The 144,179-nt window shown below is 40.5% G+C and overlaps 3 protein-coding genes across 6 annotated transcripts; 2 read left to right on the forward strand and 1 right to left on the reverse strand.

Moving 5' to 3' along the window:
- The first annotated feature begins 27,018 nt into the window (after nucleotides 1–27,018).
- On the forward strand, nucleotides 27,019–97,663 carry TPP2 (tripeptidyl peptidase 2). 4 transcript variants are annotated; one of them, XM_038569996.1, is made up of 30 exons: nucleotides 27,019–27,268; nucleotides 34,340–34,468; nucleotides 43,195–43,290; nucleotides 44,997–45,101; nucleotides 47,503–47,627; nucleotides 52,068–52,231; nucleotides 55,140–55,294; nucleotides 55,936–56,012; nucleotides 59,230–59,357; nucleotides 61,345–61,444; nucleotides 64,442–64,590; nucleotides 66,438–66,553; nucleotides 67,100–67,268; nucleotides 67,977–68,134; nucleotides 68,434–68,510; nucleotides 70,258–70,364; nucleotides 72,275–72,429; nucleotides 73,612–73,728; nucleotides 73,970–74,070; nucleotides 74,666–74,762; nucleotides 75,590–75,727; nucleotides 77,043–77,287; nucleotides 77,548–77,626; nucleotides 79,755–79,793; nucleotides 85,095–85,246; nucleotides 87,356–87,452; nucleotides 88,157–88,287; nucleotides 92,818–93,025; nucleotides 94,893–95,012; nucleotides 96,682–97,663. In XM_038569996.1, the coding sequence occupies exons 1-30, from the start codon at nucleotides 27,104–27,106 to the stop codon at nucleotides 96,769–96,771; spliced, it is 3,789 nt and encodes a 1,262-aa protein (XP_038425924.1). In that variant the 5' UTR covers nucleotides 27,019–27,103; the 3' UTR covers nucleotides 96,772–97,663. The 4 variants fall into 4 exon arrangements, 3 of the variants coding, with proteins under 3 accessions (XP_038425924.1, XP_038425925.1, XP_038425926.1); XM_038569997.1 differs by lacking the exon at nucleotides 79,755–79,793; XM_038569998.1 differs by lacking the exons at nucleotides 94,893–95,012; nucleotides 96,682–97,663 and having other exon boundaries at nucleotides 88,157–88,298; nucleotides 92,818–93,019.
- Nucleotides 97,664–97,809: 146 nt separating this feature from the next.
- LOC100855875 (short transmembrane mitochondrial protein 1-like) lies at nucleotides 97,810–101,900 on the forward strand. Its single transcript, XM_038569999.1, has 2 exons — nucleotides 97,810–101,097; nucleotides 101,540–101,900. The coding sequence occupies exon 1, from the start codon at nucleotides 98,951–98,953 to the stop codon at nucleotides 99,092–99,094; it is 144 nt and encodes a 47-aa protein (XP_038425927.1). The 5' UTR covers nucleotides 97,810–98,950; the 3' UTR covers nucleotides 99,095–101,097; nucleotides 101,540–101,900.
- Nucleotides 101,901–102,729: 829 nt separating this feature from the next.
- On the reverse strand, nucleotides 102,730–113,788 carry METTL21C (methyltransferase like 21C). The gene is made up of 5 exons (XM_038569389.1): nucleotides 113,759–113,788; nucleotides 111,472–111,612; nucleotides 107,777–107,928; nucleotides 104,982–105,099; nucleotides 102,730–103,952 (listed from the first exon to the last, which is right to left on the reverse strand). The coding sequence occupies exons 2-5, from the start codon at nucleotides 111,599–111,601 to the stop codon at nucleotides 103,558–103,560; spliced, it is 795 nt and encodes a 264-aa protein (XP_038425317.1). The 5' UTR covers nucleotides 111,602–111,612; nucleotides 113,759–113,788; the 3' UTR covers nucleotides 102,730–103,557.
- Nucleotides 113,789–144,179: the final 30,391 nt, after the last annotated feature.

The following is a 144,179-nucleotide window of genomic DNA, read 5'->3' on the forward strand; positions in this document are numbered from 1 at the left end:
TGCAGCACTCCCACCTCTGATGCTATGGTCACATCATCTTCTCTCCAACTCTGGCTCTTCCTTCATCCAACTCGTAAAGACCCTGGGATTACACTGGGGCCATGGAAATAATCCAGGACAATCCCCATCTCAGCATCCTTAGTTTAATGACATCTGCAAAGTCCCTTTTGTCAGGTAGAGTAACATTCACAGGTTCCAAGCATTAGATGGACATCTTTGGTAGCCATTACTCAGCCTACCACAAAAGGACAATAAAGATTAAAGAGATCACAAACCATGAGAATGAAAGAAGCTAAACATTAAAGGAACCTGGATAAGAAGCTTGCTACAAATAAACCTATGTATATTGGTGACTTAGAAGCAATCAAGGGCTGAAGAAAATATATTATGTTAGCTGCCATAACACACCAAGAAACTCAACAATTACAGAGGCAGAATTAATTTGCTTACTTCTAGTCACTACATTTATCAATGCTACTTACATTAAAGGCTAGGGTAGGAACTATAGATTCCCATACACCAAATTCCCATACACCATCCTTTCTGAGAAGTGGCCTCTTCCCTGACTAGCCCAGAAACTAGCCACCCCTGGTGCTTGCCAGTCCTGAAAAATAAAGGATAGAAGGGAAGAGAAGCCAAGGGAGGAAGAGAAGTTGAGCCTGTGTGCATCCCCAGTTCATGAAAAGCCTGAGTTTCCCCGAGGGTCACAGCCTAACAGATCACATAGGGCCTTGTGCGCCATTCTAAGAAATAGTGTTTGTTCAGAATGTGCTGGGGGCCACCAGAGGGTGTAAGCAGAGAAGAGAGGTGACCTCAGATGAAGGGAGAGCCAGTGAAGGGTGTGGATAGCTAGGGGAGCCTCCTTCATGTGGTCTCTGCCCCTAAGCCACCCCATCCCCCACCATCTCTCTGGATGACTGCAACAGTGGATTTTGAGATCCAGGCACAAATCCTTACCAGCTCCAGTGAGTTTCTCATGTGCTCCAAGCTTTGTCTTAATACAGACCAAACTCTGTCCCATCCCCACTCTTCTGCTAACCAGCTGCGGTGTGCTCCATGTTCTAGCTCATAAAATCCTACCTTCCTCTTTCTCATAGGAGACCATTCCCAGTCTATACTCTCTCTATGAGAGAGAATCTCTCACTGAATCTCTGAGTCTACCAGGCCTGTCATGATTTTTCATGTTTCTTCATGTTGTAGTTTGTTACACAGAAAGACAGTCACCATCTCATACACTGCTGTTGGGTCTCCAAAAATGGCATGGCCCCAGAGGGAGAAATTATGCAATATTTCCAAATATACAAAGTTGCTTTCACTTTAACCAGAAATCGCATGGCTAGTAATTTATGTCCTGCACAAATGCAAAATAACATATGTATAAGATTACTCATTCCTGCATGATTTGTGAAATAAAAGATTGGAAGCAACCTAAATATTCCTCATTAGAAGATTGTTTAAACTAGTGATTCTCAACTAGAATGATTTATTTTTGGCCATCACATCGGGGGAAGCATGGTCCTGGCACCTAGTGGGCAAAGAATGTTGCCGAGGATCTAGTGGGCAGGAATGCCATGGTCCTGGCATCTAGTGGGCAGGAATGTTGCCGAGGATTCTACATTACAAGGGACAACCTCCATAACAAAAAATTATCCTGCCCCAAATTTCAGTAGTGTCAAGGGTGAAAATCCTGGGTTGAACAATCATACACATAATGAATATTATGCAGCCATTTTTAAAAAAATTTAATTCCAGTATAGTTTTTTTTTTAATTTATTTATTCATGAGAGACACAGAGAGAGAGAGAGAGGCAGAGACACAGGCAGAGGGAGAAGCAGGCTCCCCACAGGGAGCCCGACATGGGACTCGATCCCAGGTCTCCAGGATCAGGCCCTTAGCAGAAGGTGGTGCTAAACCGCTGAGCCACCCAGGCTGCCCATAATTCCAGTACAGTTAACATACAGTGTAATATTAGTTTTTAGGTGCACAGTATAGTGCTTCAGGTCTCCCATATATCACCCAGTCCTCATCACAATAAGTGTACTCAATCCCCTCCACCTATTTCACCCATTTCCCACCCTTCCCCCCATTTCCCCTCTGATCAATTCATTCTCTAGAGTTAGGGCTGAGTCTTTGTCTCTTTTTTTTCATTCATTTGCTTTATTTCTGAAATCCACATGTGAGTGAGATTGTATGGTATTTATCTTTCTCTGAGTGACTTTTTCACTTAGGATTGTACTCTCTAGCTTCATCTATGTTGTTACAAATGGCAAGATTTCATTCTTTTTTATGGCTAACTAATATTTCATTACATATATAATGAATTATATTATATATATATCATCTTCTTTATCAATAGACACTTGAGTTGCTTCCATATATTGGCTATTATAAAAAATGCTTCAATAAACATAAGAGTGCATACATTTTGAGTAAATACTTATCAGTGGAATTACTGGATCATATGGTAATTCTATTTTTAATTTTTTGGAGAACCTCCATACTGTTTTCCAGAATGGTTCCCCCATATGCATTTCCACCAACAGTGCACGAGGGTTCCTTTTTCTCCACATTCGTACCAACACCTGTTTCTTGTGTTTTTATTTTAGCCATTCTGATAGGTGTGAGGTGATGTCTCATTGTGGTTTTGATTTACATTTCCTTGATGATGAGTGATGTTGAGCATCTTTTCGTGTGTCTGTTGGCCACTTGTATGTCTTCTTTGGAGAAACGACTATTCATGTCTTCTGCCCATTTTTAATTGGATTATTTGTTTTTTGGGTGTTGAGCTATATAAGTTCTTTATATACTTTGGATACTAACAATCAGCTAGAAGCAGTAATTTTTTTAATAGGGTAAGAACACTATGTACAAAAGTAAAAAGATCTTTGGAAGACATTAAGCGGGAAAAGCAAGGTAAGAGTGGCTATGGGCTAACTTTCTTTAAGAAAGAAAATATATGTAAGTGTGTATTTGCTTGTATCTACATAAAGAAACATTAAAAGGACCCATGGGATTAGTGAAAATTATTACCAATGGGGGATTGATTGGACTTGGAGCGGGGAAGGGCAGAGACATAAATAGGAACTACACTTCTCAATGTCAGTCTCAACACATTGCTTTAACTTGGAACCACGAGTCTCTACTACCTCTTCAATACACAAAAACTTAGACATAAAGATTTTTTAAAAGATATGTGAGGTCCTTGAAAATAAAAGGATTATATCTTATTTGTCTTTGTGTCCTAATTATCTAGAATTATGCCTTCTCTAAAACAGACACTTAGATATTTACCAAAATAATTTCATTCAAGCCACTAGCTTTCATACTATTAAGTACTTACAAAAATACATTCACAAGCACTGAACTAATTAAAAAATAAATGAAGTATAATTTGTAGACTTTGACCTACAAATGGAAGTTACAGTCAAGTATGGAAACAAATACATAAAACAGTTAAAGAACAATCTGACTGGGCAGCCTGGGTGGCTCAGCGGTTTAGCGCTGCCTTCAGCCCAGGGTGTGATCCTGGAGACCCAGGATCAAGTCCCACGTCAGGCTCCCTGCATGGAGCCTGCTTCTCCCTCTGTCTGTGTCTCTGCCTCTCTCTCTCTCATAAATAAATTAAAAATCTTTAAAAAAAGAACAATCCAACTTTTATTTACCCAAAGAACGCAAAAATATGAATTCAGAGAGATACATGCGCTCCAATGTTTATAGCAGCATTACCTACAATAGCCAAATTATGGAAATTATGGAAGTGTCCATTGGTTGATGAATGGATAGAGAAGATGTGGTATATATATATATATATATATATATATATATATATATATGCAATAGAATATTATTCAGCCATAAGAAAGAATGAAATCTTGCCATTTGCAATGATGTAGATGGAGCGAGAGTGTATCATGCTAAGTGTAATCAATCAGAGAAAGACAAATACCATATGATTTCACTCAGATGTGGCATTTAAGAAACAAAACAAATGAACAAAGTGGGGAGAAAAGAGAGAGGCAAACCAAGAAACAGACTCTTAACTCGAGAGAAAAAACTGGTGGTTCCCAGAGGGGAAGTGGCGGGGGGATGGGTGAAGTAGGTGATGGGGGATTCAGGAGTGCACTTGTTGTGATGAGCACTGGGTAATATATGGAAGGGTTGAATCACTGTATTCTACTCTTGAAATTAGTATTACACTGTATGTTAACTAACTAGAATTTAAATTAAAAGTTTAAAAAAAGAACAATTTTGGGGAGTGATTTAGTAGGAAAAAATGAATTTTTCATCATGATTTTCAGAAAAATGAAAGTGAGCTAAATTAAGCTGTGAGCCAATTTATCAACTGCTTCTTTCATTGAACATGCAAATTTGTCCTCTTTTAATTTACAAAGACATATGACTTTGATTCATATGTTTACTATTTTAGTTAATGGAAGGAAGCATAGAATTAAGAGAGTGACATCATAACACACTTCAGTAGAGAAGACAGAATAAATAAGTCAACATGGATTCACTGGAAATTTACATCATCCTAGCTGGGAAAATACTAAGTACTAAGGAGTTGCTGCCCCCAAGAGGTTAATCAAAAAACTCCAAAATTAAAAAAAGGATGACCTTTCAAGAGCCAAGCAAGTGAAAAGGAAAGACATAAGATGGAACATTGTTTTATTAAGGAGACCTAAGCCCACTAATTCTGGAAGAAAAAAAAAAAAAAGGAAGAGAAGGTTGTCCGGTGTTCTTAAGAATGGAGAAGTGTGGGCAGCCCGGGTGACCCAGCGGTTTAGCGCCACCTTCAGCCTGGGGACTGATCCTAGAGACTCGGGATCAAGTCCCATGTCAGGCTCCCCACATGGAGCCTGCTTCTGTCTCTGCCTCTCTGTGTGTCTCTCATGAATAAATAAATAAAATCTTAAAAATAATGAAAAAGCGTTTATAGCAAATGAAAAATAAGAGAAAGTTTTTGCTCATTGTATCCAATGAACAGGGGCAACTTTTAGGGGGGAGATTTGTTAGCTTGAAAATTTTTACTTTCTTACTGCTTCATATTTCTCCACAGATGCTAGTGGTTAGCAACCATTAGGCATACCTAAAGGGCTCTGTGCTTATTTCAATTATTTAAGAAAAGCTGCGAGCTTTTGTTCTACTCAGCAGTAGGCTCAATGAGAGAAACCCCCAACAAAATCAACTGTTGCGTGCAGTGGAAATGAAAGCCTGCAGACAAAACCTCTGCACCATGAGAAACTCTTAAAGTGAGAGGCAGAAGGGAAAAAGTCTGGGCCCCTAGGTGTCCAATCTAGCAAAAGAACTTGGAGTGCCCCACCAAAGCATTTTGCTCCCCAAATCCTTGGAACTCTTTCATCTCATTTTTAAGCCCCTACCTCATCAGAAATCCTACTAAACCAATCCTACCAAGCTCTCAGATGGCTTCCAGTAATCCAGGGTTCAAGTTGCCAAATTCTGTTGTTCCAACTGGAAAGGATATATTCAAACTATCTCCGATTGGAATTCATCTGTGAGCATTCACTTACAGCTGGATAGATTGTTGAACAGATACAATGTAGGTTAAATAAATATATGGGACATATTGTTTCTCTGGGAAGAAATTTAATTTCAACTTGTTGACTTATAGGAATTTCTGAAAAAAGAGAATAACCCAGTAGAAAGGCTTTAGGCTTTGGAGTCAAAAAGACAACAAATTCCAACTGCAACTCTGCCCTGTATTAACTGTCATGTACATTCTCTGAACTTCAGCTTTCTCCTTTATAAAATATAGTTGATACTTACCTTAAGCATTGCTGAAGGATTTACAAGCAATATGTACACAAAAACTATGTGCTCAAAAATGCTATCCATTGTTATACAATCAGGATTAACCTGTACCAGGTTATATAACGTAGAATCAAATTTAACTGATACGCCAAAATATTTCGTAGAGACGCTGCAAGGCTACTGGCCACTAGGAAGGGGAGATCAATGTTGGCTGGAAATTTGAGTAGACTTTATGAAGACCTGAGATGAAACCTGATCAAAACTGTATAGTTCATTTGAAAAAAATGTCACTGCCACCTTGAAATCTTTGCAGAGATCAAAGACATAAAATGTCTAATATGCATCCAAACTTAGCTAAAGATTAGACCATTACAAAAGTCTTGTTGACCATATCAAGAAAATGACTTTAATCATGAGATTATACTTTCTAAATATGGTCATGGTGATGACAAGTCCATATATTCTGAAAACAGTACTCTATTTTAGAGAGACATATGATTATGGATAAGACTCTATCCCTATTCAATTAGCAGCTATATACATTACTTTCCTGGAGCTGCTGTAACAAATCACTACAAACTTGGTGGCTGAAAATAACAGAAATGTATTCTCTCCTAGGTCTGAAGAAATCTGAAGTCTAAAATCAAAGTGTCCATAGGCCACATTCTCTTTGAAGACTGGAGGAAAGTCACTCCTTGCACCTTCCAATTTCTAGTGGTCCCCAGCATTCCTTGATTTTCATTGGCTTGTAGCTATGTAACTTCAGTCTCTTTCGTCATACCCATGGTGTTCCTCCATGTCAGAGCTCCTTCTCCATTCACTCAAAAAGACATCTGCCATTGGAATTATGCCCTCCCCCCTCCCCGCAAACCTAGGATGACCTCATTCCCGGATCCTTAACTAAGTTACACCTGCAAAGACTCTTTTCTAAATATGGTTAAATTCACAGGTCCTAGGGGTTACTACTACTTGGGCATATCTTTTAGGAGGACATCATTCAACCCACTACAAGTCATTTCTAGTGAACCTTGGCATATTGCTTTTATTTACATAGCCTTCTCAAAACCTTGAATGTTTATTTTGCTGAAGCCTAAAAAAATAGCAAACTGTTATCTGTGTAGGAATCAGAAACTCCTCCTATTAACTAGGACTTCTAATATTTGATTAGAAAAGCATGCGTAAACACAAGTGGGTGGAAGGGGCTAGAACACAAGCAATAACCTTCATCAACTTAATCAAATGTATTTGGGATTTATGCTTAATGATCCATATCCCTGCCAACTTAAGCACTTTATTACAAATGATTTTACCTTAATCATGGTTTACCTATGGTTCTTTCTGCCTGCCCTGATGCCCCATCCCCACAATCCCACATTGTAGACTCTAGTCACATTAAATTATTTGCCTTTCCACAAAGATACCAATGTTTCTCTCATGCTTCTCCAGTCAATCTATGTGCCATCCAAGCTCAAGACTGTATCTTATTTGCACAAAGGCAACATCCACTAGCCAAGCCCAGTGCCAAGGGCCTGCATCTACCCCAGTGAGGTGTCTTCTTTCCCTCCAAAGCTTGAAGAAGGGCCAAACTAGCTATGATGTGAGACCTGAAAATCCAAGACTGCAAAAACAGAGCAAGACTCCACCAAAAAACTGCTAGAACTGATACAGGAATTCAGCAGGCACAGGATATAAAATCAATATACAGAAGTCAGTTGCATTTCTATACACTAACAATAAAGCTGAATGAAGAGTAATCAAGGAGTCAATCCCATTTACAATTGTACCCAAAACCAGAAGATACCTAAGAGTAAACCTAGCCAAAGACGTAAGGGATGTACTCTGAAAGTTATAGAACACTCATGAAAGAAATTGAGGAAGGTAAAAAGAAATGGAAAAACATTTCATGCTCATGGATTGGAGGAACCAATATTGTTAAAATGTCTATGCTACCCAAAGCAATCCACACATTCAATGCAATTTCTATCAAAATACTACCCACATTTTTCACATAACTGGAACAAACAATCCTAAAATTTGTATGGAACCAGAAAAGACCCCTAAAAGCCAAAGTCATGCTGAAAAAGAAAACCAAAGCTGGAGGCATCACAATTCCAGACTTCAAGCTCTATTACAAAGCTGTAATCATCAAGACAGTGTGGTACTGGCACAAAAACAGACACATAGATCAATGGAACAGAATAGAGAACCCAGAAATGGACCCTCAACTCTATGATCAACTAATCTTTGACAAAGCAGGAAAGAATATCCAATGGAAAAAAGACAGTCTCTTCAATAAACGGTGTTAGGAAAGTTGAACAGCCATGTGCAGAAGAATGAAACTGGAGCACTTTCTTACACCATACACAAAAATAAATTCAAAATGGATGAAAGCCCTAAATGTGAGACAGGAATCCATCAAAATCCTAGAGAAGAACATAGGCAGCAATTTCTTTGACCTCAGCTGCAGAAACTTCTTATTAGACACCTCTCCAAAGACAAGGGAAACAAAAGCAAAAATGACTATTGGGACTTCAACAGGATAAAAAGCTTTTGCACAGCAAAGGAAACAGTCAGTAAAACTAAAAGGCAACCTACAGAATGGGAAAAGATATTTGCAAATGACTTATCAGATAAAGGGCTACTGTCCAAAACCTATAAAGAACTTATCAAATTCAACACCCAAAAAACAAAAAATCCAGTCAAGAAATGGGTAAAAGACACAAACAGACATTTCTCCAAAGAAGACATAAAAATGGCTAACAGATATGTGGACAACTGTTCAGTCACTCGGCATCAGGGAAATACAAATCAAAACCACAATGAGATACCACCTCATACCTGTCAGAATGGCTAAAATTAACAACTCAAGAAATAATAGATATTGATGAGGAGGCAGAGAAAAGGAACCCCTCTTACACTGTTGGTGGGAATACAAACTGGTGCAGCCACTTTGGAAAACAGTATGGAGGTTCCTCAAAAAGTTAAAAATAGAACTACCCTATGACCCAACAATTGCACTACTAGGTATTTATCCAAAGGATACAAACTTAGTGATTCAAAGAGGCATGTGCACCTGCCTCTTGTTTGTAGCAGCAATATCCACAACAGCCAAAATATGGAAAGATACCAGATACCCATCAACAGATGAATAAAGAAGATGTGGTGTACACACACACACACACACACACACACACACACACTGGGATATCACTCAGCCACCAAAAAGGATGAAATCTTGCCATTTGCAAAGATGTGGATGGAACTAGAGGGTATTATGTTAAGTGAAATAAGTCAGAGAAAGACAAATACCACATGATTTCACTCACATGTGGAATTCAAGAAACAAAAAAGATGAACATAGGTGAAGGGAAGGAAAAATAAAATAAGACAAAAACAAGCAAATCATAAGAGACTTGTAACTCTAGGAAACAAACTGAAAGTTTCTGGAGAGAGGGGATGGGGTAACTGGGGAATGGGTAATTAAGGAGGGCACATGATGTAATGAGCACTGGGTGTTATATGCAACTGATGAATCACTAAATTCTACCTGTGAAACTAATACTACATTAACTAAATTGAATTTAAATTAAATTTTAAAAAGCAGAGAGGAGCCAAGGGAGAGGGGTTGTAATTAACAGCAAACAGATGGAGGCTTATGATGAAAAAAGAAGATCCAAGAAGTCCAGAAGCCATGGTGAACTGATTTTAAGACATATAAGTAGACGGTCAGGATGGAGCAAAGATAGGCAGAAGCAAAAGCTGAAGACTCTCTAGGAAAAAACTCAAAATGAATTTAAGAAAAAATTAGCATTTTTAAAGTGGTAGCTTACAACTGACTGATTCTAACATGGTTGTTTGGTCCTAACTTCATCTTATGGACAGAACTGACAAAGAATAGAATGGGGTATGTTCTTGCTTCTACTTGAATTAGTCAACTATTTCTGCCTTGTTACATGAAGGATATAGGAAGTGTGGTGTAGTGGTTATGATGTAGACATCCACACCAAACACACATGATGTCTTAAGCTTAACCTTTCTGAGGCTCAAAATGAGATGCATAATATATCTTCCATAGTTATTGTGGGGAAAAAAAAAGACAATTCATGAAAATGTCTAATATAGTATTAGATTCATAGATGGCCTTCGTAAGTGTTAAATTTGTTTAGGTAGAAGTTCAGATTATTAAATATGAATAAAAAGTTAAAATCAGAACCAATAAAATTCTAATTTGGAAAAGACTTGGAAGACCAGGGGCAGGGGATACGGGGAGTTGAATATAGATGTAGAAGCCATAAGGGTTGTGGTGAACACAGTAATGTACTGCCAAAGTCCCATTTCAGTGAAGAGACTGTAGCCCTGGCAATGGCAAGGCTGTTACATTTTAGGAGTGGTTATCACCGTAGTCAAAGGCGCAAGGTCAGGGAGTGTGTACTGGAACCAGGGAGAGTAGCTTACAATAGAAGAGTGACAACAAGCAGGGGCTATAGCCTTCTGTTGAGGGACAAGGCCAACTCAAAGAAAGGCTAAAGCTGTGGAAGTAGACACCCTGGCCTTTCTCCCCTCTCCCCAATCCATCCTGCCGAGGTCTCCCACTGGCCAAAAGAAAGAGGTAAGGGCACGCGGATGATAAATTCTGTCTCCTGGAGCACAGAGAAGGATGAAGATGGAAAGTAGACTTGTAGGAGTAAATGAAAAATATCCAGTGCATATTGATCCCTCAGTTTAAAAGCAATCTTTCTTCTATGTACCCCTATATTCCCTACCCCCCAAAATGACTCCAAGTGTAATAAGCCAGCTTCAACCAGCAGCAAGAAGGCCCCCTTCTTCCAACAGGAAGAGCTGTTTCTAAGTACATTTTCCCAGAGTTCTGGTGGCTCCATTCCTCCATTCCTCCAAAGTTATCAGATTCTGAGCAACTTGAATCTCAGAAAACTCTTCTAATCAGTTGGCACCCGATTCCAGCCTGCTTGGCTTCCAAACATATGTGGTGTTCCTCATTAACATGGTTACTTTTACTCTGGCTTCATGAAATCCCTAGTAAGGTGGTCTCTCCACTGAACTTCAGACCCACAGTATGTACCCAATGGACTCCTGAGATAATTGGAAAAAATAAGAATGAGAGACTAATGCTTTGTCTTCATGATGATTCTGCTTTATTTTCTTTAATAAATCCTATTCCATTTGAAGTGGTAACACGTAATTCATTATGATCCCTGTTGTATGACAGTGACACCCAATATGGGACATGACCTTAGCTACTTTGCACTTTGTACAACCACTTTACTGTGGATTTCAGGGGGGAAAAAAAAGTAGGTAGATACTCTCCTTAATCTCTGAACTTCACTGGGTACATAAAGGAAGAGCCAAGGGTAGTGACTATGGCTCCTTACAAATGAAATATTTGTGATAGATGTGGAAAGGAAATTTGGAATACTAATTTCTGGAATTCCCAACTATGTATTTGAAGATTGTAAAATGTATTTGCTATGCCATAATTCACATGAAAAAAAAAAACCTCATTCAACTGAGCAAAAATCTTTGCAAGCATCTTTTTTTAAAGATTTTATTTATTTATTTGAGAGAGAGAGCACAAACAGAAGGAGGGGCAGAGGGAGAGAGAGAAGCAGCCTCCCCGCTGAGCAGGGAGCCCAATGTGGGGCTCAATCCCAGGACCCCAGGATCATGACCTGAGCTGAATACAGATGCCTAACAGATTGAGCCACCCAGCACCCCTTTTCAAGCATCTATTATGCACTATGACTTTTGGTAAGAACAAGAGAAACAAAAAACAAAACTTGGAATTCAGTGAAATAAAATTGGGGACATTCAGACAGCATAATGAAAGGAATTGACTTCCTGACTCACAACTAGATGGAACAATCCTACTCCTGTGCTCAAAATCCACACTGTGTCCTCTGAGCATGTGTCCCTCTTCCTGTGAGCTGGCCTGCTCCATCCACTCAGCTGGACTGGCAGTTCCATGTTCTCAGCGGCCCCACCATCTGACCCCAACTGATGCCTGCAAGGATGGGTCTGCAAACTAAGCTGTTTCAGTGGCATTTCCTTGGGATTTTTTTTAAAGATTTATTTATTTATTTATTCATGAGAGAGAGAGAGAGAGGCAGAGGAAGAAGCAGGATCCATGCAGGGAGCCTGATGTGGGACTCGATCCCAGGACTCCGGGATCGCGCCCTGGGCCAAAGGCAGGCCCTAAACCACTGAGCCACCCAGGAATCCCTTCCTTGGGATTTTTGACCGTCTAACTCAGAAATACGAAATAAGTGCCACCTTCCCATTCTGTCAGCCATATTATCCAAAGACATTGAACTCAATACTGAAGAAAGATTAAGGGTAACCTTTCCTTAGTGGAAATATGGGGCATTAAACTCAGTGGCCATGTGTCCATCAAATGCAAGAAGTGTATGAAGTAAAAGAATGAAGCCAACACACTGAATAAAACAGAGTCAAGAGCTGGAAGAAAGGGGTTTGGTGGCATTTGTGTTCCTGGTTCCAGTTAGGCCTCAGGTTCCACCACATCTCTTCCTTTTCAGAGTTTTGTATGGTTGACACTTCTTTAGACTCCTCTGGGACCTGCAGCCCTCAACTGCCCATCGCAAACCATTGCATCTTTAATCTGAAGAGGCCTTAAGTGACTCAGAGTCCTCTTGTGCACCCCTCAGTAAAGGGAGGCATGTCTGGGGTGTCTCACCATCGTTGTGACACCCACAGTGGCTGGGGAAATCAAGTATGGCTGGAGGCACCACAAATCATAAGGTTATTTGTACCCTACTGCAATGATACTACACAAGTTGGCCTCCCTCTGCAGGTTCCTTCCCATAAACTCCAGCCCCTGCTTCCCCTCATCTTAACATGCTCCCCTACCCCCACCATCATATTCTGCTTCTAGCCCTGGACCTGCCCACTTGCTGCAAATGGTCTCTCCATCTCAACCCTAGTAAACAGAACACACTTCCTGTTATTGAAGGAATATAGCTGCCCAATGGCAGGAATCAAAGCTGCCCCAAACTGGTAGAAACACCAGAAAGGTGTGAGATTACCTGCTCAGTTATGAAATGTAAGTCACCGTTCTATGTCAGTGAGTATTTTCTCATGATAGCAAACTAAAGTATACTACCAGGACTATCTTGGAGAGAGACCTTCCACTATGAAGATTTCTATTACTCCAACACTATTATTTTAGCCACTATTTATACCTATGATGTCCCCAGTGACTAGCTCATTTTCCTTGCTACAGAATAACTCTCATCTGGCACTAAGTTCCAGCGTTATTATTGCAGATACTAGTTTGGAGTGAGTTCTCACGTGTCACTAAAGCATTGAAAAGTGACCTGTTAATGCTCCCTTATCAAGGAGTGTTACAAACTCTAAGTAAGTGAACTTGTTACCTTTTGAAGACATGAAGAGCTTGAATCATTCTCTATTGTTTAAACGTATAATTTTAGTTTATTACCAAACCAACTATGAAAATCCTCCTTTTGGAGTAAACTTTGTTAGATGGCATATTTTTGGCTTAGGGTGGGAGTTGATTTTTCTGTTCAACTAATAAATCCATGTGTCTTCATGATCTCAGGAATAGGTACACTTTTTAAAATATTTAGTTACATTCTCATCTCTGATAACTAACACAATTTACTATTTTTAGTGACCGAAAATATGTCCTCACCTTCATATTAAAAAATGCAATGTGTAAAGCCCCTGAATCCTCCAGAGATAGATCATAAATGTGAAATACCTTACTAAAAAAGAAAAGTAAGAAACATTTACTTTGGAGTATACCCTGTTCCAATAAGCTGATTTAATGCCAAAGTGAAGACATTTTTAGCATGCTTTCCCAACTGAGACCAAACAGATGCCTTCCCATTTGAGGGGGTGTCATGGGGAATCGTCTGAGCAGTCGTCACATATGTATGCTCAACAGAATTCAGCATAAACAATTGGGAAATTGCAGTCTGGTAGGAAATGTATGATATTAGATTGTTTCCTTAGGTTTTTTCATGCTTAGAAATACTAAGTTGGCTTGTTTCCTTAGAATGTCCATTACCCCAGACAGAATAGTGAGCTTGTATTGATAATGTAAGTCCTAGAAGCAATGAATCATAAATATTTATGAGGTACCTATTGTGCTCAAGTCACTTTGCTCAGAAAATCTAAGTGTCTATTATATAAGAGACATCTTATGACACATAGACACTCTTACTAGAGTGTGCGGTTTTGCTTAACAGTAAAGGCAACTCTTTCCTGTGCATGTCACCTCCATGGAAGACATGTCCCCCTGTATGGGCATATTCCTCAGTCCTCAACTAAGGAGCCTCTACATCCCTGGAAATTCAATGAAATGATAAAATTTGGGAGAAGGAGGGAAATCCCCCAACAGTGCAGGGCTGTAAGTGACAGAAAAGACATTGGAACTCTGGATGACAATCTACAAAGTAGCATGTGCAGAAGCTACACGTGCAAGTCTCACACACAAGTCGTCCCTCTCTGGTTCAAGGACTGTTGATTCCAGCTGTTCCTGACACTGAGCACCTCCCTCTGATGCTGGCCTCACCCAGTGCAGTCATGCTGGGGCACCCATACTTGTTAAATACTAAAATGAAAATAGAGTGGCTCTACCTGCTGCTTTCATTATTCCTCCCCAACTCTCAGCCCTTAACTCACACCTACATCTGTACCTGCTTTACAAGCATCTGAGTGCCTTATTTTTAAAAGGAAAGAAAAGTCCCAACAGATAACACTTTTCCAGTCTACTTACTGTTTTGGAAGAAAGTATCTCCTCCAATTTTCACACTTATTGAGAGTTGGAGCTAGTTTCTCCAGAAATATCAGCCATTCCTTTGTCCTTGACAGTCATGCAAAGGAATCATTCTACACATACAGTATTTTTTTTTTTCAATCTAATGATGTTGGATAGTCTTCATAGTAGGGAGATGTTACCTATGGACTGCATGGATGTCTGTTCTACTAGAGTTGACCACTGGTCTCTGGAGATGGTGTGTTGATTTTTCTAAATCAAACTCTTTGAGTTGCATTTGCAGGAGGTTTTAAAGTGCCAAATTTGTGGGGTATTTGTTGATTGGCAGAATGATGTAAATGCAAGTAGTAACTTTTGGAAAAACTTTAAGCAGGTTAATATAGAGATTATATTAAGCCGAACACCACGAACGGCTGCAAACTGGAATTAGGGTGCAGGCATAGATATAAAAATTGATATTCCTCTGCTGCTGTCTGGCTGATAACAAAGAAAGGGTCCTGAGAGGGACCCGCTGGAAACAAGATTGGGGACAGGAAGGGGAAGAGGAGAAGACAAGATAGTATTGCTACTGGCAGAGCCAGAGACCAGAACCCAACAGCCAGAGATGGAGAAGGAAACCAACCAACAGAAGCCACGATGCCCTAGGAGTTGCTGGAGGACCAGGCAAAGAACCACAGATAGAATGGTTCCCTGCTGGAGAAATCATGGATCATATACATTTGCAACATTTATGGGTGGAAAATGTTGGCAGAGGCAGTACTTGAGGGTAACAATGCAAGGTAGGGAAAACAGATTTGCAGTTACAGAAAAGCAATCCAATTTGGTGGTATGGAGCATTTGGGGAACAACAAGCCAGAGTCACACTGAAGCCCAGGGACATATTTAATAATTCATTTTTAGGATAACATTTATAGAGAGATTTTATTATAAGAAGAAACACAATTATATTAAATCTAGCTCTTTGTTTTATGGTCAATTAAGGTCTTAAGCACCAAATCTCTCCTCCTGTATAAATGATTTATTTAGCTGAACAAATTAAATTGTAGTTAAGCTCTATTTAAACATACAGAGTTTATGGGTTTTCAAAAGGTTCAGGGCATAGGGCACCTGGGTAGCTCAATTGGATTAAGTGTCTGCCTTTGGTTCACTCAGGTCAGGTCAGGTCATGATCCCATGGTCCTGGAGTTGAACCCCACGTCAGAGTTCCTGCTTGGTGGGGTGTCTGCTTCTCCCTCCGCCCCTCCCCTGCTTGTATTCAATCTCTCTCTCAAATAAATAAATAGAATCTTTTTAAAAAATGTCCTGGGCAGCCATCTTGAGCTCAAAAGCCTACACCTGTTAACACTGGATCCTCATTCTTTTTTTCCATTTTTTATTGAAGTAGCATTAACACACAATGGTACATTAGTTTTAGGTGTACAACATACTGATTCAATAAGTCTATACATTATGCTCAACCCAGGGATGCTACCATCCCTCACCACACAATCCTATTGCAGGACCATTGATTATATTCCCCGTGCTGTAGGTTTTACCCTTGTGACATATTCCTTCCATAACTGGAAGTCTGTACCTCCCCATCCCCTTCACATCTTGCCCATCCCCTCTGCCCCCTCTCCTCTGCCTTCTCTTATTTTACCATGCTATACTGTAGATGTTCTCCAAGACTCTCAAAGAAAATCTTTTTAAGTCTCTCTGTTATTAATTGTAATAGCCACATGAATTGAGGTCACTGAAAATGGTTAAAGGGGGGCAGATAAGGAACTTACTTGTCCTTTCTTTGTTCTAATTGGCTTATAACATTGTGTAACTTAAAGGTGTTGATGTGATACACTTATATATTGCAAAATGATTACCACCCTAGGATGAGCTAACACTTGCATCATATCACATAATTACCATTTCTTTTTTTGTGGTGAGAACATTGAAGATCTACTCTCTCAGCAACTTTCAAGTATAAAATACAGTACTATTAACTACAGTCAAGGAACTTGCTTTTCTAAAATTAAAAAAAAAATGTCTTTGCCAACTTGAGCATCTGGGAAGCTATAAATTGAAAGTAATAAAGATTGATCAACCTTGACTGGGGAACACTCCTACAGACCCTGAAATACTTTTGTGTAGGAGATAAGTAAGCCTCTGACTAATGATCTCACAAATCCAAATATAGCAGGTGAACCGGAGATGTCTATAGGTTCTTCCTTGTTTGGAATACCACTCAAGTCCTAGTTCTTTGTGGGAAACCAATATTCACAAACCACCAGATCTAGTCTGTCAAATCTACTTTTAGTTGGGGTGACTGAGATTCAGATAACATGAACAGTTTTCACAAGAGATTGTGTGTGTGTAAGAGAGAGAGAGAGAGAGGGTGGGGGGAGAGGGAGTGAGAGAGAGATGGAGAGATTTAAGAGATTCAGAGAAGGAATAAAGGGAAGTAATCGTTATCAATTTCTTAATTTTCATGTTTCAAATGAGGACTAAATTTTGGTTTGTGTGCCTCGAATGAAATCAATAGACCCTTTAAGTCAGCTTTAGTTCCTGTTGAGAAGTTTAACAAGTTTAGAAACAAAAACAAACAAACAAAAAAGCCAGTTAGCTCTTTTAGTTGTCATTTTTATCTCAGAAAAGGCCTCTGAATTATTTTTTTTAAGATTTTGTTTATTCACTTGAGACAGAGAGATACCAAGAGAGAACACCAACAGGGGGAGCTGCAGAGGGAGAGGCCGACTCCTCACTGAGCAGGGAACCAGATGCACTGTAGGGCTCAATTCCAGGACCCGGGATCATGACCTGAGCAGAAGGCAGATGCTCAACCATCCAAGCCACCCAGGAACCCTGAATTATTTTCTATAATTGAGAATTAATACATGTCTTTTGCTTAAAAGTATCACAATATGACAAAGGATTTCACATACCCAGAGATGAGTTCAGTAAGCTGTTTGCAGACTTACTATACGTTGTGAAAGGTTGAATAAACAGGAATATATAGTGTACGTACATGTAGTCTTTGAATTTGGGACGTGGAGATAGGAGATTCTTAGTCTGAGAGGCTCAGCCTAAGTTGTCTTGATCATGTGTGAAGTTTGTCTCAAGTAAATTATTGCTGCTAACAAATTGTCAATTTTGTGTTAACCAGGAACTGCTTGATAGCTGGGGATTTTTTTTTTTTTTTATCCTTACGCTGAGACTGGATCCAAGAACAAATGTAGTGGTTGAAAGTGTCCTAGAGTTTTACACCTTGGAGGGAATTCAAGGGTTTTCCTATAACAAAGAGACTCTCATTCATTCTACAAGCTTCTATGAATGAGAAAGTGAACAAGAGTGAGAAAGGTGGGGAACTATATATATCTTGTACCTGAATTTAGCAGTAAGTGATCTTTACTATTCAATCTGAATAGTTGTGTTGAATACAAATTGCTGTGATGCATTATTTTTACCAACATAAAACTGGGAGGAGCTTTTGTGAAACTCTAGATGTGCTTATTGGCAGTTGTCTCAGATTTTAACTTCATACTTTAAAAGGGGAAAGGGTGGGACCCCTGAGTGGCTCAGCAGTTTAGCGCCTTCAGCCCTGGGGCGTGATCCTGGAGTCCTGGGATCGAGTCCCAGGTCGGGCTCCCTGCACGGAGCCCGCTTCTCCGTGTCTCTGCCTCTGTGTGTGTGTGTGTGTGTGTGTCATGAATAAATAAATAAAGTATTTTTAAAAATAAAAGGGGAAAGGGTGAGGCATTAGGTTTAAGAACCATCGCTGTAGATGGACTCACATGGCCACATTCAAATGCTTATATGAAAGCCAAGTAGGTACCCCAGTAACCCAAAGACCCATCTCGGGTCCTGACCTATGTACACACCAAGTTTTGAGACAGAGAGAGAGATAGTTTTGGATACAATCACTTCATCCGGCCTTTTCTGCAACTTAATCACTTCCATTGTATCTTTTGAAAGGAGAATCATTCCATCAGAAGCAAAGAAGCATTCCAAGTTTAGACACTGTAGTGGTCTATTTATATGCTTAACATAACTTCTTAGTTTCCTGTATTCCGAATGCTTTTTCATCCTATAGCACCCATCAGGCCAGCATCTTTAGCGAGCAGTCTGCTGGGATTGATTTACCCTTGCTCACTCAAGTGATCCCCTGGAACAAAATCACAATGTAACAGGCAACAACCCAGCGAGTCTGGACAAGATGCCTTCTTGCAAAAGCAAACTCTGACCAGGAGGTGGCGCTATTGCAAAACCGATGCAAAGTAGCAAAAGCATGAAAGAATTGTTTGATACACAGTATTTTTCTAGAAGCTACTCAAATGGTCACACAAATAGATACTGAATCAAAGTTTATATGGATAAGAAAACAAAATTTCACTCTGGTTAAGGATAATTATGATGGAATTATAATCGTAAAACTCAACACATAGTTTATGACCCTAACGGCATGTTTTCCTACAATATATAGATTTGCGGTTTACTTTCCACTGTAGCCAATTTTCAGTTGTAAATATGACAGTCATTTAAGCAAAGCAGCAAATACTTTTCTATCTTTCACTATGACCCAGGAATAGTTCTAAGCATCTCATACAATGTTAATTAATCTTTAGGATGGACCTAAAGATTAGGTCCTGCTAAGGACACTTTTTCAGAGGCCTTGAGTGAGGATATTCTCTGGGTGTTTTCTACCAAGTGCTCCGCTGTACCTGCTCAGCCATATTCTAGCATCTAAAAATCACCTTGGTCCATTTGGCTTGAAATTCTTTCAAAAAAGCTGGCTGCTCAGGTTATTCGAATAGAGTCACCTAACTAGAATCTGCTTGCTTGCGTATTCATTTCTTGTTGATTCACACACATTTTTCCCCCACAAGTTCAGGTTTTCAGAATTCAAGTCTGAAAATCTTTGTATCCATTTTGACTAAGAAACTTGCAAATGTTTATGCACTTGGATAAATTCCAAATTCTGGGACTTTTTCCAAGAAAATCATCAGAGATGCAATCAAGATTCTGGTTTTGTAAGGATGTTTGTTATAGCATTACTTACAAAAGCAAAATCTTAGAAACAATTTGAGTATTCAAATTTTGGGAAATGGTTAAATTTTTTTTTTTTTTTGGTATATTCATTGAGCTATGTACAAATCTCATTTATAAATAAGTATTTAAACACTGAAAATGTGAATAATATGTTAAATGAAAGCTTTGTATATGAAATTCTGAAAACAGAAGTCTAATTTTGGTCATTGGGTTCTATTTCAGATAAATAGAATTAGGATTCTTTCATTATAATAAAAAATGAAGTATCACCATGCACCTGTTGGGATATTTTTTAAAAAGATAAGTGTTGGCAAGGATGTTGAGAAGTTGAAACCAGAGTATACTCTTTTATTTCTCAGATTTTTTTGTTCTTCTAAATTTAGCATAATTAATGTACAGTGTTATATTAGTTTCAAGTGTACAATATAATGATTCAACAATTCTGTTATTCAGTGCTCATCAGGACAAGTACACTCTTAGTCCCCTGCACCTGTTTTATTCATCCCCCCCGCCTCACGGCCCTCTCCCTGGGAGCCATCAGTTTGTTCTTCTGTAGTTTGTTTTGTTTTTTTGTCTCTTTTTTCTTTGTTTCTTAAATTCCATATATGAGTGAAATCAGATGGTGTTTGTCTTTTTCTGACTTATTTCACTTAGCACTATACCCTCTAGATCTATCCATGTTGTTGCAAATGGCAAGATTATTTCACTCTTTTATGGCCGAGTAATAGTCCATTCTTATATGCATACCACTTTATCCAATCATCTATCAATGGGCACTTGAATTGCTTCCATATTTTGGCTATAATAAACAATGCTGCAATAAATATAGGAATGCACATCTCTTTTCAAATTAGTGTTTTTGTGTTCTTTGGTAAGCACCCAGTAGTGGAATTACTGGAGGATATGGAAGTTCTATTTTTAATTTTTTGAGGGACCTCCACACCGTCTTCCAAAGGGCCTGCATCAGTTTGCATTCCTACCAACAGTGCATGAGGGTGCAACCCGTGTACACTCTTGATGGGGATGTTAAATGGTGCAGCCACAGTGGAAAACAGTACACAGGTTCTTCAAAAAAAATTAAAAATAGAATTACCATATGCCAGCAATCCCAATTCTGGATATATATCCAAAAGAACTAAGATCAGGTTCTTCAAGAGATATCCACACTCCCATGTTCATGGTGGTATTATTTTCCACAGCTGAGATATGGAAATAACCGAAATGTCCCTTGACAGGTGAGTGGGTAAAGAAAATGTGTTATATACATACGATGCAGCATCGTTCAGCCAAAAAGAAGGAAATTCTGCCACTTGCCTGGTTGGACCTGGAAGATCCCATATATGCCAAGGGAAAGAAGTCAACCACAGAAAGACAAATATTGCACAAGTGGGCACAGGAGTTCTTTTACGTGAGGCACCTAAAATAGTCAAAGGTAGAGAAGTAAGCAGTAGAATGGTGGTGGGAGGATGTGAGAAGCTATTGTTCCATAGATACAAAGTTACAGCTATCCAAGAGGAATGCTTCCAGGGAGGCGCTGTGCAACATCACTCTTAGGGTTAACCATACGGCACTGTGCACTCATAAATTTGTTAAGACAGTTCAGCCAGGCTCTGGAGCTTGTCTAGAGCAGCTTCCTAGAGCTATTTCACCAAGAACCTTCTAATGGCTGAGACAAAAGAAAAGAAAAGTCCTCTGCCTTGCTGAACAGTGTATTTGGTTCACAGCCCGGGATTCCTCACATTGCAAAGCAATAAACATGAAACTGAAATTTCTTGAGGACAGGGACTGTTGTATTCCTTGCTGTGGCTAATGGAACGTTTGCGTAGGGTAGGATGCTCTGTATTTGTTGAAAGGTCTGGCTCTCTTAACAGCTCTAAATGAGATGTTTAGGATGCCCCATGTGGAGTGATAACAGGGAGCAGGGTCTAGGTTTCAGTTCTAACTTCGTCGTTAGCAATAACCACCGTATGCAGAGCACCTCCTACGTACCGGGGACTGTTGTCTTGCTTTACAAGCAGCATCTTACTTGGGGTAAAGCATTTACTGTGGACGGCTAGGTTGCCAGGTTAGAGGAGAGTCACACTGGTAATAGTGGCACATTCTCCTCTGTGCTCTAAGGACACAATAAGCGTGATGCCACTGCCCCAGCATTGCAACCACTGCCAGTACAAAAGCCATTCCTTTGCCACCAAGTCTATGGTATTCTGTTATTTTGTCATAGCATCCTAAGCAGACTAAGACAGAATGACAATAGCATAACCTAGCTTATCATGATAAAGAAGACTATTGTATAACCTGGGCTTGGATGAAGGAGTCAGCTGTGGAAGTGATGAGAGGGATCAAATTCTGGATACATTTGGAAGATAAAGCCAATAGAGTTTGCTGTTGAACTGGATGTGAGATGAAGAGTGAGGAGACGAGGAAGATTCCAAGACTTTTGACCTAAACAGCTAGAAGCATGACGCTTCCCATAATGAGAAGAGGATCACTGGGAGAAGAACAAATCTGGGAAGACCAGCAATTAGGTTTTGAGACAGGTAAAGTTTTGATGTTTCTACTCCATAACCAAGTAGGTATTAGATGTTAGATATCAAACAGGCAGATGGAATCCAGGAGAAAGAGCCAGGCTGGCAACTCAAATTTTGGAATCTTCAGTGAATAGATAATATTGAAACCGACGCCCCAAGATTTTATCATCAAGGGAGTACAGGGTAGATAGAAAAAGAGAAGTCCATGGACTGAGTTGTCGGGTGTCTTTAAACCAGAGGTCAGGAGAAAAAGAGGAACCAACAAAGGAGACACACAGAGAAACCAGAAAACAAGGGGGATAAAACCAAAGTTTTGTTTTGAAAACCAGTCTGTCAAGGAGGAAGCAGCATTCAGCTGTGTTGAATACTGCTGATAATTGTCAAGTAAAAAGATAGGTTAGCAGTGTGGAGGTCCTTGAATGTACCTTTTGAAAGGTGGGGGGAAAAATCCTAATCCTAATGGGTTAAGAAGATGGGAGGACTTAGCACGGAGACCAGAAACACAGAAATCTGGCCAAGCTCAAAACTATGGCAATCAGTATGCGATACTTACTTCTGGGGCCCAGCTACTGTATCACAAAGCAAAGCAGAGCAGGGTGGGTTTGAACCTGAGAAGCAATACATTGATGATTAGCACTCTACCTAGTCGAATAAAACATCTTAAAGAAACTTTTCTGTTTTAATTCTCTGTACTACAGAGCTATCTTAGAGCAGTGTAGGCAAGTCCGTACAGAAGAGTAGTTTCCCAAACATCCCTGATAAAAAAGAATTACCTGGATCTTTGTTAAAAACACAAATTCTCATGGGTATCCCCTGCTAAACATTCTGACTCAATGAGTTGGAGGTAGATGCCAGGTAATTGTCATTTTTAACAAGAGCACTGAAAAAATAAAAATTAAAAAAAAAATTAAAAAAAAAAAAAAAACAAGAGCACTGGATGATTCAGATCAGTTTGGAGACACCTGTTGAGGAAACTTTTCTTTCAACTTCCTGTGGTAACTGCTTCCTGACTTTGAGTATGTAAGTATTATCCATATGATGTACTTCTGTTCAACTCTTTGTCTTAACCTAACAAATATGTGTTCAAAAGCTTTAGGGACTCAGTTAATTAACAAAGACTTTAATTTTTTTAAAGTCTCTTCCTTCTTACTTTCTTCTTGATGCCTTTTATATTCCCCAAAGCTAGCCCAGAAGAGCTAAACACGCTTTATGATTCATTGAAAATCTTTTTTTTTCCCAGAATATTTTAGTCAGTTTCAGAAGACTGTTCAGAGAATTATCAGTTTGGCCCTCAAAATGCTACCACCCCGGTATATGTGGGTGCACAGGCATACACACATACACACAGATTATTATAAGCTGTTCTCCATTTTTATTCTCTTATTAAAGAAAAAGGAATAGTTCAATAAGATTAGAGATATATTTTCTTTTTAAAGATTTTTTATTTACTTATTCATGAGAGACACACAGAGAGAGAGGCAGAGATATAGGCAGAGGGAGAAGCAGGCTCCATGTGGGGAGCCCGATGCAGAACTCGATCCGAGGACCCCGGGATCATGACCTGAGGCCGAAGGCAGATGCTCAACCACCGAGCCACCCAGGCATCCCTGGAGATATGTTTTCTTAAAAAAAAAAAATTAAGTCCTAGAAATAGTAAAAACCTATCTGTCCATATTATGTTTCACAATTTCACAAACCGATCTCTTTATCTCAAGGAAACAGGCTTTAAGGTTTTACTATATGCTAAATTGATTTTTAAAAACAAGTTCTTGAAAGCTAATCCTTTGGGGGAAAAAATCACTTTGTCTACCTTATCTAAGTCCGAATCTATCAAGTAGGATGTCAAATGAGATGATCAGGCCTAGTACACTGAATCTTTACTGCATACCAGCAACACTGTACTAACAGCATTTATTTATTGCCACTGTGGGAGATACTTTTTCACATTTCGTTCTGATAAAACCCTCAGATTGATAGTTGAGGACCTTGAGGTCTTGGTAGTCATGAAGCTGATTAGTAGCAGAACTAGTCCTAGAGTCCCTTAACTTCTAAGTGCTTTTACTAGAATATTATCTGCCTCTCTTGCTCAAGTCAGGATATTCAGGATCATCATTAGGATCAGCCTTTAATTGGAATCCTAAGTCAAACATGTTTTTCTGGCACCCCAAGTTTGGGGCCCTGGGAGGAGCAGCCTCATGGCAAATGTTGCACAGGATTTCAAAACCCAGCAGCCAGGACAAGGTGGATGCTTCCAAAATCTCTACACGGCTTTGGAAACTTGACTAACAAATATTGTCTAAATGAGGTGGCACCACAATCGCTGCAAAAAGGTGACTCGTGGGAAGCTTATTGCCTCTCGCGGCCCCTTTGCACTGACTTGCAGGCTCAAATGGGCAGGGGATGCGGAAGGGAGGTGCGTCAAGAGCACCTGGCTCTGCACATCCTGCTACGAACAATGCTATGTGGGAGGGTTTCATGGGTCCAGCCTATTAATCTGCCCCAGATAGGGTAAGTGACACCTTTGTCTGACTCTATTGTGTCCCCTCCTCCCCTGCCTCTTCCTCCTCCTCTCATTCCTCAGTCCTTGTTTTATTTATCTGTACCTTCATTGTTCCCTCTAGTATCCTCTACTTATTTCCTTCCCATATCCAAAGAACTGTCAAGCTGTTTGTCAAGTTTTGCAGACTGACTCAGCATTGAAAGATTCTTCTTAGCTGAGAAGGTCCTTAGAGCAAAGGAGGAAAGAATGTAAACACAGAGCGTGGATACTATGGTTTGAAAACAAAGAATAAAGGACTCCATTTTGAGTTAAAGTGATTTTAGGGGTTATATGAAATAGTGATTATTACTGTGGTACAAATGTCATAATTTCAACACGATCAATATCTAGACATTTAATGTCATATCTACTCTTTAAATTTTTTTAAAAATTCATTCATGAGAGACACACCGAGAGAGACAGAGACGTAGGCAGAGGGAGAGGTAGGCTCCCTACAAGGAGTCCGATGTTGGACGCGATCAAGGACCCTGGGATCACCCACTGAGCCATAGGCAGCCGCTCAACCGCTGAGTCACCCAGGCATCCCATATCTACTCTTTTCTAAGTGTATCTGCTTGAAGATGTGCATATGGTGCAAGGATATACTTACTCTCCTTTGCAACCTGTCACATCTGGGTCTACCACTTTTTGGTGCAAAAATCATCTTACTATTGTGCAGTGTCTCCAGGCGAAGTAGCCTTTGGGGCATCAAACAAAGGGACGATTTGGAACATTGGCAGCAAAACCATCTTTATAATCACACAGCCCAGTAACATGCATCTCACGCGTCTTTTTGAAAGGTACATTTTAAATGACTTTTGTTCAGCAATTTGTCATCAAAGTTTAAGATTTATCCACAGTGATTTGATCAACTTTCTAGTTATTAAAAGATAACTTAATCCAAAAGAAAAAGATTCATACTTTCATTCCAGGAAAACGTTTAAAATTAAATTTTAACACACACCTTTTAGATCATAAGTGGTCACTGACTTTCCATTATAAACGTGGATTTCATTAGGAGAAAACACCATAGAATGAAAAAAAATTATAGAGAAATAGTGATGTAAAATGACTGGTTTTAGATGTATTTTGGGGGTACCTGGCTGGCTCAGCCCGTAGACCCTGCCACTGACTTTTGCTGTTGGGGTGGTGCATTCAAGCCCCATGTTGGGTGTACAACTTAGGTAAATACGTGTTTTGAATATGACTTTGAATATGTTCAGATATTTTATAAACAGACACTACTAGGTATCAAAGAGTAACATTCAACTGGACATGCTGCTGATGATGATGATCACGGTGATGCAGGGGCGCCTGCCTTCGGCTCAGGGGTGATGCCAGGGTCCTGGGGCCGAGTCCCACGCCTGGCTCCCTGCAGGGAGCCTGCTTCTCCCTCTGCCTGTGTCTCTGCCTCTCTCTCTGTGTGTCTCTCACGCATAAAGAAAATCTTTTAAAAACATTTTAAAAATAAAAGCATTGCCGAGAAGGGGCCTCTAAGCCTCGCCAGGTTGCCAAAGTAACCTCTGGCACAAATAGGCTCCGATTACCCAGCTGTGCATATAGACACACAGATCACTAAAGAGCCACGAGCGCGGCGTGCAGCCGCCGCTAGTTACCGTGAATCTGCAAAACCGCCAGTTGTGGCTCGATAATGGAGTGAACCTTAAGGAACAACGAGGGAACCTGGATTTAAAGGGCCAAACGGTGGTTTGCAGAGATCTGGGAAGCTAAAGGTAAGTTCGCGATGCGGACGGGAGGGGCGGGCCTCGGAGTCCGTTCCTGCCCCCGAGGCCCGCGGAGGGCCGCGACCCGCTTCCTGCGGCCCGAGGCTCCGGCCTGTGCCCACCCTCTGCCCCCCAGGCCTGGCCGCGCCTAAGGGGTGCCCAGGGAGACACCAACCCCACGGCACTGACTCAAAAAACCGTCTTTCAAAACTCTGCGTCCGGGCCCATCGCCGACAGGCCACGACTCCAGGGGCTTGGGGCTCGAGGCTCGGCCCCCTTCCCCGGGACCCCGAAAACTTTGGTCCAAGGCTCCAAGCGCGGAAACCATCACTCGCCCCGCGCGGGCTCCAGCTACGCCGGGCTGGCGGCACATTTCCTTCCCCGCCCGTCGGGGAGCGCTTCGCCCGGGACACGCCCGGAGCCCGGTGCTCTACCTGAAAGCAACGCCCAGCGCCGGCCTCCCGAAGACCCGAAGACCCCAGGCTGGAGCACCGAAAGCCGGCCCCGCGCACTCAGGCTCCGCCCCCTTCCTTGCGGCCCGGGCAACACTGCGGGCCGGCCCCGGAGAGCGGCGCCTTTGGCTGACGTCGCGGCACGTGATTGGCCGCCGCCCCCTGGCGGGCCGCGATTGGCCGGCGGCCGGCCCCGCCCCCCGCCCCCGCCCAGGCCCGCGGCCGCCGGGGTGTCCTCGCGCCGCCCGTCCGCGCGCAGCCTGGCAGTTTGCCTCTTCCTCGTCCTCCAGCCTGCGCCCATGGCCACCGCCGCGGCCGAGGAGCCCTTCCCCTTCCACGGCCTTCTGCCCAAGAAAGAGACCGGGGCTGCCTCCTTCCTCTGTCGCTACCCGGAGTATGACGGGCGGGGGGTGCTCGTCGCAGTCCTGGACACGGGGGTCGACCCCGGGGCTCCGGGCATGCAGGTGCGGCGGCCGCCGAGGGCCCGGGCGCCGGGCGCGGGGCGCGGGGCGCGGGGCGCGGGCTGGGCCGGCCGGGGGCGCGGAGGGGACGCGGCCGCCGAGCCCCGCAGGCCGAAGCCCGCGGTGCGGCCGAGCGGGGGCCGGCTCCGGCTGGAGGGCAGCCCTCCCGGCCCAGACAAAAGCGGGTGGCCTGGCGCGGCCTGGCCGGGCCGCCTGGGTCCGCCTCTGGCCCCGAATCCCCTTCCTGCCCCGCTGCGGCCGGGCCCGGGCCCTCGGGCCCCTTCCCCCCGCAGCTCCCTCGTGGCCCGGGCACCGGCCCCTGCCTGCGATTTTCAAGCGCGGATTCTTACATTTTTGATTGCGGGTGGGGGTGGGGGTGGGGGTGGGGGTGGGGAGGAGGCAGGGAAGGGGCAAATGACCTCTCGGAACTTCGTTTCGGTCGCTGTCGCCCGGGAGGCTTGGTTTTGGGGGAGAATCCGTCCTTAACATGAAAGCCGGGTTTCAAGAAGATAACTCGGTCAACTTCCGGAATTGTTTCCTCTGCTAGTTTTTACGTGTTCTATTTTTAGACCATCTTCTGCAGTGTGACTTGTTTAGGGTCATTGAAACGCTTGGTTTCGTCTTTGATTTACACAAGAACCCAATTTAGTTTGTTTTCGGCGAACTCTTCAGGCTTTATGACCTGAAGGCTTCTGTGGTTTTGTTGTTGTTCGTTTTTTTTTTTTTTTTTTTTTTTTTTAGCCTCAAGGTGTAAGGCGACGTATTTTAATTACGAGTTTAAAAAAAAAAATGCATTGATTTTGCCATAGGCACCTTCGAAATCTTTAAAGTACTGTACCCAAAGGTGACTTTAGAAGGTGTGTGTCTCTCGCTTAAAAGTATTCCAAGTCTTCAGAGTTTGACTTTTGTAAATTCCGCCTTAGCCTGTTACCGAAATACAGTCCTAAAATGTCACCATTTGTTGAGGATGCGTCCCTTAAAAAACCTAATCTGGCTAATCCTGTCGTCCGCCGCTGTCTTCCTTTTGTGAGCCCCTCCGCTGTGTGTCTTACCCTCCTTTCTACACCAGATGCTGGAGTTGAATGATTCTCTTCCTCCCCCAAGCACCCTCTGGCCTTTGGATCTTTTATTGTCCGCTTGCTCTCTTAATTGAGGTGGCGCTCTCCGGGGTTAGGATGTCTTGGGGGCCAAAAAGGGACCCGGTCTGTCTCACTGTGCTGCATCCCTCCGGGAGGCTCGCTTCCCCCTGTGAATTCTTCAGCAGCACTTTGGAGTACAACACACCTCAGGCTGGCAGAGCCAGACAGCCTTGGTGAATCAGAATAGCAAGTGATGTGTCCCTTCCTGGTACCTCTAGTGGTAACTGGCTGTTGTATTAATAACTCTGAAGACTTACAACAGTGACAGCTATCACCTCATTGAGGCTTTATTACACAGTAGTAATCGTTTCCATGCTGTTGTAGTGTATGTTTACTTTTTATAGGGATAAGTGGGAGGAGAACAGCTGGGGTAAGTGTTTACTGGCTCCTTTTTTGTCAGGATAATAAAAGGATCAGGAGGGTTTGGAGGAGTACCGTCTCAGTAAAAATGCTTTTGTAGAACTTCCCAGTCCGCTTCACTTATTGTTCCATTTCTCTCTGCAAAGTAACAGCAGTTATGCCACAGTGTTGCTAGGAAAATTGAGAAAATTATTTACATGTGACTTTTTAAAGGGCTCAAGAAAAGTGGTAAGTAAACACTAATTTTTTTTTTTTTTTTTTGAGCAGGTTTATTTAGAAGTTTATGCTGGGATTTAAATCAAATGAAGGATAAATACGTGTTAGATATTTGGGGTTTTTTGTTTAAGATTTTATGTATTTATTCACAAGAGACGCAGAGAGGGAAGCAGGCTTTGTGTGGGGAGCCCGATGTGGGACTCGATCCCAGGACTCCAGGATCACACCCTGGGCATAAGGCTCAACCGCTGAGCCACCCAGGCTTCCCACATTAGACATTTCCTGCTTTAGCAAATAACTTTGTAGATCTGTGTATACATCATTAAGATAAGAAGGTAGATAGAAATAAAAGGGAAGGAAAGAATGAAAAAAGGAGGCCAAAGTGGACATTTGGAAAGCCAGTGGGGGTCTGCAAAGGCACAAATGAACACTTGGGAGAAGGCAGTAGAGTGTCATTCTGTGATTGCTTTGGGCCCAGTGCTCTTTGGTGACAGCTGCCTGGGATTATTATAAGTAGAGGGTGGGCAGATGAGAGGAGTAATAAGTACATAATGATTGTGTCTTTCCTCAGCAAATATCCAGGCACCTACCAGATGCCTAAGGTTGAGTAAAAGATGTCCATCTGCAAATGTCAACACCGTTTGGGGGGGGGGGGGTAGTATGGGGGGAGCAGTCAGTGAGACCTGGCCTCAGGGCCTAGATGGAACTTTTGCACTGGACCTGGAAAGAATATGCAGTAGCCAGTTGGTTCCCTGCCACCAATCTTCCTTTTGCTCCATCCTGCACATTGTCCAGTTATTTTCCTTAAAGCAAGAAAGAAAGCAAACACCTGGGATCCCTGGGTGGCGCAGCAGTTTGGCGCCTGCCTTTGGCCCAGGGCGCGATCCTGGAGACCCGGGATCGAATCCCACATCGGGCTCCAGGTGCATGGAGCCTGCTTCTCCCTCTGCCTATGTCTCTGCCTCTCTCTCTTTCTCTCTCTGTGACTATCATAAATAAATAAAAATTAAAAAAAAAAAAAGAAGAAAGCAAACACCTATAACACCCTTGTTTAATACAAAACAAAACTTTTAAAATGTTGATGTCCTAGTTGCCTTTGCATAAAAATTCTGAAATTTGAATTTTGTGTGGCCCTGCACATCCAGCTTGACCTCTACGTGGTGCCTTGGTTCTCACTGTCCCCTCATCACTTCTGTCCACCCCACTGTTAACCCTTTGCTTCCTCCTTGAACATTCCGCCCTTTCCACTCATCTACATTTGAGGCCTTTCCTCAACACATAAGTTAATCTGCCTGCAAGCCTTCCACCATCACCTGTAAACTCCTGGTTAATTCCTTAAGACCCACCTGGGTCTTGACCCTGTTAGCTTTTGGGATATCTGCTGATTTAATTGAGACCCCCAGCATATATTTACATGTGGGTGCCTGCCATTGTATTAGGATCTGAGGGTTCAAGATGAATAAGGCCCAATTCTTACCAACAATTATTGGGTGCTTTTTTTTCCTTTTTGCTCTCATAGCAATGTGTTCAGATCCCCCGTCGCACCTAAAATGTTTCATTTCAATATTTCTGTTACATAACCTTTTTTTTCTGTCAAAGTTGAAATTCTTTGACAGCATGTATCCAGATTGATTTTGTACGAGATATGCTCATAACATTAAATATTTTTGCAGAGTGGAAAAAAGTGTATATGTGTGTACAATGTATGTAATTTCCTCGTGGAGAAAAAATGGTTTTGGGAAGGTTACAAGCGGTTCTATAAAAATTTTTCTATTTTTACATTTACTAAAATAATAAGTACAATAAGTAAATTATCATATATATATGTAATTGGTTGGTAATATTAGGTGCTGTGGAGTTGATTGTGACTTTTATTACCTTCCTCTTGGCTAGTCTTCCTGGATTCCCCCAAGCTGGGTTTTATGTTCTATATGATTTCATAGATAACTGTCCTGACCTTTTTTATTTATCGTCCTATGTTGCAGTTACCGCTTTACTAACTTGTTTTCCAGTTAGATTGTAAGCTTCCTGAAAGCACAGCCTGATTTGTTCGTCAGGTTCTGATGGCAGACTATTCTGAGGGTAATAGTCACTTAATAGTATTTGCTTATGAAATATCTTCCCTTGCTTAAAAGAATACTTTCAAGCAAATACTTATACTATTCACTTTGTTTTGTTTAGGATAATTTAAAATTCCCCTCCCCACTTTCTTCTGATCCTCTAATGTTTAATGACTAGCTCACTGCCCTCACCAGCTCCCCAACCATAATCAATTCAGTGGAAACACAAAGTAACTCAGATTCTTGCATTTGGAGAAAACTTTTGGGAAATTTCTGTTTTGTCCAGCCAGCCTGGCCCTGTAAGCACTTCTCCGTGCCCCACCGCGATACACAGGGTTCATTACCTTAGCTGTACTAACTCTGGCAGTGGCTCAGTCCCTCTTTGCCATGTAATATACTCGCCCTCTCATCCCCCGCAAAGGTGAGGGATTTCATTCTGATGGTAGCAGTTCAGTTTCCTTCTCCCAAAGCTCCACTGCAAAATCCTCAGCTGGTTTGCCTTCTTTAAACCTCTTTTTCCTAATCCCAAACTCCCTCTTCTGTCTTACTGTCTCCTGTGGAGTGGTTGCCTTTACCTAATGGTGAAGAAAGAGGTACAGAGATAGAAAACTGCATATATATGAATTTTTAATGTAGGAGAGATACTAATAAGTAAAGCTTGTGGCAATAGTAGATGTAAATAAGTCACTAAATCCCGTTAGGCTTTCTTCCTTTGCTCACACACTGTTAATGAGGTTTTTAATGAGGGATCTATGTCTGGCTTGTTAGTGATCTCTCGTGATTCTTGATCTCAAGTCACTGAAGTTGTTTGCTTATTGAATAAGAAGGTAAAGATACATGATTGTGCTCTTAGTGCTGTGGCCTAGCTTTTCAAATTACATGCTTATTTGGGTTGATTTTTTTAAATGTTATTTTCTTAAATTCTTAGAACATGGTTTAGCTAGTTTTAATTTTATAGGGGAGTATTAGCTTCCTCTTATTTCCATTTTTTATTTTGGATTTTCTTACATTTTCCTTCATGATTTTATTTCTAAAAATAAAAGACATATGTACTGAATTAGCCAATCCCTTCAAAATCAGTAACTGATTTAAGTTTTATCATAGTCTTATCAGAGTTTGGTACGACTTCTACCGTAATTTTTTTTTGACCTTGATTTTGAGTCTCCTGAATATATTACTTAATTACTAGTGTAGGCATCTAGCTTAAAAATTACTGTACATTAAAGAAAAACCAAACAGCTGTGCCTGGAAGACCTTTCTGGCCCCTGGTGCTCCTATGGCAACGTTAAACTGGAGGAAGATTTTGGGTCCATCAAGAACCCTCTTGCTTCTGCCTCGTAAAGAAGAACATGCGCACCTTTGTTTCCTCCACATGGTGACTTTCCCTCTCCCCCACTTTGGTAACTTAACTGTGGAGCTTTGAGGACACTACATGCAGTTGGGGATGGGTAGGGGAAGCTATGCCTGAGAAGACACAGAAAGGGACACTAAGCTTGATCTTAGAGTGTGAGTTCTCCAGATGGAACAGGAGTTGGAAGACCTTGTGCTTTTGTGACACTGTTGGTATTTCTTATATTACATTTTTTTTCCCTTGATGGGAGGGGTCTTCTTTTTTTCAGTCGTCTTTGTGTCTCTGTGCCTGATTTCTTGCTAATAATTCAGTACATATATCTTGAATGCTAGAGATTCCCTTTGCAAAGCTAGCCTAGAAAGATCCTATAAATGGTTTTTCCAACAAAAGCAGTGTGAAAATACAATACTGCTGTTACCTGTAGCTATCAGCATGGCCCAAATGAAAATGTGTGGTCTGGCCCAAAAACCATGCCTTAGGAAAAATCATTCTTAATGCTAAGTAACTTAGTCTCAGGTTATTCAGTCGTTAAATATGTGTTGAGTACCACCCAGACACTGCTAGGTTTGGGGGAATTTGGTGAGTTAAATAGACATAGCCCTTCCCTTTAATAATGGTGCTTATCTTCTAATAATGGAAATAGATCAAGAATCAGCTAACTGTGTAATTACAAATTCTGTGAAGGAAAGAAACAAGGTACAGTGAGGAAGAATAAGGTTCAGGTTTAGGACCATAGAAGAGGTCATTAGGGAGACCTTTCTGAAGAGGTGACATTTTAGTAGAAAACTGAAAGATGAGATTGGGATGTCGATGAAACAGCTGAAAGATGATTCCAAGCGGGAGGACTGTATACAATGTTGTGAGGCAGGGAAAAGTTTGACACATGGCAGAAATTGAAAGGAGGCCAGTGTGGTACAGAACCGTATGTGGCAGTGCCGGGTCACGCAAAGGCATTTGTAGCAAGTGCGTTGGGATCCGTTGCACGGTGCCACATGGAAAACTGGCGCATACTACAGCTTGTTTTATTCTTTTGGTGGGGGCCAAGAATGGGCCCTGGGAGACCTGATAGGAGCATCAGCATTAGGAAGGCAAGGGATGCTGGTGGGAGGAGAATCAGCATAGTGGTGGTGAAAATCAAGGGGAGAAGATGGACTTGAACTGCATTTTAGAGGTAGAATGAAGACAACTTCCTGACAGATTTGATGCAAGGAATCGATGCAAGGAGTAAACTAGAATTAAAGAATCAGAGAAGGACTTTTAACCTGGTTTGAGCAACTGGGTATGTATCAGTTCCTGAGATGGCAAAGCCTAGAGAGAACTAAGTTTGAATGTTAAGTTTGAACTTTGGACTCACTGAATGTGAGTGCTAGTGTGGCATCCTATAATTACATGGTACTGCATGCTTCCTCCCTCAGGTTTTGTGCTTGTCCAGCCCAAAGTTCACCTTCTTCAGATCTTTTCTCAGATGTTACCCTCAGTGAAATCTTTCTTGACCAACCTAGTTAAAGTTGAAACCCCCACACTACCTCTTTCTTCTGCTTAATTTTTCTCCATGGTAATTATCACCATCTGGCATGTTATAGTTTATTCACTGAGTAGAACAGAAGATCTATGAGATCAGGGACTTCTGTGTCTTGATCATCATTATGTGTGTTCCCAGTACCTAAAACAGAGTGGCCTATAGTAAATGCTTAGTAAATATTTATTAACTGAATATATAAGATCACTTGAAGGACTTTGTAGTGTTTTCCATGACTAAATTTTTCGTATGTATCTGTCTCTCTTTTTGGCTTAAAACAATTCAATTTTCTTTTTAAAATGAATGCATATTTTATAGGATATTTTAGGTAGGTATATGTGTGTACACATAGATGGAGGTTGGCATTGCTTTTCTAAGGACTAAAAAATTAAATCTGTGATTTATATTTTAATTATCTCTTACTTTTAGGTTACAACTGATGGAAAACCAAAAATCATTGATATCATTGATACAACAGGAAGTGGTGATGTGAATACTGCTACAGTAGTTGAGCCCAAAGATGGTGAGATCGTCGGTCTTTCAGGAAGAGTGCTCAAGGTTAGAACTTTTATCTTTTTATCAAATTTTTTTTTTCCTTTTTTTATACTGGTTGCCTCAAAGCACCTAATGTTTGTTACATTTGATGGTAGGTTATTCATTACCTGTTGCTCTTTAACAGATTACCCTCGAAACTTCATGTTTTAAAATAACAAACATTTAATATCTCACAGTTTTGGTGAGTCTGTAATCTGGGTGTGACTTAGCTGGGTGCCTCTGTTTAAGAGCTCTCCTGATCTTGCTGTTGGCCAGGGCTGTGGTTTCATCCAAAGGCTCAGTCTGAGTGAGGAAGGGGAGTCTGTTCTCAGCTAACTTGCTCAATTGGTTATTGATAGGCTTCAGTGCTTCTCCATGGGACTGTGTCCCACTGTATTCCTGTGTTCCCTCCAGGTGACTAATCCAAGAGAGAGTACCCAAGGTGGAGACCATGGTCTTTGTACAAATTAATCTTGGAATTGACATCCCATCACTTCTGCCATTTTGTTTTCAGTTGAAATGAACCATGAAATCCAGCACATGCTTAAGAGAAACGGGATTTTACTAATATCAGGAATACCAGGAGGGTGGAGGTCATTAGGGGCCGTCTTAGAAAAATTCAGCGGTGGTGTTTGTTTGTTTGATAGTGAGCTTAAAATTGGGATGTATTTTTCAATGTGGTTTCAAATTCTAAAAATTTCAAGTTTTGGATAGAAAGGCAGGGAAAGTGACCAGACTGTAGTTTTGTCTTCATCTTTCCCTGTCCCTTTGGGAACTTGTAACATGAAACATTTAGGCTTTAATAATTTGGACTTAAGTGACTGGCTTTGTGTTACTCTGTGTTGGTAGAAAGACCTTGGTAGAAAGTTAAACTAAGGTGAAAAATGATAAGAATACTAAAAGCAGTTGGTGAGGTGTTAGCTAATTAGCTTCTTACAATGGCAAGAACTTGATTGTGATTTAGTACTCTTTATCTTTTAAACTAATAAGCAGAATTAGTTTGGAAGATGAATTTATGTTTATGTCTAAAAAGCTGTATTGAACTCTACCCATCTTCTGTCTGAATCATGTTTAGGTATTGTCTTCTGGCTAAGATTGTTGTGGCATTGTATTAGTTTTCTCTGCTACGTAATGAGTTAAACAAAATTAGCAGCTTAAAGCCACATAGATTCCTGTGTTTTTTATCTTACTGTTTCCATAGGTCAGGAATCTGACATGGCTTTTGGTGGCTCTCTGTTCAGTATCTCATGAGACTGTAATCAGGCGTTGGTTGGAGCTGTGGTCTCATCTGAGGCTTGGTATCCTCTTCCAAGTTCACATGGTTGTTGGAAGGACTCATTTTTCTTGCAACTGTAGAGCTCACAGCAGCTTGCTTCTAGGCCAGCAGGAGAATCTCTTTGACCTTTGGGATGGCCCCAGTCTCTCTTTTAAGGAGCTCACTTGATTATGTCACAAGGGTAATGTCCTTTTTTATTAAAAACATAGATTAGAGACCTTAATTGTACCTGTAAAATCCCTTCACCTTTCTTATATTACTCACCGTATCACGATCACAGGGGCAATAGTCAGAGGCCCTGCCTTCAATAAGGGGAGAAGAATATACAATGGCCTGGGTCATCCTTAGAATCTGCCTACATACAGGCAGACAGGAGGCATTATCATCCAGGTTTTGCTTCCTTTTCCATGTGTTAGGGACTGAATTGTTTGACCCAAAAATCACATGTTTTGACCCTCATGATGGGATTAGTCTATGCTTTCTTTCTGCCTTGGGAGGATGCAGTGAGAAAGCTGTACCTACAAGTTAGGAAGAGTCTCCCTGGAACCTGACCATGCTGGTACCCTAGTCTCATGCCCAGCCTTCAAAACTTTGTGAGAAAATAAATTTCTGATGTTTGTGGTATTTTCCACCCAGTTTATTTTATTTTCTTACGGGGCCTAAGCTAAGACACTCTATGTCTTTAAAAAAAAAAAAAAAGGTTGTAAACTGGCTGGAGGGAAATGAGTTTTCTGTACATTTGAATTACTCTAAGGTTTTGCCTATCTTCCCCAAGTTGACACCTTGTTATTTAGAGTATATTTCAGAGAGACACATGGGGTTCCTATGAGTTACATTGTTCTGGGAAACTAGGGAACACTCCTACTAAGTCCTGCAGATTTAGAATCCTGTAAAGTATTGTCCTCAATTGTTTATGTTAAGCAGCTATAGTAGCCCCCGCTAGATAAACCACATGGACTGATAATATCACTGGTGCTCAAAGGTAGAATTACATATACCATATATATGCTGTGAAATGAGATCAGAAAATTAATAGTTTGATATTTAAATCTTTTCTCAATTTGGTAACATACTTCTTTAGCTCTAAAATATTCTCTACCCATCAATATAGTGGGGGGTTTTAATTTTATTTTTAATTGTATACAATATGTCTTCATAGTTTAAAAAGACAAATACTTCTTCAAGGCTTCTAACAGGAAAAACTAAGTCGCTTGTCCTACCTCTCCCTTTTGCCACCAATTCCCACTCACCAAAAGATTAGTCTTTGATATTACAGTATCTTCGAAGTTTTAAGTAACATCCTATTATTTTTTTTCTTGAACTTTTATGTGATTTGAGAGTTTATCTGTAGAATTAGCACTGTGGAAGAAGAGGGTTTACCTTTCATGTCCTTCATCTGAGTTGTCTGGTATTGTTTCAGGTTACTTCCTCCCACTGTTTTTGCTGTTCTTTTATCTGGAACTCCTGTTCATTGGACAGTGGACCTCTTGAGTTGATCTTCAATCTTTCTTTCTTTCTTTCTTTCTTTCTTTCTTTCTTTCTTTCTTTCTTTCTTTCTTTTCTTTTCTTTCTTTTCTTTTCTTTTCTTTTCTTTCTTTCTTTTCTTTCTTTCTTTTCTTTCTTTCTTCTTTCTTTCTTTCTTTCTTTCTTTCTTTCTTTCTTTCTTTCTTTCTTATTTATTTATTTGAGATAGAGAGCGTGAGTGGAGGAGAAGAGTGGGGGGAAGAAGCAGACTTCTCGCTGAGCAGGGAGCCTGATGCTGGGCTCGATCCCAGGACCCTTTGATCATGACCTGGGCCGAAGGCAGAGGCTTAACCGCCTGAGCTACCCATGTGCCCCAATCTTCCAATTTTCTTTTGTTTTTCCACCTTTTCTTCGTTGCTTTTGTTTTTTTCCTTTCTGAAAGATTTGTAAGATTTCTCAATATTCTTTTCTAGCCCTTGTCTTGAATGTTACATTTTGCCTATTATTTTTTAAATGCAGTTCTGTTCGTGTTGACTCAGCATATTTTTGTGTCATGTGTACAACATTTTATCTGTGAGGATATTGTCTAAAATTTTTCTAGTTTCTTCTTTTTACTCACCTTCTTCTTCCTCCCATTCTCCCTTCCCCTTTCCCTTCTCTTCCTTTTTTCTTTACCTCCTCCCTCTTCCCTTTCTCTTCCTCTTTTCTCCCTTCCTTCTGCTCTGCTTTCTACTTGAGAGTTTTCCGCAAGGTATCTAGCTGTCTTGGCTGTCCTTTGTTTAGGAAGGCACATAAAGGTGATGGAAGTGTTCTCTGCTTGGGCAGGGTCTTGGAGTGAGGGCAATGATGCTGTCATGGCAGACTCAAAGGTGTCAGTGTATGGCATACCTTTTCCCATAGGGATGCTCAGTTACCTCCAAGAGGATCTTAGCGTATTTGACCTGGGCTTTGAGGCGAGAGAAAGAGAAACCTGTCCATGTTCAGGGGCTTACACCTAGTGCCTGGGGGGATCTTTTGCAGACTCTTCTCTATGTCTCACCCCTCCCCTCTACTATGTGAACCTCTCTAGAAAGCTAACATTTCAACATCCCTCTGTTTCAACGTCTAGTTGCCTGGCTGGTCAGGTTTGGGCAGAATGTGGGATGGGGGTCAGGATTTTACAGATTTTCCACCAGTCTTTGATGTTAGCTTCCTTCTCCATCTGTACATGGGACATAACCGCATACATGTTCAGCTGATTTTTTTTCAAGGATGTACCAATGTTCAGAAATTTTACAGCGCTCATTAAAAAGAAAGATGTTATTAGTTGCTGGAATTTGGCTAGCTGGATCTCTCAGAACTGTTGAGCACACAGTTTTTGGACAGCAACATACTGAGGTGTTCAGATTTCTTTGACTTAACCATGCTTTACGGTGAATTAAACATCTGTATTTCAGCTTCTTCAAAATAGCCTATAAACTGTTAATGGTTAATGTCTTACTCTTCTCCCAGTTTAAGATGAACTGCTAATTAAGTGCTTTGAACATTCCAGTAATCTCCTTCTCTAAGGAGTCTATTCCTAGGCTGTTCAGTTACTTTGCCCGGTGACACTCCCATGAACAGATAGAAGCAAAAAAGTGAACAGAAGTTCAAAATCTTTTATGGTGAAACGTATAGACATAAAGGAAAGAGCATAAAACATATGTACAGCTTGATGAATAAAGTGAATGCCATTTTACCCACTGCCCAGATGAGACCAAGAATATTGTCGTACCTCCGAAGTTTCCTGTTCTCCCAGATCACAACCTACTTTGACGTTTGTGATAGTCACTTCTGTGCTTTGCTTTATAGGTTTTACCACCTCTGTGTGGATACATGAAAAATATTGTGCAGTTTTGCCTATTTGAGAACTTTATTTGATCTCATTTATGTATCATTTTACATGAGGTGCTTGCAAGATTCCTACCATTCAGCCATGATGTTGCATGTAGTAATGACTTGTTTAATTTCATTGCTATGCAAGATGCCATGGTTCGTATGTACCACATTCTGTCCGTTCTGCTGATGAACAGTTGTTTCCAGTTTGGGAGTCACTAACAGCTCTTTAGAGAACATCCTTTTGTCCATATCTTGTGCACATATGTATAGATAATTCCAGGATGTGTACCTGGGAGTGGAATTGCTGAGTCATAGAGATACAGCGTGATCAGGTGATACCAAACAGTATTTACAGTAAATATTTGCCAACTATTTGCACTAAAATGCATTTCCACTAGCAGTGTGTAAGAATCGTAATAGTCGCATGGGTAACACTTGATATTTTTAGGCTTTTTAATCTTTGCAAGTATGGTGGGAATCTAGATATATCACGTTGTGGTTTTATTTTTTTTTTTTTTTTTTTTTTTTTTTTTTTTTTTTTTTTTTAAATTTTTATTTATTTATGATAGTCACACACAGAGAGAGAGAGAGGCAGAGACACAGGCAGAGGGAGAAGCAGGCTCCATGCACCGGGAGCCCGATGTGGGATTCGATCCCGGGTCTCCAGGATCGCGCCCTGGGCCAAAGGCAGGTGCCAAACCGCTGCGCCACCCAGGGATCCCACGTTGTGGTTTTAATTTGCGTTTTTTAAATTATTAATGCCATTGAGCAGCTTTTTCTATATTGTTAGACATTTGGATTTCCTCTTTTGTGAAGTGCCTGTTCAAGTCTGCCCTCTTCGTCCCACTACTGAGTTGTCTTGTGTCTCACTAATTTGTAGGTATCCGTTACACATTCTAAGTACCTGTCCTCTGATGAGATGTGTCAGGTGTCTTTTCCCATTCTGTACATCTATCTTCACTTGTGGTGTCTTGATAAGTAGAAGTCCTTAAATTTAATGTGTTTGGGTATTAGACTTTGCCTTTTTGATTAGGGCTTTTCATGTCTTAAGACTTCCTTTCTGACCCCAAGACCATGAAGATACTCTCCTCTCTCATTTTCTTTTGTTTTGTTTTGTTTTTTGTATATTTTTTTGTTGTTCCTCTATCATTTTCTAAGAACTTTTACCATATTTCTTTTCATGTTTTAGAATTCACCAGAATTGATTAGGCTTGGTTTGAAACCTAAGAGGATCCTGGATTCTCCTTTCCATCCGAAAACCAGTTGCCCCAACACCATGTATTAAAATTCTCTAATCTCCCTACAAATTTTCAGTGCTTCCTTTTACTTTGCAACCTTTAAAATAGGGGTGATACAACTTTAGAGTATCATTTCCAGTTCTCTGTGTCCTTTGGGTATTTTTTTCTCCTTTATTCTAATTTTAGTAGCCATTTGGAAGGGAGCTTGGTGCTTTTTAAAATTCTACCACATTCAACTTGACTTTGGTTTTAACATCATCAGTATTCTTACATATAAAAAAAAAAAAAAGTCCAGGCATAGTGAATGACTTGGCCAAATTTGGCCCTATATTTAGGTGCAGTGGTAGCTAAAGGAGTGTACTGGCAGTACCACGAGGCTGACAAGGCTGAAACATAGAGGAAAAAAAAATTTACTGCAATGGAACATTAATACTCATGATGACATTTGGCTTAAGAAAATGTTCAATTCGTTAGGCATCCCCTTTTTAAAAGAGTTAGGGAAAAGAGATGTAATTAGTAATGAAAGAGATTCTCTTTCTCCAAAAAAATCAGCCTTATTCCATTGTAGTATTAATCTTAAAAATAAAACTGCCAGTTATTTTACCAGCAAAAGTGGATTTATTCAGGAATAGCAGAGAATTGCAGTCTGATACAAGCAGCCTGTGGCAAAATTATAGGCAAGTCCCCACCCAGAACAAAGGAGAGGACCACTGTTTTCTATAGAGGAAAGGGTGGAAGATGGGGGGCTGTTACAAACAAGAAAGTCCCTTGGAGTAAACTGCCTGCTGCTCAGGTGGTAAATTAGTATCCATCAGTGAGATCCCTCTCTTCCTGGGTCTGCAACTGATGAGCGCTAGGGTGTGAGAGCACCCCCTGCTGGCCTCCAGACTCCATTCAAACCAAGATTCCTTTTTTATTAATTTTCACAGTAGTTCCCATGTAATAAAGCAGTTTTAAAGGTAACCACTTAAAATGGTCAAAATATAAAGCTTTGATTCATAAAAGAGACTACAAATAAGTTCATGTGTATGAAATACTCAAATAGGCAAAATGACATATCCCACAGCTGCCTCATAAAGTTACCTTTACTCAAATTTGGTTAACGCTACATAAGAGATTAAAACATGATTAAAACAGTTATTTTATGATTTTTTTTTTTTTAGTTTAATTTTTTGTAACCAGTCTGCCTTTACTGTGAGGAAAATAAGTAGTGATGATATGAGAAGTATCTGGTTGTGGGGACCCTGCAGATTTTGATCTCATGTATAATTAAATGTAAATTATGTCTCGTGGATTATTTTCATTGTGTTATATATACTGTAAGGAATTGTGGTTAAATATATGTTAGCACCTGTTTAGCTTGCAGTTAATCAGTTATTCCATTTAATCCTTTGGCATTTCACAGCCTTGTATAATCTCCTTGTACAAAGAAGTTGCCACTAGCCTAGGGTTACAAAACCTATGTAGTAGGATGTCTGTGATGAAATAGTCTTTGAATTTGCCAGCTAGTGACTGCTTACTTTTTTGTTGTTGCAGTGCCATATTGTTGTTATGTCACAGGCTATAGCAGGGACATTAGAGTTAAGAATTTCTGTTCTCAAAAAAAAAAAAAAAGAATTTCTGTTCTCTAAAAGAGGTTGGTAAGTTTTGAATGAAAAGTACTAGTTTATATGCCAACATATTTGAAATTTTGCATACTCCAGACATCCATTTGATTCAGAAATGATTACTGACATATGCAGGCTTTTGATAGTTCAACCTTATGCTTTGTACACATTTGAAAGATGTTTTTAATGATTATGGGCCCTGGGATTACAAAGAGTGTGAATATTCCACATTTTCTTGATAGACATTTGTGAAGTTGATTGATATTCAGGGCATTTGTGCAAAGCATAATGTAGGGAAGGATTGTTTTCTTCCTTTTACACACGAGGAAATACGAATCTGTGGGTGTCCCCTCTGGTTAGTGGCAGAGTTTGAATTCACAGCCAGGCTTACCTAAGTCACACTTCCTTTATGCTGAATTTTTTGGTCTCCATGATAGAGTTAGATTCTACCTTTCTTTTCACCCTTCCTGTGATTTGGGCAAGCAATTTGATTTCTTTTTATTGCTTTGTTTTTTCCATTTGTACACTGGGCATGCTCTTTACATCATTCTGTTAATTAGAAACTTTTGAATGCTTTTGAGATATTGAGAAAGACTATTATAAGATGTTATATATAATTAACATGATTTTATAGAACCTTTTTCTTAAAAGCTATTTTAAGTATCTAGGCATTATCCATGTTGATTATAGAGAATGCATTTCTTAACAGGAAATCTGAGTCTTGGGATCCCTGGGTGGCTCAGTGGTTTAGTGCCTGCCTTTGGCCCAGGGTGCGATCCCGGAGTCCCGGGATCGAGTCCCACGTCGGGCTCCTGGCATGGAGCCTGCTTCTCCCTCCTCCTGTGTCTCTGCCTCTCTATCTCTCTATGTCTATCATAAATAATAAATAAATAAATATTTTTAAAAAAAGGAAATCTGAGTCTTGTTGAGAGGGTCTAAAAACTGCTTCTCCTCCCAACTAGTTTGGCAAGTAGCTCTGAGAAGGGAGAGGTGATATGTCCTTGATCCTTGAGAACTAAAGATTATAGCAGTTTAATGAAGTAGCCTATGTTGAAAGCAATTCATAAACTATGAAGCATTGTATAAATGAAACATATCTTAGGTGAACCATCTTATGTATGGATGTGAAGAAAAGCCAGATAGATACTAAGTGGCACCTTAGAATATTAGAAATACTGCTGTAATATGCAACCTTGCCCATCCAAGTTGAGCCATCAGAAGAGAAATGAAATAACCTTTTTCTTTAGTAGTAAATCATTGGAATTGGGAAGCATTTAGTGAGTAAACAATTTACTTTTTTTTCTACAGATTCCTGTGAGCTGGACAAATCCCTCAGGCAAATATCATATTGGCATTAAAAATGGCTATGACTTCTATCCAAAGGCGCTCAAGGAAAGGATACAGGTAATGTACAATCTAGGATCGATGACTTCTTCCTCAAAATTTTTTTTCTGCTGAAGAAAAGCATTGTTCGTAGGTTCCCCACTAACTCTTAATTATTTTGGAGGCTGGGAGGCTTTCAGACAATGACTGCTTCAAGCTTCTGTTCAGTAGAATGTTACCCATTGCAAGTCATGGTACTTAATTTTGGATACTTGGATACGTTTAGAGAATTGTGAATACATTGAAATTATATTCAAGTTTTTGTATGTTTGTGTTTTTCTGGGAGTTGGGATATAGCTTTCATTGGATTTTTGAAGGCCCGCCCCCCCCCCCCTTTTTTTTAAACCTGTAAAAGGCTAAAGACTATTTAAAGTCCTGGCTAACTTACTTATTCCTGGTCCTGTAGCTTCTATGACATTTTGTCCCATTTTTCTTACTGTTTAACCAGGCTTTTGACTCTGGCTAGTCATCATTCTGTACTAAGGAAAGAGTTACTCAGACCTAAAGCAGCTAAAGTATAGGAAACACAGATCTATCATTAGAGAAATAAGAGTTGCAAATTGAGGAAGAAGGAGCTTCCTTTAAAACAGTGCTGCTGAATCGACCTTTCAGTGATGGTGCAACTGTTCATTGTCCATTATGGTAGCCACCGGCCAGAAGTAGCTGTTGAGAACTTGAAATGTGACTAGTGTGAAATTTTAATTTTATGTAATATTTTAAAATTTAAATCTAAATTGCAACCCATGGCTCCCATATTTGCCACTACCACTTTAGAGGATTGCTGTAACATCAGTAGCGGGTAGAGGTTCAGAGTTTCAACTATAAAAGATAATGTGATCCTTGAAAATGAGCCTGATGGGTAAGGTCTGTGGGTGCTTTCGTCTCATTATAATACTACTATTTACTTCTCCAGGGGCCTGAACCATAAGAGCTACTCAGCATATTGCATGTTATAACCTTTATTAGTCAGATTCTAATCATTCTGCAAAAAATAAAATTATAAAAAAAAATGTATATAACTTGTTGGATACTGTTTTATTTTAAAATGTCAGGCTGGAATACACATAACAGTATTTTTTATGCAATATGTAAAATTTCATCAACTGTATGATAAAGTGCAAATTAACATGCAAACATAGAGAAAGTAAGCTAATGTCAGCCTCTTTAGCTCAATGGAGTTGATTATTTTACTGGAAAGGATTTTTTTAGACTAGCCGACTCCCACTGGGTGGCGCTGTGGGCTAAAGACAGCAGCGATGAAGGGGGAAGACCAATTTCAGTAACAATAGAACCCTGTCAAATCAGAGAGGATAGGGTAAAAATAAAATAAAATCCTTGCCCTCTCCTTACTTGTGGCTTAGGGCAGTTTTCAGTTCCGGAAGGCCCAGAACACAGTCGTGGCTTTTATTGTAAATGACTGGGAGTTGAGTCTGTAACGTGACATGCTATTATTTATTCTCAGATGGATTAAAATTGGATCAAAATACTTTTGGATATTCCTGGTAAATGTGTTCCCTTAAAACCCAGGTGCAGTGAGTTAACTAGTTGTTAATAATTGATCCATTGCTTTACCAACTTGATTATAAATGGTGTTTTAGTCCCTGTGTGAAAATTGTGTGGCCTCACAACTGATAACTAGGTCTGTATATAAATGACTCTCTGGGTTTACCTGAATATTTGTTGACCTCACCATAAGGTAATTTTCCTTTTTTTTTTTTTTTTTGCAGAAAGAACGGAAGGAAAAAATCTGGGATCCTGTTCATAGGGTGGCCCTTGCAGAAGCCTGTAGAAAACAAGAAGAATTTGATGTTGCCAGCAATTGCCCTTCTCAAGTTGGTGCTAGTCGCTTTTATTTAAACATTACCATAAGATCATATTCTCACAGAGTTCTTAGAGATTTAATAGACTATTTTTTTTACAAGTTTTAAGTTATTTAATTTTACTAATTTTACTTTTATTCTGAAATCAATTTACATATTTATTTTTCAAAACTTCTTAATGAACATGCATATAATACACATTAAAAGTGCATAAATCCTGAGTATATAGTCATGAATTACTACAAAATGAATACTTTTTCTGGTACCTCTTCCTTATCATTGCTTTCTGCCTCCTCCAAAAGTAACCACCATCCTTTTAACATTGTTGATAGATTTTTGCCTACTTGGAATTTGTAAAATGGAATCATACAGTGTGTTCTTTTAGGAGTAGCTGTTTTCACTCAGTATTATGTTTGCAAGAGTCATTCATGTGTGGGTGTCATAGTAGTTCACTTTTGTTGCTGTATGATGGATGCACCACAATTCACATGTCCGTCCATTCTGCAGATCAATATTTGCTTTGTTTTCAGTTCTTGGCTCTTACAGAAGATATTTTGATGGTGTCATGCATGTCTTGGGTGGGTTACAGAGTGGTAGTAAAACTTCATATTCCCACAAGAAGAACTCCATTGTTCCATATCCTTAAATAGCTGTTATATATATATATTTTTTTAAATATTTATTTATTTATTTGAGAGTGAAAGTGTGAGGGAGTAGGAGCAGGGGCAGAGGGAGAGGGAGAGACTCTCAAGCAGACTCCTTGCTGAATGCAGAGCCCTACATAGGGCTCGATCTCAAGACCCTGACATCATGACCTGAGCCGAAATCAGGAGTCAGGTGCTTAACCAAATGAGCCACCCAGGTAGCATGGCCATTATGGGTTTTTTTTTAATTAGTTAATAAAATGAAGATAATGTCTTGGTTTATTATGAAAATAGTACATGCTTGTTGTAGAAACTTTGGATCACATGGGTGTGTACAAAGTAACAAGTGAGAGCCTCCAAAATGCCAGTGCCCCCAGGGATGGTATCAACAGCTTGCTGTTTATCCTTCTGAATCTTTCTTTTTTTTTTTTTTTTTTTAATTTTATTTATTTATTCATGAGAGACAGAGAGAGGCAGAGACACAGGGAGAGGGAGAAGCAGGCTCCCTGTGTGGAGCCTGATGTGGGACTCGATCCCAGGACCCTGGGATGACACCCTGAGCCAAAGGCAGGCGCTCAACCACTGAGCCACTCAGGCATCCCTGAATCTTTCTTTTAATGCATACATGTACTTTGTTTTAATCAAAAGTAGAATAGTATTGGTGATTCTCAACCCTGGCTGCATATTATAATCCCATGAAGAGCTTTAAACTGCCAATGCTTGTGCCCTGGAGAGGAATTAAATCAAGGCCTTGCAGGAAGGCTGGCATTTTTAAGTGCTCCCAGGAGCTTTAATTAATGCACAGTTAGGATTGAGGACTCCTGGCCTGAATAAGTCTATATACACATTTAACTTGCACTTACTCTGGGTAGAGCTTCCTCTTTAGCTGTGGTATTTTCTGTTAAATCACTGTCCTTCATTCTCGTACTAGACACATTAAGTGTAGTATTTTATGTACTACATATATATAGCCAATTTTATAAAAAGAGATCTGGATTTTATTAGCCATTTTATTTTGTTTACCAAAAACGTCTATATAATTGTTATTTCCTTTAAGGAAGAGTAAATATTGAACAGTTAAATAACTAAAAATGAAGTGTAACAAGATTTTTGGAACATGTGGAGATTAAATTGTATTTCAGTAGGACTCTTCAGGTGACTGTAGAGCAGCCTAATTTATGTTATTTTTAAAAAATCAGGTTGGAGTGTATACAGTTCTCATTTTTATGGACCAAAGTGGTTAAATAGCAGCTTATCTATGCAGGTCACAAATATACTGTGTATTTAACTTACCACATTCTAAAGGACAGAAGATAATTCATTATTTCTCTTATTAATTTAGATTGTTAAACAGATTTAAATGGAAACAGTCCTTATAAAAAAAATCTACAAGTCAGTAGATAACCTACTTTGTAGTAACTTTAGAGTTATTTTTGAAGATTAGTTACAGATTATAGATGTGTGACTAACATGTCTTGCCTAAATGATATCATCAAACATGTAGCACAATGTCTTTCCCAAAGTGGGTAGAATAAATAGGTGAATGAGAGACTGAGTAAACGTAGTAGTATTTTTTAAATGTTTACTGTATTAATATCTGCATCGTTAAATTGAACTACAAGTTGCATAGGTATAAAAAGAAAATTTCCTTACATTTTTCTAGTGTAAAATGGCTTTACCATTGGTCACATTGTGTCTTTGGTTGTATGTTAATGAACTTTTCAAGAGCGCAAAATGTACTAATATTAATATATGTTCTAATTGATTAGGCAAATAAACTAATCAAGGAGGAACTTCAAAGTCAAGTGGAATTGCTCAATTCTTTTGAGAAAAAATACAGTGATCCTGGCCCTGTATATGACTGTTTGGTGTGGCATGATGGTGAAGCCTGGAGGTAAACTTCATGTATTCTTCACTTAAAAAATTATTTTTATCTACTGAAGAGCACTGAACTCCCAGAACTGTCTAGAGATTTTTTTAAGTGACATTAATAACGCTAAGCAGAACTATTTGAGAGCCATATTGGCTTTGAGTAGTTCTGGATAAGCCCTGTGAACTTCTTAGTATCTTCGATATTAAACCTGACCATTGCATGTTTTAAAGAAGCTTGTTTCATTAATCAGAAAGTAACTGTTAACCAGATATTAGGAGGTTAATCATCGGTAGACATAGAAATGTTCTGATTGGGGCTGGGCAGTTTGGAAAGTAACTGCAAGAGAATGCTGCAGAGCATTTGCTATTAATGTTTTAAGGACAAATGAGTACAGTTGAGTGAAGATTTCTCATATTGAGATGATGTAGGTAAATTGAAGTGAGGCAATATAATAGAGTTGGGCAGAACTCTGTCTCTGAGATGGAATCCTAGCTATGTGACCTTGAACATCATCTACACCTCTAAGCCTGTTTCCTTGTCCATTATTTGGGATAATAATAGCACCTTCCTAGAGGGTTTTGGGAAAATTAAATTTGATGTTTCTAGACATGGTATGCACTTGATAAATGTAAGCTCTTCCTGCTGCTGCTGCTACTGTTACTAATAATAATGATAGTTTATACCAGGTCACCTGTCACATAAGTTTGTCAGTTTCTTTCTCAGTGAATTTTACACTGCAGGTGTGTTTCTTGGGAGTTGGCTAGTGTTTTCTTGCATTACCATCTGCCTGGAAACAAGAATATGTCCTTAATGCAGATCTTTCAGCATACACATGTTTAAAAAGGGTATCTGCTATAAGTCAGAGACTCCTCCCTGAAAATTGAAATCAACAAGCAGTTTGTTTGTAGCTTGAGTCCCTGCTCATATGTAGAGGATTATTTCCCAGGATGTGGCAAATAGAGAGCAAGATGCAGTGACTTGGTTATTTTTCTCAGGTTGTGTACATTGCAGTGCACCATTCTTAAGGAGAGCTTTCTTCCCATGGATGTAGGTACTAACTCATCTCTGATGATGAGCATATAACATTTTCAACTGAATGAGAAATTCTTGCCCTATTTGGAACTGAAAATGTTAATAAGATATTTGCATATAGCAACATTCCAATCCATATGATACCAAATACTAATGCAGTTTGTTGCACGTATTCAGGTATGTTGTTTGCGTGTGTAGATGCAGGTTTGCACACATTTGTGAACAGTTTTTTTCTTTGAAAACTTTGCAGAATGTTTGGATCATATATTTTTATAATATTAAAAAGCGTTCAGATGTATGATGTAACAAATTTGATATATCTACCACATGATATAGTCATTCCCAGTAATAAGCCTTAGACGAGTTTTAGTGTGAGAGAGGAGGCAAAGTTAGGGCTAAATACTAGATACAAAAGTGAGTGTAAGTAGGAGAATGTACCACAAGGACTTAAGGAGATAAGATAATCTAATATTAGCAGGAATTGAGGCACTGGGGCAATAGATGGTTGCATTTAAAATGTTTCCTACATGTGTTGAAAACATTACTAACTTTGTCCTAAGGAAAAGAAATTTGGGTCAGGATGTCCAGGGTGCCAGTATATGTTTCCAAGATCTTTAAGGCAGTTGACAAAGCAAGGGATATACTGCAACAGTTTGTCAATAGGATTCTAAGATAGCTTTTGGAATTTTTGTACTGGAAATGAAACTTAAACAATAAAGGAAATAAAAGCTGAAGTCACTGGAGTAACGTTTTAGAAAATGTTATTAATCCATGAACCATGCAGCAGAATTATGCTTTCAGGTGCTACTGGAAATAACTTTTGTTTGCATGATACTGTATACCATATGGGGCTTTGATTCTCCTACCCCATCTCAGAGTTAGATCCAGAATCTTTTGAGGAGAATCTTAGAGATCCCAAATTACCTAAGACGAAGGTAGGCACTATCATTTCAGAAATCCCAGCCATTTCTGAGAGGAGGTAAAGTGACCTCAGGTGCCTTGACTTTTGTTTTTGCAAAGACTGTTGATTTTGCCCTCCGGCTACACTTCCACCATTAAACCCATATCTTTGTACATAGCCTGTTAACCTAATATAAGCGTACTCTTAAGTGTCAAGATGTATAGGGTCAGACTCCATAGGGAGTAAAATACTGGTTGAGAAAACTCTTTATAAAGGATTACATGAAGGAAAGACCATTAATTGGTTTCTTTTCAGCAGTTTCTGACCTTGTTATCTCAGATTTCCTTTGAGTTTGATGAAAGCTGTGGATTTTTTTCATAGAAAATTAGACATAGAAATGTATTACAAATGTTCGGGAATTTATAACCCCTCTGTCCGGCCCCCCGCACACATATACTCTCATCCTACCCATGAACCTCATTTCCATGTTCTCTTTCTGGTATTCTGACAGCTGTTCCTGAACTAAGCCAGCCACCTTCAGAAAGTTGTACCCTTGCACCATATGCATACGTGCTCTCTGTGGAATTATTTGAGTGAAGTCACTCAATTTTATATTGACATTTTGATATAGTGCTTGAGTGTTGAGTCACTTCATACTCATGATGGTTACAGGAAACTGATTTGTGGAATATGTCACTGTGTTTGCTGTGAGAATGTTGTTAAAGGTGTTGATTCCTTTGTTCTTTCATCATTTGGCAAATATTTGAGTACCAACTTTGTACCAGGTAGACTTTAGAGAAGCTATTCCACGGACTCTAGATTCTGTGGAAGCCAGTGTGAGAATATCTGAGCCCATCTCAGAAGCATCAAGAAAGATTTCATTGAGAGATCAGCTCAAGTTAGCAGAGAGGGTAGGGACAGGGATTGAAGGTAAAGGGGAAAGTCAAAAGGATGATGGAGGAACTGCTAGGAATTTAGAGTGTCTAATGGGCAGGATAAAGAGGAGGATGTCACAGATGGTTGCCAGGATGGATACTGGCCAGTTACATGCTCTTAGGAACCAAAAGTGTTACTCTGTTCTGCAAATGGGGAGGATTTGGTGAAGTACACTTTACCTGTTAACCTCACTCCTTATTCCATTTGATAAGCTCCTTGTTTTCTGTTTGACTCACTTTCCCCATGAGTGTTCAATCTCCTATATTGTATGTCTTTTTTTGGAATGCCCTAAATCATTTTGGCCACACTCTTGATTGGTGTACACATAAAAACAGACGGTTTTGGAGATCCTTCTGTCTAAACTATCACAGTTTGTTAATGAAATGCATGCTTTAGTCTTTATAATAAATGCCCTCTCTATACTAGTGGGCTTCTTCCCTTAATTCACTGTAGCAATTGTGATTGACTTTAGCTTATTAAAACACAGTTCTTCTTATCTAGCAAATCTGCACAAAGACCTAAAAGCTAAAAACATAATATTGATCTTGAAATGATGTGCATTCCATTTATGACTTTTATTTTAGATTAATTTAGCTTTAATGAGACTCTTCTAGTATTGGGAATATATATTTTAAAAATTACAGCAGTAATAAAATGAATAAAGAGCAAATAGGAGGACAACATAAAACTAGGGATCCCTGGGTGGCGCAGCGGTTTGGCGCCTGCCTTTGGCCCAGGGCGCGATCCTGGAGACCTGGGATCGAATCCCACGTCGGGCTCCCGGTGCATGGAGCCTGCTTCTCCCTCTGCCTGTGTCTCTGCCTCTCTCTCTCTCTGTGTGTGTGACTATCATAAATAAATAAAAATTTATTAAAAAAAAATAATAAAAAAAAATAAAACTATGCATAAAGAGCTTTTTGTAAAGATAAATGTTTGCCGGGATCCCTGGGTGGCGCAGCAGTTTAGCGCCTGCCTTTGGCCCAGGGCGCGATCCTGGAGACCCGGGATCGAATCCCACGTCGGGCTCCCGGTGCATGGAGCCTGTTTCTCCCTCTGCCTATGTCTCTGCCTCTCTCTCTCTCTCTCTCTCTCTCTCTCTCTCTGACTATCATAAATAAATAAATTAATTTAAAAAAAATAAATAAATGTTTGCCTCATCCCCATAGCTATAATGGGGATGAGGCACATTATATAGTTCATCTAATTTCAAGGAGCCTGCACACACTGTTAGATTTATAAAACCAATTATAAAAGAAGCAGAAGGGAGCATAAGGCCTAGGCTATGTGTCATAATCATCCTGAACTAGTCTAAAGCTCTAGACTAAGCTTTGGTCTAATTTCTTAAGTGGCTGGAATTTTGTAATGGACAGTGTTCCTAAAGTCCTTTATACATGCCTTCATATAAAGGCTGGTTCCTTTAAGCTTCTTACCTAATCTTTACTGGTGACTCTCTAAAACAGAGGACTATAGACCTGACAGTTACTGTGTGTGTTGTGATAAAATAGGACAGTAAGAAGGTACCTAATAAAGCATACTGCATTATTTTTAGAAAGCCAAGAAAATAAATTTCACTATCTATTCTCAATTTCCAGAGCCTGCATTGATTCAAATGAAGATGGGGATTTGAGTACATCTACCGTATTGAGAAACTACAAAGAGGCCCAAGAATATGGTTCTTTTGGCACAGCTGAGATGCTGAATTACTCTGTTAATATATATGATGATGGAAACCTGCTCTCCATTGTGACCAGTGGAGGTATTCTGTTTCAGATCTGCTAATTATAGAGAAACTTGGTGCGGTAGGGTGATAAATTACTATAGCCATAAGGCAATCTTCTAGAGCATTTAACTTAGCAATTCCACCTAAAGAACTAGGTATGGGATAATAAATGGGATTTGGCCCCCTTGGCAAGGTATTGTATTCTTTAAAGTCATAACCACATAGGATCCATTGCAAGAGTACAAGCATGGTCCAGCCACAAAAAAACCATCAACATAATTCATCTTATGAAAATTCCTCTGGGAGGAATTTTACTTCCACATACTGCCTCTTAAGCAGTTCACCTACAAGTACAAAGTCAGGTAAGAAGATCCTCATATGGCATTCTCTGTAATTTCAAAAAAGTTGGGAACTATTCACATACCCATTAGCAAAAGAACAGGTTAATTTAAAACTGTGTTATTCATTGTGGGATATTATATAGAAAACAAAACGAATAAATCTACATACATATACCTGTATTCATAAGTCTCAGATACATGAATTTTAATGAAAAATATGTCGATAAAACATGTAATATTGTAAAACATGCCAAATAATACTACACAATATTCATGGATATATGTGTATGATAAAAATATAGATGGGAAGGATCAGCTTCTGGATAGTGATTATCTAGGGAGGAAGCAAGGACAGCTTTAATTCTTATCACCCCCTCCGCAATATTACTGAGTCATAATTGAAGTACAGTAAACTGAAGGTATATATACATAATTTATCATAATTAAGTTATGATAGATGTGTACACCCAAGAAACCATCATTACAGTCAAGATATGAGCATATCCATCACCCCTACAAGTCTTCTTGTCGTCTTTGTAATCCAGCTGTGTGCCTTCAGCCACAGCCCCAGGTAGCCCCTGAACTGCTCTCTGTCAGTCTAGACCCTGCATTTTCTAGAATTTTGTATTAAGTAGAATAGTTATGGTATAGAATTCGCCTATATTATGTTTATAAATTGTTCCTTACTGCTAAGTAGTATTTCATAGTGTGGATACACTGTGGTTTATTTATACATTCACCTACTGGTGGACATTTGGATTGTTTTAACATTTATGTATAAGTCTCTGTGTGCAAATATGTTTTTGTTAATTTGGACTGATATCTGTCCAGTCCAAATTATATCTGGTCCAGTCCAAATCATAATCTGGTTGGATTTGATAGGTACGTATTTAACCTTTTAAGAAACAGTGGCTGCATCCTTTTACACATGACCAGCAGACTGCAAGCACTTCAGAACTCCATGTTCTTGTCCACATGTGGTGTGGTCAGCCTGCTGACATATAGCCACTCTGACTGGTAGTTTCCCTATTTTTAATTGGAAAGAAACAGGAAAGGAAGAATTGGTGACATTAGTTCCATATTCTTGTGTGACAGGAGTTGTCTAGAGCACAGGACTCTAAGCACTGCAGCAGACAGAAGGGTCATGGACTCCCATTTCTTCTGGAGCTATGACGACTCTGTCGTCACCCAAACATTAGGCCCAGTACCAGTAGGCATTTATCATTGTGTTTGTATTATTTTTTATCTGACATTGGTGGGATATTTCTCTCTACCCATGTCTTTTAAGAAACTTTTTCACAAAAATAAATAAATAAATAATAAATTTAAAAAAAAAAAAACAAAAACTTTTTCACTTAAAAAAAAAAAAAAGAAGAAGCCCTAGCTGCTTTGTATTGTTTTGCTTGGCTTTATTGATATATAACATACTATAGAAAAGTATGCAAATCACAAATTATATACACGTTGCATTCTCACAAAGTAGACACTTCTGTTTAAACAAGTCAAGAAATAAAACATTGTCAAAGCCCCATCATGTCTCTTCCTAAACACTAACCTACCTTCCATCTTCCCAGAGCTAATTATGGTCGTGATTTCAATCACTGCATTAGTTTGAACCATCCAATAATATTGCTATTTTTATAGGTCAGAGATGATTAAATAGTGGCACTTTCACATAATTCAACCCAAGGTGATATGTTTCCATTTATAAATGGAATATATAAATATATATATAATATTATATATAAATATATATAAATGGATTGTTCAGTATATATCCTTTTGTGTGTGAATTCTAAGATCAACCTTATTTTTGTGTGCTTCATCTCATAATGTTTAGAAGTAGTTCATATTTTTTGCTGTATAATATTCAGTCCATGAATGCACCGTGTATCCATTTACTATTGATGGATCATAGGGTTGTTTCAAGTTTTTGAAATTTGCAAGCAATGCTGCCACAAATGTTTTTGCATGCATCTGTGTATATGTGCACACATTTCTGTTGGGTGCATTTCTGGAAGTGGAATTGCTGGATCATAGGGTATACCTGTGTGCAGCGTTCCAAAATGCTGGTCTGCCCTCCCACCAGTAGCATAGGAGTGAGTGCAGATCTTCCTCCACAGTTGCTCTTGTCAGCTGAGTGGCATACTGAGCTGTCTCATTGTGATTGATTTGTGTTCCCTGGGTGAGTCACAAAGTTGAACATCTTTTCATATGTTTAACCATTTGGTTATCCCCTTCTGTGAAATGCTTTTGAAGTTTTGCCCATTTTTCTTCTGGGTTCTCTCTTTAGGATTGGAAAGCTTATTCTGGAAATAAGCTCTTTGTCAGTTGTGTATGTTGCTGATACTTTCTCTCCTTTGTGACTTGCCTTTTGCTTTCAGTGAACAGGATAGAATCCAAGGTAGCAGAGTAGTGTATGTAGTTCAGAAAGTTTCATTTTTTATAAATTATTGATGAGGTTTAAGATAATAATACATAGTTAGATGTTAAAGCAAGAGTATGTTTTTAATAGATTATTTTTATCACGCTTAATAATACGTTGAACGGTTAAAACTTGGAATCTGAAAATATTTTATCATTTTCCTCTCTTTTTGCTCAAGGAGCTCATGGGACACACGTAGCAAGTATAGCTGCTGGGCATTTTCCAGAAGAACCGGAGCGGAATGGTGTAGCGCCCGGGGCTCAGATTCTTTCCATCAAGATCGGTGATACACGACTAAGCACAATGGAAACTGGCACAGGCCTGATACGAGCTGTGAGTATTTGTGAGGTATTGATCTAGAAGATCAGTGATGGATAATCGGATATTTTTAGGTTTATAAAGTGTTCTTGAGTTTACTAAGAAAATGTTGAACTGTATTTGGTATTCAGGACTTTGTCCTAAGAAGCAAAAATGCTTAATTCAGTTTTAAATTATTTTTATTAAAAATTATTAGGATAAAGTTTTTTGGAAAATATGAAAATATATTATACTTCTCATTTCTGCTAAGTCCCCTAGCACACTATTTTGAGGTACTTTAAAAACCCCAAACCAATCTTTTAGCCAGCTTGCTCCATCATTCTAGGAGGAATTTTTTTTTTTTTTTTGAGGAATTTAACTTAAGTCTGAATTTCATTTTTATGTATGAATTAGATTTTACCTTAACTTCAGTGATTTTAGAATTTAGTAAGAACCATTCCATTCTGTACATGCTAGTTATATTTTTTATTGACTACTTACTGTACTCTGTCTCTGCCTTTTTTTGTTTGTTTTTCAACCTAAAAGTTGGAAGTAAGTATATATTTGGATTTGAAATAGAATATGATTGGTAAGAAACTGGGATTCCATGCCTTTATTTTACTGGCTAATCTTTTTATAAATTGCTGCCTAAACTAGATGCTTCATCTTTTTAATAGATGATAGAAGTCATAAATCATAAGTGTGATCTTGTCAACTACAGCTATGGAGAAGCAACTCACTGGCCAAATTCTGGGTGAGTGTACTCAGATATTTGTGAGCCACAGACTTTAGCTGATGGAGAGTATTAAATGTTTTTATAACTGGATTATACACTATGAAAACAAGCAGTCCCATGTAAAATGATAAGTGTGTATTTCGTGGGCCCCTAGCCTCCGTCCCCACAATCCTGATCCTGTCTGTGATGTTGTGATTCCCTCCTAGCCAGATAGACTCGCCGGCCCATCCATCATTACAGTTCCTCATTTACAAGCAGCCTGAACTCTTCCAGGGGCACTGACCTGATAGAATGCTAGACTTGCTGAAACCTGCTGATCTCTTCAGTGAGCCCACCCGACCTGCTGAACTTGGTGGACACGAACACTGATACTGACTTTAAGTTCGTGACCAAGAATCTCAGATGGTCACTCAGCATTGCCTTCAATTACCTGCATTTACTCTTTCACTCCTCTATGATCATTTATATCTTCTTTTCTCCTGAAAGACCTTCAGTGATGTTCCTTTCTTCCCTCAGCTGATGTTCTTAACTCTTCCTTTCCCAGAGGAGATACAAGCCTTCAGAGGGGACTTTTGCCCTTCCTATACCTGACCCCACCTTCTCTGCCTCACCTTCTTGTGTAATGAATGAAGTGCTGGGCTCAGAGTTGCCTGAGTGGCTCAGTTGGTTAAGCATCATACTTGGTTTTAGCTCAGGTCATGAGATTGAGCTCTCTCAATTGGGCTCTGCACTCAGCACAGAGTCTGCTTGAAATTCTTCCCCTCTTCTTCTCCCTCTGCCTAACTCCCACTCCTACCCTCCACCCCCTGCTCATACATACACATGCTCTCTTACTCTCTTTTTCAAATAAGTAAATAGATATCTTTAAAAATTCATTTAAAATTTACTTTTTAAGATTTTATTTATTCATGAGAGACATAGAGAGGCAGAGACATAGGCAGAGGGAGAAGCAGGCTCCCTGAGACTCCCTCCCAGGACTCTGGGATCATGCCCTGAGTTGAAGGCAGATGCTCAACCATTGAGCCACCCAGGTACTCCACACCCCCCCCCCCAAAATGTTAAATAAGTGAAGTGCTCAGGGTTAAAAGTTACTCAAGCATTTGCTATCTGGTTCCCATTTCCTTTACTTAAAAACTGCTCTCATGTTCCCTCTCTCATTTCCTGAATTAATATTACTCCACAGGCATGCTTTAGAATCCGCTGGCTTTGAAACAAACAGATCTCTTCATTTCATACTGCTTTCCCTCACTTTTCCAGCAAAGCTCAGTTGGTTGGTATATTCATAATTTCCGAGGCTCCTCAGTGCATTTTGATGTGTTACACGACTCCCTACCTTTCTGTGTCATGGTGTCCTCCTGCCCCTAAATTCAGTAGCTCAGCCTTGAACTCCTGTCACCTCACCTTTTCTTCTTTCATGGTAATAACTTGAAATCACTTCGTTTATAGTGTTTACCTACTTAGTGATCACCTGTCCCCCATTCCCACCAGGCCATCCATCTCTACCTATCACCCGGTCTCTGAAGTTCTTTGATAAAGGCCGGCCAAAATGAAAATTTTACCAAGCCAGACCCTATAGTTTGCTGTTAACAAATAACTAAGTTTTCTCAGCTAACCAATACTAGGTTTCCTGTGACACATCACTTTACTGCCCTTATGACAATCACTCTCTCATCCTCACTCATTTCTTTCGTGACCATAATGTTGCCCTCTTCTCTTGCTTCGGTGCCTGCTTTACCTAAGTGCCTTTCTTTCTCTCTTCCTTTGACAATCATCCTTTAGGGTTACCTTTCCCTAGTATTCTTCCCTTTGCTCTCAGGACTGTGGTGTTCGTGGCCTTAGACCTTTTTTTCTATTGACTGCATTTCCTCAGTGGCCTAACGTCATCTCTTTTATTTAATACCAGTACATTTCTTCTTTGCTATCAGGTTCTAGCCAGACTCTGTATTTTAGATCTAACTCTGAAGTCCTTCCTGTCTGTCGCCTTTGTTCCCCTTCACCTTTGGTACTGATCATAAATATCTATAGGAATCCCCTGAGGACTCATTTCAGAAGACAGTATTGCAGGGGAGGGTGGAAATCAAGCTACTTGTTGCCCCACCGTCTAATCCGATCCCTGCTAATATTTCAGTATTTGTTTTTGATCCTTTTGTAGTTTATTTTGCCTACATATGTTCAGCATTGAATCTAGCATTCTTCCCACATTTACCTTGGTCTCATGACTCCTTCCTTACACTAAAATGCAATGAAACCCAGGAACACCTGCACCCCGATGTTTATAGCAGCAATGGCCACAATAGCCAAGCTGTGGAAGGAGCCTCGGTGTCCATCGAAAGATGAATGGATAAAGAAGATGTGGTTTATGTATACAATGGAATATTACTCAGCTATTAGAAATGACAAATAGCCACCATTTGCTTCAACGTGGATGGAACTGGAGGGTATTATGCTGAGTGAAGAAAGTCAATCGGAGGAGGACAAACATTATATGTTCTCATTCATTTGGGGAATATAAATAATAGTGAAAGGGAATATAAGGGAAGGGAGAAGAAATGTGTGGGAAATATCAGAAAGGGAGACAGAACGTAAAGACTGCTAACTCTGGGAAACGAACTAGGGGTGGTGGAAGGGGAGAAGGGCGGGGGGTGGGAGTGAATGGGTGACGGGCACTGGGGGTTATTCTGTATGTTGGTAAATTGAACACCAATAAAAAATAAATTAAAAAATAAAAAAAAATTAGGAAATTACCACTTAAGATATTTAGGAGCAAAATTGTGCATAATTAATTGCTCCCTTGAAAATAACAGTATAACTTTTTGTTGAAAAATAATTTTTAAGTTTTAATTAAAAATTTTAAACTTAATATTTATACTGTTAACATTTATAATAAAAATAAATAAAAATAAATAAAAATAAAATCCAGCTGAGGTGTATCACTTGGACTGGCTGTATCCTGTTCCACCCATGGTGGAGGTGCCAGAATTTACTTAGCCAGGCATTTGAATGTCATCTTGGTATTGTAAATGCTGGGAATAAGGTTAAGCGTGTAGTTTGAAAATGTTACCTGATTCAAATGCATACCTTCCTACTTGTAGCCACTGTTTTAGTGCTACTACTTAGAATCCTTATTTTCATTTGGTTTTGTGAAAACCGTATTTGAAAATCTCTTCGCAGTATAATAATACATTTTTTGAAAAATGGGACAGTTTTCTATGTTCAAAGGAATACTCTCTTTCAGGAGAATTTGTGAAGTAATCAGTGAAGCAGTTTGGAAGCATAATATAATTTATGTTTCAAGTGCTGGAAATAACGGTCCATGCCTTTCTACGGTCGGTTGTCCAGGTGGAACTACGTCAAGTGTAATAGGTTAGTTTCCTGTTTTAGAAAGAGACTTATTTAAAAACAAGCAAGCAAAAAACTCAGTGAATCTGATGTTAATTGTATCTCTACTGTATGCAAGTCCCCATGAAGTTGAGTGTACACCCTCAGGACCTGAAAGCTAGTAGAGAACTGCTGATCTGAAGTAGACTGCAGTAAGTGATTTGAGGGAAGGACAGGTACAATCTGGGTTTGCAAAAGTGCAGTTACTTCTGATTCAAGAATTCAGGTGAGGCTCTCGGAAAGAAGTGTGACTGTGAGGATTTCGATAGGTAGAAATGAGCAAGGAAAGGGTTTTCCAGACCAAGTGAATGACATAAACACAGATACTTGCTTCACTTTTTATTTATAGTATATGACTGCTTATTTACAGTATAGTTTCCTCTAATTTCTCTTGGGACATGCAGAAAGAATCAGATGCCGAGAAGGAGAAGTTTTATTCATGAGAACGTGGCTTCTCTTCCACTGTTTGGTCTACAGGATGCGATGCTGTGTTGCCGTTTCCACTGTACTCAATGAGGAAAATGCCTGTCAGCAGGAGTTTGGGGGAATCAAAATGAGTTGCATTCATAATAGGAAAATGATAAGATTAGCTGTAGCTGCCAACTTGTGTGAAAACGCCCACAAAACGTAACACCCACCTTCTGTTTTTCTTAACATGAGGCAAGAATGAGGAGGAGGATGAACTGAGAGAACAAATAGATAGTAATTGATGTCTAGAATTTTTTACTTTATTTTTAAATTCGAGAGCAATATAAGTCTAAAATATTTTAACATTTATAATTGGATGCATGACAATGAAAGCTCTTTGGTCCCAAATAATTTTTCTAGTGTATACATAAATAACTGCTTGAATGTATACATATTATAGTTATTATTAAAGGCATTCAGTTACTGTAGATGATATAGATACATAATAGCATTTAAGTATCCAATTTTAGAAACTGGTCCTTTAATTTTTTTTTTTTAATAACAGTGATCTTAGCTTATTAGGACATGCTTTTATTTATAGATTCTGTTAAATCCTGTATTGAGACAATAGTGCCTACCTGTGATCTGTCCTTTGTATTTCAGTTCTCTAGATATTTTAGATACATAAATTAAAATGAAACAAAATAGAACTGAAAGGTACCTAAAGATCAAAATATACCACTCTGCCACAGTACCCAGTATTTTGTCATTTTCTTATCCCCAGACTCATTGATAATTTTAAACTAAATTTCATAAAGTGATTACCGTTTTATGTGGCAGCACTGTTAACGTAAATCCTCTTAACTCACATATTTTATTCGTCTTCTACTCTGCATGTGTATATGTTGCAAAGAAGAATTAGGCGCTGGTAGACCTGGATTCTAAACCTTTTCTCCAACTATCATTATACACTTAGTATTTTCAGCCTTCTCTAGACCCTCTCTAGACTGTTTCTAGATTTCTAGAATGAAGAAACTTGAGTTTGATCCCTGAGAGTCTGTGAATGAGCCTTTCTGACTATTCTGCCTTTACATATTTATCTGGAAGACTGCAGCATGTTAAGTATCTGTGCTGCTTGCTTGTTTTTTACAGCCATTTTGGGGAAGAGGGATACTGCTAACCTTATGGGTAGAATTGTGGATACCGTGGTTGCTTGAAAATGAAGGCAAACTAATTCCCTTATTTTCCTAAAGTTAATATTTTATAGTTTAAGACACATTTCTCATTTTCTTTTACACAGACAGTTTTAGGTATATTTTAATATTTAATCCACATGATAATCCTGGGGGATATTTTTATATTCAAAACCAAAGCACCTAGTATAACATCTGGTACATGGTTAACTTTCCTTGCTCATTAAATTTTCTTTCTTTTCTATTTATGAGCAAGGACTGTGATATAGGGTGATTAAGTATTTACCCAAGGTCACAGCTGATTGAATAGTGGGTTTAGAATTCGGATCAAACTTTATGTCCTTTCATTAATGATGATATTCACCCGACAGGCGTTGGTGCTTATGTTTCTCCCGATATGATGGTTGCTGAGTATTCTCTGAGAGAGAAGTTACCGGCAAATCAATACACGTGGTCTTCTAGAGGCCCCAGGTAGGACATGGGTCTATTACAAATACTTTGTTAAACTACATGGTGGGGAGAGACAAGTGGTAATTTTACCAGGTACATTTTAGTTTTTACTTTTTCAGCATTCATATTTTGAGGAACAGTCTCAAGGAAACATAATTAAAGGAATAAATTTTAGATATTTTATTGTTAGAGTGTGACATAACTGTTCTGAGTATAAGATTAGAAAAACTGGGGGACACCTGGGTGTCTTGGTTGAACATCTGCCTTCAGCCCAAGTCATGATCCCAGGGTCCTGGGTTCAAACCCCACATTGCCCTCCCTGCTCAGCGGGGAGTCTGCTTCTCCCTCTCCCTCTGCCTGCTACTTCCCCTGCTTGTGCTTGCTCTGTCAAATAAATAAAATAAAAATAAAATGATGAGAAGAACTGGTTGGAATCATGATGGTAATGCCAAATTTAAATCTCTCAGTTACAGGTATCTTCCTACTATTTTCTAAATAATTTCTTCTTAAAAAATAAACTGATTTCAGTAGTTTACTATCATTGTTACTGAAAGCAATCAGGCTATAGATCTCTGTGTGGACAGCAAGCCTTGCCTGTATCATCACCACATATTGCCCACATCAGCCCAACTAATTGGCCTAAAACACCACATCACTGAGTAAGAGGGGCCAGGGTTAAGAATCAAAGATTAAGTTGGCAAAGGTTTACATGTTTTATGGTCATTTAATAAAAGTGCTAATTATTAAACTTGTTGATTCTCTTCTAAAATTGATTTTGAAATGTTTTATCTTACAGTCAGTATAAACACAAAGTATCAGAGAACGTGTAAACCAGCCTCTGTTAGTTTTATTTGCCTGTAGGACATTTAAAGATTTATTTCAAGAAAAACAAGTTCACGAATTGTGAGGGAAGCCTGGATTAAGGAGATACTGGCTCACAAACCAGTTATTTTAGGAATGAGAGAATTTGTTCATGTTCACTGTGCTATGAAAATGGAATATTACTACAAATATATGGTTTGATTATTATGGTTAATAAGGTATGAAACATTGTCTAGTGATCACAGAATGGAGCATATTCTATATACTATTTGAAAAATCCTCTTTGTCAAGAAAGACACAGAATTTACTTGATTTCCTGGTATTTGCAAGTATTGCATATTTCTTAAAGACTGATTACCCAATAATGTCCACATAAGCACATTTTGAATTTCATTACATACTGCATTTTAGAAGAAAAACATCACTAGTTTTTTTTAAAGAAACTTCTACAATTATGTAAAGTTTTAAAATAAGGAATATGTAAGAATTCTATAAAGAAAACTTTACTTCATATATATGTATATATATGCCCAACATAGGACATGAGCTAACAGCCCCAAGGTTGAGTCACAGCTCTACCGACTGAGCCAACCAGGCAGCCCAAAATTTTATTTTAATAATATTATATTTCCATAACCCTTTTTAGAGCACTTATTAAGTGTTTTATGATTAATCACTTTAACAGTGTAGTGTAAAATGAATAGAGAGCAATAGGAGGTAGTTAGAATTTATGACTCTTCTAGTTACTTTTTCCAGTTATAAGACACTGCATGCTCATTGTGAACATTGATAGACGATACAGATGGTGCAAAGAAGAAAGTAAAAATCACCCTAAATCACACTGTGATGTGTTTGGGTGACATTGTGGTGTACATCCTTTTAGTAATTCTCCTGTAAATAACTGAGAGATCACACTGTTTCTGGTGCCTGTGCAACCATTTGTCAATCAATAATACCATATGAAAATCTGTACAGGTCAACCGATCTTTACTTAACAATGTTCTCTTTAAGATCACTAAACAAGGTGCCACCAACCCACTTTAGGAGGAGGATCTTATTTGTATTGCTTTCAGCTCTCTGTGAAAATTTGAAACCAAATTGCACTATTATCCTTAGCCAGTAATAAAAATAGTCCTACCAGTTGGAGGAAGAGTAGTAAAAGGGAGAGGCCAACAGCTTTTATGGGGAACTTACCAACCACTCCTCCAGGGAGGAAGAAGTGTGTCGTCATGTTATTCCTTTACTTGAGGCAGAGGGCCAGAGCTTGTTTTTAGTGACGACACAGTGATGAGCTCCATGGGCTTTATCTCGTTAGCCCTGTGTAGTCAGAGCCCTCAACTAGAGGCCTTGCAGCCTTGAGCCATCCAGTATGACAGCCATGAGTCATGTGAGGCTAGTCTGCATTGAGGTGTGCTAAAGTGTGAAATGTACATTAGATATTTATTTAAGACTAGTATAAAAAACATAAATTAACTCATTTTTTACACTAATTATATATTGAAATTACATTTTGGATATGTTGAGTTAAGTAAAATACATTATTAAAAGAAATTTCACCAGTTTCTCACGAGTTCTTTTTAAATACATCTTTTGGAAAGTTTTAAATGCCTTCTGGGGGCACCTGGGTGGCATCTGCCTTTGGCTCAGGTCATGATCTCAGGGTTCCCAGGATCAAGAAGGGATTGAGTCCCATGTTGGGCTCTGCATTCAGTGGGTAGTCGGCTTGTCCCTCTGCCCCTCCCCCCACCTCCACTGAGCACGCACATGCACAAGTGCTCTCAAATAAATAAATCTTTTAAAAATAAATAAATGTCCTCTGTGTCCTACATGTCTGTTGGACAGTGGCTGTATTAAACTTTAAAAAAGGAAAGGCTTCTACTTACTAAAGACAGGAAAAAAATGCATTCATTAAGGAATCTGAGCAGTGACATTTATTTTCTCTCCATAAATATACCTGACACCCTTTGCACATAATCCCAGATACATACAGACACACTTAATAAGATTTTGCCCACTTTTAAGGAAGATACATAATGGGAAAATAGCTGTGCTGGGTATTTTTTTCCAACTGATTCCAGTACTGCAAATTATGCATGGTATTGTACTCTGATCTATTTGACCAGTGGCCTTGTTATGAATGCCCATGTTGATCCAATTCTCACCATTGTAAGCAAACTTTAATGGCTTTTCCTTCAGTGCTGATGGAGCCCTTGGAGTAAGTATCAGTGCACCAGGAGGAGCCATTGCTTCTGTTCCCAACTGGACATTGAGAGGAACTCAGCTAATGAATGGGACGTCTATGTCTTCTCCCAATGCGTGTGGAGGCATCGCCCTGATACTTTCAGGTAGGGACACTGCTTAGTGCTCTACTTGGTCTAACTCAGTACTGTTTCTAAATTCCAGGGAATAGGTGGTGAATTACCAGTTGATAGCATAATTTAAAGTCAGGCAGTAGTCATAAAGAATAATTGTATAAATTTCTCTCACCTTATTGCAGACAGATACTTGTTTTCTGAAGTTCTCATGGTGAGAAAATGCCCTGGCTCAAAGTAAAGTTTAAGATAGAAAATAACTATATGATAATAAGGATTTGAATTGTATTCATTCATCCAACAAATAAATTTATTTGCTACTAATGGCTATCAAGCATTACTTTGGATCAAAATTACCTGCCCATGTGGAATTTATATCATAGCTGTGGGAGAGAGACTGTAAGCAGAATTTAACGTTAGTTTATATTACATGTTAAAAGATCATGAATATTGCTGTGGGGATAACTAAAATGGAAAAGGAGATAAGAGTTTCTGGGGTGATGTGTCAGAGGCTCACGGTATTAATTGGATGGCATTGGCATTGACTGGGATCCAGTTATGGTCACCAGGTCGTCGCAAAGATTCCACCTCAGGAGTGTTCCTCTATGAGATCCCAAGACTCTGCCCTCATTTCTAGCCCTTTTCCATCTCATCAGATTTCAGGATTGCTCCACGTCTCTGGTCTTTGCACATCTTACTCTCTCTGCCTAGAATCCTTTTGTGCCATTTTTTGGTCTTGCAAACTCTTGTACATCCTGGCAAGAAGATTCTCATATTCTTTCCTCTGATAGAGCATAACCTTCTTTTGGATTCTTACTGACAAAATAGGCTACTTTCTTGATTCACTCTTAAAGCAGCATATTTCTGTTTTGTTCATTTCTTTCAACATCGTAAGTGCACACATGTTTGATGAACTCTGGAATGGACAGGAATGCGGTATTTCTCATCTTTTATCTTTCACAACAGTGTTCAACACAAAGTTAACAAATTGGTGGCTTACATATCTTCCAACAGAACAGTCATTCCCAGCCTGGCTGCTTCTGCCATCACCCAGGAAGCTTTTAATCGGTATCAGTATCTAGGATCCAGTCTCAAAAATACTGAATTAATTGAGCTGTGGTCAAGCTTCAGCATCTTTTCTGCTGGTTTGTTTTAAGTTTTCTTGGTGTCTGTAACACAGCCAAGTTGATTAATATCTCCAGCAACCATATCATTTGACCAGCAGTGTTTTAAGATTTTATTTTTAAGTGATCTCCACAGCCAACGTGGGGCTTAACCTTACAACCTCAAGACCGAGGGTCCCATGTTCTACCAGCCCATGTTCTAGCAGCTGAGCCAGCCAGGTACCCCTATGACCAGCAGTATTTTAAAGAAAATGTCATTCGAATGCCTCTACCTGCTTTAAATGTTTGCATCACCTTTGCAGAGTGCACACTAATGCCATTGTGTAATGGACACACAGTGATTTTTTGTTGAATGAAGTGTTTACACAATGCCAGCAGTTTTGAGTCAGACTGTTGTAGTTCAGCTTTCTAGAAAAGATTAAGAAATTGAGTGTTGACACTGAGGTGGCTCAGTGGTTGAGCATCTGCCTGTGGCTCAGGTCGTAATCCTGGGGTCCTAGAATTGGGTCCTGCATCAGGCTCCCCAGAGAGAGCCTGCTTCTCCGTCTGCCTATGTCTCTGCCTCTGTCTCTATCTCTCATGAATAAATAAACAAATCTTCCAAAAAAAAAAAAGAAAAAGAAAAGAAATTGAGTGTTGAAACACCAGACATTAAAGCCAGAAAATGTACACATTATCTCTACTGGTGAGGGGAAGAGAAGTTTCAAGTAGTACACTCTGTAATACTTCATTCTTGCTTTTGCTTTTTAATTTCAGGTCTGAAAGCAAATAACGTTAACTACACGGTTCATTCAGTCAGAAGAGCTCTAGAAAACACTGCAGTGAAGGCTGACAATATAGAAGTATTTGCCCAAGGACATGGTATTATTCAGGTAGTGTTTGTATGAAAAATGGCTTAATAGTCATCAAGATACTGTTTTAGTTGTTACTGGATGGTATTTCCTGTTGTAACAGTGATTGAGTTTATCTGATTCTACATTATATGTTCATAATAGGTTCTGAACTAATAAGCAAAGAGGATATGAAAACAGATTTTGTAGTTAAGACGAATTTGTTGCAGTAAGAGAGAAATACAGTAGACATAAGACACATGGAGGGTAGAAATTCAAAGCGAAGATGTCGAGGGCAAAACTTGTGAATTTAGTGGTGTATGGAGGAGTTCTGACTTTAGTCACTTGGGACTAGTGGTGTGAATCTAGAGACTGGAGCTGGAGGTGAGTGGTCAGACTGATGTCTTGTCTGAAAAGTAGGTAGACTTACCCTCTTTATTTGGGGTCACTATGTAGTTGAGAGAGGTGAACATAGAAACTAGCTTTTCACCTGTACCTTTTTATGACTGAAATCAAATTGGTAATTTACAGCAAAATATTTTCTTGACCCAACCATTGATATTTTACCTTTTGTGTTCTTTTAATTAGGTTGATAAAGCCTATGACTACCTCGTTCAGAATACATCGTTTGCTAATAAATTAGGTTTCACTGTTACTGTTGGAAATAACCGTGGCATCTACCTCCGAGACCCTGTTCAGGTGGCTGCACCTTCAGATCATGGCGTTGGCATTGAACCTGTGTTTCCAGAAAATACCGGTAAGAAATAAAAGGACAGTAAGCCAAAGTGCTCACATTTATAGCTTGAATGAATAGTATCATATGAGAGCAATGCCATTTGGGTTAATGTCCTAAAGAAAAAAGATCAGTTGACAATATTATTTTAAATGTTACATGGTTTAAGGCAGGATTGGGGGGGTAATGGCAAGCAGAAATCCCAGCATTGTGGCAATTCAGTCAGCCTGGTAACCACTGAGGAAAACAGTAGCCTGTAGCCTGGGTCTTCAGTGTCCCAGAGTATTATTGAATTGTGGATAATGAAGCATCCAGTTTCTTTTGTTTAGCACTCTTACTACTTGGGTGTAAACAGAGTTTTAGTTGGAGGGTGGGAAGCAGAAGCAGCCAGGGAGAACTGTCGCTCCAAGGACGGGTCACCACCGTGTACTTGGCATCTTCCTTTCAGGCAGGTGCTGCTCTCTGCATGCAGTAATGACAGATGCTCAGGGAAACCCCTTATTTTAAGATTACAGCCATGTTGGATAAAATGTGACTGGATCACAAGTGCACTAAAATGTAGGGAAGATTCTGTGACTGCTTTATTTGAACTGTGTTTTGGAAGCACATGCCCTAGTACATTTTATAACTGATTAAGTTCATCTGCTAGATTTTATGAGAAGATAAAACTTTTTAAAATGGAAGAAAAGGAAAAAAGTACTAATCTTTCATTTTTGGTCTTTTTAATGCTAGAAAACGCTGAAAAAATATCCCTTCAGCTTCATTTAGCTTTAACTTCAAATTCGTCTTGGGTTCAGTGTCCCAGCCATTTGGAACTCATGAATCAATGTAGACACATAAACATACGTGTGGATCCGAGGGGCTTAAGGGAAGGATTGCATTATACAGAGGTATTGGTTCATCTTCATTGTAACTTTCTAAGTACTCTTTAAGACATGTAAAAATACCTTGTGTGGCAGTCTGTCTGCCCTTTGGTCTGAATTGGTCAAGGGTGGTTATACATGCATTTATTTAGGCTGTTTGCCATTATTTATGCGACCCAACATCAGAAAATTGGTGTCAACTTGTGCTTAAGACCTTTAAATTTTAATGTTAAATTAACTTACTCTATGAATAGATTTCACCTTTTTTTCTTTTTTTCTCATCTTTTAAAAGTTTGTGGATACTGAAACTTACTCTTTTTTTCAAGGTATGTGGCTATGATATAGCATCCCCCAATGCAGGGCCTCTGTTCAGAGTTCCAATCACTGCAGTTATAGCAGCCAAGTAAGTAACAAGTTGCCAACAGCTTACTGTTACATGGGATTTTTTAATGGCTATTTATGGAAATAGTATGAACTTTTAAAAGATGGTAGACCAGAATCAGGTAACTGGCTTTTAGTTCTGCCTCTTGCTCAGAGTCGAAAGTGGCACGTGGTTTTTCTATTGCCTTTTGACTGTGAGAATACCCAGTGGCATCTCCTGTGCCCTGCCCTCTGTGCCAAAACTCCACCCTCCTAACTCCCTGATCCATCTGGAGCATTTCACAGTATTACTTCATCCCTCCTCCACTCCCACCCCCTCTCCCCACCATTATACCTCTACTCTGTGGGATTGCTGTTTTCTCTGGCTCTCCCACTTCTCCTGTTTCCAGACTCTTCTTTCCCATCATATCTTTTACCCCAAAACCGAGAAGCTCCAATCTGTCATACTGCTTTCTGTTTAAGGTAGATCAGTGGTGCTCCCCAGGATCATGCTCTTTAAAATAGCAAACAGTGGTCCTTTAAAACTAGCGTTTCCTGTCACCCCATCCACCCGACATTCGTACTCCTCACTGGTGTCGGCATTCAGGCTTCCTCAGACTGGCTCATTCCTAGTCATCCCCAGGGTGAAGGAAGTTCCTTCTTGCTCCTTCGTGGTGCTTTGTACATGCTGTGGTACACGTGTCAGTCAAGACGTCATCTCTTTTAGCTCACCACATTTGATTGAAGACACAGGGACTATATCCTACGAGTTACTCTGTGGAGCCCCGTTACACAGTATCTTCAGAACATTCGGTTAACAGTTTCTACTGAGTTAGTTAACTGGTAAATATTAAATGTGCAGTAGTTCTCAGCCTGTAAGAAACATAGGATGAAAATCAGGAGATAAAAAGTGACACACACACACACACAAAAAAAAAAAAGTGACACACACATGGAGAAATTGCAGAGCACTTAAATCCTCAGGCAGATTTTCCCTCAAAGTCCAGTATAGAAAATTAGACAAGATAATTTATAAGATTCAGGAATCAGCCGAGACATTATCTCCTTCAGGAATCTTTTCCATTAACACTTCCTATCTACCCAGAGCATATTCTGTTAAATGTTTCTGGTAGTTCTGTCTTCATGAGATTGGCCAGGGCAAAGGAAAATATATTCAGTGTTGTATTTGTAGCTCTTAACAGCAGTGCCTCATATATATAGTAGGCGCTCATTAAATGTTTGTCACACTGACTAAAATTTGTCCTTTGCATATTCTTTAGGTTTCCATAGTAGAAAATTATACATTTGACCTTTACGTATCATTGGTTTCTTACCAAAATGCTATAAAAGTACTTTTCTTCTTTACTGTGTCATTATGGTGTGGGGTATTTTGGAGCTATATAAGGGGTTTAATACCATTCTCAGAGCTGTAAGGTAGTATCAGTCACACAAAACATTACCTGTGGTTTTATTATTTAGGATTCATCATAGTTCAGATTCTAGTAGTTGGGAAAGCCTATGAATGAGGGAGCTGTGTATGTATGTCTTATAGACAAATTGTAGCATAGGCCAGTAAAAAGGAGAAAAATCATCTATACTGGGCTATCCAGAATTTATCACTGCTAACATGTTGCAAAAATGAGATAGTGTTGTGCACACTGTTCTATAACCAACCTTTAAATCCCCATGCTCGTTTCTAATGAACTCTTAAAATCTAGAGTACCAGTGGGCTTATAGTATAAAAGCCTTTTTTGTGACAGCATCATTTAGCCATTTATTTTTATTTTTAGAGTAAATGAATCATCACATTATGATCTAGCCTTGACAGATGTACATTTTAAGCCTGGTCAAATTCGAAGGCATTTTATTGAGGTTCCTGAGGGTGCAACATGGGCTGGTAAGTAACATTTGAGTCTGTCCTGACCACTTATCTTTATGTACTTCTATCTCTGCTAGGATTGTGACCATAGAAAGTAGTTCATATATCTCTAACATGTGCTTTTGTCATAACAATACTACATCTGACACCCTACATTGGCTGTTAGGTTTAAAATATTATGAAGATCTCATACTATTTTACACTGGCTCATACATCAAATCATCTAGGCTATTTAAGATGTTTTAACATTCAGGATTTTAACTTAGTTTAGAATACCTTATCTGTTAGTGATTAGAGTCAGAGTTGTATTGTTGAACAGCTCTAGGCTACCATTCATATAGGTCCCCATGGACTTATCTAACAGTGAGCCCTGATAAAATATACACTAATTATAATAAAGGAAAATCTATGATTAATTAATGCTGAATCTGATATTTTTTCAATGGTAAATGCCAGTAATTATAATGTTCAAATTATGATTTGTCTTGGTTGGTATTGAATATAATTAGTTTTTTTAATAAGAATTTATTGAATGATCCAGAATAGAAGTAGCTCAGACCATTTAGCAGTCTTAGATTAGAAATGTGCTTTGAGTGGGGAAGGAAATGGGAAGATGGTGGTCAGAGGGTACAGAATTTCACTTATTCGGTGAATAGGTGCAAGCACTCTAATGTCCAGCATGGTGACTATATTGTCTATTCTGTGTTATGTACTTGAAATTTGCTAAAAGTCAGATTTGAAATAGTCTCACCACCAAAAAAATTGGTGTATGTATGTAAAGTGATGGATGTGTTAATAACCTCCCTGTAATAATCATTTTAAGGGATCCCTGGGTGGCGCAGTGGTTTGGCGCCTGCCTTTGGCCCAGGGCGTGATCCTGGAGACCCGGGATCGAATCCCACATCAGGCTCCCAGTGCATGGAGCCTGCTTCTCCCTCTGCCTGTGTCTCTGCCTCTCTCTCTGTCTCTCTCTCTCTCTGTGACTATCATAAATAAATAAAAAAATAATAATAATAATCATTTTAAAACATATACATGTATATCATATCCTCACAGTGTATACCGTAAACACCTATGCAATGTTGTCAATTGTATCTCAGTAAAATGGGAAAGAAAGAAAGAAAGAAAGAAAGAAAGAAAGAAAGAAAGAAAGAAAGAAAGAAAGAAAGAAAGAGAAAGAAAAGAAATAAATATACTACAGATGGGTCCTGTTTCAGATAACTAGAAATACTGTCCTAACACTGGATTTTTTATCCTTAGCAATTGATGAGGTTCACAGAGTTCTCTAACCACTTGACCTTGTGAACCAGAAACATAAGCCTTGCTTTAAGCTTCCTGTATTAGAGTGAGTGTGCATTAGACAGGATGCTGATTCTGCTTCACAGTGATTTTGGTTTTGCCTCTAGCTCAGCCTCAGAATAAAACCTAGGATGTGTAGGTCTGATAATCATACTTTTCTAGAAGCTGACAGGAGGGAGAGACTAGGAAAAGTTATCAATGAATTTGAATAAATAGACACTAATGGAATTTAGCTGTGATAACAAATAGAGCATTCTAAAATTAAAATTCTCTTTATCAGGAATTGGTTGGTTTTTAGCTAGAGCAGGTTTCCTCACAGGAGCAGAGGGAGAAAGGGTTTTGAAAATAACTTGATTAGGACAACTGTGTCCATCCGTGGGCAGCTCGCTGTTCATGGTGTTTGCAGCATAGTGGTTGTTAATTGTGTTACTGATTTGTTTATTTTCCTACCCTTTCATCTTTATTAATATTCTGTCGATTCTTTGTTAAGGAAATATGTAGTTTTCCTTTGAATGTATCATTTTATTCTTGATACATTATTTTCTAAAAAGTTGATATTATTAAAACAATCCTACCTCTGTTTTAAATCCCATCAGTTTAAAACTTTGCTGCTTCTCTTCTCATTTTAGAAGTTACCGTGTGCTCCTGTTCTTCTGAGGTGTCAGCCAAGTTTGTTCTTCATGCAGTACAGCTTGTGAAGCAAAGAGCGTATCGAAGTCATGAATTCTATAAGTTTTGTTCGCTTCCAGAAAAAGGAACACTAACTGAAGCTTTTCCTGTCTTAGTAAGTTTTCATTACCAGTTTGAAATCCTATGAAATAATTTCTTTTTTATTTTTGGTATGGGGCTAAGACTGTGTATTTGAATTTGATTTTATAGTTTGTATTCAGACTGGGGGCTGCATATTTTATTGATGCCAAATAAAGTGGGAAGGTAGGTAGTCTCAGTGGGATACTTGAGACTAAGTTGGAGATAAATATTAATCATCTGAAATCTTTAAGAAATGTAATGAGAGGAAAATGCTGGTCTGCTGGATTCTGACGGCTTGCACCATAGAGCCCAGTTGGGAATGTTGCCTCATCACACAGGAGATTATTTCCTTATTTAAGATTTTTCTACATGTTTTCTACTTGTTATTTTATTAATACCCAGTTGTTAAGACTCCAGGAGGCTGTTTTGCTCTATATGTGAAGCCACTACTGCTTCCCACCTGAATGACCTCAAGTGTGCCAGGTCCCCATCCTTCTGGGCTGCTGTTCTTCCTCTGTAGAAGCGGAGCAAAACTGTGTTCTTTCTTGAACCTGCTGCCTAGTGTTTTCACAGAGTTCTATCATCTTTCCTTAGTTCTATCATCTTTCCTTAGGTTTCTCATTACAGCTTCTTGTGTTCTTGTAAATGTTAGTATCACATGACCCATCTTCAAACTTGCTAATGTATACTGATTACTAGAAAAACTAATTTAAAACTCAGTGCTAAAAATAGTTTTTGTTTTTAATTTTTTTTAATAGGGAGAAAGATGTAAGGGACCATGATATCATTTTGCTTTGATTACCAGGCAGCTCTGAGCCTGAAATTCAGCTGTGGGTATTGACTATGCCTTACAGAGCTGTAATACTTACCTTTTCTTATCATGGTTTTTATAAGTTTTCCTTTGGTCTGAAGTTTTTATTCCAGTTTGTTTTCACCATTATTTTGTTGTATATGTTCTCAAAAGCTGCCTCCAATCTTCTATGACAAGGGCCGTAGGAGTCTGAGTAGATGACTGTATCTTTACCCTCTATACTCAGAGTAGATAACTGTGTATCTTTACTCTCTATACTCTATCTTTGCAACTAATTCCACCCACAGGTGTACAGATAGGAAAGGTTTGAAAGCTAGAATTGCTGTAAAACACCTATTTATATTCTGTAATTTGAAGGAAAATGAGAAAAGAGATTTACAAGTTTGTAATTTTTATTCTTTACAGGGTGGGAAAGCAATTGAGTTTTGCATTGCTCGTTGGTGGGCAAGTCTTAGTGATGTCAATATCGATTATACCATTTCTTTCCATGGAATAGTGTGTACTGCTCCTCAGTTAAACATTGTAAGTTCCACATTTCCATCATTTTTAATGTCAGTTATTTGTGTTATTGAAAAATAACCTCACTGGTTGGACTTAAACATTAACGGGCAGATTACCTGTAGTTCTGAAAATAACAGTAGTATTTGTTCATGGGTGCTTATAAACTTTGCATTATGCATGTTTATTTTAGGTTCAAATGTTTAAGAATACAATTTATTATCAATAAAGTTTGAGAACCTAATTTGATAAATATCCTTTGTAGCATGCATCGGAAGGAATCAATCGTTTTGATGTTCAGTCCTCTCTGAAGTATGAAGATCTGGCTCCCTGCATAACTTTGAAGAGCTGGGTCCAGACACTACGGTATCATTAAGTGTTTTAAGACTACAGATGTTGAGCATTGGTGTGATAGGAGTGGGGATATCTCTTCTACTCTTTGAAAAGAGTCATCTTTTTAAATCATCTGAGTGCTAAAGATGAAAATGTAGTTTCTGACTTTGCAGCCTAGGAGTCCCAGCAGCTTTCTAAGAAGCAGCCTCAGCAGTAGCTTCTAGCCTTAATAACGTGTATAAAGCTCTCAGTGTGGCACCTACAGGACCCATCCTTTGATGGGGGTATATTGCTATCTGCAGTTTGGACAGAAGGATGCGAGTCAAAACCTGTCTGTCCTTAACACTCTTAGCAGTTGTCCTACTATTGGGATCTGGTTAAGAACTATTTGTTGACATTTGAAAATGTTTCTGTAATGTTGCAAAATTTAAACTGTATATGTTGCTATGGTTCAGCCAATAAAGAATTCTGTAAGCTGATGATTAAAATATTATATACTGAAAAGGACAGAGTTTAGGAATGCTCATTGTCACTTACTGTGCTGTGTTATAGATTTTGTTGGTTAGTTTCATTTCTCTCAGTAAATGAATTCTTGCATCAAATTACTTACATGTTTTTCTAATTACAGCCCATTGAGTGCAAAAACAAAACCTTTAGGATCAAGAGATGTTTTGCCAAATAATCGTCAGCTTTATGAGATGATCCTGACATATAACTTTCACCAGGTAAGTGTTTTTATAATAAAGTATAACCTTAAAATGAACTTTTGTGTTTTGTTCATGAAATATGAAGTCACAAATGGCAGGACAAGTAATTTAATTTATATGTATATGTATGAAATAGAGTCAAGTAAATAACACTGGTTAATTTGGAATTATCCTTTTGGAAATTATAATTTCTAATGGTCTAAGTGCTATTCAGGTCTGAAGTCATAAACTCTAAATTAGTGGTGACCTGACCTTTGAGCCTTAGTTTTTTTATTCATTGATACCTATTCAGTGGTACCCATTCGGTGCTAACTGTCCAGTGGCTAGATGTCTCATCAATGCCAGATGCCTTCTGATTATGGTACCGGGTCTGATTGCTTTCTCTGAAGTAGCTGTTAAAACAATGAAAAGTCAGAATAACTCTTGGTTGAATGAGTGGTAAAGATAGTTGAGACTAGTGTAAACGTTGGTTCTAAGAGTTTATATAGGATCAGTAAGATTTCAGCCAAACTCTTATTGAAGCATAATACAAATCTGGTTTTAATGTTTAGATGATTGTTTCAATGAATTGTCATTTTCAATTTTCTAATTAGAGGTCCTGAAGAATGTATGTTATACTCAATGCATACAGATAGCTAGGTTTGTATTCTTGAAAGCTTATAAAAGAAAAATGCCTTTAATTAGTGCCAAAGTATTGGATATTCTGCATTTTTAATATTGGTTACCAGAAGAAAATATTTTTAATACTTGTAATGTAAAAATCTTACCAGTAACAGTATTACTGATCTATGTTAGAAATCATATATAAATCATATCAAGTACTTATTCTTATTTTTTTTTTATAGCCCAAGAGTGGGGAAGTAACTCCAAGTTGCCCACTACTCTGTGAACTATTGTATGAATCAGAATTTGACAGCCAATTGTGGATTATATTTGACCAGAACAAAAGACAAATGGGTTCAGGAGATGCCTATCCACATCAGGTATAAAATTGGCAGTGATTTTTGGAATTAACACGGGCTGTTTCCTGAACTAATAAATCCCTGATTTCTTGTTTATGGTAATATTTGTTTTTCTGTTTTGTTTTGTTTGTTTGTTTTTTTTAATCCTATAGTTTTGTATTTAGTCCTTGACCTACCACTAGAAGCTTAGTTAGTTGTCTTACAAAACAGACTGTGACAGCCTCTCAGCCATGTAGATCAGCTAACTCAAGTTTTGGGGTAGAAAAGGGCGAGTATGATGCTTGCAAACGCTAGCCCAAGGTAGGTTTTTGTTGTTGTTTTGTTTTGTTATGTTTTGTTTTAAAATTTATTAGAGAGACGAGGGGAAATAGAGCAGAGGGAGAAAGAGAAACTCAGGCTGACTCCACAGTGAGCGTGGAGCCTGCTGACATGACTTGAAGCTCAAGCCCGAGCTAAAACCAAGAGTCGGATGCTCAACTGCCTGTGTTACCCAGGCACCCTCAGCATAGCCTTTTAAGTATTTGTCCTTCCTGCCCACTGCTTCCACCTTTCTGAAGGCTGACAGCAAATCTTCCAAGACAATTTGAGTATCTTGAAATGATCCAGGTCTAAATTGGATGAAAAGCACTATAGCAGTGCCAAGTGTTTACTAGAACTTTCAAATTTATTTCTTCGTGAGACAGTGATGTATTCAACACTTAGTGTATGCCAAGCACTGTGCTTCGCACTAATGTTTTAAAGATAGAAAAACTTTTCATCTTATATTTTATAGAAATTTCATCCCTGATTAAAATATTGTTACAAAGAAATGAGGTATTTCCTATAACATCTATAATTTTATGCAAATAATGAAAATAATTTGTGCAAGTATTTTCCAGTTAACTCCTCAGGGAATGATTTCTTTTTTTCTCAAAGCAAGCCAAGCCACATCTCCTCAGTACAGACTGGATTATTCCAGTGCCATTACTTTGTTACTTTTAAAATCTCAGAAGAAACAGTGTGCCAAGCTCCTGAGCAGGTTAATTAACCAGATGGAGCACAAATGGGTTTGTATTCCTCGATCTCTGCTGGCTCCGTTTTTCCTGTCTGTGATAAAGAGGTGTGTGGCATTTTGGTGATATAAAGACTACCAGTTGTGTATACACACTTGTGTGTATATTTGTCTTGAGCATGCACGCACGCTGTTCCTCACATACTGTAAGTGCTTTCACGCACACTGTTCCTCACATAGTGTAAGTGCTTTGTACGTGGTAACTGTTCCTGTTTATCCTCTTACTATGATTTCTGTTTACTTGACTAAACTTTACTTTTTCCAAATGTTCTTTGTATTTTTTAGTATTCTTTGAAACTGGAGAAAGGAGATTACACAATTCGACTACAGATTCGTCATGAGCAGATCAGTGATTTGGAACGTCTTAAAGATCTTCCATTCATTGTTTCTCATAGGTTGTCAAATACCTTGAGCTTAGATATTCATGAAAACCATAGCCTTGCACTTCTAGGAAAGAAGAAATCAAGTAATTTGACATTACCACCCAAATATAACCAACCATTCTTTGTAACTTCCTTACCTGATGACAAGTAAGTGACAGTGTTGCTTACACTGTGTGTCTTAAATACTGTAATCTTTTCACTCGAGCTCATTACATTGGGTTAGATTGATGGAATGTTGTCACTTACCATTTTATTTCAGACTAAGATGATTTCTTCCTTTGATTTTTGAAATCTAAGCTATGGGAATTATTTCAGAATATGATTGTTTTGATGTTTTTGATCCCTGGTTATCTTTCTGAGACTTTCTCTTTAGTTCCATTTTTTTCTCTTTTGAACTTTCTTATTAGAATACCTAAAGGGGCAGGACCTGGATGCTACCTTGCAGGATCCTTAACATTGTCAAAGACTGAACTTGGAAAGAAAGCTGTAAGTATGCTTTTTTTTTTTTTTTTCCTTTTACACTGAAATTACCTATTCCAAAATTCTCTTTCTTTTAAAAGTTGGGAATTAATCCCACACTTTAGAATGAGATTCTAAGAATGAGATCTCCCTGGGAGGAAAGAAAATATTAGTATTTTTCAAATTACTAGTAAAGTCAATTAATATTTTGACTATATTTTAAAATATTTAATATTCTTTTTCCCAAGCCTAAGTACTCGGGCCCTGAACAGGTTGTACCTTGCATGACTAATATACTTGAATTTCCCTGAAAAATGTATAGGTCCAGATTAAACTTGGCTTAAGTGAATGAGATGTTTAAAATTGGAACATTTTATAGGATTTTAATCAAATTAATATTGTGGATATAAAAATAAGTCAGGTCTTCTTGGGCCACTTCTAGAAAATCAGAACAATTATTTCTAACAGTATTTTTCTCACTTGTACAGACCTTTCTCTTGTTGAAATTTTGCCTAATTGTGTAGATAATTATGAGATACTTCCTTTGGCATTTACCTTTTATAGTTCAAAATTATACTATGAAAAACTTGTTTCTGGTTGTTACATTTTAAAGATAAATATTAAAACTGGATAGGTACTTATTTTAACTTTTCCATCTGTTTTTATTATAAATTTAATATGAGAATAATACTTATGTGGATCTGTCACATATTAGCTCAATGCCAACAAAAGGTTGTCATTCTTACAGTTTTGCATTTCTTCTTAGAATCAGTTCTTAAATAGTGGTCTGCAACGTGATGCTGGAATCATAAAGGCTATTATCCAGATGAATAGATTTCTTGCATCTTAACAAGTATACTTACTTCTTGCCACTGTTGAACCAGAGGTCACTTACTGCTGTCTTGGAAGCATCACTTAGGAATTCTGTGCTTTGAAAAAAATTGTTTACCCTGACATTTCTTGAGTCTCATTTTGATTGATACTGCAATTGACCCTGAACAACATGGATGTGAACTGTGTGGTCAACTTCTATGTGGGTTCCCCCCCCACAGTAAATACAGTACAGTACTGTAAATATATTTTCCTTGTGATTCTCTCAGTAATATACTGTTTTCTGTAGCTTAATGTAAGAATATATACAAATTAATATGTTCTTTGACTGTTTATGTTGTTATTATGGCTTCCAGTCAGCAGTAGGCTGTTCATTAGTTATGTTTTGGGGGAATCAAAAGTTACACAAGGATTTTCGACTGGAGGTGGGAATGGTATCCCCAGCCCCCATGTTGTCCAAGGGTCAACTGTACATATTTATAGATATAGTATTATTTGAAGTGAATCAGTACTCAGTGACATTGGAATTCATTGATGCGCTGATTTAAGAAGTCCTGGTCTTTTTTGTAGGCTTCATTTCCTGGGCAGCAGGGCTGCTTCCACTATGGGGTTCTCACCCAGATAATTCTTCTCAGGTGTCTGCTTCCTTGTGATGATTATGACAGAAAAGCATTGTTATTCAAAGTGCCCTTTTTAGCAGTTCAGAGATAGTTACTACTTCCTACCAATGTTCTTTCAGAGGCATAAATTATAGGAGTGTGAGATTAACTGTAGATACTACTTACTAGGTAATTACTTATGGGGTAGATTTACTTGAGGGAGCAAAAACCTAAAGGTTCAGAGTTCATTACACCAGCATCTTGTTTGTGTAATCTTCCCTCCATAGTTTGGCATTTCTCACTGGTTTGGTAGCTGAGAAGGTGACTGTTGTTTTACTTCTGACTTTCATGGTCACCTTGAATGATGATGCCTAGGTGTGTGCGGTGGTTGTGATGTCCTTGAAATCAGACTCTGGACTGTCAGCTAAATTTAATGTTTTCAAAAGTGTGTTGATAACTAATGGTTTGCTGTACTAAATTTTTCAAATACAGAGTTGAAAAACACTTGCCCTTAAGAATAACATATTCGATTGCCTTTTTATTAAAATGGAAGTGGCAGTGTTGCTTTCTTTAAAAGCTTGCCACTTTGATCATAGACCTGACCCCTCTAAGTACCGAGACACATGCAGGTGGGACGTAAACTGGAAGACAATTAGAAAGAGGTGGTGTCTCCATCCTGTGTAGATTGTGCATGTTTTCTTACAGAATGTCGTTCTAACTCCCAGGGGCAGTCTGCAGCAAAACGACAAGGAAAATTTAAAAAGGTACTGATTGTCAGTTCTTAAAAAAGATGTCTTAAAGCCTTATTTGCATATTAGTTAACTTTTTTTTCTGTAACCTATTATAAATCTTTTTAAAAAATCTCTCCCTTAGTTTCCTTTCTTTAAGTTCTGCAGTATAGTGCTTTTAGCTTGTCAGTGTTGACATACTGCTTTCCTGAAGTGTTTTTTTTTTCCTGCCATAAATTGATGGAAGATCCCTGTTTTATATGTGTCTAAAAAAGAAATTTAATACTATTCATTTCTTAACTGCACATATGCTGCCAAATAGTAATATTTGAAATTTTGCATATCTAAAATCCTACTTTGTGAATGAATATGTTTTTTTTCCTAGCTATATAAGCCAAAACAATTATTTTTAAAGTCAAAAAACCATTTTAAATTGGATGATTTGATTATTAAAATATTATTATTAAGATATTTGAAAAAAAAGTTTATTCCCTGCTCTTGTGTCATCAAAGTACTGGAAGAGAAGAGACAGAGCAGTGGACAGGAGGAACAGAAATAAGGACTACTGACCCCACATTAGAATTTACACTAAGAACACAAGCAACTTTAAGACCATCAATCACTTCCCCAGCTTATTAGACAATCTCTGATTTACTGCTAGAGCCAAGTTTAAATTAAAAAAAACAAAATTCTACTTCAGGTGTACTTAGAGAAAGGGATAGATGTATTCAGTGAGCTCTCTGGTGAAGACCTGCTGCACCATTTATCATTTTAGTGATTTCTCATGTTCAAGTGGGAAGCATTGCCAAGGAGAACTTGTATTTTAAAGTATAAATAAAAGATAACTCTGTTTTTTAATTCATAGTGACATGAACCTGGGGATCCCTATTTTAGAATACATGAAGTTCCTTTATTAAAGAGACTTCAGTAATGTCTATATTATTATGTAATAGTAAACACTTTGTTGAAACAAAATGCCCACTGGGAAACATGTTTCCAGTTAAAGGAGTATCTGCTTCACTACAGACCAGCATTTCTCAGCTGAGAACTATGACCCATTTGTGGGCCATGTACATTCATTTAATGAGATATAACTAGCTTTAAAATGAAAACAGAATAAAGTAGAAAAATGTCATTCATCAGACTCATAAAACTAATGTCTTTTTATTTATAGATTGCTTATCTTTGGGTCATCCTGAAAATAGCTTGAGAGCCACTGCTTTAGAAAATGAGGAAAAGGTCTTCTAGGAGCCCATTAAAAATAGAAGGTGCTTATCACAAAGGCAGAGCTGGGATTTTCTCCTCCTATTGTATATTTTGGTTGGTTTTTTTGGGAGTTTTGGTGGATTTTGTTTGGATAAAGTTGTATAAAATAGGAAACTCTCAAATGACCAGGAAGGTTCTTATTACTTGATAGTTAGGAAAGCTTTATATAAAGAGCTTGGCAACTTAAGTTACCTCTTCCCATTTCACCCTGTTTTGTAGTCTCATTATGAAAAAGACCCATATATTAATTTATTGCCTGAACAAAATACCAACTAGCTTTTGGTGCATAATCCTCAATGGATTTGTCCTTTTGGGTCTCAGTGACTTTTGATTTGGAAAATGCGGGTTATCTTTTTTAAGTTCATTGTCATATAAAAGAGTGTGCTTACTTTTAACAGATGTTAAATAGCATTCCAGTATGATTTTAATCTTTAAAATAACTATCTCAGTTTTGCATAAAGGTATTCAAGTTTTGAATTTAGCTATTAATAATTTAAGAACTAAGGAAATTATAATTTTGAACCAAAATTTAAATGGCAGTATGTTATGTTACCCAAAGAATAATTACTGTTTTTGCAGGTAGATTTGACTTTCTAAGGGATATTATTCAACACTGTCAAAATATATGGTAAATAGCAGAAATAATATGTTTTTTTAAAAAACTTAGTGTGAAGTATCTACTATAGAGAACTTAAGCATCTCTTCTCTGAAGATTCCTCTTGACTATCTTTTTAAATCATAATCAAGGTTTCTCAAGACTTAAAATGGTAGAAAACAATTTCTATTAAATTGACCCCATAGTAAGTCCTTGAGAAGTGAGTTGAAAAAATACTGACAAAAAAAAAACAGGTAAACATGATAAAACAAAAAATAACTCCATTTTTTCTCTTGATTAGGAATTAAAGCTGCCATGTTCATAATTTTTAATAATAAAAATTACTGTCCTGAAATATAGGATTATATTAACACTTATAATTGCTAATTTGATATATTTAATATATAAAATGCTGATCAGAAAACTTTGATTCCCACCCACCCACCCCAGGCCATTCATCACAAACTCCCTGTCTCTTGTGCTTTTAGTGGTAGTTTATGGTTGCCATAGTACAGGGTTTCTATTTATAGATCTTTTTTAGAGTTTATTGTTAATCATAAGTTAATGCATTGCTCATTTTAAATTCAATTCTGTTTTCTCTCTTCTGTACTAAAACATAATAGCAAATGCCTTACCTTTGAGCCTCAGAGGAGAATTGCCTCACAACGGAGATTTCCTTCCCATCCTAAAAGTTGCCCCTCTCTCTAATCAGGCAAAGAGGAGTGGGGAGTAAGGGAGGCTCAGGTTAGATTAGCATCAACACGGCCAGGTGTCTTCCTCCAAGCAGGTGCCCTCCTCTGGGCAGTGCCTTTCTCTGGGCAGGTGTTGTCTATGTTCTAGTGCGGTGGAAGTACACAAGCAGGATTCCAGAGAGAGCAGGACTACATGAACAGAGGGTAGATGTTGGGGGCTGTCTCTGCCCCTCAGTTTCTTCAGTATATTGTTCATGCTGTACAGATGACACTGATATGACCTGTTCCCCTAAGAACTTAGGGTTAATTAGCAACTCAGATTTTACACTTTTTGCCCAGGCAGTGCCCACTGAGGAAAGTGAACTCAAGAGGAGGGAAGAAAAATGAGTAGCAAAGTCCTGAGGAGCTTGCCCAAGCAGAACCCGTTTCTTTTCCCCAGCCCCCACACTGCACATGCGACCTTGGCTTGCAGGCGCTGGCTCCTGACCTCAGACAGCATGGCACTGAAATGGCTGAAAGTGGATTTGTGTGGTCATGTCACATGAGTTGGTTTTATGTGCTTTAAATGAGTCATATTGAAGTAATAGTTTCTGTTTTACGTTGGAATGCTATTAGAACTACTGTAACAGTAGTTCCTTATATCTGCTATTATAATTATACCCCCAAATAAAATTTAATGGTGAACATTGCTAACATGGGCATATGTACATTGTATTTACACCTGAGAATCCTATTTGGGACAAGGTGGGACTTGCAATACTATTTTTTTGTCTCAACTTGAGTTTTTTTCTGAAATTACTGTGATTAGGGGAGTAAAAGTCTTGGTAACATCATTTTTTCCTATTTTAGAAATTTTGTTAATTAAAACAAAAAAGGTTTTAATTTAGTGTTGTTAATATAAACTTGAAGACAGAATTGGAGAAATTGACTTAATGATTTAATTAAGGACACCTGGTTATTATACCAGATCAGATCTACCGAGTCTAATAGGGGATTTCATTTCCCAGACACCCTTAGTTTTCACAAGTGGAGACTTAATGTGCTTTAACAGAATAGATGGAAACAGGTGTAATTAGATATAACAACACATTACTCTTTTCAAAGCAAAGCTTCTCAAAGGAACTACTATGCTTATTTTACCTCCTGTTTTCCCTGCATCTCTTTCTCGGTCAGCCCTTACCCCCACTGTCCACAGAGATTGCGTGTCTCTTGTGGTGACCAGCCACTGCTGCCCAGTTCTGCAGCCGTGTCCTTCTCCCTACTGGCACCACCTCCACTGTCACTGGCTGACCACTCTTTCTTTCTGCCGGTTCATCTGCAGAGCCCCTCTGGTGTTTGTCTCCCTCACTCCTGAACATCTTTGAGACAGTAGAACGCTTTGGGTCAAGGCCTGGACTTCCTTCCCCACCCCACCGCCAGTCCTGCCCAGATTCATTTGTCCCCTAGTTTTAAACACCGTCAGCAAGCACTGTCTGTTCTGCCTTCACAGATTCTAAATCCGTCCACATCTTCCTCTTGTACAGCCCATTCTTTAGATCAGAGCAGTGTTGGGAGTCTGGGCTCACTTCCTAACTTGTCTCTCTCCTTTCAACTTCTGCCCTCTATCGTCCATTCTCCAAGCAGCAGGAAAAGTTATTAAAAACAAACCAATATTTTTCATCCAGATAAGGATCCAAAGACATTAAATAAAAAGCAGAAATCCTGAATCCTATCACTGCCTTGCCTACAACTCTCCTGGTAGGCTTCCTGGTGCATTTAGAATAACATCTGTATTTCTGTACTGTTTTATCAGCCCTACTTCCTGTGATCGCTGCCTACTTGCTCAGTGCACCCAGCTGTGCTTGCCTCTAACTCGGGCTCAGGGTTTTGCATGTGCTCGTCTTTTGTCTCCAGATATTTCTTCCTCTCCTCATTCTGGTCACTTAGGTCGATTGATGTTCCTGTGCTTAGGTCATGGAGGTTCACTTTGATGGGATGTTCCCTGTTTCAGAGTGGCTTTTCAGCACCCCTTCCTCACTGTTTTCCTCACTTCACCTAGCAGCTGTTCTGTCCCTGCATTGTTTCTTCATCTTCATATCCTGTGGTGGTTTCTGAAGCTGTTTGCTACCTGTATGTTGTCTGCATCCCCACCACGCTATGCTCCTAGAGGGCAGGAGCATTGTCTGCTTTGTTGCTTACCTCCTAGCACGTTACCTGGCACATCACAAGGCCTCAAGAAGTCCTCTTGATTGAAGACATTTCTCTTTAAATTTACTTTAAAAAGAGGTTCTTTCCTCTTTTTAAATTCTAAGTTTAAAATTCTAAGTTCTTTCCTTCCCTTCTCAAGTAGAAGATGGGAAAGCTCAGTAGACTTTGGTAATTAGTACTTTCTGTAATCCAGTCTATCAAGTAAAACTAAGAATACCAGCTACACTCATACGGAGGAAAGTTTTTTCTTCCTCTATTTTATTCTTTTTTAAGATTTTATTTTTAAGTAATCTCTACACCCAGTGTGGGGATCAAACCCACAACCCCAAGATCAAGAGGCACATGTTCCACCCACTGAGGCAGCCAGGCATCCCTTGCTTCCTTTATTTTAAAGGAGATTTAGAAGCATCAATACTTTAAAAGTTTGGGAGAAAAGTCCTTTGATCACACATTGGAATTTTTTATGTATTGTGGCCCTTGGGATCTGGAATATGATGTAATACAACTGAGTGCAGCCTCTGTTTTGGGATATTCAGGTACTGAAGATGATTTAAAATATGTTGAAGCATGTTAATCTGAGACTCTCCACGTTCATAGGATGTGATCCCCGTTCATTACTACTTAATACCTCCACCAACAAAGACGAAGAACGGCAGCAAAGATAAAGAAAAAGACGCAGAAAAAGAGAAAGATTTGAAAGAGGAGTTCACTGAAGCATTACGAGACCTTAAAATTCAGTGGATGACAAAGTAAGTTTTAGTGGATTTTAATCCTCTAAGTGTTTACTTTTATTTTCCCATTTACAATGAGAAGTGAGATGTGTATGTGCATGGGCTCTATTCAGAATATTAACAATGGGTGGTAGGGCTACAGGCGCTTTTATTTTAACTACTTAATTCTGATTTGCTCTTGGAAGAGAATTTTATTGGAAAGTATAAAGAAGAAAATAAAGATCACCTTTTTCCTACTCTGCAAAGGTAATCATTGTCCTGTTATTTTCTCTGTAAAATACAGAGAAATCATTATCCTATTGTTATTTTCTCTGCATGTAGCAGTGTGAATTACATCGTGTCCTAGTTTTCCAATTACTATTTGATGATGAGCATTTCTTGGGTCATTTAATAGTCCTTTAAAGTACCATTTTAATGACTATTATGTGGTCCTATTAATGAAATATAACCCACTTAAATACTCTCTTTGGTGTATGGTATTTATAGCTTTTCTCTGTGGTGCTGTGATGCACATTTTTATACATGTAGTTTCTTTAAATATCCATCAGATTGCATCTTGAAAGTATAATTATTGAATCAGTATTATTAATACTAAAAATTGCCTTAATATGTTTTACCAGATTGCTTTCTAGAGGGAATGTCACAATTTCAACTCCCTTCAGTAGTTTATGGTGGAGCCTGTTTTGTTCACTATACCTTTGCCCAAGCTGAGCCATGGAATTGAAAATAAAGCCTTGCTTCTAGAGGGTGAAAAAAGAAAATGCCATGATCATAGTCTTAAATTGCATATCCTAAGTTATGAAATTTGAGCTTTTTAAATGCTATTATTGCGTTTTTTGTGAAGCTTCTGTCAGTTGAACATGTTCTGTACTCTTTTTCTGTTGGGATATCAGATTTTTCTTTTAACTTTTTAACATAAAAGATATTAATGCTTTGCTGTACTTGGACACATTTTCCCCCAGCTTATTTTTTGACTTGTAGCTTACTTTTTACATAATAGGAATTTATTCTCCTGTTAAATGGATTGCTTTTTCCATTTGTGTTATGTAGTATCTCTCTGACCACTGCTTTCCTATGAGAGTCCTCATTAGCTAAATATGTATGCACCCTTTCAGTCCTGCAGTCTTATAGAGAACAGACATCATATTGTAAAAATAATTCCCAAGGATTGAAGTTACAGTGTCTGTCTACATTCAAACTTACCTTTTCACTTAAAACCTGCCTGTATCTCCACCAGAAGTCAAAGTCTGTAAGTCTGATTATAGGATATTGTAAACAGTTGAAAATACTAGTATCCCCTGGAAACTAGTGAAAATCCTTTTTTTAAAAATCAGTCTTCAAACCTTTGGAGATAGTAGTAAGGGCATACAGCAAATGATGAAGAAACATCTATTCAAGAATATCTAAAGTTCAGGAAGAAAAGTGAGAATCTTTGTTATCTGTGCCAAGGCCACTCCCTCACCCCTCAGCTCCCAGAGGACTCTCCTCCTGGGAGGAGCTGGTGCTCATGTATGACTCAGCTACCTGGTGCTAAGGCTGAGTTATGAGCGAATGTAGGGGGGAGAAAGGGTGGAGCAGAGGGCCTGCCTTGGACATGCTGCTGCTGAGAGCACTGGGGCCCCTTCCACCCCAGCGCAGCCCAGGAAGCAGTGGTTTCATGGCAGGCAAGGCAAGCCAGGAAGAAACCCCTGGCCACTACACCCCCTCACCTATTTTATCAGAAGAATTCACAGCTTTATTCAACTCCCCATACAGGGACATGGAATGTGTCTTCATTCAACTAAGACTTGAGATTTTTCAGAAAAGTTTACGTATTTCTAATACATTTTAGACATTTCTAGGTCTTTTCATCTCTCTTGCTTATTTGAATGTTTTTTCCTCCTCTTTATGCGTCTATACCTGGTATGTGTGAAAACTTGATGCTTAACAATTTGATTTTTTTTTTCTAGGTTAAGCATAGTTAATACCTGCAAATAATGATAGTCATTGTCAGTAATTTTATCTCAGGTTGATGCCTTATGTTATAGACTGGAACTTCAAAGCAATGTTAAATAATAGGGAAGACAAAAATTGTTTTCTTTCTAAAAGAAATGAAATACAATGTTTATCTCTTTCTTATATACATAGGTTGGATTCTAGTGACATTTATAATGAATTGAAAGAAACATATCCTAATTATCTTCCTCTGTATGTTGCAAGACTTCATCAGTTGGATGCTGAAAAGGTTGGACGTGTTCATTCTTAATATGAGTATTTCATTTTGTTTGTAACATTAGATAAGGTATATACGTTGAATAAAAATGCAGCCTTATATTTGTCTTGTGTTCTTGCCAGATGAAAACATGTTTCTTCAGATTGAGTGTTCTATTAACTATTTTCACTAAGGTAATGACAGGACACTTAGCCATTACTGTGGGTTCAGTATAGTATTCCTGCTCACATTTTTGTCATTGGGAGGAGGAATAGGTAAGATATCCTAGGATTGCTTTTCTGACATTCACCTCAAGGCAGCAGTCCTGGCCTCCTGTAATTCTAAACACATGCAGCAAACTAAGAACTCCTACTGTGCATCAACTTTGTTACTGATGCTAATTTTTAAGAATTGGCCGTAGTTCCAAACTGTCTTAACGTGGGCCAGCTCTTGTTGACCAGTAGGAAGGTGCTAGCTATAATCAATTAAAAATTCTCCAGGGTTCAGAGTGAACCTGAAGGTGTTGAAAGGAGACCTCTGAGACTCACAAGTGAGGAGCAAATTGCTGAGAGCACATGAGCACTGACTGTGGTGATTGTAGCTAGACTCTGCGGGTAGACTGCCCAGCCCTCTCACTCTGGACTTGGGATTCTCGTGGTTGAGACAGAGGAAGCAAAGGTAATTTGGTGTACTCATTGGTACACCTATTTCTTATTTATTCTTTTTTTCCTCCCTAGGAGCGGATGAAAAGACTTAATGAAATTGTTGAAGCTGCAGACGCTGTTATTTCTCATATAGATCAAACAGCCCTAGCGGTTTATATGGCAATGAAGACTGACCCCAGGCCCGATGCAGCTACTATAAAAAAGTACCTAACCAGTAAATAATCTTTCTTGCATCTCATTTCTTAGTTACTTTTTAAAATCGTTGAGAATATTCTTCTTTTTTGATATGTGTTACGTCCCTAGAACTATCAGTATTTGGATACTCCACCCTTAAGATATTTTGTAATAATTTTCTTCAGTCATTTGAGATTAAGCAAAAGAAAAGGAGTTTGTTTTCTCTACCATTAGGTGCTGTTGTGGTGGAGAGACTTGAGTATCTGTGATCAAACAGTCCTGCCCCTGGGGATTTGTGGGAACTGGACATCTGGAGAAGGCAAACACATAACATTCTATAAGATTACTTTCTAAACTCTTCGTTGATTAAAACCAGGAAAAGCCCAGATTTAGTTTGTAATGCCTGGTAACACAAACAAAGTTAGGTTGAAACCGTCACCTAGCAACTTGAGTTAGGAACTGTTGTTACCGTATCATTTGGGGTGAAGGGAGGGAAGTTTATGGCTTAGCTTTAAAAAAACCTAGTGTGACCTGTAAAGCAAGAGGCATCGCTGGGTGGTGGTAGTTGAACGCATGGCTCCCACACGGTCTGTGACGGTCCCTCAACCTCCCTTTCACCTTCCTTAATTCTCAGGACCATCTTGTGAAGTTCTCCTGATACCAGCTTTCCCTTTGTCACTTTGGTTTAGTTTCACCCAAGGGTCATCACCTGCGAGGGTGGAAATCTTGCCTCCTCCTAGAGCTATTAAAGTGATTCCTTCAGCTTCTTCAGTCAATACTTCTTTCTCTATCAAGTTCCTGATTCTAAACTTCTAGAACTCTTGGTATTACATTATTTATACTAATATTACAGCTGTTACGAATCTACAAGCAGTAGTTTTCAAGCAGAATAAAATTTCTTCAGATTAGATTGTTGGCATGGTGTGCGTCCTTTCCCACCTTCTAAAGGAGTAATCTCAAATGTTGCTGTTTTGTTGTCCATTTGTAAAGTGCCAGTTATGTACAAGGAATTATTTGGGGCCTGTTAAATACCTCATTTAAACTTAATCTTCTAAATAACATGCCTCGTAGGGGCATCTGCAGAAAAGCAAAAAGGCTCAGAGGATACATGACCAGCCTAGGGGGCCAGTGCTGGAGATGGGAGAGCCGGATTCCGGATTCCGGATTCACACCGGATACATGCAGGCCCGGGTCCTTTCATATTCTGATACCCTTGCATTCCTACCTGTCTTGAGAGGATTCATAGGCCTCATTTCTTTCTGATAGTAAAAAAGAGAGCATCAGCTCTGCCTTGCACTTACCCATCTTCTGGCTGTCCTTTCTGTGTTGGGTGGTGGTGGTGGGAGGAGGTAGAGAGCCCTCTCTGAGCCTGACCTCTTGCTCTAGGTCTGAATACCCTCTCCATTTCTTTCATAACTGCCCTCTGCTGACAAGCCCCTTTCTCCTGGTCTTCAGGTGTGTATGCCTCAGCCCACAGCCATATCCGTATGTCTCCTGTCCCCTGTGGGGCTCCTGGCTTCTCACTAGAGTCATCTACATTGCACTTCCTCAATTCCATTCCATGTTAATCCCATTGCAGGAGGGAGAGTCTAGGCTTTATCACCTGTGAGAAGCTCATTGCAGAAACATTGGCCCCTCTAAGGCTACGTTGACCTCACTGTGGCCCCTGCTATCAGCTGCCCCATCCCTTCCAGCATCTGCTATTTCTTAGTTTGTGAAAATAGAAAATGGACTCTCATGTGTGTAGGAAATCACGTTTGAAATTTCAGTAAATATGAAGGTCCATTTAGCACTGCTGATACTATGGCCTGTCTTTCCTGAATCTTACTGTCCACAGAGGAAACTCTTAATTCCAGATTAAAGTGAGCCACGAACCAAGATTAGTTGTATTTTCTTTTCTTTTCTTTTTTTTTTTTTTTAAGATTTATTTAATCACAAGAGACAGAGAGAAAGAGGGGCAAAGACACAGGCAGAGGGAGAAGCAGGCTCCATGCAGGGAGCCTGACGTGGGACTCAATCCGGGGTCTCCAGGATCAGGCTCTGGGCTGAAGGCGGTGCTAAACCACTGAGCCACCTGGGCTGCCCAGATTAGTTGTATTTTCAATCTTATTAGTCCCTTTTTTCAGAGTTTTAATTTCAGACCCTGACTCCAGTGGCTGTCAAAAAATAACAGGAACTTAGGGTCCTGGCTTTAAAGATTATAAAGACTTTCAGAGATGGTGGAATAAAACCAGAAAGGAACCATCGAACGTTGTGAAAATGCTGAGACGCTAGTTTGTTTTTGGCAACACTAGATCGGTTTATCTGACTCACAATGTAGGTGTTTTCCCCAGGCCTTGCTTTGGCCAAACCAGCATGGGCCTCAGGTATACTGTGCTGCGCACAGTACCCTGTCCAGGTGTTCCTTTTCTGGGCAAACCTCGGGAGGGTTTGCATTTGTTGGAGACGGAGTAGCAGTGGAGCATTTATTCCTCATTTTCATGCAAAGCTGCTTTTACTTCAGTCCCATGCATCAGAAATTATGATAGCCCTTTTTTAATCTTAAAAATGATAGTAGCTTTTTGTAGGCGCTCCATTTTCAAGTTTTAGTTAAATTAAGCTGCGGTTTATTTAGGCCATTAAAGTATCTGATTGAAGCTCTTCCTAAAATATAGCAGTACCACATTGATCAGAACCACTAACTAGATTTGATTCAGAGATGTTTATTGAGCAAACACTGTAGGCAAAGCATCACTGAGAGGAACATAAAAAGAACAGGATACTCTTTACTCCTAGAAAGCATATGCTCTGATGCTGAAAATGAAGTTGCTAGCTAGGATGTGATTAAGAGTTACAGTATTTTACATTGTGAGAGCCTGTAGGAAAGAGAGCTGGTTTCATTTGAGTGGAGAAAGCCTCGTAGATTAATAAGGTATTTGATCTGAGCCAGTAAGTTCTAAGTTACGTGAGGGTAGAGAAGGAATATTCCAAATATGTGGAATATTAGGTTCTTGGATCAGAGAATGCTAAAATAGAAAGAGGTCTTGCAGGTAATATGGTCCAGGACTGACAAGTACAGCACACCTCTGTCACCCTCTATGTTCTGCATCCTCAAACCCTTCTCTGGGCAGCTAGGACCAAGCAGTCAGATTGCCATGGGTGATCAAATCTGCCTTGCCAATCCAGTTCTGTTCCAAGGCTCTCCCTCCTTCACGGAATGGGGACAATAATTGTATCCTGCTCCTAGGGTTGCTTTAAAGTATAAATGAAGTACTGGCAAGATGTTTCAGATGGTGGCCGGCATCTTAAAGATGGGGCAGTGAGGGGGATGCTCAGTAAGTGAGAAGCCTTGCCCTTCACCTCAGAAATCCTTTTGTTCCTGAGTCCAAAGTAAACCAAGCAGTTCCCTGGCACCTTTCCCCAAAAAGAGCGAAAGTTGGTTCTTTCAAGCTTTGAAACTTTGCTGAAATTTCATCCCAGGCATCTTTTTTTTGGCTTCATTTTATCTACATTACAAACTTATTAAGGTGGGTAACTTTGTTGGCTTGTAACAAGTTGTTTTCTCATTTTAATTCCTTTGTACTAATTGTTGATTTTGTAGTGCCAGAAGATTTCATGTGTTGCACATTACACTCCGAGTCCTTCAGAATCATTCCCACTGTTAGTTTGTGTGTCCATGTCCGAGCGCTCCGTGGGCTCTCATCACTTTTAATCCTCATTGTCTTTTACGCATGTCTGACATGAGTTGGACAAAATTCCTCAGATAAGCAAGTATCCTCAAGAAGAACACTATCCCCTGGAGTGTAGGTTGTTACTGTATTTCACTCAGCAAGGGTTTATTGAGTTTCTGTTCTGTGCCAGGCATTGTCTGGGCACTTGGGATACATCAGAAGAGCACAGATTCCTGCCTTGCAGCAAGGCAGTTTTACCATCCCATCGTGATTAAGAGCAGGGTTTCAGAAGCAGACACTGTGTAGTTTCAAATGCTGGATCTACTGCTTCCTAACTGTTGGACCTTGAACAAATCTGTGTGCCTCAACCTCCTCCTTTGCAAAATAGGGATCATTAATAGTATCTTACTCAGAATTGTTTTGACTGTAAATGAATTAATATGTAAAAGTGCTAAAATAGTTGCTGGCACATTCAGAGTAAGCATTTTAGTGTTTGCTCTGCTTATGAATGAAGGTTCACTGCTGAAAGAACTTCTAACATCAATTCAAAACTATGTAATAATTGCTCTTTATAAGAAATCTATCTAAAAGATACTGTTCTGATGAAGTTATCTAGCTGACAGAATTTAGAGCTGAACAGACTTTCACTTCTGTTACTTTGTGGCATCCTGTTTCAACCAAACACAGCTGTCCTAACTGTTTAATCTGTATGTATAATGTAGCAGCTAGTGTGGTATTACAACTAAGGCATCTTGTTTGATGTACGATACAGATGGATATACCTAGCTATCCAACATTCCTGCATTGTCAATCTCAGGGAAAGAATGCATGAGTTTATAGTTACAGATAAGTCTGCACTTTTCAAGGACTTTTACTGATCTATGAATTGTTTTTTGATTTGGTGCCCAGTGATATGGACAAACAAAAATCTACCCTCGTGGATGCCCTCTGTCGGAAAGGATGTGCCCTAGCTGATCATCTGCTTCATGCACAAGATCAAGATGGGGCTGTTTCCAGTGATACCGAAGGGAGAAAGGAGGAAAGAGAAAATACTCTGGATTCTGTGATGTTAACTTTTTGGGAAACTACAAAATGGACTGATCTTTTTGACAATAAGGTAATCTTTGTGCTTCTTGTTTTGGCACAGTTCTTGGGGGTCACTTACAAACCTCCCTGGTGCCCCATTGGCTCCTCTCAGGTTTCCCAGCTCCCTGGTCAGAAGAGGAAGAAAATCTATGGAGTGGGGCTGTGCTGGGATCTGAAGAAGGCATTGTTTAGAGAGACCTTCATCTTCCCTGTTTCAGAATCATTTTACCAGATTTTTCTCTATCTGCACAGTGGCTCTTTAGCCAAACTAATTCGGAAAACAGCCTGAGAATGGTGTGTAGTGGCCTTTCAGTTAAATCCGTTCTCTCTGAAGCTAGAAAGAAGAACATCTAGAAATTGTGTTTGTGCCTTCCCACGTCTGTGCTGATTCATCAGGGATGGAGAGGGCAGCATTCCAGTTACTTTAGATGCTCTTTTTCTCAAAACCCTTTGACTTTTAAGTAATTATCATCTGGATTTATAGCTCATCAGTTTTAAAACCCAGTTTAGAAGTAGCATTGATAAAGTTTTTGGATTTGGGCTATAAAAACATTTTAAATCTCTTTAAGCTTTCTACCATAATTCTTACAGTAGGGATTCTGTAAGTATAAGTTTTTATCAGTCTTCCTTTCTTCTGAAGATAAAGAAAAATAAAGTAAATGAAATCGGTGGAGTTCTCCTAACCCAGCACAAGCCACTGTTTTTGTTTTCTAGATTAACTGATAATTTATAATAAAGACCTGAGATAGGAGAAGTTTCCTCTATGCCTGAGTTTTTCCCACCACAGTACTTTTATAATTTAACTAAATGTTTTATTTTAACTCAGAAGTAGAATGGAGATAGGCCTAGTTTTATGGCAGCTGTGCTCATTCTGGGGAAATGGGGTTAGAGTCAGGAAACTGAAGGATTCAGTGCGGCACCAGAGGTTAAGAATTTGGATCTGAAACCGGACCCTGGAGTTCACATCTTGCTTCTGCCACCTTGATCTGTATGACCCTGGGCAAGTTACTGAATTCTGATGCCTCGGTTTCTTACCTGTCAAATGGGAGTGGTGACAGGACACAGAGTTCCTAATGAGTGAGTGTTAAGAACAGGCAGGGCCCTGAGCAGTGTTTGCTGCCATTGCTGACATAGGACTGTTGCGTGTCTGCCTCATGCTCCCTGCTGTGCTTGCTGCTGGAGAAAGATGAAGGAGCCTGCAGGCCAAACACTGGATGAACAGCGTAGAAAAACTTATCAATGAGCCTGTTTGCCATAATACTACTGCTGTATTAGGGGCGATGCATTGTATTATGTGTCTGTTTATTACACTGAAAAGAATTGAACACTTTGCTTGGCTCTAGAATACAAATAAAAGTGATAGGATTCCTTTCTTTGAGATTGTTCTCTACATTCTAAAAGTGGAGGGCAAAAATATGAATAAATGGTTACAAGTATATTTGACAGATGGAATAATTAAAGGTACAAACTTATACAAAAGGAATTAATTGAAAGTAAGAATATGTTTATACAATATGATACCTTTTTTTTTTTTTTTTAACTTTATACCCTTTTGTAGTTTTGGTCATTCATAATGACTCCTTATAGTTTTGTACTTCTATCTTTATTTGTGTTTTTTGCAATCATTTATGTTTAGCTCCCCTTTGCATAAAGAGGTGTTTTGGTATAGATTCCAAGAGCTAGTGGTTTATCACAGTTTTATTTTTTTTCCCCCAAATAAGTTATTTTGTGGAATATTCAACTTTTGTTCTTTCAGAAACATTTTTGAAATTTGCTTGATGTAAAAATGTTTATTTTAAAAGCTGAACTTCTGTTAAGGCCTTGTTTTCATTATTAAAGCTATAAGCTATAAAATATAAGCATTTCATAGATAAGCTTTATTTTGTTTTATATTATAGGTTTTAACATTTGCATACAAACATGCATTAGTACATAAATTGTATGGGAGAAGCCTTAAATTTGCAACTAAACTTGTGGAAGAAAAGCCAACAAAAGAAAACTGGAAAAATTGTATTCAAGTAAGTGATACTAAATTGTCACTGTTAAGTGTCCCGTCACTATCTCATCATGTGACAAGATAGCTAGAAGACTTACAGTGATTTAGTGATGCTGACTCTTTCATGACTACTACATGTGTAATGTGAACTATAAAGTAAAAGCATGAGAGCTAGCCAGTAAGCTATTGACATTTTTTAACTTTTCTTATTAAATATTTATATGTAGCCTCAAATATTTTTAACATACGCAAAGTGCATTAGGAAGTTTCGATGTATAGTCAGAAGACTGAGTTTTCTCTATGAAGGAGGCAAAAATCATTCCCTTTAAATACATATTGGCTCAGTTCTAAAATGGTTGAGCTTCTAGAGTTTATATTTGATCTTACTCATTTGAAGTGATAGACCATTTTATGATTTTACCACATACCGTCTTCTGTACTAGTTAACTGTCAAGTGTAAAAACTTACTGAACTCCACAGAAATCATCCTAGCCTTATCTTGTCTCTGGACACACACAGGTGGTTTGTGCCTACAAGGCATAATGGGTTTGGGCACCTTAGTCCTATGCCAAATGTTGCAAGGGTCTGGTCTCTCTAAGGTATTCTTTGGATGTAAGTTCCTGGGGAAGCTTTTTATAATTAAACTACAAGTTATCTTCCCTCTTAGACCTTTTCTATGTACCTTCACTGGTGAGTCCAGATTGTAAGACATTTTAAATTAGCATCTTCAGGTCTTTGAATAGCTTAAGAGAACTCTTGCTGAAACTAATCATTAATGAGTGTAGTGTGATTCTCATTATGTCAGCTGTAATCTGTAAGCTCTTATGTCGGTAAAGGCAGTGACTCACCCAGATGTTCACATCAGGGGATGTTCTATAACGAGTGTCCCAGCCACTCTGTTCCTGTACTGTCTGTTCTCCACAGCACAGCTGGAAAAGAAAGGCTTTAGACACCTCCTGGTAAAGCCCCATCACATTTAGGATAAAATCCAAACTCCTTTTTGTGGCCCTCAACACTCCATGTGATCTGGCTCCTGCCTTCCTCCCCAGCCCCCTCTCACCAGGGGACCTCACTAGTCCAGCTGTATGGAGAGCTCTTCCCAGGTTTTCAGAGCAAGTTACTTCTGCTTCAAATTTTTCCTTAAATATCCTCTTCTCAGAGATCCCATTCTTGACCCATCTCATTTCCCAGTCACCCTGTTATCTCATCAGATTGTAGTGTGTACTTGAAATACACGGCTTAATTATGTACTCATTTGTTCATTGATTTGCTTATTTATCTTTGGTTCTCCTGAATGGAACATAACTTTCCTGAAAGTGGGAAGTGAGTTTGTATAGTGCTGTTTTCCCCATGTCTAGCACAGTGTGTGACTTACAGTCAGAATGAAAAAGAAAGAAAGGCAACTAGTATGGTAGAAGGGAACAAGGAATTTGGAATGAAGAAAGGAAGACGGGAAGGTTAGTAGAAAGACAGGAAAGAAGGGAGGTTGGCCAGGATGGTCATAGTTGCCTGTAGATGTTGGCTGGTAGGAAAGTGGTGAGCTGACAGTAAGGAAGACCTGTTGATGGTTGGTGGGTGGCTGGGATGGAAAGTTCTACGTGCTAGTACTCTATTATTGTTAGATACAGACTTTTTTGAATATTGATCTTAAAAACTGTTCTATAATACTACGCTTTTGTGTTTTGTTATAGCTGATGAAGTTACTTGGATGGACCCATTGTGCATCTTTTACTGAAAACTGGCTCCCCATCATGTATCCTCCTGATTATTGTGTATTCTAAAATAGGAACTAAGACTTTAAATTTTAAAAAAGAAAGTTTTATAGTGAATGGATATAAAAACAAATTTGTGGCATTTTTAGTCTTAATGCATGTTTTCATCCGCTATCAAATACTGATTATTAAAATGATGTGTATTTATCAGAGAATTTGCTGGCGTGTGGCTTAATACATGTAACCTAGACCTCTGACATCATGGTGTTTTTTTAATGCCTCACATTGCTGGCGACGGGCTGTGCCCTGACTGCCAGCACCAAGGACTTTCATTTGGGTTGCAGCTATTACATGCATGATAGGTTTTGAACAGTGACTTTTAACTGCAAACCTGTAAAATTCTATTTTTTATTTTATAAATGAACAGGGTTTTAACATGCTCAACTTTAATTTTTTCAATTGTATGAAGGCCTTAAAAAGCTACATTAAGCGTAGCTCAAATTATTTATCAGACTAAAAGTAACAGAACCTCATTTCCAGAAATTTTTTTCTTTTTCTTTTTCTTTTTTCTTTCTTTCTTTTTTTTTTTTTTTTTTTTTTTTGCAAAAGTTTACATTCAATTAAGGGGGAAAAATAAAACCGACACAAATAAATGTGTAGCAGTTGCTGGAGCATAACTGCTTCACTAAATCTAAATCTTCATCTTGGAGTTATTTCAGGTCAATCATTTTTAACATCCTCTTGACATGCAGAGCATCAGAATGAATTAATAATACATGTATAAGTGCCAGACAGCTAAATCTTTATCAGGTATTGTAAAGACACACATATGGTATGTTTATTAAAGTTGAAATAATGTAAACACGTGAATAAATGTGCAAAACCAAGATCACAGTATATACCATATGCATTCTGATACCTTAATTTTTTTTATAAATAATAAAAGTGAATATTAAAGCTTCTTAAAGTTGGTCTTAATTTTTCATAAATAAAATTTGGGGTTAGAACAGAAATAATATATTAAATCAATAGACAAATTCTCAACATGAGGTAATTTATTTTATATTTCCTATAGGCTTGCAGTTATTTGAATATATTGCCAATTCTTATGTGATTAACTTTTGTGAAAGTTTTTGGCTTTTTATTATTTTTATCTTTCTGGCTACTATACTTCTCTCATCCTTCCTATATAATAAAAAAGACACACGTAGACAATAATTGAAAAGCCTCTACTCACAGCAAATGTGTTTGTGTGTGTGTATGGTTTTTAAATCTTATTCCTGTAGAATTTGCTATTATGAAAGACCTCTCAGTTAATCATCCAGTCTCACAACTGGTTTTGGGGTAATTTTGACCCCCTTATATGGTAAAAACATCAGAGCTTTATGAGCAAATGCAAATATGCATGCAAATATTTTGCAAACAGTTTCTGAGCCATCTAGAATTTAAAGTCTGTCCATGAACAACCACATGCGTATTTTCTCACAAACACACAATACTTTCATCCCCAATTATACAGGTTCCCGTGTATATATGTTCAGTCCAATGAGGAAGTTGAGAGGCACAGAAAGGTAGGGTGACTGCTTCATTCATTATAGAGTTTGTTTTATAATTCAGGTTTCACCATTCCTAGTAAGTACTGCCCATTTGCACAGAGCCCCAGGGGCAGCCAGAAGTGGAAGCTTAAGTCCTCTCAGGTTCTTCATCGGATGTGTGCAGCCCTAGGATGTAGATACCCAGATTTCAAATCCTCTATGAACATCTTATTTCCTAGCTTTTCTTTTTAAGCCTTTTGATTAACCCCAACTTTTCACCATCTCAGGCAGCCACAAAATTACACAGTTGCCTATAATTATCAAGACAAACACCCCCTCGGGTAAAGGCCTCTCAGCCCAAGGAGAGCTGAATCTAGGTAAATAAAAATGGCCTTGCACATGGGGTTTTCTAGGGAGAGACAAGTAAAGCTTGGGAGGAGCTCTCACCCCTGTTCAGCTCTCTCCGGTGATTGCCGGGCTGCTGGCTTTCCAGGCAAACGCGGAGCTAGAGATGGGATAGGAACAGGGCAGTTTGAAACATCACATCCCCCATGATCATGGACATTACTCTTTTTTTTTTAACCACATGAATCTATGTCCAATTTTAATATAAATTTAAGGTTAGGGCGGGTTCCGCCCCTCGTTCGGGGAGCGGCAGGCTTGGACCGGCCCACGGAGCTGCTGCCACACTTCGCGCCCTCTGCGCCAACACCATGCTCCAGTTCCTGTTTGTATTTACTTTTGGCAATGTGGTTGGAATGTATCTGGCTCAGAACTATGACATACCAAACGTGGCTAAAAAACTAAAAGAAATTAAAAAGGACTTGGATGCCAAGAAGAAACTCCCTAGTTCATGAGGCGAATTCCAGCACTGCCTTCTGGATACACTGATTCTGCTGTTATTGAGGGCCTCCTTACCATCTGAACCAAAAACTTTTGTTTTAAATTCCAGCCTCAACCATTTTCCTCTCTGCTAGATCCTGTCTTGCCTGAGAGCTCAGATGGGGCCAGAAGTTAAGAACCACCCTTTCCACCTTCCTCACCTCATCCCTCCTGAAAAAGAATTCAGCCCCTGGTGGCTTTTGGATATACTCAAGAACAATGTGGCACTTCAGGTACAGGGAGCAGTTGGGCCCTCTCAACAGGTTCAGTTAGTGGCGGCCTGTGTGTGATGCTGTGAATCGGTGGCCTCCCAGCCTCCCTCTGTTTAGTACTAAAAAACAAACAATTGACCTGTGTGTTTTCAGAAGGAGGTAGTGAAATAATGAAACTTTTTAGTACGTTCAGTAAAGCATGAATATTTTCAGGCAAGTTTTGTTTTGTTTTTTGTTTTGTTTTGTTTTGTTTAAGGCTCAATAAGCCACTTCCTGGTTTTCAGCTGTAACAAAAACTTCTCTAATTACTACTTATCTCTTCTATTGGGGCTAAAGCCTTCTACAGGTGGTAAAATTTTAGAATGAAGATTGGTTTGCTATGGAAATTGGAGGTACATCCACAGACTGGCAAAATCTGCTTTGAACTGTGATTTCTAGAAAGATCAGCTGCATAAGGGGAACCCGTGGTTAGAGGCTGTGACCTCGTGGCAGTTCAACAAAGCTTTCCTGTCTGCCTCTGGTTTCTGTTCTGAACACACTACCTCTGGGGTAGCAGCTGGATCCAAATAAGCTCTAGAAGAATGTGTCCTCAGTAAAATCACTACCGTTAATTAACAGGATGTGGATATGAAATAGTAATTTAAAAAGCCAGGGACAGTTTTCCTGTTTCTGGTAATGGTAGCCAATTTTTGCACCACGTCCACTAAAGACAACTCTAGGGGCCAGGTACTTCTTAAACATTAGAGATGGTCCAGAGTGTGTGCTCAGTACAGGTCTCTGGCCCTTTTCCAGTGACGGGTTTCCAGTTGTCATATGTAGGAGCTTTGCCATCGTGGGATTTCTCACCCCTGCAGGTATCTTGTCTGGCCCTGGAAGAGCATGGCCTGGTCCCCTCCTTCTCTCCTCTGATGATGAGATGTCTAGACCACATGGCTGGAGTCCCAGCCCAGGTCTCTGCTCTCTAGTCCTGGCTCAGGCCCTGATGAGCCACATCACTTGACCTCCATGGGTGTCATCCAGAAAATTCAGGCAATATATTCAGTGTGTCTGTTCCAACTCAAAATTTATTGAATCTGAATTAAATTGAGTCTTCTTCTGCAGTGTTTCTTTCTCTGTATTCTCAGTGGCCCAGCATTAAAAGGTATGTTTTTGTCTTTCTCTGTAGGAATTAGGTCAGAGAAGTATATGCATAGAGATGGAAAGGAGAAATGCTTTTGATTTCCCCATCTTAAAAAAGAAAACAAAACCAAAAAACCCTTGAACAGAGACTTCCTTAAGGAATAAGAAAGGAAGAATAAGCTCCAAAATTCATTAGTATGAACATAGTTAACAAGAGGAAAAAACTATATTAGCAATAATTGAATGAGGAAGCTGGAAAGAAGCAGGAGGTGTAAGCACTGCTCTCTGGGGAAGGGCCCAGGGTGTCTCACCTGCAGTAGCAGCCTTCCCAGAGCGCGCAGGCAGTGGGAGGGCCAAGGCTCACTGCACAGCACCCGACAACAGGCCAGCCGCACCCCTCCCGCAAAGGTACCGTGTTAGTGTCACTTAGAACCCCTGCTTTTGTGAGAGGATTTCAAAGAATCAACAAGCAAGTGCATAATTTACTGAAGCCACATCCTCTCAAGGGTGAAACATGAATAATTACAGTTGCAGTATCAAAGCCAGATGTCTGTTTCCACTCTGCAGTTAGGAGACTGCCTGCATTTCCAGTCATGAAATGAAAGTTCTTGTAGACTCCAACTATGATGCCACATCATATCCAAAATGTGAGTAGACAGCTGGAAATGTCTTCTATAATTCTCCTCTCATGTGTGATTTTAAAAGTCACTAACCTATGTGCCTCAATGATCTGTCTACCGAGCTACTTCCAAACTTCAAAACTCCATGGCTTCCAAAAACAATCATTTCTTTCACTCAGTATAACTTGGCTGGAGTTTGGTCCAAGCTGGGCTTGGCATGGGTAGTCCCAAAACTGTCATTAAAATGTACAATTTAGGGATCCCTGGGTGGCGCAGCGGTTTGGTGCCTGCCTTTGGCCCAGGGCGCGATCCTGGAGACCCAGGATCGAGTCCCACGTCGGGCTCCCGGTGCACGGAGCCTGCTTCTCCCTCTGCCTGTGTCTCTGCCTCTCTCTCTCTGTGTGTGACTATCATAAATTAAAAAAAATAAAAATAAAAATAAAAATAAAATAAAATGTACAATTTACAGGAAGGACAGGATGGAGGGACATTCTGAAATATACCCTGGTGATGCAGCCAGCAAAACGCAGCGGGTAGAAATGCTGCAGGACAGACAACTCGTATTCTTCAGCAGATAAGTGGCCAGAGGAAAAAGCAAGAGGGAGGGAGAAGCCGCAGGTCAAAAGAGATTTCAGATACATGCCAGCCAGTCAGTGAGTCAGACATGGACCTCATCTGGGTCTCGATTCAGACGAACCCCAAAAATAAATATCATGACATTTAAGAAACACATGGAAGTTGGAACACCGCATTTTTCAACATATTACTATGTAATACCAAAATACTTAGTATAAAATTTTATATTAAATAAAATATATTTTTAAATGTGATAAACCATTATGGTTATGTGTCCTATGTATGTGAACCAAGTATACAGAAGAAAGGATATCTATTATTTCTGTCAAATTAATACAGAACTGGAGAAGTAGGTGGAGGTACACATAAAAGGAGATTTGCCGGGAATTAAAAATCCATATGGGGTGAGGGTGGGGGGCCATGATTCTTTCACCTACTTCCTTACGCAGCATTATTGTTATAGTTGCCATACCAATGAACTGCACACATTTAAAGTGTATGATTTAAAGTGTATGATTCAAACTTTCAATATATTTAAGTTTTTCTATAAAAGCTTGAAGAAAGAGTCTTTATAATTGTAGTCTGGCTTTTCTAAAAGGGTAGACTTCTATCCATTTAGAACATAATGGAATAAGCATATGATCATCATCTCTTTTTGTCCTGGAAATGTGAAAGAAATCCACTTAGAAGTCTAAGAAGAGATTTAGGCATCAGGTCCCATGCTGTAATACTGCTGAGCTTTCTATATTGACACTTGGCAACCTTGATCAACTTATATGAGTCCCAGGAATTCCACTGTAGATGATCCACAGCCCCAGGGTCAGCAAACCAGGGCCTACGCGTTTAATCTGATCTGTAGCCTGCTTTTCACAGTGTCTGCAAGCTAAGAGTGGGTCTTGAATTTTTTTTAATGGCTGTAAAATATATATATATATATATATATATACACACACACACACACACATATACACATATTCTGTAGAGAGGGTATGTGGCCTGAAGATATTTATTGATTTATTGGCTGGCCCTTTACAGAAAAGGTTTGCTGACCCTGGCTTACATAAACAATTGCATCATCCACAAATAGCATCCCTTCCATTCTAAATGTGCGTGTTCTTCCTCTGCTTTCCTACATTGCCCAAAGCCTCTAGCATGAGAAACGGTGGTAGCTGGATTTTTAATTTTTTTCCCTTATCAGAGAAGAAGCTTTTAACATTTTATAATCGTGATGTTTGTTTTAGATTTTTTTTGTAGCCTTCTTTTATCGGGACAAAAATTTGATTCTTTCCTACTTTTCTAGAAACTAATCGTAAATTTGTGTGTGTGGGAAACAGACAATCCAGACATCTAACTTGAAATGGTCCGGCCAATTCATTGGCACAGAAGCAGAGTATCCATAGAGTGGATTCTCAGGAAGTTCCTAAGACAGTATCCATTTCCTTATTCCGGTTCCATTCCCGTATTTTTCACTTTTAATCAATGGTAAGCCTGTTACTGGTTTCATCACTCAGTAGCCATTCCTTTTGCTACAGCTAAAATCTATAAAACAGATAGAAGGATCCTATCAGCCTCAGTTTTAAAAGCCTGTGACAAACGTGTGTTAACAAATTCACAGTGGAAATAACGGGGGAAATCCACTTGTTTACAAATTTATACATGTAAAGTTTATTGAACAATTGAGAGTTTTTGGAAACCAGCACAGCTACTTTTATGTTCTCATATTATTCATTGTAGATATTTAGATTGGCCTAAAATAATCTTAAATGGGTTATTTTAGAAAGATGCCAGAATATTAAACTATGCTTATTCTAGGTATGCACTACCTTCTCGATCTCACAGTCTTTTGTTGACAGTACAGTTTCCAACACTGCTCAAAAGACACTGAATGTTTTGAAAGGCATTTTGTTTAATTTAATCCCATTTTAGTATTCCTTTGAAAACTTTGACTGATGACTCTGGAAATTCAGCCAAGAGTGTTGTATCAAAAACTTGCTTGAATTTATCTAAGAATTCGTAATCGGTGCTGAACCTGAATTTGTTTGCCCAAAGCAACACCGTGCCTGGCTGACAAAGGTACACCATGGTGGTGAGCAGCTTGTCCAGGAAGTAGTGGTGGTAAACCACATCCGAGGCCAGAACGTAGTCGTAATGAAACGTTGACTTGGGGAAGTGCTGCTCCAGGCTCTCTCCCCAAACCAGTTCTCTCACTTCCGGCAGATGTGCCGTACGCTTTACTGTGTTCTTCAAAAGATTATACTGAAGGTTTCCTAGGACATCAGGCAAATCCGTTGCTGTGACTTGAGCCCCTAAGAGATAAAGAGAGAAACTAATAATTACCAGGAGACACTCAGGCCACCACAGTGGACAGATGCACTCAGAGAGAACACAAGAAATGGAGCTGCGCTTTCTCAGCTTTGTCCCCTTTGACAGGTGGGCAGGACATTTTGACCCAATCCCGCTGGGTAATTCTTTCCTGCGATAGCTCTGCCCTGTGCACTGTCCGATGCAGAGTCTGGGGTCGCTACCCCACTCCCACCACTGCCCCCCGCTGACTCCACCCCCAGGTCATGAAGATCAAAAATGTCTTCTCTAGACGTGGGCAAATGTCCTTCTGGGCTAAATCACATTTGGTTGTGAACCACTGACATAGAATAAAACAGTGGTGCGGTGTTGAGAGATTTCAGGATAATTAGCTGCTTAATATAATAATCTATCATGTTTTCCCTTGTAAAACTCTCCTTACCTGAAGATTTCATCTATTGTGTATGACTGTCTCCAACATAAATTTGTTAAATTAATTGCTAGATGTTTTAAAGCTAGTGACAATAGTTCACTAAGTGGACCACCCCATTTCCAGATTGATTTTAATAGAAGAAGATCTGTAGTAGCGCAGGCAAAAGTACACCACATCTGTACCCACCTCTTGCTTAGCACCCAGGAACTCACAACCTGCATTTGGGTCATCAATCTGCCTCCACCTTGGATTAACCCACTTATTTTTCTTCAAAATGTTAGTTACAATATTTGCAAGGAAAAACAGGAGACAGCCTAACACAGCTGTTTACAACAGGGGGTGGGGGAGTCACAGCCCCAGAATCTCCACTTCCTCACACAGTCATTGGTGAGGTGGGCAAGTCCCCCGACCTCTCTCTAATGTGCGATTATCTTAATTCTGGGTTCACAGTACTAATTCCTAGTTCATGACATTTTGGGGGATTCAGTAAGTGAAATCATGGCCAAGCACCTGAGTCACACTTGGCCACGCGGAAAGCGCTGCTATCACTGCTGTCAAAGTCCAGGTGCTCTGAGACAAAGTCAGGAGGAAACTGACAAACCTAAAATACTGGCCACGATGGACACAAGGCCTGGTCCAGCACCGATTTCAAGTATTTTAGCATCTTGGAGATTGAGTTCTTCTGTGTGTTCCTCCAAATACTGACACAAAGCCATAGCCTAAAAAAAATTTGCAGTTGTCACTTGAGCATCGGAATACGGGAAAGCAGTGGCCACCGGACCCCCCTTCCAGTTCCCCACGCGAAACACCACAAGAGATGCTAGTAATGGTTGCAGCGTGTTGAGGGGCTCATGAGAATCCCAACAGGCCCTCCACGCCCTATTTGGGCCCGGGCTGGACACCCGGCCTGGCTAAGCCACCTCTGCCCGAGGCTGGGAGCGGGCCGCGGAGAGGACGGTCCGCGGGGCTCCTGCAGGTCCCGGAGGAGGCCGGGGGCGGCCACCTCTGCCTCGGCGCCGCCTCGCCGCCCGCACCCCGCTCCTGGACGGTGCCCGGGCGTCTTCACCGCGTCGCTCCTGACTCCCTTCCTCAAGCTCGGGTCGGCTGGAACTTGGTCGGCTGCCTCGACCGCCCGGCGGCCCGTCTTTTTAAGCGGTCGGGTAAGAAGCAGACCAGACGGTCCGCGCCCGGCTGCGCAGGCTGCAGCGCCCGCGGGGGGCCTGGGGCGGGGCGCGGGGTGCGGGGGGGCGGGGGCTCCGGGAGCCGCTGGGCGACAGCAGGGCCGCGGCCCACGGACCACACCCTGAGGAGCAGCGAGATGCTAAACAGCAGGCGAATGAGTTCAGAGGACTTTTCATAGAGAAAGATGCAGACGCAGTGAAAGGCCGGGACACCTGCGCCCCGATGTTTCTAGCAGCAATGTCCACAATAGCCAAACTGTGGAAGGAGCCTCGGTGTCCATCGAAAGATGAATGGATAAAGAAGCTGTGGTCTAGGTATACAGTGGACTATTCCTCAGCCATCAGAAACGACAAATACCCCCCATTTGCTTCGACGTGGATGGACCTGGAGGGTATGATGCTGAGTGAAGTAAGTCAGTCGGAGAAGGACACACATTCTATGGTCTCATTCATTTGGGGAATATAAAAAATAGTGAAAGGGAATAAAGGGGAAAGGAGAAAAATGAGTGGGAAATATCAGAAAGGGAGACAGAGCATGAAGACCCCTAACTCTGGGAAACGAACTAGGGGTGGTGGAAGGGGAGGAGCGCGGGGGTGGGGGTGAGTGGGTGACGGGCACTGGGGGGGGCCCTTGACGGGATGAGCACTGGGTGTTATTCTGTATGTTGGCAAATCGAACACCAATAAAAAATAAATTTATAAAAAAAAAGAGAGAGAGAAGCTCCAAGGTTCCCTCGACCCCCCACGGGGGCACCAAGGGCGGGGTCTGCGCCGCGGGGCAGGGAGGCCGGGCAGGGCTCCGCGAGAGGACGCGCCCCGGGGTGGCCACTTGCATCCTGAGATGCGAAGCAGACGATCGCGGGTCTGCGGGGGGTGTTTTCCCGGCCTCGCGCCTCCGTGCGGCTGCTCTGCCCCTGCGGTGACACAGGTTGGCGGCCAAGAGCCCCCAAGGCCCAGGCGGGCAGGGAAGGCGGCGGCAGGAGGAGTGTCCCCCGCAGCCGCCGGACGTGGAGCCTCGACGGCTTCCCCAGCTGCCCCCGGGGCCTTGCGCTCACGCGGGGAGGCGTGTCCCCACCCGCACAAGCCGCCCTTGGCGGGGGAGCAGGTGCCAGGAGCACCCCCCGGCCCCCCGTGTCCTTCGGCGCGGCTGCCCATTCGCCAGATACACTAGTAGCCCCGCGGGGCGCCAAACAAGAGGACTCCGCAGGAGGGAATCACGCTCGCCACGCGGGGGCCAACACGGAGCTTCCTGAGCTGGGGGGCGGGGGGCAGCTCTAGGAGCCTGGAGCCCTTTGTTGTCCCTCCTCCTTGTCCTCACCTGCCGTCACCCACCATCACCTCCACTGGCGCCCAGGCCACCCGCCCGGGGAGCTCCCTGGCACCTCCACCCTCGCCGCTCGCCCCCGTCGTCCCACCTGCCAGCAGCACCCCGGGCAGAGGCACAGCCCCCCGCACCTCCGAGGCCTCCGTCTGCGTTTGCACCCACACCCCGGGCCACCGCCCAGCAACCGCGGAGCAGCTCGGACCCGGAGCCTCTCACAGAGCAAACTGGCACCGGAGGGCCGCTGTCCCCGGTCAGTGGCACCGCCTCCCAGGCGAACCAACCTGAGCCCCCATCTGGCCCGCGCGGCGTCGGTGAGTAACCCCGGGGGGTGGGGGGGGGGGGCGCCCACCCGCAGCGCTCCGGCCGGTGCTCGGGTCATGCTGGGGTGACAGCACACGGCCGCGTCCCAGGACAGACCGAAGCTGGGAGAAGCGGAGCCAGCAGCCAGGACCACAAGCCGGGGGCCAGCGGACCCACTGGAGATTCAGGGCGCCTCCCCCATGTCCATGCGCCCCTTGGGGGCTGCCGCGGGGAGCCGGGGAGGCGGCTCCCTACCCGCTTCCTTGGGAACACCCACAGCATGGACGGGGAAACGAACACTGGCTCCGATTGGCTTTATTCCCAAAATTCGTATGAATTCCTCATCTTCCTTCCCGATATATTCAGGTTTATCTTAATGTAAATAGTGTCTCAGAAAACATGGCACGGAGAGGAAGGATGGCTTCCCGGGGAGATGTCGTTGCTTTTGCAAGGCCAAGCGCCCGCTCACCCTCACGCCCCCCTGGAGAAGCCCAGAACGTGAAAGCACTTGGCCAACTGTCCAAGGCAACCCCAAAGTGTGGAAATGTGCCCCCAGAAGCCCCGACATGCCAGATGTAATGATTGTCTCACCCCTGGCCACACCACGGCTCCGTAGCTCTCTATTGATTCTTGGATAACAATCTTCGTGCCTGCAAACAGGTATTGTTCCTGAGTGTAGCTGGCATAATCTGTAGGAACAAATTTCTGGAGGCTATGAAGAGATGGTTCTATCTCGTTAGAATCTGTGGGGCAGAAAATAAAATAGGTTCCACGATTTGTTGATCGAGTGCAAGTACACATGAGTTACAACTGGTAAGATGGGAATGGAGTGGGTGGTTTTCCCACAGAGAGGAGGTGATGCTGGCAAGGACAGTGGCCACAAACTAACACGAACCTGAGTGATATGGGGTGATAGGGACGTGAAGTTCAGATGCGATGTTTTCGTGAGATGACGAAATGCCAGAGGATGCCCTGGGTCCGTTCCGCTATGTAGCAGAGGACAGAGAGGTGTGGCTCCATCCTCACCCCCGTGTTTTGATGGCAGGGGAAAGCTAGCTTGCCAACAGAATGGCAGGAGTGAGCTGTCTGGATGAGGACCTAAGCAAACACAGACCTGACTATTTTTAGGTCTTGAAGTGAAGTAACATTCCCGCATGTTGGCTGGAGCATGTTCCTTAAGTCCTTCCTACAACAGCTCCTCAAAAGGTACAGGTCACCCAAAGACGAGCCAGCTCCACAGTGCTGGGGGAGGTTGTCAGATGAGCTCTGACTATTAAGTTACAATTGCTTTAAATACCCTTTGAACTCATGAGCGGCTCTCAAATATCATATAAAATGAGAGGAAAAGAGCACCTGATCGGGGCTGACATCATGGGAGCAGAGATTGTGCAGATTTTGCTGAGTGTTTGAGAATAAAAAGAGCTGTGCTGCGTGGAAATGTCAGAAGTGGGGATGCTGAGCACATGCACACGGGGGGCCGGCCGAGCCCAGCGGCTGTGGTACCAGCACTGAGGAGGCATTAGCAGCAAGGAGCTGGAGGGAAACCTGCACGAAACTTGCCTTTGCTCCCTGAGATCCGCCTGGGACATTTTTAACCGCAGGTGGCACCCTGGGGATGCTTTGGAAAATAGCTAAAAGGAGTGGCCAGTGAACATCTGAGGTGCTCTAACCAGAGTACCCTCCAGGTGGAAGAGGAGGAGGCGGGGTGCGAATACAGGGTGAACGGTAGGGGGTCTTTGGAGAAACCGAATCAGGAGTCTGCCCCTCGGAGGCAGGCGATTTCGGGTGTCCCTGATTAGCACACGTGCTAGAGCAGTTCTAGTTCAATTTGACCATGTCCAATTACCAAATAAGAACAAAAAACAAAACAAAACAAAACAACAACAACAAAAGCAGGGCTTGCATTTTGTCCTCGCATGCATTTGCATTTTGCTTTTCCTAGGATTGAATTTTGGTTGTATGTTAGCAAAAAAGGATCGGCGTGCAGTAGATTGAGGAGCGGCCTTTGAGCGCCGTGGAGCGCAGTGGCTGGTTTGTCATCAAGCATCACAGACGTCCACAGCTCCGAGGAGCAGCGCTGCTCTTGGCTCCCCGGTCGTGATGCGGTGTGAGCTGCACCGCTGGGGGAGAGGTCTGTGCCCTGACCTAAATGCTGAGCTTCCAGAGACCCGGGCCTTCACGAGCTTGCAGGAACCTGCTAATAATAGTGACCGAGGCAGCTGCGGGCCGGCGTCCCGGTAGGGGCTGTGGGAGGCTGCAGGGGCGGGAAGGAGGCCGCTGACCCTCGGCCAGCTCTGCCTCGGCCGCTCCTGACTCCTGGCATCGAACACCCCCTACGCATTATCTGGGAATGACCCAAGAGGCTCTCGCATCTTCCTGCGAGCGGAGAGGCCGATTGAACCATTGGAGAGAAGATAAAAAGGCAGAGGAAGAGACCGGGGCCTGCCAGGAAAGAAGCCCTGTCGTATAGGGGGTCGAGGAGGGACGCCCGGGTGGCTCAGTGGTTTGGCGCCTGCCCAGGGCGTGATCTTGGAGTCCTGGGATCGAGTCCAACGTCAGGCTCCTTGCATGGAGCCTGCTTCTCTCTCTCTGTGTCTCTCATGAATAAATAAATAGAATCTTAAAAAAAAAAAAAAAAAAGAAGATGCCCTGTTTTGTAGGGTTCGAGGATTACCATGGTGTGAATGCTCCCACCATGGTGATTTCCAGCCACCAGCCAACGCCCCCAGGAAGAGGTGTGCACACCATCACGAGTGCTCTCCACCAGGCAGTGCAACGGACACCAGTGAGCTCCAGAGCATAGACAATCTTAAAGATAATCTTAAAATGTATTAAAGTAAGTCACAATGAGTTGTATTTATTACCTTGGTTTTTTAATATACCTCTGGCTTTTATGTAATATATTTAGTGGTACATTTTCATAACTTACATTACATTTCAATAATGGCCATGATTGGGATCCCTGGGTGGCGCAGCGGTTTGGCGCCTGCCTTTGGCCCAGGGCGCGATCCTGGAGACCCGGGATCGAATCCCACATCAGGCTCCCGGTGCATGGAGCCTGCTTCTCCCTCTGCCTATGTCTCTGCCTCTCTCTCTCTCTGTGACTATCATAAATAAATAAAAATTAAAAAAAAATAATGGCCATGATTAACGACAACCCTAAAAAAAAAAAAAAAAAAAGCCCTGAAATTCAAGAGCTGGGATAGGCTGTCACAGTGCAAGGAGTCGGGACAGGGCTGTTCCTTTCCCTCTGAGGTTTTGTCACTGGGGTAGGTGACTCGGAGCAGCCAGACCAGCCAGGACTCAGGCCAGCTCCTGCAGACTTGTCTCCCCCACTATGGCTCAGACAGGTCCTTCCTCCCACGTCTCACCAGCTGGGGACCTATTTTTCTCTCAAGATGACAGAAAAAGTCAATGGTTGATTTGGAACGGCTCATCATTTCACAGGTGACTGGGCTAGTAGATATATGTCCCCAGTCAACATTGTAAAGAATCGCAGGTGCATAAATATTCTCCCTTAAGACCCTTCTATGTTCAACAAAAATAAATTCATGTTTATTGCACGTTAAATGTTTTAATTTATTGTATCGATGTTAGTCTGAGAGTTTTAGATCAGTCGTTAGAGATAGAGTTGCCTTTTTTTACGAAAATTAGTTTAGTAAAAGCCTGTCTTAGTTGAGTTGGAACATAATTTTACCATGTTAAATGATTATACATGTTTAAAATACCATATCTGGGCTTTTCTGACATTATTTGTTATGTCTATTATTTGTTACTACTGAGTCCCTGTCCAGAAATGCAACCCATCTGCCAGGAGAATTTTGGCGAAAAGCAGACATGACTCAAGATTTTGTTGCTTTTTAAAAGTGCTTGTTACAGGGACACCTGGGTGGCTCAGTGATTGAGCATCTGCCTCATGTCATGATCCTGGGGTCCTGGGATGAGTCCCACATCGGGCTCCCTGCAGGGAGCCTGCTTCTCCCTCTGCCTCTCTCTCTGTCTCTCATCAATAAGTAAATAAAGTCTTTTTTTTTTTTAAAGGGCTCGTTACAAAAATATAACTATCTGAGATTTACACACAGGCTAAGACAAATTTGTGGACTTAGATAAGAAAATAACGAAAAAATAGGGATTACTTTTAATGCCGTGCTTATGCTTGCAGAAGGCACTTTTCTACTAAGCTTCACTACAGGAACAATCTAGAGTTAAAAGGAGATGGGGATTCTTATCACTGAAGTTAATTGGAAAATATCATGGCCAGGAAAGCAACAGAGGAAGGATGTTACCTCCTGGGTGTCCCCCGGTGCCATCCTCCTGGAGAGACCCCTCCACTGCCGGCTCCAAGCAGCCATCTGGGGTGCATGGTGCTTCCCGCAGGCGCCCGGGCTGCTGCTCGGGGCTCAGACACACGTCCATACCTGCAGCCGCTGGAGAGCAGAGAACCGGATAGGCTCAGCCCCTGGCTGGCTGAGCCTCCCAGAGGCTCTAAAAGGTGCAGCTTATCGCCTTAGCATCTGCTGAGCCGAAAAGAACCCCTGCTTTTCAGCTTAGATCCTCGGGTGAGCAAAGCAGCTACCCAAGGAGCTGCCACCCTCGTTTTGCAGAGCAAAGGAGAGGGGGACCATTAAACATCACCGCACCTGTTCTGTGCACCAAGAAATGCAAAAACAGAGCAAGTGTCGCCGGAGGACAGGCGCGACGTCGCTGGGGTCTAAAATGTATTTCCAGTAGCCTTTGGAACTGAATCTTAATGAAGAAACTCTGATCCAGCAGCGCATCTGCCATCGGGGCTACCGTGTGGATTGAGGGGTTAATGACATCGTGGATGAGAAGGCAGGATTTGAACCAAACACAGGGCTGCTCCCTTCTCATCTGAGGCTATATTGCAAGAAAGCGCTGGGGGTTGAGCCAGGAGCCTGGCCCGGCTCCCCACTCGGGCACTTGGCAGCTCACTTAATCCCCTCCCTGAGACATTTCCTCATCAGCGAACACGGGATAATAAGTGTCTGCTGCGACTTCTTAGGGCCTCCTAGGGCTGTGCTGGGAAACAGCAGGGGGAAAGTGATTCGTACAGAGATGAAAAGCACCTTGATTTAGGAGAGGAGACCTGGCTGTGGGGATCACTGATCAGCATCAAAATAGTAACCCATGACATCACTGCAGGGCGTGTGCTGGTGCCCTGGCCCGGCCCGGTGCTTTAAGTGTATCGATTCGTCTAGTCCTAGCAATAGCCCCTATGAAGTAGATGCTATTCTTATGCCTTTTCTCAGATGCGAGCAATCCAGGCACAGAGAGCTTGAAAAGCAGCCCAAGAGCAGTGGCGAAGCCCAGAATCCAACCCAGGAGGTTCAGCTGCAGAATCTCCGTCCTAAACCACCCGGCAGGTGCACCTTGGGTGGGCTTGTTCAGCCTGGGCTGCCCTTGCCTACTTTGCCCTGAAATTACTCATAATGCTTAGCTGCCACAGGGATATTTTCTAGTCTTTTTTTTTTCCCCACAAAATATGAATGATTTTCCTCGCCTGTGTTTACCTTCCTGAGTTAGTCTCCACACCCCCACCACCTGGGGATAGCAACCAGACACACGGGCAGTACCATTCCCGACTAGCTGACCAGAAGCCCCCGGGCATTGGCTTGATCCGTGAGCAAACAGACAAAATGACAAAATGCAAGAAAGCACAGCCCCTGAGGCAAATGTCATTCCGCTCTGCACCTGGGCAGGTCGAGTGTCCCTCCCGTTAATGCGTTAATGCGCAGCAGCATCGACAAACAAATGAGATCCCTGTGAAAGTGATTTAACATTTTCACTGCCTTTAGGACCCAACGATCCAATGTTTGCCCCACTTCTCCAGCTAACCAAACCAGCCTGAGTGCTCTGCGGGTCTGTGCCTCCGAGCAGAAGTTCTTTCTCTTGCAGATAATTGTTCATTCCTTTCAAGTTTCCCCAACTCCAGGAAATGAACTGTTCCCCTAAGAGATGCAGCCTGGTTGTTTATGAGTACGCACGGCGTCTTCAGTGGGCAAGCCTCCACGCTGGGTGAGGAGCCTGCCTCTGAATCTCAGCACACCCCGCCCTGCCAGGTAGGCCTCTCGTTGGAGAGGAAGATAATGGGGACACCTACTCCAATGGTGGTTGTGGGAATTAAGAGAGGTAAGCCATGCACAGCATCTCATATAGGGCAGCAACCATTCTGTCTGAACCTAGGAGGGTGGCCATGCAAACCATGCTCACGCAGCACCAGGGGCCTCTGAGCATTAAATTTAAGGCAGTTCCTCACGTTGCATGCAAGCAAAGGAGAATTATTTTCCAATCCTAAGTGTGCTTTTCCTTATGAAAGGAAACGACTCCCTCCCCCATCACCATAGTTGACACGAGAAATTAATTTTCCCCCTGCCATCTGTGCGTTGAAAGGCAATCTAGAAAGTATCGACAGTGCTCTACCTGGTACTGTCAGTGGGATGTAGCGTCTGCTACATAGCGTGCATCAGTATTTGCTAAAGATTCGGGAAGTTTTTCAAATGAGTTCGTGTTAGTCCCCTCAAAATAATTTCAAGCTGTTAGTTTAAACATTACCTTCCGTAGCAGAAGAGATGTGAGATGTCTGTGCCCCCTTGAATCCACAATGTCTTATATAGATCTGTACCTGAAAGGATTAGCATTTTATGAACAAAAGCCAGCCAGTGCAAGTCCAAGTTATTTAGGGTAGCATGACCGACCAGGACTCAGACACATTACTTTGCTAGAATATCCATTCTCTCTCCCTCTCCCAATTCTCAGTGTTCTCTCTCTCTCTCTCTCTTTCCTACATACTGACACGTAATCCTTGCAACGTGAAATGGAATCACCCTCAAAAGATCCAGAAAATGCCTCCAGCAGAACAGAGGCTCTCCTCTCTGGTATCCAGCTGCCATGATAGAGTTTGAAATGTAGACACATTTCGCTTTAAAAAGAAGTGGGGGTTGGGGTGGTTGGGGTTTTGAACAGACCTGCAGACTTTCTCTGTGCTCATTAGCCAACCTGTGGCCAAAGGGAGGACTCGTGCCTGCTGTGGACTGTCCTGGACTCTGCTTCCAGCAGCCAGAAAGAACACAGGACTCTACCGGGAGAAGGCAGGAGAACATCTAACTAGAAGGGATGTGAGTTAACGGCTTTTAAGCTGCTTGAGGAGTATTTTGTTGGGGCAACAGGGAATAGGAAACCAGAAAAACTTCCAAGAAAAAAAAGCAAGCCGTTGCAATGTATTTCAATGGGGGATAAAGGGGCCGCTAAAAAGGAAGAAAATCGTGTACTCATTTGGAAAGCCTGGGAACCCTTAAAATAGAATATAGGGCATGTAAATTAAAACCTTGGCAGATGGGATTTAAACTATCACTCACGTTTATGAGGGGATAAGAGAATAGTAATTGAGCTTGAGTGGATACAAGAGCCTATTTTTTTCATTTTACCCCACCTTGGTACTCTCTTCTCTGCTGTCACTGCTTTTTCCTTTGTGTGCATCTCTTTTGGGTTAGGATCTGCATCTGGATGTGCTGTGATCCCACGACCACTGAGTTTTCTTTCCCGCTCCCTTAAATGAGAGGCAACCTGGAGCCTTGCCCAAATCTGTCATTGCAAAGCTTACATATCCCCGAGTGGTCCAGGTCTCTGATTGTGTCACTTGGGTACCTTGTTTCCACCAGGGGTCAGCACCGCTGTGTAAGCACCCCTATGTATAAGAAGTAGCCAAAAGGTGGTCATCAGAAGGTGGTTACGATGCTTTAAATGACTTTAGAAAACTGACTGCAATGTATATGTATGTGTCTCTCAATTCTGGCTACATCATAAATTACCTGGAAGCTTTAAAACACATAGAGTCTAGGCCCCTGGAAATTCCTGCTCGAAGGTTGGGAAAGAGCCTAGAGGTCTCAACTCCAAGTCCAATAGCCACCCTCTATGTGTCTGCAGCCCCTGGCACACGGGCGGTGGCGATCTATAGGGCAGAAGGCCACGTGACTGATTTTCACATAGTTGAAATGTCAGCCCCTGACGAGGGATTAGGCTTTCAGCGTGGCTCTGGAGGACACACAGATGAAGTAAGTGCACATTTGGTCTCAATAGGAAAGAACTTTCTAACAAGCAGAACAATGGAACAATTGATCTCAGGGAGCCAGCATAATGGAAAGTGGGCCAGATTTGGAGTGAGAACACAGGAGATTGGACCAAAGGTTTATACAGGGTCAATAAACAGGCCATGAGTGTGCTGTCACTCTGCCTTTCTCCAACACAGTAGACCTCCGATCTCCCACAGTGTTTTTCCAGCAGAACCTAACTCTCTCAGCTGGTGGTCCTTACCATGGAGGAACCCTCCCCTCCTCCCAGGGACATTTGGCAATTTGGAGTTTTGTTGTCTTTTTCTTTCTTGGAACAGCTAGGGGCGGGGTGCTATGGTATCTCATGCATAGAGGCCAGGGATGCTGCCAAACGTTCTGCATTACACAGGACAACTCTTCACAGCAACTCTTCCTGCCCAAAATGTCACCAGTGCTTGAGCCTGAGAAACCCTTGTCTAGGTGGGGGACAGGAGCTGCAGGGTGAGTTCTCAAGACACTTTTTATTTTTAAGTAAACTCTACCCACAACGTGGGGCTCTAACTCATGACCCTGCAATCAGGAGTCATGTGCTCTATGCTGGGTGCCACAGGGCCAATTCTAATTTCCACCCTACAGTACACCATCTACTATCTGGGTGATCTCTGCCTGGTCAGCCTCAGTGTCCTCGCCTATAAAATGGGGTGGGTCAGCATTTACAGGCCATCCAGTAGATAGATCCAACCTCACACCCTCTTGCTCCATCAGGTTTCTCCTGGGAGCAGACCCAGAGACAAGGATTTGAGAGAAAGGATTGGGTAGGGGGAGAATCATCCAGGTAAACGATGGGTAGCCAGCCAGCAAAGGGTGTTGAGTGCAGTCAGCTGAAAACTTGCACTCGTGGGCAAGGCTGGGAGATGAGCAAAATACACAGCTCAGAATGATTCCATTCCAGGCTCAGAGGGCTTCTGGGGATTCGAGCACCTCGGGATGGATGCAGAAACCAGCAGCTGGAGGATACAGGTGTGTCTAAGAGACTGGTGAGTGAGGTGAGTGGGAGCTGAAGGAGGGATGCTGGCCCCGTAACAAGCAAGACTTCTGTATTAGCCTCCCCTCCCTTCCTGGCCACCCTGTGTGTACATACATTCTTATTTCCTTAAATACAATTCCAAAATGGACATCCCATCCTCTACGATGGAGGATGGCCTAAGCCTCATTGGCTTTCGCCTAACTCAGAACCTCCAGGATGAAGCTCCCTGCCTCTCCCTCAGTGGACATGCACTCCCTGGTGCCCACAGACAATAACCTGATTGGCTATTTCATCACTGCTCACCAGATGCTGCTGCACCCCCAGAATGTGAACGAGAGGCTCACTGCTTTCACATGACCTTCAGCAAAATTCTACAAAGGAAAGGTTGCTGATCAGACACACAGAAGGTATGTCCTCCATACACAGAGGGGAGACTGTGTGAGAGCTCCCTTCCAGAGAGATGGGGTTTCACTGCAGACCTAGAAGTTCTCTAAACACCCTGGTAACCAACATTCAGGGATGCATGGGATGCCCCGTGTGGTAGGCAGAGCGTGTTCAGTCAGAGTGAAACCTAATTCCATAGTTTTTGGTCCCTCAACTCTGGTAACACAGAAGCTCTGAGTTCATGACCCTCTCTGGAGAATGATTTAGGGCTGCTTCAAAGCCCGCTCATTTGCCAGATGTCGGGGCCAGCCCCTGAGATGCCAGGGGGAAGAACCCACCGACGCCGCCCCAGGGGATGGAAGGATTTGGAAGGTCGGCCAACGTGGCAGGGTATGAAGGCCACTCTTCTTGTCGTGGTTTGGCTGGTGCGTGAACACGACGGCTTCCTCCTCATGCTAAAGAAAGGACAGCATCAGAAATTTTACAGCAGGTGCCCAAAAACCATCCTGGCAACACTTGAGTTTTGCCAGGCTTGTGGACATAGAAGAATTTACTTCTGTTTCATTTTAAATGCCTTTTATATAATGACAAACGTTCCCCTGAGGGAGAAGACTACGAGTGAAAGAATCCAATCCATTTGAAAACTGAGTGAAGTTATAGTCATTTCATCTTAAAAATAGCACCTGCCTCCTCCCAAGCATCTGCCCCGGGGAAAGGCACAGCTGTCCGTACATCATCTGCCCTATAGAATGGCTCTCGCTGGAAGCCCAGGAGCAGCCCCAGTGGCCTTACCTGTATTTTAGAAGAGAGATGTATTTAGTTGTTTGTTGCTATTTTTAGTTTTTCCCCGAGTCGGTTCTTTTTTTATTTTTTTTTAAGATTTTACTTATTTATTGGGGGGGGGGGTAGCGCCCAGAGAGAGAAGCAGACTCCCCGCTGAGCAGAGCGCCCCACGTGGGCTCTATCCCAGGACCTGGGGATCATGACCTCAGCTCAAGGCAGACACACTTAAGAGACTGAGCCGCCCAGGTGCCCCTCCCAAACCAGTTCTTAAAACAGAGTGACCCTCAAAGAAATTTTCTTGTTATTTTAGGAGCATCTTCAGCTGGACCTGTGTATAAATCACAATCGGTAACCGCCAGGGTTCATGTCATCAACAAGCCAAGAGTGCCTTGGAGCTGAGCAATAGGCCTGTGATATTAATTACAGGGAGGAATGTCTTGCTTGGGAAAAGGGTTTAGAGAAGAAATTCTGACATTGAAATGTCTAGGAATTAGGGGCTAGTTGGCTAATAACATTCCCTCTAATTTAAAATTCAATAAATGATGGCTTAGGGAGCCCAGGGAATCTGTCACTATGGAAAAACTCGCTCACAGTGACTGAACTCGGAGAGTGAGGGTGAGAGGCGATCCCTGGGTTGCAGGGTTCCTGTCACGCCCTCGAAGCAGCCATGACCATGACCATGACCATGACCATGACCATGACCATGACGGGCCTCTCAGCCGCCCTCCCCCAGAGGCAGGCGCCTCCAGGGCCAGCTGTTCTTGCCACATGGCCATCAGCTGCTTTGGAAATGGCACTTTTTAGAGGGGCTTAGTGGTAACGAATCATGCTCTGATTTTAGCAACAGCAGTTGACTCGCGTTCAGGAAGGTAATAATTTTTTCCCAACAGATTTCTATTAGGAAAGAATGTTTACCTGGTGGCACTATTCTGGGATGCGCTGCGAAGGGGAATTCCTTTCATTCTTTCCCCCCATTCCAGGGCAGACTCTGATTTGAGAAACACGTGTTTTCCTCTGCAGCTGTGCTGTCGGGATGGGGGCGGGGAACAGGCTGAGTTCTCTCTAGTATCCGTCCAGGTGGAAAGCAGCAGAGAGGACCCCGCAGCTCCGTGGGAAGCGCGCCCTCCTGGGCTCCAGCTGGGCCATCGCAGGGAAGCCACATCTCCAGGCTCCCTTTCCTTCCTCTGTTAGGGGTGACAACACGTCTACCGCAGCCTGGGTGCTTCTACAGGTCTACTGATTGGACATTACACGGACTGTGTCGGCATTATCATTAGTTCGTTCAAGAGGAATTTGGACCCCATGCTATGTGTGCATCCATAAGGTTAGAGAAGAAAATAGAAGTTCACTCCAGCCACTAGCTGACAAAGCTGATGCAGACATTCCTTTCCGCTCGGAACACATAAGATACTGGGTAGAGTGTCTTCAAATAAGCTTTAAAAATGCATGCCCAACCTTGAAAGGAAGGAAATGGCCCTAACTATCATAAAAGAAGAGGGAATTAAAGCCATATTAGTGAGTGAATGAGTTTATGGCACCACAAGCCTAGGGGTATCAGATTTGGGTGTCACCTCTGGAATCCAAAGGCTTTGGGGGTTTGAAGCACTTGGAACACAAAAGTAATGTCCTTGGGTTGACAAGATGTGAGATTACTGGGGCCAGAATAAATCCAGGATTGGGGAAGGCTGAATGAAGTTTACACAAACCTGCAGGGAGTGTCCTCTTTAAGGAAAAAAATTAAAATTGCAAATACAGAATTGGAGACAAAGGTAAGATTTATTTAAGATGAGAAAGTATTCAAAAATAAAATTTTAAAAGGTGAAAAATAATGAAGTATTTTAAAGTAATGTTAACAATATATCACCAAATAATTATTATAACTATATCACATAATAACTATTATAACAATATAACAGTATCTTAAATATCATATGAATTAACTTCCTGCAACACTTTAAAAATATCATTTTCTAAAATTCTGGCTCCCTACTTTTTGATTACTTTATATGATAACATATTATTCTATTTCTATAGGAAAGATAAATGATTAATGAAGTTTTTTTTTCTTCTGTCATGGTTAATTTAAATTTATTATAATTAGTGATACTTTGATAAAGTTTCTTCTATCTTTATTACCCACAATTGGTACTGTCATGTGAATTTTCAAAAGAGGAATGCACTTAAGGGGACAGGTGTGGAAAAGGGAGAAAGGACCAGGAGCACACACGCACTCATATGTACGCAGAGCGAGAAGGCATCAGTACAAACACTGGAAACAGAGATGTTGTTATGGGAAAAAACAGATGGAAGCCACAGCTCCAAAACACCCCAGACCAAACACTCGCAGTCACTTAACCAAGATTTAAACTGTCCCAAACTCCCAGAAATGCTAGCTCTGACCTTAAAACTGCCATGGTGATGGGATGGATAAAAGTGACATGGGCTGCACAAACTGCCTGGTTAGAACATTTGCCAATACTGATACCTTCCTTTCTAGAGTTGTTGACTAGATCTGCAGCAAGAAAGCTCCTTTCTCCTCTCTCCCTCACCCCCTACCCCTCTGCCTCTCCACCTCTCCCCATCTGTTTTCTCTATTTTCTTTCCTTGTTTTTGAGTATTCAAAGTTCACTGTTCATTTAGTCATATCAAAACAGATGGAGAGAAAAATGTGAAGCAGGAGACGAACATAAATTGAGAAAATCTTGCAAAATCACAAAGTAATTCTTGGTGCTTGCAGAGATAAAGGCACTAGAATAGACCCACGGCCTCCCTAAGAGAGTGAAGATCAGCAACTTCTGGAATTAAAAATGACGTTTACCACTTCTTAGCTCTTAGATTTCAAAGACTGCTGTCGATTGTAATGAGAAGTTAGTCTCTTTGCATTGGTGTCATGACAGAAAAAAGGTATGTGTGTGCTTGCATGTGCATGTGCATGTGTGTCAGTGTTAGTGTGCGTGTAGTATCAAAAGACTGCTCAGGGGATCCCTGGGTGGCGCAGCGGTTTGGCGCCTGCCTTTGGCCCAGGGCGCGATCCTGGAGACCCGGGATCGAATCCCACGTCGGGCTCCCGTTGCATGGAGCCTGCTTCTCCCTCTGCCTGTGTCTCTGCGCCTCTCTCTCTCTCTCTCTGTGTGACTATCATAAATAAATAAAAATTAAAAAAAAAAAAAAAAAAAAAAAAAAAAAAAAAAGACTGCTCAGGCTACCCGACGTGTACAGCTGCTTTCAGTTTTCAAAATCCATTCATAAACATTATCTTATTTAATGCTAATAGCAATTTTGTGGGAACTACAGAAAAAGCATCAGCACTGATACCCAGGGAATGAACAAGGGGAAAGTTCCAGTTAGTCAACTCTTCAAGAGCAGCAGGATGTTCCCAGGACAGCAATCTTTATCAGAGTAAAAAATGAAAATAATGAGTCAAATAAAAGCACATTTCAAACATGAAGGAAATAACTGATAAGCTCAACTTTACTGAAATTAAAAACGTCTGCTCTGCATAAGACAAATATATGTCCAAAAATACGACAGGCACCATAGACTGAAGTAAGTAATTGCAAAAGACACATCTGGTAAAGGACTGTTATCCAAAATATTAAAAAAAAAAAAAAAAAAAAAAAACCTCTTAAAACTCAACAGCAAAAAACAACCTGATTGAAAAGGAGCCAAAGACCTTCAACAGACACCTCACTAAAGAAGATACATAGATGGCAAGGAAGCATATGACAAGATGACCCACACCGTATGTCATCAGGGAAATGATGATAGAACAACAACATAGGAGATATCACTTCCCGTCGATGAGGATGGCTAAGATCCAGAACTGTGAAAACCACATTCTGGACAGACTGGAACAATAGGAAATCTGGGAATGCAAGACAGTGCAGCTGCTTCGGGAGGCCATGTGGCATGTTTTATAAAACCTATTCTTACCTTGTGATCCAGAACTTGGGCTCCTTGGTGTTTACCCAAAGGAGTTGAAAACATGTCCACCCAAAACCTGCACACACCCATAGCAGCTTTACTCATAAACTCACAATCGCCAAAAGGAAGGCACCTAAGTATCCGTTAGCAGGTGAATGGACATATAAACTGTGGTCCATCCAGACAATGTAATATTATTCAACAGTAAAAAGTAATGAATTTTCAATCAAGCCATAAGAAGACATGGAGGAAACTTAAATGTATATTGCTAGGTAAAAGGAGCCAGTCTGCAAAGGCTCCCTACCATAGGACTCCAACTACATGGCATTCTAGAAAAGGCAAAAGTATAGAGACAGTAAAAAAAAAAAAAAGGAAAAGAAAAAAATCACTGGTTGCCAAGGGTTGGAGGGGAAGTGGAGGGGAAGTATGGATGAAAAGGCTGAGTACAGAGGATTTTCAGGGCAGTGAGACTATTCTGTAAAAAACTGCAATGATGGGTGTATGTTGTTACATGCTTGTCCAAACCCAAAGGATGTGCAACACCAAGAGTGAACCCTAAGGTAAACTATAGACTTTGGGTGATAGTGATGTGTCAGTGTAGGTTCATCAATTATAACAAATGTACCACTCTGTGGGGATGTTGACAGTAGGGGAGTCAATACATGTGAGGGGACAGATGAACATATGGGAACTCCAGGTCCTGGCCACTCATTTTTGCTGTGAACCCAAACCTATTCTGAAAAATTAAATTACTATTTTTTATTTTTTTTAGAATTTGTAAAAGATTTTATTTATTTATTCATGAGAGACAGAGAGAGAGAGAGAGAGAAGCGGAGAAGCAGGCTCCATGCAGGGAGCCCGATGTGGGACTCGATCCCGGGTCTCCAGGATCACACCCTGGGCTGAAGGCGGCGCTAAACCTCTGAGCCACCCGGGCTGCCCAAATTACTAATTAATAAAATTAAATGGCAACAAAATTCCTTCAGATTTAACGTTAGTTAAGAGACTTTGATTGCAATAACTAGGGTGGGTTCCATGTCGGTTTTGTGAGAAAACATTTAACAAGTCAATCTTTTACAATCGTTTCTCACAATGTTAATAGAAAACCCTGAGTGGAAATCAGAATTCAATCGTCAGGTCAGTGCAAGTTGAAACCCTGAATTGCAGGGTAGCTTAAGTGCTTTACACATGTGTCAAAGATCAGCTGATTTAGTTACAGGATTGGTTGTCTGCCCAGCATAGCAATAACGATGGCATTATCAGTGGCACCAATATGGGATCATCTTTTCATTCCAGTCATATGAATCATTTCAGGTATTGGAACAACAACACAGTGACTGCTCCCAAAGGGAAGGATTGCAGCATGCCTTACCACATAGACAATAAGATTGGAAATACTCCCTTACACATACATGAAAAACAAGCAATCTTACCTTGCAGGATCTCTTTGAAAACCTGGGATAAACAGGAGAGACCGTGCAAATCCCATACTACTTTCACTTAGGAGAAGATGAGTGTGCTAAAATGCACATTTCATGACAGATGCCTGTGTCACCTGTCCTGGAATATGTTGATTCCAGTCTGAAATGCATGCTGAGTTATCCCAACCACTTAAAGCCTGCAGCATCGCAGATAGCCAGAAAATTAATTGTGCCCCTAATAGAGCCTTTTAAAAACTCTGAGCACAGTGAGAGCTGTAGGATGACAGGTTACTTATAAACACCTTAACTCCATCAAAATTATGAATTATTTTATTTAGAAGATAGCTCTTTTCTACAAACATTTCTTACGTACAGTATAACATTTTCCATTTTCTTGGGTTAATTTTTTAAATATTTTATTTATTTATTCATGAGAGACACACACAGAGAGAGGGTCAGAGACATAGGCAGAGGAAGAAGCAGGCTCCATGCAGGGAGCCCGATGTGGGACTCGATCCTTGGGACTCTGGGATCACGCCCTGAGCCAAAAGCAGATGGCCAGCCACTGAGCCACCCAGACATCTCTTGGGTTAATTATTTTATAGGTGAAAACTGAGCTAGACTTTTTATTTTTTCAAATAATTGCTGTCTCTGAAAAATCATAGCTTGGACATCCCTGAACCAGGAGGACTTCCAGAACCCCTTCCCAGTAAACATCCTATTCAGTTATGGTCCAGTTTAACTGCCTGAGGTTTGTGTCTTGCCCACTGGGCCATGAGAAACCCGAGGGTATAGAGCCTGCCTGTACTTGGTGTGGTTACTGGCAGGGAGAAGATGCTCATTAAATGTTTGATGAATAAATGAATGTATGAGTGAACAACGGGAACAACTCCCTACTTATTTCTTCAACACATCTCAGATCACACACATGTAAAAGTTGATGTAGATCACTTTCTTTGGACGTAGGGGATTGAACTACTATCTCAACTTTTCTCAAGCTTAAATAATATATCAATCCCTTTTTTGTCACCAGGACTTCTTTGCTTAACTTGAAGTATACAGAAGGTTACAAAGCTGATATAACAAACACCAAAAGCCCCATCACTTAGAATTTTAACTTCACCTTTTACCATTTGTTCCTGGGTAGTTTTCAAGATAGAGATGTAAGTAAAGGTCCCTTTTCAACAGATACATTGTGAGGTCAAGGACTTTCTGCCTCTCAGCCCTAAATTTACCCATTTTTGCCTGCTCTGTGAGAATGGATGTGGGTCCTTTATCTATCAGTCCCCGTCCAGCTCCATGCAGCTCTCTCTTCTCTCTGTGGCTCTGTTCTTTGAGCTTTAGCTACTTGTCTCCAACAATGACACCTCTTTTCAACTCGTGGAGACTGGGTAGCAGGGTACGGGGTAGGGGTAGGGGTTGACGTTCTTCCTGGGTCCCTCTCCCTTCCCTATGGCCTAGAAGTCTGATGCAGAAAGTGAGCTGGGTTAATCACAGTGCTCACCTCTTCAGTTGCTGTCTCTCTGGGATTACTTTCTTTTGTGACCTGATGCTCAATATTTTGGGAGCTTCTCTGTCTTATAGGCTGGCCAGTTTTTGTTGTTTTGGGCAGATGGGTAAATCCATCCCCTGTTATCCATCTTGGCCAACTGCAGAAGTATGCTTTTTCCTAATTTTTTCACTTAAATGATTCTTTTTCTCACTATTTTTTTTCTTATTCACAACATTTAAGGCTATAAGATTTCTTGTGAATATTTTTTCCACATCCCCCCAATCTTTGACATTTGGTTCCCTTGCTGTTCATTTTTGTGGTTTTTAATTTCTATTTTGTTATTACACTTAATAAAATTAGCAGTGATTATTCAGAATCATTTTATAATCAGATCATGATCAAATTCTCCTAATTGTTTCAAAAATATTTGTAGAGATTATTTATTCAAATTAGGATTGAATCCAGGTCCACTCATAATACTTGGTGGTTGTGCTTTTTAAGTCTCTTTTAATCAAATGGAATCCTCCCTCTCCACCCTTTCTTTTGCCATGGCTTGTTCAATAAACCTAAATCAGTTGTCCCATAAAATGTCCCACATTCCTAATTTGTTTTTTGCTTCTTTGTGATTTTACTTAACTTTCTTCTCTATCCCTGTATTTTCTCTAGCTCACCCAGGAGAATTGACTAGATTCAGGTTTAAATTTTTTGGAGAGGGGCAAGAATATGTTACAGTTGATGCTGTGTTCCTCATATTGAATTTCATCAGGAGGCACCTGGCTTCTATTTTTAGTGATGCTAAGATTGATCAAGGATTTGGGTGGCGACAGCCTGAACTCTCCATTGTAGCTTTCTACCAACCATTGACCAAGTGCTATTATCCTTTGATGATTGTTTCATGACTCAATTATTTCATTAGGGGTGGCAAAGTGATGATAATTTTCTGAGTCTGTCATTCCTTACACAATTATTAGTTGGCATTCTTCTGTAACTATGAACTTTCTCTCTTCAACCAGGGCTATTTGATTACCCTGAAAGGCATGGTGAGTGCTTAATTCTTTCCTTGTAATTGCAATTTTCAAAGGAAGAAATTAGTGCCCTGGTACTTCCAGTGAGAGCCAATGAACTAGGGTTCTCTCTCTCTCTCTTTCTCCCTCTCTCTCTCATATATATATGAGAGAGAGAGATATATATCATATATATATGAGATATATATATATGAGATATATATATATGAGATATATATATATCATATATATTATATATATGTCAACTCATTAAATGAACTGAATGATTATATGTTTCTTATTCCCCAATTGTGCCCCTTTTTGAGTTGGGGGCCTCATGGAGCCAGAAGGATCGCTTCAGTGGTGAAGTGGTGGGGATAGTATTACCTTCAAAGGACTATAAGCCACCTTTTCCTATAAAGCCAAGATGCTACTGGATGCTATTTTTCAAGCGAGACTTACTGTGTCCTTCCCACCCTGTTAGTCACAGAGTCTGAGTTTACCCACCCCATGATGGGAATATTAGGCTGGAGAGTCAAAAGGCCTCCATGAGTCAGGTGTGCAGCTTCACTCAGAGTCCAAGAGCAAGTCAATAGCAGTTTTCAAAAGGGGTGTGTTTGGCAGTGACATCAGGGAAGTCACAAGTCCAGCACCTCTAGGTTGTGCATTGAAATGGGGGCTGTGTCCCTTTGCCCATTGAGCATAACCATTAGTCACAGTGACGTACAGCTCAGAAGAGTTGGGAGGCTGAGTCCCCAAAGGTACCCTCACTTCACTATATCAGCTCTGCCTAATCAGAACTATCACCTTTGACACTTATGGGATGGGAAATACAAACATAGAACACATAAACCCCTACCAAATATCCAGATGTAAAAGCAGCTACACCGGCAATATTCATCAACTTTATACCTTATTTTAAAAATATAAATTTAGGATATCTGTTGAAAGGGACATTTTCTGGTACTTATTTCTGCTTGGGTACAATAAGGAGAAAGAAACCACACAGTAATTTAACAAGGAAAGGTAAATGTAACGAATTAATAAGTATAACGGGTTAGGAATAATAAGGCATTGGCTAGTAGGAAGAGAACTCTGAAGAACATAGGAATAGAAAATCTAGGGAGCAGCCATCACACTGAGGGCTGGGATAAAAATACCTCCTATGCTCCTCACCCATGTACCCAATAGGGCTGAGGTCCAGATTTTCATGAGAAGATACAGTTGGCTATGGTTTACTAGATTGCAGAAGAGTTGCCCTGGTGTTGTTGTGCTGGTCATATCTATTGGAAATCTGCCCTAGAGGGTGCCCCAGAAAGCTGTTAGTAGGGAAGGACTGAGCTACAAAACTATCCCAGGCTTCTGTGGGGAGCTGCTGGGGGTGCTGCTGGCACCATACCCTTCAGTGTATGCACTGCATGCAGAGCACTAGAGAAGCTGCGGGCTCCACGGAGCTGACTCCTGGGACACACGTGAACTAGGAGGCAAAACCCTTTCCTCCTGCACTCTTTACTCACAAAGCTCAGTACTATCCCAGTGGACAAAGGAAAAATTTATAAAAGACTCATGTATATTTTCATAGCAGTCAAGAAAGGGTGAATTTGGAGCTAAGAGGCAGAAAGTCCAAGATGTGCCCACTACATCTGTTGAAAGAGGCCTTTCCATATATCTCTATCCAGAACAAACCCTGGGAGCAACTATGATAAAAGGTAAAGTTAAAAATGTAAGTGGTGGGACTATTGGTGTTCTGTTCCTTGGAAGACACTATAGAATAATTAAAAACAAGCCTGGAATGAAAGAACATATTAGAAAATGTTATTTTCTACATATTAGCAAATTATCTGATAAAAGACATATCAAGTTCTACAAAATGTTCAACAAAATGTAACTCTCAAAACTCAATAATAAGAAAACAACAAAGTAAAAAAATGCACAAACGACTTGAATGCAATTTACCAAAGAAGGTATACTGATAGCAAATAAGCACATGAAAATTTGCTCCAAATCATTACCCACCAATTGAACATAAATTCAAACCCACAAGTATCACTAAACATTTATTATAATGGCTAAAATTTAAAAGACTGATACTACCAAGTGTCACTGAAGATATGCGGGAATCAGAATTCTCATCCGTTGCTTATGGGAATGTAAAATATACAATTACTTTAGAAAATAATTTTGTAGTTTCTTAAAAAGTTATGGCATAGGGCTGTGATAAGACCCAGCCATTCGCTTAGGTGTTTATGTAAGTGAAATGAAAGAATATGTCTTACAAAGATGTATACATGAATGCTCATAGCAATTGTATTCATAGTAGCCAAAAACTGAACATAACTTAGTGTCTAGAAATAGGTAAATGGATAAACAAAGTATCCATACTTTGTATCCATATCCATACAATGGAGTAGGGCTTAGCAATAAGGAGTGAGTGATGCATGAGACACCATGAATGAATCTCAATATAATTGTGCTATTTATATAAAACTCTACAAAATCCAGACTAATCTATGGTACCAGAGAGCAGGTCAGCAGTTCCCCGCAGAATGGGCATGGAGTGGCTGAGGTGGGCATGGTCGGGGACCAGACAGCAGCACAAGGGAACTTTAGGAGTGAGGCATATGTTCATTACCTTGTTCGAGCATAAATAAGTCAAACTTAGAAAACTGTACACTTTAAGATTATGTGGCTTATTGTCTTCAGCTATACTTCAATACAGCTATTTAAAGAGAGAAACATGAGATACCACCGAACATTCACTAAATGGAAAAAAAAATTAAGAGATTTGATGGTATGTGATCATTGCAAGGGTGTGGAAGAAAACACTCACATGTAGTATTTATGGGATATAAATAGGGAAAGGCATCTGGGAGGGCGATTTGTCTGAATCCTTCAAGATTGGGTTGGTGTGGGGCACCTGCGTGGCTCAGTCAGTTAAGCATCTGCCTTTGGCTCAGGTGAGGATCTCAGGGTCCTGGGATCAAGCTCCACATCAGGCTCACCACACCTCAGACCCTCTGGCCCTCCCCCGGCTCATGTGCTCTCTCTCTCTCTCTCTCCTTTCAAGTAAATAAACAAAATCTAAACAAACAAACAAACAAAAAAAACCCAAAAAGATTCAGTAAGTAGTGCACTAAAAAAAAAAATGCTGGTAGGGGCTTTCTGGGAAGATGGCAACCCAAATGGAGCCCTGATACCTTCCTCTTCCAATGATTTCTTCTGAGCAAAACAGCTGCTGGTCTTTCCAGACTTCCATGGTTTACCTTGTACTCTGAAGGGGCCTGGGGATCTGCCAGGGTGTACATGAGGAGGGACCTTGCTAGCTTCCCACCACCACCACTGGTCTACAAGACAGCCTGAGGACCAGCGGGGGAGACTGTGAGATGATCTAGATAAACTGGCTCATGGAAGAAGCTTGGCTTGTGTTGATCCACAGATCTGAGAGGGGAAAGACGCATGGCTTTTCTTAGGATTACCTGCTTGTGCCTCTGCTGCTGAAGACTTGCAGAGAAGGAGCAGAGTTGGGCTGAACTCTTCTAAATTGCAAACTGGGAGTGTTGGCCTTGCAGCTGAGAATAGGAAGAAGTAGACTTGACATCCACAGGGAACACAAACTTGCCACCAGGGGAGAAGCTATTCCATCCCCTGCAACTTACAGAATTGTTGCTTAAGGCACATCAGGGACTTGGTCTGAGCCCCTCTGGAGGATGAGAGCCACAAAGGAGCAAAAGAGAACTCTATGGATGCAGCCAGAGAGCGGAAGACCACCAAAAGGCACCGAGCCCACAGTGCCTAGTGACAGAGAGCTATTTCTAATCAGGTCCAGATGGTAACTCCAACATAAGTGCATTAAAAAGGACATTCAAAGAGATTCAACTACAACATGCTAATTCACTCTGGACTGAAAAAGCAAAACCAAAAAGATACTATTTTCAAATTTAAAAATTCAATGGGGAATTGAAGGAGACAAAATACTAGCATATCAAATGATGTACGACAAGGCATACATTATGTCTAAACAGGCTTTATTCCAGGCAGGGCAGGGTGGTTTCATGGTCAAAATTACATTACCAGGAAGAGAGTGAAGAGTTGTAGGATCATCTCACAGATCTAGTAAAGCACATTTCATAACATTTAACACCTGTTCATGATTGAAACATATTCTTGGAAACTAGTAATAGAAAGAAACACACAGGAACACCTGGGTGGCTCAGGGATTAAGCATCTGCCTTTGGCTCAGGTCGTGATCCTGGGGTCCTGGGATCGTGTCCGCTGCAGGAAGCCTGCTCCTCCCTCAATGTGTGTCTCTGGCTCTCTCTTTGTGTCTCTCATGAATAAATAACTAAAATCTTTTAAAAAGGGGGGGGGGGGATGAAACACACATTTGTAGCCTGGAATATCAAGTGGAAGATTATCTCAAAACCAGATCTAAAGCCTGAAGGGAAAAATAAAAATCATGGGAGACACATCTGAAAGAACTTCTGTGCAAATGCAGGTGTTCCAGAGGAGACAACAAGCAAAAAGAGGGCAATAACAGAACATGCATTGAACCCCTTAAACAGAAGACTTACATTGTGAATTGAGAGGGTTATACTATCCAGGAAACCCTGCGGACCTGGATGTGGGCCGATCCCGGAACAGCTCTGAACTCCAGGGATAAAGGCAAAACTGAAAAGCTTCCAAACTAAAAAATAAACTTCCTGAAGAAAAAAGATTTAGAATACTATTGAATGTCTCCTCTGTCATCACTTGAGGCTAGGAAACAGATAGTATTTATGAACTGTAGCTAAAAAAAGGTTGCAACCCAAGAATCCATATCCAGCCAAAGTAGCACATAACCAGGTGGCAACAGAAACACATATGGGGACACGAATGGTTTCCAGGCTGTGACACTCATATTCCATGTGGTGACTACACAGAAAACTAGCTACAATAAATGAGACATGAATTAGAAAATTGACTTCAAGATGGAGAAATACGAAATGGAGAAAACTTTTTAGCAATGACTCTAGGGATATATGGCTAATTCCAAATGGTTGATGATTGATTGTCTTGGTTTCTAGGCTTCTGTATAAATACTAAATAAGGACTCTTGTAATAGAAAAAGCATTGTGCAAAGAAAACTCTGTCAATAGGCTGGAAGTACAATATCCAATATCTTACCTAAATGAGAGTTGGGAAAAGTCTGGGACCCACAGGAAGCAAAGCTGCCTGAAGATCTCATCTGACAAGAAAATAGGAGAGATAAAAGTAAGAAAGGATAAGAGGAAATGCCACAAAATCAGTACCACCCGTAGATGCCCACAAGAGGGTCTCCTGCTCCACAGCCAGGTGTTAGAGGAGCATCTACCTTCTTCCCTGCAGGGTCTACCTTCCAGGCAAGGAGTATCCAGTGTGTGCAATGGGAGGAGGAATGTGGTGGGGAGAAAGGCTCATGGCCACCCACTTTCTTCTGGACTAGGCTGTAGGTTCCAGGGATGACACTATGCCTTGTCCAAACAGACCCGAGTGAACTTCTAGCATCTGAATGGGCTTCTTCTCAAGTCTGTTCTCCAGGGGATGAACATAGAAGGCAGGACCCAGGGTGGGCAAGGACAGGTGTGTGTGTGTGTGTGTGTGTGTGTGTGTGTGTGTGTTGGGGAAAGTTGATGAAGCTTGCCTGTGTGTACTAGTGTGTTCACACCCATAAGCATGATTTTCTCCTTCTTTGTTGGGAAGGAAAGAAGGTAGGCTCTGGGTCAGCATCCTGAACCAAGAGTAGCCCTCCCTGCAACTGTCACTTACCAGAGCATATCTCCAGGAAGTCTGAGAATTCTGAATTTGAGCCTGGGCTTCCAGGGCATTACGAAGATTTATTTGTCACTGCAGAAGGATAGAACATATTTTTTATAACAGCTTGTTAGTTTGATTTATAACTTCTACATATTTAGGCAAGTGGTATGTGGGCCTCCTTTTGTATTCTTCCCAGGCCCTGGGGCAAGAATAATGTCAGGACAGCATTCCACATGGCAAATGATGAGCCACGAATTCAGAGAAGAAGGAAATAACTTGGGCTGATGTGAGCTGCAAAGAAAAGAGTCGTGAGAGTTCACTGCAAATCACAGTTTGTTAGCCTGAAAGGAGACAGCTGAGATTATGCTAACTAAAAAGTCAAGGATCTTTTTTTAGGCTCTTGGATAGAGATAGGAGAGATCACAAATCGAGTACAATGTGCTTATTTTATAAAAGGGAGCCCAGAAGGTTCAGCAGATTGTAGCAGAACTGGGCCAGCCCCACGTCCCCTGTCTGTCAACTCCATGCTTCTCCGCTTGCCCTTTTGCTTCAGCTGGCCTGGGAGGAGCAGCAGCTTTGGAAAAACAAGACTGTGGAGGTCGGGAGGCAGGGTTCAGGGAGAGGCAGGGAGGAGACCCTAGCTCCCCAAGCTTTTCTAACCAGAGGTGAGCCAGCCTGAAGTAACCACCTTTAAAATCTCATACGTGATCTTTAAAGGTAATGTGAATTGTACTTTTCTCTAATGAGTCTCGGAAATTAGAGGGAGCATCCAACTCGAATGCTGTCCCTTAACTGGTGACTTTGGGCAAGTTATTGAAACTGTGAGCCTCAGTTTCCACATCTGTAAAATGGAGAGCGTAGTACTACCAGGTCTGCGTGAAAAGTAAATGACATGATGTGTATCAAGAGTGCCTTGTGCTTAGTAAGTGTGGCCTGATGCGCTCCCCCTGGCATGTGTGGGAACAGAACTTCCCCGATGAGATGGCCACTCATGGTATGGTCCCCTGGCTTTGCTTTGTACATCAGGACAGTATTATTTAGTGTTTAGAATGTATGTTGCAACTTATTTACTCCCTTTGGAAAATGATATGCCAGCAACAGCTGAGTTTTGAAGAATTGATGACATGTTAACTTAGGATGAACACAGAGTAATGCTGAGACCTGGTAAGCATACCATGTGGTAGCTCACAATCAGTTGAGATTCTTGGATGAAGGGCAAGCTTTCCTTTCCAGAGTTCCAGTCTATTTTTGTCAGCAAGGAGAGGTGATATGGCTTATTTTGTAATAATCCTAGTAATCCTATGATGATATGCATGTCCAAAATCTACTAAATGAGTTGGCTAAGGTGTGGTATTATACTTTTCTGGATATTCAGGGAGCATATCTGAGTTGCTAGAAAAGTCATGGAATTGTTTATATGTTGTGCAGGAGGGATCGGGAATAGATATTTGATTGTATTTTAAGAAAACTAGCAAACATCTTTAATATGAAATTTGAATGAAATTGAGGAAAATATAGGAATACAGCTTTGGCGGTAGTGAATTTTAGAAGGAATGGAATGTGAAATTGCACAGAGCTATCACTGGGTGCTGCAAGAAACATTCTCCTGCATCTCACTCCCCCTTTCTGATTCCTTTTGACCCCCTCCACTCATATCACCCACCCCCACTCCTGCCTCAGATGACCACCAATCTGTTCTCTGTACCTGTGAGCTCCATTTTTTTTCCTGGTTTTTGTTTATTTTTAGATTCCAGATGTAAGTGAGACCATCCAGCATTTATCTTTTTCTGTAGGATTTATTTCACTTAGCATAATGCCCTCAAGGTCCATTCACATTGTCACAAGCAGTAAGATTTCTTCTTCTTCTTCTTCTTTCTTCTTCTTCTTCTTCTTCTTCTTCTTCTTCTTCTTCTTCTTCTTCTTCTTCTTCTTCTTCTTCTTCTTCTTCTTCTTCTTCTTCTTCTTCTTCTTCTTCCTTTTGGCTAAAATAATATGTTAGGACCTAAATCTACCATTTTATTGTATTTTGTAAACATTTGTTCCCTCTGTGTTTTGTTCCCGTTTCCTTTTTCCTGCATTCCTCTGGGAAATTACTTGAAAGATTATTTATTTTAAAGATTTTATTTTATTTATTCATGAAAGACACAGAGAGAGGCGGAGACATAGGCAGAGGGAGAAGCAGGCTCTGTGCTGATGTAGGACTCGATCCCAGGACCCCAGGATCATGACTTGAGCCAAAGGCAGATGCTCAACCACTGAGCCACCCAGGAATCCCTTAAAAGGTATTTAGTAATCAATTTTGACTTCTCTGAAGAATACTTTGAATATATCATAAGTGTGTGTACATATATATAATTTAAAAATATATCATGGTATATATAATTAAAATATATATACATACATATATACATATGCACATTTTAGGATCTGATTCTGGGTGTTTGCAACCTTGTAGTTCACTAATAAAACGTTTTTTTTGTGTTGATTATGGTTGGTTTCATGCATTAGCCATTTGAGAGTCTCCCTGGCACTTCACCAACATATTTAAATAGTAGGTAATAGTGGAATATAGAAACCTTACCATTTAGGGGGCGCCTGGGTGACTCAGTCGGTAAAGCATCAGACTCTTGATTTTGGCACAGGTCTTGATCTCAACTCCAGTGTAGGGCTCTGCACTCAGAGGGGAGTCTGCTTGAGATTCTCTCTCCCTAGGCCCCTCCCCCCACTTGCTCATTCTCTAATAAATAAATAAATCTTTTTTTATGAAACCTTACCACTTAGGTCCCTTTGCACTTAGGTCCTTTTTAAAATATACTTATCTTAAATATTTCCTCTTCTTATATTGAAAATCACAGCTTACTTTCAACCATCAAAGCCTAGTTTGTGGATTTCTCATATACTCATCTCTTCCATCATCTTTATCTGTTCTTAATGTTCCAAATTTCCTTCTGTTATCATATCCTTTCTGTTGAAGAATTCCTTTAGCAATTATTTTAGGGAAGGTTTACTGGTGACAAATTATTTTAGTTCTCCTTTATCTGAGAATGTACTTCACCTTCATTTCTTTTTTTTCCCATTTCTAAAAGATATTATTGGGGGCACCTGGGTGGCTCAGTTGGTTAAGCATCTGCCTTTGGCTCAGGTCTTGGTCTCAGGGTCCTGGGATCGAGCCCCATGTCGGGCTCCCTGCTCAGTGGGGCGTCTGCTTCTCCCTCTCCCTCTGCTCCTCCCCTGTCACCAATAAATAAATAAAATCTATTTTAAAAAGATATTGTTGAGGCACCTGGGTGGCTCAGTGGTTGAGCACCTGCCTTTGGCTCAGGTCATAATCCCAGGACTTTGGGATTGAGTCCCAAATCGAGCTCCCTGCAGGAAAACTGCTTCTCCCTCTCCTATGTCTCTGCCTCTCTGTGTGTCTCTCATGAATAAATAAATAAGATCTTTTAAAACATAAATAAAAATTAAAAAATTTTAAAAGATATTGTTAAATATAGAATTTTCTATTAAAATCTCTTTTTTTCCAGCACTTAGGAAATATGGTGTCATTCCCTTCATGCTTCATGGTTTCTGATGAGGAATACACTATTATTCTAATTGTTTTTTTCCCTATAGAAAATATTTCACTTCTCTCTGAATACTTTCAATGTTTCTCTTTGTCTTTGTTTTCACAAATTGTATGATGATGTATCTTGGCACAAATTTCTTTAGGAATTCCTCAGATTCCTCATCTACCTTCAAGTTCACAAACTCTTTCCTTTGTCATTTCCATTCTGCTATTGAGCCCATTCAGTGAGCTTGCTAATTTTATTGAATTTTTCAGTTTAGAAAATTTCAATTGATTCTTTGTATCTTCTATTTCTTTTCTGAGACTTCATTTTTTATGTTTCTAATTGCTTATTGGAGCATTTCTGTGATGACTGCTTTAAAATCTTTGATAGATTCTTGTCTTTTCTCACTGAGATCATGTTTCTGGATCTTGGTGTGGACTAATACTTGATTGCATTCTGGACTTTTTGGGTATTGTGAGAATCTAGTTCTTTAACTCTTCTACTCTGGTAGGTAGCCACCCTATTTGGCTTTAGAGCATACATTCCGGCCCACTGTTGCATTGTTTTTCTTGAAATGTCAACTTAGTTTTCAAAGCTTTTGTACTGTTAATTTGGTCTGCCCTATTTGTGTGCTCCTTAGAGGGCTGTCTGAATCCCACTTAGCATTTCATACTGGAATTGACTTCTAAGACCTTTTACTGTTTGATTCTGGCACATTTCACGCAGAGATTGCTAGAGAGTCTCCCAGCACTTCATATGCATATGTAAGGAATTCTTTTCTTTCGCTCCTTCCTCTAAGTAATCATTTCCTCACTTAATGGTTGAGAGAAGCACCACCTCATAGTACTGCAAAGTGGCAGGGAATATCTGGATGCCTCTCGAAGTCTCCATGGAAACCTTACCTTACCCACTGGCTGGTAGAAGGGGAAGATGTGTCACTGCATTCCTGGAGGACAGGGAAGATGTTGGGGCTCCGTCCACGGTACTAGTGCTGGTTGTTATAGTACTTAGCAGAGAGAGGAAAGAGTATAGTTTGTGGTATTTGTGAGGAGTGGGAGCAGTTATTATCTAAAGAGTTCTGTCTGTCTTGCTTAGCTTCCCCTTTCCTGGTCCAGTTACAGGGAGAAATCATTTCTTGAGATTTTTATTTTGTCTGCTCCTTGTGTTTTTTAGGTTCTGGCATTCTCTAGTCCCCAGAGCAGGATACATAGGTAGAAAAATAAAACAGAGAATTCATCTCTATAGGACTCCTTTTTGGAGTCCTAAAGTCCCTGGCTAATTTGCCTTATTTTTTCCACCTTTCAGAGTCTTCTGATATTTATGTATTTTGTCCAGAGTTTTCAGCTATAGTTGAAGGAAGAAGCAGGGTGGCATGTGTTATTCCATCTTATCTGGAACCAGAAGACACAAACCCTAGGTTTTTGATCTGAACAACTGGAAGATTAGAGTTGTCATCAGCTGAGATGAGGAGGACTATGGACAGATCACATTTGTAAATGAAGCTCAATACCTTGGTTTTGGTGATATTGAGTGTGCAACATGTACGACTCAAACAAATAGAGAAATGGAGAGGACAATTAGATAACTAAGTCTAGAGTTTAGGAGAGATATTTGAGTTGGTGATATAAATTTGGTGTAATCAAACATACAGATCTTTCAAACCACAGTATTGAATGAGATCACCCAGGGAGTGGGAAGGAAACCAAGTACATAAAGAGATCAGGGAAAAGAGGAGGAATGAGCAGATGGAACAGAGAAGAGGGAGCCAGTGAGGCAAGAGGAAAACCAAAAATCTGTGGTATCATGGAAACTGATGGAAGAAAACAGTTTTAAGAAAAAGGGAAAGCTCACCTGGGTCAGATACTGCTAATGGATGAAGTTTTGTAATTTGGATTTAAAGCATTAAATTTCACAATGCAGAGGTTACTCCTGTCTTTCATAAGAAAGGTTTAAGTGGAGTGGTGGAGAAAACATGATTGGTGTGGATTTATAAGACAGTGGGATCCCTGGGTGGCTCAGCGGTTTGGCACCTGCCTTTGGCCCAGGGCACGATCCTGGGGTCCCGGGTTCGAGTCCCCCGTCGGACTCCCGGCATGGAGCCTGCTTCTCCCTCCTCCTGTGTCTCTGCCTCTCTCTTTCTCTGTGTCTATCATAAATAAAAATAAATAAATCTTAAAAAAAAGACAGTGGAATAGAGGAATGGAATAGTGAGTGAAGAATTCTTTTGAGGACTTGCAAAGAGAAGAAACAAAATGAGGAAGTAGCTGGCAGCAGAAGAAAGGCTAAGAGATGAGTTGGAGGCTTGGTATGTTGATTTCTTGTTTTTATTTTTTAATTTATTTTTTAAGATTATTTATTTATTTGAGAGAGAGAGAAAGCTTGAGGGAAAGAGAGAGAGAATTTGAAGCAGACTCTGTGCTGATCACAGAGCCCCGCATGGGGCTCAATCCTACCACCTTTGAGATCATGATCTGAGCTGAAACTGAAAGTTGGATGCCCAAGTGACTGAGCCATCTAGGCACCCCCTCCCCTTTTTTTGTAGATGAAGAAATAATAGCATATGCTGTTGGGAATGATCCAGTAGAGAGAGGAAAAAATGATGGTGTAATACAGAGAGGGGAGAATGTTAAGATGATCCCTTGAGTAGATAAGAAGGAATGGGAGCTAATGCACAAATAGAGGCATTGGTTTGAGATAGCAGCAGGGATCGTCCACCTGTGGTAGGTGCAGATGCAAAGAGAGTCTGTGAAAAACATCCCCACTTCTCAGTTAAGTACAGAGCAAGGCCACCTGCTTGTGAGGATGGGGTAGGAGGTATTAGTGGTTTGAGGAGAGAAGTAAAGATAATAGCTAAGAGATATGGTAGTAAATGCATTATGGAAATATACTAAGGCCCAATGGAGTTTTGTTTTGTTTTTTAAATTTTATTTTATTTTATTTATTCATGAGAGACAAAGAGACAGAGGCAGAGACAGAGGCAGAGGGAGAAGCAGGCTCCTGCCCAATGCAGAACTCGGTCCCAGGACCCCAGGACCTGAGCCAAAGGCAGACACTCAACCACTGAGCCACTCAGGTGCCCCTGGAGTTTTGTTTTTGCAAAAGTAGGAGGACACAAATTAGAGTGACAATGTGTATGTAGAGTAATCTGCTTGGTGAAAGAAATGAATACATCCAGGATGTTTAGTCTCTCATAACTCTGTTCCTTTGCTCCACGCACACCACCTTCATTGTTCTATTATTCTTGAAGACTTGCTCTTGAACAAACTACAAAAATAGAGCATTGCAACAAACTTATGGTGGCAGTTCCAAATATGTGCCCTCTGGCCCACATGGAGTATTAAGTTGTGAGGGAAATGCAGCGACATCTGTTGGACGTGGTGTGAACTACTAGCTCCACCTAGTTCACAGTTACATTACTAGATGGTTCTACCTTCCTCTTCATTCCTCAATTTATTTGTGAAGCTGAGTTTTCTTGCTTTTGCTGAAATAAAAGAAAACACTGCAGAAAAATCAGTGTGGAGTATCCAATCTATTTCCAAAGGTTGAAAATTTGTGCAGTGCCCAACACTGCACACATCCCTTTAGCAAGTGATTGTGGTTATCTAATAAAATTTAAAAATTTACATTTATATTGTTTTTCTCAAACAACTACTTAAGTTGTTAAGATATGAATAATAATTAAGTTGTTTAGACCTAAGCTATCTATTACAAAGAATTATAAGTTATTTATTTTGGTCTACGGGTATAATTGGAGATACTAACGACACTCAGAAAGTTTGGGAACCTGTGACTTGAGAATGAATTCCAGTTGCTTTCTCTATTTCTTCCAAGTAATGGGTCAAAGCCCTTGAGGGATGTAGTCAGGTGCAGTAGGACTAGGAAATTCTCAGACCTAAGTCTAAGTCTTGTACCACATAGCTTATGAAAACCCTCCCTCCCTCATTACCTTGAAACTTGAGCAGAAATCTCTCTTCCCGGTTTTAATGGCACTTGGCTGCACCATCGGCATCTGTTATAACTTGGGTATTTAAAGCCAGAAGGAAATACACGACTTTCAGCTCCCTTAGAGTCTTGTATATCTAAAGGAAACCAGGCCATGTGGGTCACCAGAAGACTTGGCTTGGATGTTAATTGTTTTGCCAACATCCACTGCACATGGGTAACTCTTGATAGATGGCTTAGGCCAAGTAACTGTGGCCTCAGAACTGCTTTTGTTTTCTCCAGCAAAGATACAGGAACAAGGGCATGTGTGTTGGGGAAATGAGATGCCACTAGGCTGTATTTATGTATGTGTGCATATGTGAGCCTGTTACAGGGCTCTGCAAAGAGTGTCTCTTCTTGATCTGTAACTGTGAACTTCCCAAGTCAACTGGTTATGCTTTGAACATTTTTGTTAAGTTCAGCACCCAGGACAAGGCGCTGTCAGACATGGCAGACACTGAATAAATGTTTGATGCTAGAATACGAAAATTAATAAGTTCCTGTTATTTAATTTGCATAAGCTGAAGCTGAAGAAACTTAAGCTATAGGGTGCCCAAAGATTTATAAATATTTGAGATATTTTAATAGTTAAATATTAGTTAAAAATATTATCTCTACTTTGACTTACCGTCTGCCATACTTCATGTTTGCTGAGATCAGAGAGACTGCAAATATTTTTCGTCTCTGTCTCAGGGGAAATGGAGTTAGGGCGCATTCAGTTTGGGTTCAGTGGGTGAAATGTTTGTGATTGACATTCACTTTTGTCTGTAGTTAGGCTAGCCATCCTGGTGTATAAAATGGGCTCCAGGAATCCTTCTGCCCACTGTGAAGGACACATCTCAGATTCAGACATGAAATCAGGGGTAAGGTCTGGGGCTTCTGCATGTGAAAGCTTCCTACAGTGCCCAGTACAGGGAAAAAGAAAAATGGGACATGGAGGGGAGATATAGGAAACTAGTCTACAGAAAATAATCCATCAGGGCATATGGGTGGCTCAATGGTTGAGTGTCTGTCTTTGGCTCAGGTCGTGATCCTGGGGTCTTGGGATTGAGTCCCACATCAGGCTCCCTGCTCAGCACAGAGCCTGCTTCTCCCTCTGCCTATGTCTCTGCCCTTGTCTTTATGTCTCTCATGAATAAATAAATAAAATCTTAAAAGAAAGAAGAAAGAAGAAAAGAAAGAAAGAAAGAAAAAGAAGAAAGAAAGAAAGAAAGAAAGAAAGAAAGAAAGAAAGAAAGAAAGAAAGAAAGAAAAGAAAATCTTCCATCAGGTATATAAAAAATATAAAATGATAAATCATTCTCTACAACACCAAGTCAAAAGGGATATTCTTTTCTGATAAAAATATATTCAGAAGAGCAGAGCACACAGGGTATGTTTAGCCTGCTTTCTTTTTTAATGAGGATTGCATGATACAGAGTGTATTAGTTTGCTACTATGGTACAAACCTATACCAGTACTGCCAACAGCAAGGACATCTGTGTGTAAAGTAACACCTTAGCTTGCATCTTGGCTTGTCAGCTTACATCATACTGATTCGCTGTATCATATTCTAATGAAGTTTGGTGGTTCCAAATGAAATGGTATGCAAAATGGCCAGAGTCAGCAAAAGTGCTTGCATGTTCTACATTGTCAGTAATAAATAATAAATTTTGATCTACCACTAGAAGTTTGGTTTACCTTTGATCTGTATAAAAAATTATATTATAAAATTGTTTTTTGATGAGGTGATCAAAGAGTGTGTGGCAAAGAAGATGTTGGAAAAATATATTAAGTAGTTAATAAAAATGTCATTTTTCTGGATTTTGATGGTTTGGGTTTGATCAGCTTTACAAATTTTAAACTTTGTATCGATTTCCTTTCTTACTCTAAATATCCCCTTTCATACCCTCTTTCACATTCAGAATCTTATAATATTTCTTTGTTTTTAAAGATTTTGTTTAGTTATTTGAGAGAGAGAGAGAGAGAGAGAGAGAGGCAGAGACACAGGAAGAGGGAGAAGGAGGCTCCATGCAGGGAGCCTGACGTGGGACTCGATCCGGGGTCTCCAGGATCACGCCCCAGGCTGAAGGTGGCACTAAACCACTGAGCCACTCAGGCTGCCTTTATAATATTTCTCTATTAACAAACAGACATTTGATATCTCATGATGTAAAATGTCTTCACGATGCAAGAGCTAGTCACTTAATTCCTCCCTATCATTTATGGTAGGAAATTTTGCAATTTCAGCTATAACAGCTCTAACTGTAAAACAGCTCTATATAACATTTAACTATTTAAGAGCTCTCTAACAGCTTCTAATTTGCATTGCCACAAATGACAGCTGAGCTTCTGAAATAATACATTTTATTTGAAATGCTGCACATTACATAATCTATTCGAAGACCTTTTTAAGGAACAATTAGGAATCCATGGTTAATCATTTCAATCTGCCAATGGGGACACTGTTAGCAAAACACAGATAATGGGAAACTCTACAGAACAAAAAACCTGGTTTCTTAAATTTGAAAAATTGTAAGAAAAAAACCCCCAATGGAATGAGAAACCTATAGATTAAAAATGACATATCCCAATTCAAACAAACTTAGAAAGTGAAATTGTGAAATAATTGGAAATCATCTGACTGAATATTTGATAAGAAATCAATGTTACTTTTTAAGGTGTGAAATGGTTATGTTAAAAAATAGTTACCTTGTAGAGATATAAAAAATATTTATAGATAAAATTATATATCTGTGATTTGTGACTAATTGAGAAGTGGGTAAAGCAGATTTGGCTATAGGTTGACATTCAAGGACTGGGTGAGGGCGACATAGAGGTCCATTCTACTGTTCTGTCTTTTTGTTTGTGTATGTTCAATATTTTTTATAATTAAAAATATTAATATATTCAATCTGATTGTACAGATTAGAGGGACATAACTCATATAAGATGCCAACACCATCATTCTGATGAATCAATTAAATTGGGTGTACTGCATGTCTTGGGAGTTAAAGTCTTTTTATTGTTAAATATCAAAAAGTGAAATAATTTCATTATTTCTATATCTAACATTGTAATTGTGTGTAACCTACATAAAATCAAGTACTCTGCTTGATAAAAAAAAAAAAAGAATGTTTTATAATTCCTGTATTAAGCATTCCCAAATATTCCAAGCATAGTAAATATAGGTTTTAAAAAGATCAAGTAGTGGGATTAAGAGCAAGATAGCAGAAGAATAGGGGTCCTCAACTCACCTGGCCCCACAAACGTACCTAGATAACTTTTGAAACATCCTGAACACCTACGAATTTGACCTGAGATTCAAAGAGATAACAGGTGGAATGGTACAGAGAGCAAAGTTTTAGCTTCTAACAAGGTAGGAAGGTGAAAAAAATAAAAAATTCAGAAAAATAAGAATAAGAAGCACCGCGAGGAGGGGCACCGCGAGGAGCAGGGCTAAAGCAGGGCAGCAAAAGGCTCCGGGGCAGCAAAGCCCAGCCCTGGAGAAGCGGGAACTTTAAAAACCGGCGCTGGAAAAGTGCCCAGCAGGGAAATCAGGCACAATCACAGGAGGGTCAGGGAAGCCTCGAGATTCCCGGAGTCACTGTAAGAGGAGGGGCGCCCCGGAAAGCTCACCGCAAAGGTGAGGTGGCTGCGCCCGCTCCCTTCGGGAGAGGCGGTCCCCGGAGCACGAGTCCAGCGCACAGGGCCCCAGATCCCAGGGTGCCCAAGCGACCACAGCCTGTGATCCTGGTTCCCCTGGGACAGGAGGAAGCGGGGAGGGCACAGGACACCGAGAACTCTCCTGCGGCTGGGCGCCCCCAAGCTGTGCAGGTCAGCACCCCGGTCCCTGCCCTCAGGAGCATCTAGGCCAGTGTGGACTGGGACACTGTGGTTACTCTTGGGGAGCTGACCCAGAGCTGGAGAGCTGGCCGCCACCAGTGTTGTTGTCCCTCCTTGTTTCACAGTGTGCCTGGGAAAGGCGGGGCCACCAGGGGACAGAGGCCTCAAAAGGTAAAGAGCTCCCACTGAGCCCGGCACCTGGCGGGGAGGGGGGCATCTCCCCCAGGTGCACACACCTGAGAGTCAGCACAGCAGCCCCTCCCCCAGAAGGCCAGCTGGAAGGACAAGGGAAGAGCAAGTTCTTGACCCACCAGTAATGGAAAGCTCCACGGCCAAGTGAAAATAGTATACATAACTAGAGGGTCCCTTTTTTCCCTTGCTTTTTTTTCTTTTTCCATCACGACTTATTTTTATATCAGACTAAAAATTTCCAATATTTTTTCTCTTTTCCCACCTTAACTACAATATTTTACCGGCTCTTCATTTTTAAGTTTTTTCCTTTTCAACTTTCATATTTCTACAAATACATGTCGTTAGATATATTTTTCACTTCTGGATTCCCGTCAATATATTCAATTTAATTTTGGTAGATATATGAGATATATGGTTTTTTTTTTTTCTGCCTTGTTTTGTTTTACAATGGTGGAAGTTAATACCTTCTAAAACACAACCAACAACACCAAAAACCAAGTGGAATACCGTGCTGTTGCAGTCTGTGAGATTATATTCTCTCTTCCTTCCCATTCTGCCCCCCTCTTTTATCTTGTTTATGTTTTGGTGGTCAATGTTGGGACTTTAAGTATTGCTGGTTTATATCAATTTGGGATTGAGCATCTTCTAACATACTGAACAAAACACACTCAGAACCAGGAGGATCACCCTCTAGAACCCCTCAGGTAGACCATATTCTCTCTCCACTGTCACTTCCTCACCACCACCTCCCCCTCTTTTTTCTTCTCTTTTTCCTCTTTTCTTTACTTTTTTTCTTTTTTACTTTCTCTTTCTTCTCTTCTTCTCTTTTTTCTTCTTTGTTTTTGGTTTTTGGATTTTTATTTTAACTACTTTGTTTTAACATTTGCTTTTCACTTTAGTGGTCCTTTTGTTTTATTTTGTTCTGTTCTTCTTTTATTTTCTGGCCTCTGATATCTTTGGAATCATCTAGGGGGAATTTTACTTAGGTCTGGGTTGATATTTTTGACTCAGCCCACTCATACAGCCACTTTGTACTGGACAAAATGACTAGAAGGAAGAATTTACCACAAAAGAAAGAACCGGAAACAATATTCTCTGCCACAGAGTTACAGAATTTAGATTTCAATACGATGTCAGAAATTCAATTCACAGCACAATTATAAAGCTACTGGTAGCTCTGGGAAAAAGTGTAAATGATGCTAGAGACTTCCCTACTGCAGAATTGAGATCTAATCAGGCCAAAATTAAAAATAGATTAAATGAGATGCAATCCAAATGTGATGTCCTAACTGCAAGGGTTAATGAGGTTAGAAAAGAGAGTGAGTGACATAGAAGACAAGTTGATGGTAAGGAAGGAAGCAGAGGAAAAAAGAGAAAACCAATTAAAAGCCTATGAGGAAAAGCTTAGGGAAATAAATGATAGTTTGAGAAGGAACAATTTATGTCTAATTGGGATTCCAGAAGAGGCTGAGAGAGAGAGAGAGAAGACCACAAAGTATATTTGAGCAAATCATAGCTGAGAACTTCCCAAATCTGGGGAAGGAAACAGGCATTCATATCCAAGAGATAGAG

The sequence above is a fragment of the Canis lupus genome, chromosome 22 (genome assembly GCF_011100685.1).
Source record: "Canis lupus familiaris isolate Mischka breed German Shepherd chromosome 22, alternate assembly UU_Cfam_GSD_1.0, whole genome shotgun sequence".
In the NCBI taxonomy this organism is placed as follows: Eukaryota; Metazoa; Chordata; class Mammalia; order Carnivora; family Canidae; genus Canis; species Canis lupus.

Excerpts from the sequence above, each read along its gene's own strand:
- LOC100855875 (XM_038569999.1), top strand. The coding sequence starts at position 98,951 with ATGCTCCAGTTCCTGTTTGTATTTACTTTTGGCAATGTGGTTGGAATG.
- METTL21C (XM_038569389.1), bottom strand. The coding sequence starts at position 111,601 with ATGGACGTGTGTCTGAGCCCCGAGCAGCAGCCCGGGCGCCTGCGGGAA. Across the intron at positions 107,929-111,471 it reads CACCGGGGGACACCCAGGAG|ATTCTAACGAGATAGAACCA; the intron begins GTAACATCCTTC and ends TCTGCCCCACAG. Across the intron at positions 105,100-107,776 it reads GAGCCGTGGTGTGGCCAGGG|GCTATGGCTTTGTGTCAGTA; the intron begins GTGAGACAATCA and ends AATTTTTTTTAG.
- TPP2 (XM_038569996.1), top strand. The coding sequence starts at position 27,104 with ATGGCCACCGCCGCGGCCGAGGAGCCCTTCCCCTTCCACGGCCTTCTG. Across the intron at positions 59,358-61,344 it reads AACTACGTCAAGTGTAATAG|GCGTTGGTGCTTATGTTTCT; the intron begins GTTAGTTTCCTG and ends TTCACCCGACAG. Across the intron at positions 67,269-67,976 it reads TGTGTTTCCAGAAAATACCG|AAAACGCTGAAAAAATATCC; the intron begins GTAAGAAATAAA and ends TTTTAATGCTAG.